This window comes from Pseudoliparis swirei, chromosome 11 (genome assembly GCF_029220125.1).
Source record: "Pseudoliparis swirei isolate HS2019 ecotype Mariana Trench chromosome 11, NWPU_hadal_v1, whole genome shotgun sequence".
Taxonomy (NCBI): Eukaryota; Metazoa; Chordata; class Actinopteri; order Perciformes; family Liparidae; genus Pseudoliparis; species Pseudoliparis swirei.
Window position 1 is genome coordinate 14327201 of NC_079398.1, and position 117803 is coordinate 14445003.

The window sequence follows — 117803 nt, forward strand, 5'->3', positions numbered from 1 at the left end:
TACCATCTTGAACTCTTTAACTTATCGCATATATAAAGCAGGGGGGGGGGGGGGCAATCAGTCTCATTCCGTCCCTTTAAATTGGTCTCTCTATCTCTCTTTTTCTCTTCCAGGCTCATGGCAGTCAAACTTGGCAGTGAATTTCCTAGCTGGCCGCGAATGTGTATGTTGTTACTCTGATCTTCGTTTCTCTGCAAACAATCGCCTCTCATCATGGTTGTTTTTATGAGCTTGAGCAACGAGTGTCTGGACATCGTCTTACCCACTCCAGCCGAGCAAAGTTTTCCCCAGGGGGAGGGCAGGGGAGGTGGGGGAAGGGAAGTTGGCAATCCCCTGCTCTCACGCACCCCCTAGATTAGAACATTAGAAATCACAAGCAGGGAACAAGACATAAATACCCTCAGTGCCTACAGCCCCTCCTCCATGTGTGACCCCGGGGTCACCGGCTTGGTAGTGACCTCTTCAAACACACAGCTCGACACACGGGGATCAGCGTTTGTGGTCTCAGCGGAGTTGTACAGAGACGTAAAAAAAAAAATATGAACAAGGAAAATGCTTCATTGAAACACGGAACAGGTTTCATATTCTTAAAGTTTAAAAAAAAATACAATCGAATAGATGTGAAAGTCTAAGTTTTTATGTTCATTTCTCATGCATTGAGTTCAAACAGGAGCCCCATATGAAAATACATATGAAAGTCAGATTTGATTTGACTACTAGCAGTTTGTTGTGTCTAGCTCAGTCTCTGTGTAAACATGTACCCATCTAGTAGTTGCTGATAGTGTATTTAATGTCCGAGAGATACTTATCTCTCTCTCTTCCCTATTTCTCTCAAACACATCGCCTGACTCACTCATTTGCTTCACAAGCCCTCATGCAGCAGTGTTTACCAATGGCTGTATTAATTCAGTGTCATGCTGGAGCATTTGAATAATGAAAGCTGCAGCAGCTGGGCCTCTGAGGGCAAGAAACAAGAGATCTTTTCTCCCTTTTTCTCTCACTCTTTCTTTCTGTTTTTGTCCTCTCAACAACTTCTCTCACGTGGTTCTCACACCCTGAAACCTCACGCTCTCCATCACGCCCATGAGGTTCGAGCATGTAACAATGGCACCAATTCCCTGGAGTCTGCACAGCCATGTCATGCTCATGCTGCTGCATGGGACAAGGAGGTTTGTGTTTGGATTCATGCGATAATCACACACAGAATGCTCATTACATTTCATTTAACGTTGAACAGTATGCACCCTGCGACCTCGTCAGTGTTTACAGTAGAGCTGTCAAATATATGTAAATAGGGGCAATCACATGCATGGTCTGCTCTCATGTGCCTCAACTTTTGATGTTGGTTGTTGAACAGCTTGATTTTTTTTACACATTTGACACATAGATGGCTTAATGCACAGTAGTAAGCCTGTGTATTGGGAATGCATGACTGTTTGGCACACTGTTGATGCCTGAAGGCTGAACTTCTCAGCATTATCAATAAAGGGTTAATGACTTGACCTTTAGCAACTCTCAGGGTAAACCGTGCTTGGAAATCCCCCTCAAAGGGTGGCACTTCATCTGCACAGCTTAGATGTGTCCCCCTTCCCCCATTAACTTTCAGTCAACCTACAGCTACCATCTATCTGACTACCCCCACAGTCAGCCTCTTTATCAGCTGTAATGCTGCAAACACCTTTATACTGGTTGGTCCATAAGTCCACCTCAATCCCTCAATGCCCAAAGGCCTGTGAGGATGTGTCAACCTGAGTTCAGTCTGCTTAAGCTGTGATGGTTTACTTATCAAAGCAAGAAGTCAGCGAAAAACAGCTACTGTGTGTTATGCACGTTATCTGGAGGAATTTGCACAGCTCTGAGGACATGAACATCTTTCGCCAAACAGGAATCAGCAGGGGCCTGCTCAATTTGCATGAGCAAAACACGTCTTGATGAACTTGAGAGGAACTTTCTTGTTACAAAATGCAGCAGGCTTGTCGCAAATCCGGTGATACGGGCCTCAGGACTCGAAAGAGTCGAGCGGGACTTTGTGGACCGTCTGAGTTGCCAAGGTTGTGATTGCACCGATGACATGCAAGAGTGTTGTGATACCTTTTCTGGTTCAAGTGAACTCGGCCCAGCTCTGAAAATGCCTCTCCCATTCATCATAATTACTGCTGATAACATTGCAAAAATATATAGAAGAGAGTGGAACAGAGTATTCATTACAAAATAAATTGCTTTTGGGTTTGTTTTTTCTTCGAGGTGATTACTGACAAACTTGAGCCAGAGGTGGATCAGTTATAAATGGTTGGTTTGGACCACTGCAGCCATGTCTGATGCTCATCTGACTGCACACATAAAAGATCAGCTCCATCGTCAGGGTCGGTATGGCGATTAAGGACTTAACCATCTGCAGTGACCTTTTGCCTAAAGCCTTTTCTTCATTGCCTCTATATTTAATCAGAGCATCTGCTTAGTAGAATGACTGTAAAACATATTATGTCTCTCTCTCTTTCTTTGTTATTCTCTGGTGCGTCCGACTGATCTGCAGAGTTAAACTAAACAAGCTGATGTCTTGCTGGCCAGATATAACTGCTCGAGGAAGCCAGCAGAGGCACCAGCAGGGTAATTGCTCTGTAAAACACTAACTGGATGTTTATATCCAAGCGCAGAGGGAAGTCATTAATGCCATCTTAATTAAGAGTAATAAAGTTTATTTTTTGCCTTTTGGGATAGAGTGACCTCGATATGATCTCTGATGCAGTGTATGGGCCAATTACAAGACTATTGTTTCCTTATTCACAGCTACACACAGCATTAGGCTTCACCCTCACCTCTGTGTCTTGATCCTCGGTACGGAAGAAATACGATGATGGGTTTTGTCCACCCTGTGTGTGTGTGTGTGTGTGTGTGTGTGTGTGTGTGTGTGTGTGTGTGTGTGTGTGTGTGTGTGTGTGTGCGTGCGTGTTCTTGCACATATACAGGATTGTGTGCGTATTCTTTTGCTGTTTAATCTTTTCTTAGCCAAACCGAAAACTCGTACTTTTCTCGGAATCTACAAACAACAAAGCGGAGAATAATGAATAATTCATGAACAAATCCTTTGTACATTTTTCCTCTGCATGCTAAATGATAAATAATTCTGGGCACAATGATACTGGGAAATGATTAAACTTGACACACATTTTAAAATAGCTGCTGAAATCCATGCAGCAGGAGAGGCCGCCTGCGTTAGGCCAACTCATACAGTGACTGTAGCTCCAGTGGCTTAGAAAGAATAACACTGGGTCAGAGAGGGAGAGAAGGAGCACACACTGATATGAGTAATGGCAAACAGCTGCTCGGCCTGGCCGCTAAAAATACACACGTGTGTGACAGGTGTGCATGTGTGTGTTGTAAACTGCAGCAAGCTTCATTTCACAGATATAAAGATTACATGAAATTGATGAGAAAATATCGTGAATAAGCACCAGAGAGTTTTAGCATGATAGATTGGGAGTCACTATTTTACAATGGTGGATGAAACATCCTATATTTAAGTTAATGTATAGAACTAAAATACTGTATGTCAAAATCTTTAAAAAAACGTGGAAGTGTCATTAAAGGAAAGTGTATCGAAAATCAAAATACACAATACAATCTGGCAGAGGACACGTGCAAGTGAGGGGACCTAAGTAGATAGGCACTAACGAGGGAATGGGCAACAGGTGAGACGGGCATGAGGACCAGGTGAAGAGAATGAGGGATTGATTAGGGAGTGATCAGAGACAGGTGAAGGTAGTTCGACTGACGAGATGGGAAGCTGAATCTGGAATGACATGATAGTTTGTGAGACTGGATGAAAACAACTAATAAAAAGGAAGATGTGGAGCTAAACTGTTACACATATTTACACTTACATTATTCTGAGCACTTTCAGCACTTCTTGGTCATTTTAAATTTAAGATTGTCAGTCCAGGAGGCATGGGGCCACGGAGGCAGGAGGCATCGCGAAAGAGGCCGGACCAATCAGGCCAGGCTCTTGAGGCAAGAGGCACAACGAAGGAGGCAGGGCCAATGAGTAAGGAGGCCAGGCCCAGGCTAGGGGCAGGATGCAGGAAGCAGGGGCAAGGAGGCAGGGAGGGCAGAACCGGCTTCAGACACAGCCAGGGCCAATGGACCCCATGAGGCGAGAAGGGACAAAGACTCTGAGGAAGAAGTTTAGTTAGTAATGTGCAATGAAGAGACGTGAGTTTGTCCATAAGGAGAGAGAGAAAAGAGGAGAGAGGAATTCAGGGTATCCTAAAACGTCCCCCAGCAACCTCTAAGCCTATCGCAGCATATCTTGGGGCTGGACCAGGTGAACCTGATAATGGAAATACTCCACCTGCTCAACATTAGTCTCCAGTACAGAACTTGAGTTGATGCCTTAATCTTAAATATATTCCCACAGCTGCTATTTCCATCCACATGAGCTGTAGCTAAAAGCAAATACAAAGACAATCTATTTCATTTATTTTTATCAATGTCATTTATTACAATCTGTTTGTTTCTGCTCTCTTCATGCTCAACTGTCGGCGGGAACCCTGTGGATCGGTCCACAGTTCCAGTAACAGGATCTGGAGGGGCAGGGTCTGGACCTTAGGCAGGAAAAACAATCATCTGGCTTCTACTGGGAGTTAGGAGCAGGCCCTCCGCCAATAATAACAACTCTCTCATCAACCGAGGGAGCGAGCGCAGAAGAGAGCAGTGAGGGGGAGGAACAGTGTTTATCTCTTGTGTGTTGTGTAGGTGGCTACGAGCGTTTTCTGTGATGCCTTCGCTTGTGGGATCGAACGTCAGAGGGACTCATGTGTGACCACAGAGTCAGCCTCGTGACCTTTTGTTCTGTCACATGCACAAACACACATACACAAACTGTCAAGCAGCAGAAGCAGCAACAGGAGGTACCTCTCACTGCCACCACACACACTCACTCGCAGCAGTGAAACCATATAAAATAAAAACGTGTCTTATCTGCTCTTCGGCACGGGTTTGCATCCTCACACACTGTCACGCAGCTCAGACCGAACAACCACACGCTTATCTGTCTGTTGGTATCACGAAACCATGAAAAGGTCAACACATCAGGCCATAAAAAGATACAAAGTCTAGTTCTGCTAAATGGCTGCAGTCACTGTCGTGCATGCTTCGGGACCGAAACCCGTTCTGCGGGAGTCTTTTTGTTTTTTGTTTTAAATCTTCAGTGCAAATATAAAGCTGGAATAACAATGCAAGCACAGAAAAACAAACACAGATGCAAGACAGAAAAGTAATGCAGGGATATCCTGTTTTCTTTTTAATCTCTTTCTGTGCCTGCGTGTGCATGAGTGTGTGTGTGTGCGCGCGTGTGTGGGTGTGTGTGTGTGTGTGTGTGTGTGTGTGTGTGTGCGATTTCAGCCTAACTAAAGGGATTAGGGAGGTCTGTTTGGTTTCCCCTGAGGCTTTTTGGTGAGGACAGATCTCTGCTGGAGACTGACTTAGTTTGCATGAATCATAGCGTGGGCGTGTGTGTGTGTGTGTGAGTGTATATGATCTTGCGTGTTTATACAGTACCCTATGCATCGGACTTTGCTGTCCATCTTATCCCTATTCCCCGGGTTTACCTCTCTCTCTTATCATTATTTCCTTCCTCACAACCATCCTCGGCCCCAGACATCACCCATGGGCTCTGAGCCGAATCGACCTCACCAATGTCATTCACGCCTGTTATGAAAAACTAAGTCTGATTGGCTGTGTCACATTCAAAGCTGCTATAAAACACCCCATTAACACACACCTGTGACCGCACAACAGCCACCCAGACCGGTGCTTATGTGTCATTTAGTGTTCAGCTACTGTTCAAAAGGAAAACAAGGACTTCTTGAATGTACTTTTGATTTTTGATTTTTTGAACTTTAATTTATTTGATAAGGGACAGTGCACAGTAATAAAAACATTTCTGTAAATGTGCCAAGAGGCTATATTTCATCTGTAGTCCCGAGAGGCAGATGTCACCAAACAAACCTAAAAACATAAAAGTATACATACTGGAAAAGGTGAGGACTTTTATATCTAAACATCTTGTGAACATTTACATTGATTGTTTTGGATAAAACTGTCTCAAGATTCCTTCTCTTCAAGCAATAAACCTCTCGCTCCTGTGAATTACAGCTACTCCAGAACAGCTAATAGTGGACTTTACTCTGATGGCCTGAAATCACTGTAAAATACAAACGCTCATAGCTTTCTGCTTACGGGTTGTGGAGTGGAGACATCCTGACGCCCCTCGTGGTGACAAAAGAGAGTATTATTCTGTTTGAGACGCGCTGTGATGTTGGCCACTTGTCAGGGTTTAAAAGTTCAGCAGTCAGACAGATGGAGGTTGAACAGGGTGGTGCCGTGAAAAAACCTCTGCGGCCGAGTAACCCGTGTGTGCGCGTGAGCCTAAATATGTGCGCACGTGCCAACATGTGCAATGTCCTTTGCAGAGCCAAGTGCAACAAAGTTCACTTGCATCTTCCAGCAGCAGACTGGTATCTCCTGTGCACCTCCGCAGGGTCCGTGACGAGAGGGTAAAGTCTGCGGTTGCAGTCTTTTATAACACTGATCAACTGACCTGCGGTTGACCTTCAGGCTACAGACTCGATGGTGACAGACGCTCGCGTATTGTGACAGAATCAGTGACGTTTCATCGCGATACAGACGGAGTCACTGCGTGTGTTTAACTATAAAAACAGTGCACCGCAGTGAAGGAACAATAAATCTGTTTGCCAAGTGCCACAGACGTATAAAAACCAAGACAGGAGTCTAACTTTGTGGAAAAAGCAGAGGTTGTGAAGGCATTTGCGGACCTCGGCTTACATTTGGAACAAGTTAAAACTTTCCTGTAGAACACCTGCAGCCTGTTTCTGGTTATGTCATGAGTGTCAGGTCAAAATGTTCCAGTTAGGTCCATGACTGCTGAGAGGATTTGCCACCACAGCAGGAACACATTCTGCTGACTGAGGACTAGTTTCACTTTACTGTGCCTGTCAAAGAAATCCAGTCCGTCACAGAGGTTTGATATACAATAAGCATATTATCAAAACAGATTAACCGGTTGACCTAACTTCTGTTCCAAAATATCCCTCTCAATAAGATTGGGTCCAAACAGGTTTGTCTGGTTCAAGTGTTGGAATGAGGTGATGAAGTTTGTGTTAAAAGAAAGACGGTTTTCTGAGCCTCTTGTGGTGTGTCTGCAAACACTGTAAATTAAGCAAAGTGCTCTTGCAGGTTGTTGTTTTTCTCCTCCTCCATGGTCTGCCCAGGCTGTTTTGATTTTACAGGGGGTGAGTCGCAGCATCGACCCCCTCTGACCCCCAGCCCAGCTTCTGCTGATGTCAGCGTCTTGCAGCAGTTTGAAGCGTGTAGTTTTTAAACAAAGCCCCAGCCTCGGCCCCTGAGGGGGACTTATCCACTCCGCTCCTTAAAGGAGCAGCGCACCGACTCAAGTCGTGTCTGTTTGGATCTCGTTTTTCTCACAACATGTGTCTCTGCTTTACCTTTCCACATCACATGGTTAATCCTGTGCACCTAACAGTTGTGTGTCACTACTTGTTACATAAGTAAAAAATAATTTGGTCGGCTGGATGTCGTGCCTGGTCAGGATATCCTGCCATGCCCTCTTCTTGTCTGAATGAGCTCTCTGTGGAGGAGGAACAGACAACATTTTGAAGCCTACTCATAACTTGTCCTCCTATCACTACTGTCTTGTCTCCCATCTTAGACCCACATCGCATTGATCTGATTTATTTGCCTTTTTTTAACGCTAAAGAGCCAGAGTTTTTTCTTCTAATTTCTTATTTCTTGCCTATCTTGGCTACTCTCAAAAACAAGCTCTTTATCCTCAGTGAGGAGGTTAAGAGATTTAACAATGCCTTTTTTGTAGTTACCTCCATAATGTGAGACAGTGGCGTGCAGGAACGGGCTAATAGCCTTGTCGTGGCTGCATTGCAACAGTTTCACATCTCAATAGTGAATGCAAAACAAATAATCAAGTGCCTCAACCATTGTGTTTGTTTGCATGCTGCACTTTGTGTTTGTGGTCAAACCCACAGTTGTATAACATAAAACAGACACACGGACACACTGTCATGGTGATTCATACCAGATATTAGTGCTTCAGATTTTGCAATAAGCCAAATGAGGGGTAGGAGACAGTCTGCACAGGAACATAACAGAATGCGCACAAAGAGGAGATCAGCCTGGTTAGGTCAATGTAAACATCCCATACAAAACACCCTATACAATCATGAACTACACACACTCACTCACTCCCTCACAGTGGCATAGTCGTCTGCACCTGACACAACTTTATTGCCCCTGTGTGTCCTCTTTGGCTGAGCGTGTTGTGTGTGGAGGTTTTGTGTGAACAGCTGGGTTGAGGACTCCAGGCTCCAGAGCCTGGTCATCCAATAACTCCTGGCTGGCCCTGAGGTCTCCAGTCCTGGGGAAGCACCATCTTTAAAGAACGTCTTATCTGGACGGGGCCCCTTTATATCGTGCTGCTAATAAAACACCACAGAGACTCTTTGACTGTATTCTAAATCCCTGCCATGTCTTAGATAGCGACTCAAAAGAGTAAATCATCGAGGGTTTCGCCGTCTTAATCATTCTGTTATTTGATTGGTTCAGCTTAACTCTCATTCCTCCAAATGAAGTTGATGAATCAGTTGTGAAACAGACAACTGTCCTCCTCGGTGACCCCGGCAACAAATCAAAGAGTTAATTCTAACCTTGATAGCATCAGAGTTATTTCAGACTTTTGATTAAAGCAGTAGATAATAACCTCCCTCATGCCATTTCAAATCCAATAAGTTAGGGAGCCACCATTTAAGTAGAGTTTACTAGAATACAGATCTCTGCGAAACACAAAAGAAGGGATTATAAACAGTGGCTCCACTGTCTGTGAGGCCACACAACACTGCTGACCATCTCATCATGAGATTCCCATTACTTTTTCATTAGACTTCTCTGGCATGTGTCGTGAAGAGGAGGAGAGTAAGGCCGCAACTCTAGCAGAGATTTAAAGGGCTACATTAAAGTTAAGATTTTCACAACATCAAATCCTATTCCTGATAATATATATATAATGTTCAGTGTGTTTGCCTTCTGTAACTTCTTCTCTGAATGGTATCAGGGTTACTGGCGGGGTCCGCCTTTCCTACAGACGGTGTAGCTACAAATCAGGGGGTCTGCATTTCACACGTCTACGCTCATAGATGTTGTGCGTGCTGTGATCAAATACACCAGCTTCCTCTTCCTCACTTGTCATTGATTTCCTTTCAAATGTGTCGTTTTGAAAGGAACTCTGGGACACAATTGATGTTACCATCAGTAACCACAGGGGGCGCCAAATCCACCAGGGCAAATATCTTAAAGGTTATAACTTTAAAACGGCTATAATCAAACGTGTTCTATTAAAGATGGCGCCAACGACCATGTATTATGTAAGAAAAACTCACTCACTTGTATTGACAAACCTGCGTATGTTTATTACCTGACTCTCCTCAGCTCCATTTAGCTGTAAGTGCATTGGCTTGTTTCAACCATTGTTTCAGTAAGTCTGCGAGTCTGCACTACCTTTCCAGCACCAACTATACTAAGACAACGTTGGCAACACGCTGGTGAATAAAGTGTTGTATTAAGCAACTTCAGAGCCAAATATATTCCACAGGAGTTGATGAAGACAAAAAACAGCTAAAAGGAGAGTAAACGTTGGACTCATGCATAGCTACGAAGCCGTCAGATTCCAAATGAATGCTAAAAGTTGCTTCATATCTGTTTAAACATGTTGTTAACACCATCTTCATGTCATCATAAACAGTGATAATATCTCACTGTTGTGTTTACAAATGATTGTTTTCAACGCCCCCAAGTGTCCAAACACCCAAGTTACTACAGGTTAACGTCCAGATATCGGGGCCCTTTGCAGCCTCTGATTAGTTGACCACTGAGTTCCTCCAGCGGGGTTTGGGGCAGCCGTGCCTTCCACAGCAGTGATTATGGAGTGAGGGGAGTAACAGTTGACCTTGTGGTCTCAGACTTGTTTTTCTTGCCTCTAGACCACTGTTGCCTCATATACAGGACATAACTCTTCCTCTGTCTACTCTGGCTTTCTTCCTACTGGCACCTCACCAGTGGCTTAAGCCATCTGGATGGTCACAGGAGAGGACTCGGTCATCCAGACGAATCTCGGTGGAGGCTGGCCGAATGTTTTAGATCCTAATGAGCTGCTTAGAAAATTCGACATTTCTGCAACCGTCAATACCAGCAGACAATATCAAGGCCAATATGGTCTTTCCTTGCCATGCTTTGCCCCCCGCAGCACTACCAAAGAAGTAAAAGCAGTAGTTGAAGGGGGAAAGGAAAAATGAGGCTAGTTTGGTGGCTACGGTTGCTCTTGGCAAAAAGTAGAGGAATCTGATCCAAGATTACAATCATGCCCATGACAATAACACAGATCCATTAAGTCATTTTAAGTCTCAGTACAGCGTAATTGAAATCGTAGACTTACTTAACTCTCATGAGAATCTATTGTCCTCATGAACAGTTGTGTATTCTTTGCATTTGAAATGAAAATTGAATGGTGTATTAAGGCATCAAGGCTTATTGTCTTTTGTCCTAATCCGGCTGCTGTGATGTTTTAATGGCTCAACAATCTGAGCTTAAACAGCCTGTCATTGTCTGAGCACAATTAACACAATAAGCATCTACTACTGAGTCATTACATGGGGACTATTAAATGGAAGAGGTGGTGACCGCAATATGACTCAGCACACATACAGTATATGCACACACACACACACACACACACACACTCACACATGCACAGCAGTAATTAAATCTCCCAATCCAGGACAGTGAGCAGCTAGATTCATGTCCTGACATGCACTCTGACCTCAGCAGAGAGAGAAGCAGCCCTGAGGCATGCAGCCACACTTCAATAACTCTGACACGCTGCTTTGGCTACACTCTTCTGCTCCTGGCAATGTGAATTTAAATGAAATCCCGTAATTTACAACGGTGCACCTACAATAAAGTTACAAACAGACTCTGCTCTTGCACAGGATGCGTATGACTGACATACGCTGCCTTTAAAATGAGTTTGTCTTTTGGACTTGTGTTCCGCCCCTCCAGCTCCAGCACAATGTGCAACATAAAAGCTAGCCACTTCAGAGAGCTTGTTGAGCTTTCAACTTCAACATGCGCCTCCTGAGACCTCCACTCACTGTCAGAACGCTCAGAACAAAGCACACCGTCCACATGGCAGCCGCTGGAAACATTAGGCAGCAGTGTGTGTGTGTGTCTATTTGTGTGTGTGTGTAAAACAGCAGAGAGGGCATATGGCATTAATGCATGGAGATACTATTTCATAAGGTTGCTGTTTTCCCTTGCTTGGTTTCTAACTCGACTGACATTGATTTGGGTTTCTGTGTGAGTGTTCAAACGTCGTTACACACAGTCAGTCAGAGGAACAATATTCAACAAGATGGTTATCCATTTGGCATGGACTGGATGCTTGTGGGTTTGCAATGATGCTTATTATCATAAATTAGAATAAACCAGAAAAAGATGTGTAACCCTCAATCAAACATCATAAACAAGTTTCCCGAGAAGAAACAGTGTCGGTCATGTGTGTACAATGCACAAACCGAAATACCCTTTTGTTTCTTTCCATGTCGTTCGGACTCTAAATTATACAGTGAAACTCTAGACAGAGTTATGTCATGGCAACGAAATGACAGCTTATGAGGACTCATAACTAAATTGCAATCCATGCTCAAATTTGTCTCTTCTTTTATGTTGTCCTTGGCTTTGACGCAAACACGTCTTCAAAGGAAATAGTTGTCCCATGTCCCGCCTCCCTCAACCCAACACACACAAACACACACACACACTCTCCATACCCCTAGCCAAGACACTTTGGTTTCTAACTCTCCTTGAAGATAGAAACATCAAAGACATCCATTGAAATGAGTGACCTGGCTTGACCACCATGACTGGAACCTAGTTCCTATAAACAAGCACAACGCCAAGCAATGACTCTGCAGGTCACCTGTCTCACCACAGCCTGTGTGTGTGGGGGGGGGGGGGGGTATTTTTTTCCCTCTTCTCACACACCTGTAGGGATGCAATTTCCTTCCCACTCCTCAGGTTCCTGTACTCTTGTCTCCTTGAGACATGTAGCCTTCTTCGACCCTCTTCCTCCCCGCCTCTCCCTCTCCCCACCTTCTCGCTTCATCCTTCTCTCTTCTCCTCATCTGGGCGCCATTAGCAGTGCCGCTGACACGCATCTCTCTGGTAGGCGAGGAGCAGCGCGCAGACATGCTAAGTGTGCCAGTGGAAAATTCTACCCTCAACTTTAAACAGCGATCCCGCATCGCCAGGCCACAACAATACTGCCACCTGGCTCAGCTGGGCGCCTGCACCGGGGGCTTTGGTCCCAGGGGAATAATAAGGAAAGTTGAGGAGGTAAAAGAGAGAGATACAAACTTTCCTCAAATATAAAGTGCAATGAGTGGTGGAGTGAGCTGACAGGAGGTCGGTCTTGACCTGTCACTCAGGTTGATGGATTAATCTGATGACAAGCCCAGCTGCTCCCACAGCTCAAGTCTTCCCAAAGAGCCTCCGCTCAGAGCAAATTGGCCGCCCGCTCCAGTCAGAGCTGCCTGACTCAGATCTATGGGCTTAGCTGTTACCTGAGGCGAGTCAGGCCAAGAGGCCGCCTCCCTCCCTAAATTACAGCCTTGCTTGGTTCATAGTGCCTGAGGCTATGTGTGTGTGTGTGTGTGTGTGTGTGTGTGTGTGTGTAAATGTGGTGGCTAACTCATTGCTTTACACATAAACACAAGGAGAGGCACCAACAAACCCAGGAAAACAGAGAAAAAGAGACAGGGGCCCTATCTGGTCCACTTATCTTTGTACAGGGTGTTCCAGATGAGCAGCTCCAGTGGCCTTGGACGGCCTCCCCTCTAGACAAAACTGTGTGCTGTAATCATCCTGTAATATGGCTGCTCGCGGTAAAAGCTCTGCGCTCAACTTTATATTCCTTGAGGAAGAAGCCTTTGGCATTCCCACAGTGTGCACACTTACTTCTGTTTACTGTACACCTACCATGTGTATGAAGTGCAGTATACATACAGGACTGTCTCAGAAAATTAGAATATTGTGATGAAGTTCTTTATTTTCTGTAATGCAATTAAAAAAACAAAAATGTCATGCATTCTGGATTCATTACAAATCAACTGAAATATTGCAAGCCTTTTATTCTTTTAATATTGCTGATTATGGCTTACAGCTTAAGAAAACTCAAATATCCTATCTCTAAATATTAGAATATCATGAAAAAGTATACTAGTAGGGTATTAAACAAATCACTTGAATTGTCTAATTAACTCGAAACACCTGCAAGGGTTTCCTGAGCCTTGACAAACACTCAGCTGTTATAAATCTTTTTTTTTACTTGGTCTGAGGAAATATTAAAATTTTATGAGATAGGATTTTAGAGTTTTCTTAAGCTGTAAGCCATAATCAGCAATATAAAAAAAAAAAAAGGCTTGCAATATTTCAGTTGATTTGTAATGAATCCAGAATGCATGACATTTTTGTTTTTTTAATTGCATTACAGAAAATAAAGAACTTTATCAAAATATTCTAATTTTCTGAGACAGTCCTGTATATAACCCATATCGTATAACACACAGGCTTTTTCCGCATGCAGGACAACATCTGAACATCTCTCGGCCCCTTTATTGTTCCTCAGTGAACTTATTAGTGGCACAAATAAAGTTGTTCACATGTTATTGACTGTAACTCTGGAACTGTCCACTGAGGTTATCCAATGCTCATCATCATTAAGTCAATAAACTGAAATCAAAATGCACAATCTTGCGTTTTTGCTGACCGCCATATAAACAGTTTTCCATCATACGATATATTCCCTTTAAAAAATAGTCTAATAGAGGATGTGCTGGCCATTCAAGTCCTCCTCCACAAACCCTTCATTAGAAGGTTCCAACCCATTGATTCACAAAGGAGGATGCTGAGGACTCACAAGAGCAGCGTGCCACTACTAATGAATGCATGTCAATGCATTGCTTTCCCTCAATAGCCTTTGCTCTCATACATGTTTTTTTCTAAAGCTGTTTTGTGAACATTAGAATATGTCTGAGTCATTCATCAGATCCATTATCTGCACATGTTGATTTTAATTGGGAGTGAAATTTCAAATAGGTAAATAAAGGAGAAAATAAATGTGTAACCATCTTTTTGCCTCTTCAAACTTGACTTTAATTGTATTCTTCAGTGAATACATACAGGCAGGTCAATGGACAGCTAAGCTTTTGACATGTTTTGTTGCTGCTGGTAAGAGGCTGTCATTAGGCTGTCACACTTTATGTGAGTATATTCACATAAAGTGTTGTCCATCAACAAGCTAAGGAACACCTTTATGCGTTTCAGTTGAGATAAAGTCAACGTAGGCCACACTTATCTAAAATAAATAAAGAAACGGAATACCATTCGACTAGTGTGCATGTGAAAGAGGTTAATTATAGTCTTAACCACAAACAAAGGTTTCCACTGTCGCCAAACTGAGTTGTGCAATGTTTAAACCTGCAGTAATAATGATTTTCTTTTTTTTTGCGTACTCTTAAATGAAAGAAACTACCTTACAGATCATTTGATCCACTTTTATTTCAACAGAGACACATTTGCAGCAACGTAAAATTCAACAGTGGCTGTCATGTAAATTATGGAGATTAGAGATCACAGATCTTCACACTTCAGCACATAAAAGAGCCATCTGTTAAATAGACCAACTTCAGCAACACGTTGCACTGCCTATAGAGTATACATGTTAATGACATCAAAGCTGCTCTCACAGAAGGCTCTTATCTGGTCCAGGAGTTCTCATGTCACTGTAATAAAAGCCGTGATGTTGATTTAAGCACGGATGCCACCGCCGACGTGTGGTATCGCCTTTCTGCAACTTCTTTTCTTGCTCACACAATTGAAGGTGTAATGTTCAGTAATCAGTAAGTACATTGTTGGGTTTTCCTTGAGCTCCAACCCACAGTTAAAGTTGAATTGTTATCATCCATTGCAAACTTCATGTATTGTCACAATCTTGAGATATGATTGAAAGTTTGAAGTTTCGACAGTACATAACTAAGATTTCATAACTAAGGGCGAAACAATTTCATTGGTCAAAAATATGCAATTTCAACATCAGGTGTACATGAAAAATAACAGCGTTTTAACAGTTTAATAAACAAAAAATTTAATGTTTATGTCATGTATATTTAGTTTTAAGGGGGAATAGCTTGTAAATAGTAAATAGCATATGTTGCATGCACAATGCTTCAACTGGTTAGCTTTAATCCCGAGTGATTTTTTTGGCGGCAATGGCTGGACCGGTGTCCTCGTATTGTATTTTATATATTGTTGTTGTATTTGTGTTTGTTGTTTTATGGACCCATGAGTCTGGAATAAAGATATATATATATATATAGCTACATGGTAAATAGTCTTGTCCTGCTCATCATTTTCTAATCCAAGCATTCACACAACGACGGCACAGATTTCATGAGCATATCAGTATCTTGCCCAAGGACACATTGATACGCGGACTGGAAGAGCCGGGGATCAAACCACCGTTCTTCTGATTGGTGGACTGAACCACAGCCGCCCACATATCTGTCAGCGCTCAAACAGTATCTACTGCTTGCTCCTAGCAACACGCTTTTAAAACTTTCATCCTTCACATGAAGACATCAGTTCTACAACTGAGAAGATCTGATGGGATTTCAATAAAAATAGAAATATGAATTTTAAAAAACACGGCCTAAATAAATGAAAAGGGAAGTGAAGTATAAGTGAAAGACATCTTGACTCGAAAGAAGAAACCAAAACTGAAAACTTTTCTTTTCAATAAATCGTTTCCAACAATTTGAAACTCTTTTCACTTTCAAAACTTTTCTTTCTTTCAAACTATGACTGGAGGTGCTAAAATAAATCCTGTGATTTAACTGTAGGCCTACTGTGTATGCGAGGAATAGAAAAAGAGGAGAAGAGGTTGGATGAGAGAAAAGGGAACAGAAAGAGATGGTAGAGAGTGTGTGTAAAGTCCGTGTTAGAGGTCTGGTGTGTCTTTGATGTTGGCCGAGACGTGCCCACATGTCCAGCCCCTCTCTGCCAGGAAATTACAACTCCGTCCCCCTGGAGCCCCGCTGACTGCTGGGAGAAACACTCTCTGTTTGATGTTCTAAAGAGGGATCTCCAATGCAATTTAGCCTTTCATCTCTTCCCTTCTCTTTTGTCTGAGGTTCATCTGGACTCGGGCAAAGTTACCAACATTTTCACAAGTCACAAGTAATATTGTAATGCTTCGGAAAATAGCAGCTCGCGAGACAAAGAGAGCAATGCAACAATAAGCAGAACGATGTGGAGGATGCACGACCTCCTTCCCTGTAATCCTCGAACATCAATGATGCAATTATTACATTTTCAATAAGTCACGTTACCACTGAGGGTCAACAGTGGGATCTCATCTCGAGGTCTATGTGGCTGATCTGGAGCTTTTGATCTCGTCACATTTTCCAATTCCAGTACTGCTATAATCAATATTGTTATGTTAACAATGTATCACGCTATTATTTACAAAGTTATCGGGGTGGCTCGTAGTGATCAAGTCACATTTAATCATCAACTCATACTACCAACTCTCTACAGAGCAATGTAGAGTCTTTCAGGTCATTGTTTTGGTTTTACTGCCTGTATAACCGACTGTTTTTGGTTCAGGGTCGCTGCTCTCATCAGCATGGTTTCCAAACACAGCAGGCTGCCATTTAAGCAAAAAAGCTTGTTTAAACCCAACGCACATTCCCTGCCCAGCACCAAGTGGCTGACAGACACATTCAGTAACTAGCTGGTGGAGCGTCTCGCTGCTAAAGGGCCAGATCTTTCCCTCATGAGTCGGTAGAGGTCAGAGCTAAAACGAGAGTGATAATTGGACTTATATCCGTCATGGTGTGAGACACCAAACTCCAAAGGAATGCTAATGTTTCTCTATTTCTGCCGTATGTGTAAATAGCCAACTGCTTGCCATGTCAAATCTATAAGCTGATCAAATATAAATATGTTGTTTACAGTGTATTGTGCTGCTCCAAGCAGCCACAAAAAAAAGAAAGAAATACAGAAAATGCTCAGGGCTGAAAAAGTAAATTCCAACATCAACTCCATGACAACTGGGTACGCTCCGTCTTCTGATAAACTGGACATTGAGGTGAAATTGTTTTTTCAAGTGTCCAAGACTGAGAACGAACTTTTCACCTTAATTATGTTTTTATTATTTCTGAAAGTCACTGAAATCCTATACTGTAGCTTTACTGCAGGATTAGTCTTTAACACAGTGTCTCGTGGCTGTAACTGTTATGCTTTCAATATTATTTACTGACTATGTTGACCTTGAGGTAGCCAATAAGTTAAAAGTGCAACACTCCCCTTCCCTTCCATTAATTTGACAAGCGCAGCTCTTTCCCCCTCCGAGCCTCTGTTTGGACCATAACTCAGCAGATCTGCCAGTGTACAAACTCATGATCCAACATCTGTCTTTTTGCTATTGTGGAACAAGCTTGGCACCCTTTCACTTTGGATAGGGTTCAGTTTCAGATTTGATACCCCACCAAAAAAAGAAACTTGCTTCTCAGGATTCATAAGCCATTGCTGGTGTGTTCATGCAGGCACAAACAGCTGTTTTGGGTTGCCCTCCATTTGCTCTGAGTTGTAATAATCGGCTCTTGGTTCACCCTGTTGATTAATGATACAGTAACAGTCTTATTGGACTGAACGAGGAGGGAAAGCATAGTATGAGCTCCAGACGCAGCTGGGGGGTTTTGCATTCACACTGAGTAGGATTAATGTTCAACTGGCTGTTGTTTGGCCCAAGTGGAGATTGATTTTCACCTCCACATCACATCACTGCCAACCAAATGGAGTTCACTCCACTCATGAGGGTGTGTGGGAGAGCCTGGTGATAACACGTCTTTTCTAGTTTGGTTTCTTCCTCTACTGATTTGACTGGGTGACATCTTTTTCCACCAGCGAGGCAAAAATAAATATGATCGCCGCAGACCATTTGATAGTTTTGGAGAAAAGGAACGCTTTCATGACACAGCCACAATGTCACCACCACTATTGACAATGTTTTATTCTGAGAGGCAGGTTTTTCTTTTACCACTGGACATCAGCCGGGACTCCCAAGAGTTGAGAGAATAACAGCCCGGCACAGGTTGACCCTGTCGAGCATTAGACCCGTCCCCTTTGTCTCTGGTTAAATAGCCTCTTTGTGATGTTACAACCCACAGAGCAGAATTTATCACATTAATGGCAGTGAAGGATAATTGCTTTCTTAAAAGTGTGACAGCCACGATGACTTCAAAGGCACTCAACAGGGCAAAACATGAGTAACCTGCTAGTGTGCACAGTCACAACAAACAACGTAATAGACGGTCAGAGAGAGTACTGATGAATGATGATCAGAATGACAATATTTGACAGCATGCAAGTATATCATCATTACCTAAGCCAAATAACACCAGTCCATCTATAAGTGAGTTGTACTTCTCCAAATTATATAAGACTGCACTACGCAGTCAGGGGATTTGTTTTGAGTTAGCCTCAACCTGAAACATATGGAGCACTATAATTTCTTGGCAGACTGATGTGGCAAGTGCCTGACCCCTTCCTGTGGTTCTTTTGTTCTGAGAGGGGCCAGGAGGTATCAGGGGATTGCTTATCACTCTGACACAGGATGCCAGCAGGGGTCATGGTGCAAGAGGGGAAGTGACAGTGTGGCACTTGCTTGTTTTCATGAGGAATGAGGCGATATTGTGACACACGGCTGAGCACCTCAACAAAAACAGGAACAGTCATGACATCCCTGAAGATTGTCAACTGCAATGGATGGTATTCTTTTTCTGCTGCACATACTTGGTGACGGCAGTGAGTTCATCTGCGTTTTATTCCACGTTGCGTTCGTTCAGTCTTCACCTTGGGTTCACTTTCCATTATATAACTTCTCAAGTGCATTAGAGCACCTCCAGACAAATGAGGCAGATAGTGTCATGTACTGGTGTTGGTGCCTGTGCCTGGTGAGGGGATGTGGTTATCAGGTCTGGTTAAGACAGGAGGGTGATAATCTCACTGTGTCACAGGTGCATTTCCCTCGAGTATCTGTGGTTTTACACACCAGTCACACAGCTGTGCGTGTTAGCGTTCACTCTGTAACAAAGAGACGACAGCTGCCGGAGATCCAGTAAGAGGAGTGCGGCGATAGTGACCGAATGATGTCTGGGTGTTTGTGGGGAAACGCAGAACTGACTTTTGCACAGAAGTGTTGCCATAAACCGTGACACGGCCTTGAGTTTCATGTTTTTCATTAGCACTTGCTATTTACTGCAAACGGCTGAAATAAAACAGCAGATTTACAATGCCTGGAAATTGTCTTTATTAGTTTATGAGAAATTGCACTTGTGTGGGTGAGTGTAGGAAGACGTGCTGTGACATAACGCCTTGGTGTTTACACTGCCTGGCTGGTAAATAGCATATTCAGGTGATACCAGCAGCAGCTCGATGAAGGATCCTCATGAACACAATGCTACATTATTTGTTATCCTTGCTGCAGTTTTTGTCGCAGTTAAAGATTTACTTACAGTAAATTAAAAAGGTTAAAATCGTAAATGTCCAGCCAGAAAGCTGTCCAAGAACAAAAGTCATATCATGTGTAAGAAAAAGAAAAGGGGTAGAAAGACCATTAGCCCATAGATCACAGTTTAACATGTTTGTCTTGTGGCTGGTCTCCACAGAAAGGAGTTAGAGCTGGTCAAACGTCTCCACCCCCATGACCTCTTAACCTCTGATCCCAGGGCCCCCTTCAGAGCTCAGACTTGGAGGTCAGGGTTTGACCTCACCCACTTTAGCTCAGCGGGCTAATGGCCTGCCACTGTCACTGCCTGCCACAGTCTGACAGCTCTATGAGCCCCCATCACACTGGGCAAACTAGAGAGCCGGGCCGAGGGGAGGCCAAAGGGGCATCATCTGTGTGCTTCAGATCTCTCTGCATTTGTGTGACACAACACTGATTTCTGTTATGCTAGAAGCACACATGAACACAGAAGCAATAGTGGCAGACATGAACACAGAGGGATTGTGTGTTTATAGTCAGTAGAAGCATGTGGAAGCATGTAACCCACAGAATAATAAAACAAGGGCGACTCTGGTGGTCACTTGAATGGCAACGCAAAAGGAGAATTGTGTGTGTCTGTGCAAAGAGGTCCTGTGATGCCCAACAATGGTTCCTCTTCATCTGGTCATGTGGTGGGTGGGTGTAAGTGTGTGTGTGTGTGTGTGTGTGTGCACGTGTGATTTTGTATGCAACTATTTGAAAGTGTGTGTCCCTTGCGGTGCTGCTTGGTCACATGAAAATAGTGCTAATGAGGGACTGTTCACAGCTGGCACCAGACCTCAGCTGCACACACGCGCATGTGCACACATACACACAAAACACACTGCTGGAGATTAAAACGTCTGGCAAAGATTAACAACACGATTTTCCCCAGGTCTCACCAAGGAGAGTCATCCTGTCATCATGTGACGGAGGTCACACGTTTTGCAAGGTTTAGTGTTTCAACACATCAAGGCGTATGAACAGTTGTGCAGGTAATAACTGTTACATGATACGGGTGATTTACAGTAAGCTACGATTTACCTGCCCAGCAATAACAAAGTTAGCCAACTAGCTTGAGAATCAAGTCCTAAATTAACACGCTATGGAGATGTTTTCGTATAGGTGGAGACCAGAAATTAGATAAAAGGATCGGAATTGTAGGAACAGAAGGTCAAATACGAGACTCCAAATGAAAACTAATTTGGGTTTGTGGAATTGTTTACGAACATGGTAGAATTAATACTCAATATTTATAATAATAACAAGAAAGGTGCACCCACACAAGCGCAGATCACACAAAACTCAAAAACAAGTATGCAGGCAATCGGCTAAAAGTCCACGTTTAAGACATTTCATACATGATTGTATCACTGCTTCCTTCCAACCATGACATGTATATTACTTTCATGTGTAAAAAATAAGCTACATTTTGGTTTGTATGGTGCAATTTTATTTGTTTGTCCATTCTAGTGGAGGTGGCTGAAGCTTGGAAGCTCATGTTGATTGTTGTTTGTCATGTTTGTCATGTCTAAATGTTGCACCTTCCGCCAAAAAAAATCCTCGTTTGTGTAAACATTCCTGGCAATAAAACTGATTCTGATTCTGATTCTGATTCTGAATAGGACATTTAAAAAACAGTTAAAAAAAAGTTCACGTTGGGTTCATACACACATGGAGAGAAGGACACAAGAGTATTCACTCATATTCACACACACCAAAACATGCCTGCATACAATTGAGGGCCTATTGTACCAGCCAGTAACCACTGTCCCATTAGGAAGCTTTTGGCCATAGGGGGTTATTTTAAAAAGCGTAATCCCTTGTCCGGGGGTGGGGGGGGGGGCTTTTGCTGGCCACTGTCCAGCATCCAGGTGATACATTATAGGAGGGCAGTGAATGCTAGTGTGTGTGTGTGTGTCTCACAGAGTTTCTCGTTGGAAACTAGCCAACTGACTTTGTATTTGGCAGCGCCTGTTGAGTCTTTGTGTGAAAACTTTCTTCAGCCAGAGAACCAAGCACACTGTGTAATTGCTGTTCTACAACGAGCAGTTATTGCAGCCAGATGAAGATGGATCTTCATGTTTGAGTCATTTCGGAAAACAAAGCCTTTTCTTCTTCTTCTTCATTTTCTCTGCTGATGCGAAATTAGAGAGTTGGATTAAAGCAGCCGGCATGACTCAAGAGCAGCCATCTCATCCTGGCTTCTTTTGATGGAGCCAATCTGCTCCTTTAATTACTGGTCTTCTTCATCCATTCATGTTTCACTCCATGGTCACATGACGGGGATTATCTGATACTTGTGGTCATGCTTGTTTGAAGATCACACAGCATCTGAAGCACTGATCACACAAACATACCATCTCACAAAACACGTTCGCTCGTCAGCTTCATCTCGTCAACGCGTTACACAGCCTGATGCAACACGATACATCTTAAAGAAAAAAGGCTATCAAAGATCAGATTATTTTATTTTATCCTTCTGAAATGTATCAAAGAGCATAATCATAAACCTGGTAAATGAGTGTAACGAGATAAAGATAACACGGTATAAAAGAGAGAACTGAGCGTATTTTAGGAATAATTCAGTTACTGACTCCTCTGAACTTTGGATTGCTTAAGTGTATCTGCTGTAACTCTGCTGCACTGTATGCAACATCAGATCCTGCAGAGAAACAGATGCAGTCAGTCCATAATAGTACACTGGTCAATAAAAACCGAAGCGAACGATTGCTCCATGGCAGTATTTCTGCTAATGAAAACCATACACACAATTCCTCTGGCCAAGAGGAAGATGTGCAGTGGAAACAGTAGATGAGCCCCGGGCCAGGAGTGATACATTACTAGCTAACCTTGAGGGACTGCTTGGCCAACGATGGGATCGGAATAGTGCAATCAATGCCACATGCTGCAAGGAGCGAATGTATGCAGAGCGGGAATCCATTATGTCTCCGTGACAAGACGGTCTTAAAGTTATGTTTCTGTTAAGAAATGTCTCGATATGAGGTTACTGCGTGTGAATACACACGTGCGCTGAAACAGAAATACAGAACAAATGAATGAAAAAAAGAGTGAGTGAGGAAAGGGGCTATTAAAACCATGTGTTTGGGGCAGTGCCATGCAGCCCGTGGGTGCCAGGAAGGAGAGATGGCAGGGCGTTAGTCTACTTTGTTATAATCAGGGAGAGGAGTGACAAAGAATTAAGGCTGGCGGGGCAGAGATGCATGATGGGAAGGAGGACGGCTTGGCACTCTGTGGTCATGTGGATGTGGAAATAAAGTTTGACATCCCCAGCTGTTTTATAGCGCCATTTATTAGAGAGCAGGTGCAAGGCCATTTAAATCTCCCTTTACTTGTAAAATCACATCAGAGATGACTTGCACAGACGGGCTGTGGACGACAAATACGGAGCTGCAGCAGGTCAGTAGCAAGTGAAGATGAGAAGCAGGGAGGAGCGGAGGAGGAAGGGGTTAGAGAGGTTAGTGCTGCGAGAGTTGAATCACCCAGAGTTCATAGACTTATCGGTTGTTCCGCTAAAAGTTTGACTCTTTGTCCGACCTCTTAGCTGCACACGCGGAGATTCGTGTAATTAAATACGATCCCTAAATTTCAAACACAAATGCATGTGTAGTTACTCACATACACAAACCAGCGAAGCACCGAGCGAGAGGCACTCCCTCTCACGCAAAGAGCGGAGATTGTGTCAGTGCATCGGGCCTCCTGCCAAAGGGAGGGGGAGTAAAGAAAGTTTAGGCGGGGGAGGGGCCCACAGGTGCTGAGACTTAAGCCTGGGGGAGGAGTGGAAGGAGGGAAAAAATGAGGAGAGGCAAGTGGATGCATTGGGAAAGAGGAGAGGAGAGGAGAGGAGAGGGAGGGAGGGAGGGAGGGAATCAGCAGCTCCAAACTTTCACCCCTTATTATTCTCCTGTGGGGATGGGCACACATTAGTATGACTCCTTAACAGCAAATGTCCTCAGACAGGACAAGGAGGCCAAAAAAGGCGAAAAGGGAATGACGTGCCATCCAAATGTGTCAACTAAAGGAACTGAAGCGCTTTCTAAAGATATCCGAGTCATGACATTTCCACCGCTGCATGATGAATACTTTCCGTGAGAGAGAAGCAGCAATAACAAACAAAAACGGGCATTTTAAATTAATTGTAAAGATTATATGGAATAGAATTATTCACTTTCTAGAAATAGTTTTTTCCCGCTTCTCTCTCCTCCATTAGAATATGCACACATTAAATTAGCTCCTTGTAAAAAAAAGAGAGAGAGGAGGAAAAACACACGCTGGTAAATTGTATTTGCTCAGCAGAATTTAATATGAGCGAGCTGGAGGTGCTTTTCTTCTGAGGCCAATTCCCTGGAGACACATCCATCTCTGGGAGATAGTGGGGAGGACAAAGGAGGACTGCCCCCAAGGCTTAGCCCAGGCATGCTTAAACACACACACACACACACACACACACAGAGCATGATCACGCACATAGTTATCAACAGTTGCAAGCACACACATAGCCGTGCTCACAGATGCACTTATTCACACAAGTGCAGTGCTCAAACAGAGACCGCCTTGTCTGACAACGACTACAGACTTGCTCAAACAGAGGAGGGAGAAGGGTGAAGGGGATTGGATGGAGAAAAAGAGTTGAAAGGGACACGGAGAAGTAGTGTAGAGTCGTATAATATGGAGTAAATGGATGGAGTGGAGGAGAAGGCCTTTAATAGAAAGCCACATGCAGGCTGCAGGGACTTGGAGGCCAATGGAGGAAACGGAGAAATAGAAAAGTGAGGGCAGTTTGTAGTGAGCAGTAATGCCCCGTGACAGCCGTGTCAGGCTGAGGAAACAGCATGAAGACATGTTTACATGACGAGTTTTGGCAGCTTTGCCAGGCTGCTTGTGCAGGAGTTTTTTTAACCGACACTTCACCTACTTTATGTTAGCTGCTGTCAATCATCTCAGGCCTCTGTCCGACAGGTGGAATACCAGGTAACAGTGGTACATATTCTCCAGGTAACAGTGGTACATATTCTCCAGGTAACAGTGGTACATATTCTCCAGGTAACAGTGGTGCATATTCTCCAGGTAACAGTTGTACATATTCTCCAGGTAACAGTGGTACATATTCTCCAGGTAACAGTGGTACATATTCTCCAGGTAACAGTGGTGCATATTCTCCAGGTAACAGTTGTACATATTCTCCAGGTAACAGTGGTACATATTCTCCAGGTAACAGTTGTACATATTCTCCAGGTAACAGTTGTACATATTCTCCAGGTAACAGTGGTACATATTCTCCAGGTAACAGTGGTACATATTCTCTAAAATGAATCCAAAACGGATCAAATCTGAGCATATCTCAAATAAAACACTCCTTCTAATGTACCCCACACACTTACCTCTACCTATCAAAACCAACTGCAACCTATTATACAGATGTAATTTGAAGTTAAGGGAATTGGGTAATTGTGTTTTGGTTAGTTGGTATAAAAAGTTGCGTAATCACTCTTGTGCGAAACCCCTGGAGGACGCATGCCCTGGAACAGCCCCCGGCCTCGCTTAGTTCATTTCCTGTTCCTGGCGAAGGCAATGAGGAATAATAAGCTCCACGCTACACTTACTGCTCTTGATGATGCGGTCGCACAACCTCACTAATGTGCCGATCCGGGGGGAGAGTTAGAGAGAAAGGGTAAGACGGAGAGCTGTTTCACTAAATCCAACCTGTTGTAATGAGAGAAGTGACAGATAGAGACCCCCCCCCGGAGAAAACTAGGACGACTTGTCATAAAGAGAGGAGATTGCTCTTCTTGTCTGAAGTGACGACTGCAGTGAACCACTCAGAAAGCTCAGGTCTAAGAGGCGGCAGTCCCCTGAGGAACATGGGCAAGACAGGCTGTTCTTGAAGGAACCTTGAAAAGATCACATTACTGGCCATGGGGCTGCACAATGCTGCTGTCAGACTATTGTGCTGTGTTGTGAGGGATGGGTAGGAGCGGATATTCACTGTTAGCCACCAAACCGTGTGTCCCATGAAGTCTCTCATTTGAGTTTTTTTCAAAAACAATGACAACGAGCTATAACACGCAGAAATACAGCTGGGGCTTTTATATAAAACACACTACACACAACAGCGCGTGATTACACAGAAACCAATAAAATGGGGGATGTGAATGATTTATATTACAACCCTGCAGCTTGAACCAAAATTAAATGCGATTGCTACCGCAGCTCCACTCACGCCCTCCGTGCCCCACAGCACTCCCCAAATCATAAACAGATCCTCAGTTATTCCTCAGACTGGTGCTGCCTGGGTCACATTTACCCCAGCCTGGTCGCAGATACCCGTGACCAACCTTATTACACACTTACCCAATTACCTAGTGAGACTGGGCAGGTGGGGGGTGAAAGGGGGCACACACACACACACACACACACACCACACACACATATGAGCGCAGGGCAAGCAGGAGGCTGCAGGGGTCGTCAAGTGCACACAGTGTGTGAGGGGATACTGACAAAGTGCAGTGAGTTGCGTCCAGGCCGGGCCTCCACCCAGCTGGCTTTGGGTCACGATATACAGGTGCCACACTAGATCACCACCCAGACCTCCCTGCACCCCTCCCCACCCCAAGCATATCGCTCTCCAGCTTGTGTGAGCCTTCACAACAGGTGCAGTAGGTTAGGCTGCAGGCCCCAACATGCGAGGAAACAGACTGTTATTGTGGGTCCTTCCTTCCATCATTTTTTTTGTTTTGTTCCTCCATCTCCTCTCCAGCAGCCCAGGGGAGCAATGGAGAGGTCCAACCTGAACGTGTAACCCGAGTGCAACTCTTCTGTATTGTGCAAGGATGTTGAAAAGAGGAGGATATGTTGCACATGCAGAGGGCTGGAGAGCGTGGCGGTGGGTGAGCTTGTGTGTTGATGTGCGTGCGCGTGCGCTTCGGTGTATCGGGTGTATTTTGGAAGCAGTAAATACGTAATAAGACCGTGGAATGATGGGTTCCTTCGCCCTGTGGCTGGCAATAGCGCAGTCAGTGGCAGGATTAGACACACTGCTTTCACTCGCTGACAGATGGCTGTCAGTGTCTGCGAACGGTGACATCTGAACATGTAAAAAAAGTGCTCATTCGATCGTGCACACATGTGTGCATTGATAAAGCTGTGTTGCCAAGTTAAAACACACACACCAAAAGCACCAAACAGACATTCATGGGGTCTGGCTTCTCCACTGTATCTTAGCAGAGAAACTCTACAGCCAACTGCATTTCATGATGAGAAATCCAGATGTGCTTCTTGGCTGCTAGTGAATGTCTTCAGCTGTGTATGACACCGAGTGCAGACAGAGGAACGACACCTCTCTCTCTCTCTCTCTCTCTCTCTCTCTCCCTCTCTCTCTCCCTCTATCCCTTTTGCTGAGCTCCCTCTCCTTTGTCTCCTCTGACTTTAATCCTGCTCCCCTTACTCAGTGTTTTGCACCCTCTTTCCTATCCCACCTCTCTCTCTCTCTCTCTCTCTCTCTCATATCACATCATCTGCTCAGAGAGACGAGGTTGGTCTGACCAGTGACAGGTAATCAGAGGGCATGTGGGAGTTGGCTCCAGAAAGTCTGCCCCTATACCTACTTTGACAGTGGCGCTCCCTCTCTTTCTTTTTCATTCCCCACCCCCCTTTCTCTCACACACACACACCCACACCCATCCACACACACACACACACACACACACCCACACAGACAGACAGGCATCTGCAGACTGCATTGTGGACCAGTAAGTTCAATTGTCAGTTAAGAAATTAGTCACCAGTCTTGAAGGTTCAGAGGGAGAAAGGTGTTGCTGATGTTGAGCAACACGCTGCGTGACGTTAGTCCTCGAAGCGCCTCATCTATTCTCTTCTGAGGTGTACAGAATGATGTGGGAGCAATGAAGCTAAAGTACACTCAATTGCCAAAAGCAGTCTTTTCTTCTTTTGCTCCACAAGACACATCAACTGTTCATAAATCTAACTATACTGAGGATAGTTAAGATGATGTAATAATGATTTAACTATGATTTCCTGACTAATGAGGTTCATCAGTTGACCTTATGCACACTGAGCCTCCACAGTGCAGGGATACACAGCTAACTGTGCCATTGTTAATTATTCTAAAATTCTTCCTTATTCTTTGCCGCTGACCATAAAGAAACCCTGTACTTTTGGATACTTAGCTCATTCTGCCCCCTATTGAAAAAATCATGCAATTGCAAGATTTTAAACACCTCTAAATACCTTATTATTTTGTACCTCTCACCTAAAGCAATACAGTGGCTGCTTTTCACATACATAAAGCTAACAATCCTCAAGGTTAGAGAAGGTTGGGAAATCCAATTATAAAAAAGAGGACTCATCAGAATTTATCCAAGTTTTAAAACATGTCCATCAATATCTTTTCAAGCATTCTTAATTTCTGATAACACAGAACATGCCATCTCAGGCAGAAAAGGGGCCCGAACCTTCTTGCTGCTAACCACTGCACCACTGAGCCACCCTAACATGTATCATTCAAATGTCAATTTGATGTCCTTATGCTCCTCAGTGTTAAACGTGGATGGTGCCTCTGTAAACTAAGTCTCCTCTCTATGTGTTAATAGTTCAACTTGTTTAAAGAATAGAACACTGTCACTTTTCTGTCCATGTATATAGCGGTTAAAGAGTGTAGGACTCACTTTAAAGTCCTGCCTAACACTGAGGGACTGAGAGAAGAAGCCAGTTCTGCCCCTATTTGACTGCACACTTGACCTCCGCCAGACAGGTCAGCTGCTGTAGCTGTTGTCGAGCTGCACACTGAATCGGTTCAGACGCAGCTGTCAGATCACGTCTAGACAAAAAGCAGACCCTTCCGAGTATTGTTTGTTGGTGGTTAGTGGTGAGAGAAAAACAGGAAGAGAGTGTGACCATGCCAGTAAAAAACCCAAGGCCGGGAGGAATAAAGGCTTCCTGCCTTTAGATGTTTCCTCTCGCACATGAGTCGACTGGCAGGCATACAGCATGATCACCAAATATATGTTTTGTGTGATGAACCGAACTGGACACGACGGGACCCTGCAGCTGTCGTAGCACCGCACTGCTTAGATTCCACCACACAGTGGCAGCACAACGTAGAGGAGACAATCAACAGTTTCTTTTGCTTTCTGGGACTCAAACTCACACCTCTCAGCCCATTCAGCGAAAGTACTCAGTCAGGTTTAAACCCTGCAATGGAAGGAATAGTTTGACATTTTTGGAAATATGCTTGTTTCTTTCCAAGGGTTATATGAGAAGAATTTCCAATACTGTTCTCTTAACATGTTAAGAGTCTATCAATCGTCTCAAATAAACAAATAAACATATTTCCCAACATTTTGCCATACAAAAAATAGCCTTTCCTCTCACTTTCATCCTTGCCATGAAGTCATTTGAATTGTCAAGTACACATGTGTATGTAGTCACAGAAGTATTTATGTAACATACATAACTTACACTCTCACTCCTCATTTGACCTGTATCTATACTTTCCTTTGGCCCATGTGACTGCAAGCACGCACTTGCCGGTTACGGCAATGATGTCAACTGGTTGCTTCACCTTCATAAGGTCAGAGAACTAGCACATTTCTTACATTCTTGCTCCTGCCGTCTCTCGTTCCCTAAACAAAGACCGGAGTATATCTGTGTCCCAGACATAACATTAAGCAGTGATCGTTTTCCCCTCACAAGGTGGTTGTTTCACCTCAGTGTTTGAGTTAGTAGCACTGTAATTATGTCAGAATCTACAGCTGAAACACAGGTTGTGACATTCCTCTGCCAGCTGGAGATCTGCCTGTAAATCTGGCACCTTTACCTGGGGAGCCTCCCCTCAAAGCGCACAGAAACCGCTAGAACCACCGATGTGACGAAAATATTAGTTAACGAAAGTATAAAATAATTACATGATTATCTCCCTTCATTCTGGATCTCTAAATTGTGATAATATCCCGTCTGTTCATGTCAAACACCTTGTGAAAAAAAATGTAACTACCAAGTACATTGCTTGTAAATATGCACATTTACCTACACTTCAGTTCTATTGGAAGTTATATATGAGAACCAAACTCACTCACACATAAGCACATGGCAGTTCCAGTTCATCGACATGACAAATGTTTCCAGCGACACCCACTCAGAGTAGTTTATGAACAGGTAGAAAATTGGATAACAGCCTCGCCCTGTATTCATTTACTGTAACCGCAGACCCTCCGAGGCTCACTAGGTCTATGGTCTCAATGATCCCACGTATGAAAGGGGAGATTACACCAGGCAGGTGTTGTGGGAATGAGAGGGTTCTTTTAGGTTCCAATTCTCTGAGGAATTCATCATCTTCACATAGATTTTCAGATTAAAAGTTCTGAGAGATCCACTTAACGTTCCGCCGGAGCACGACAGGGGTGAGCAAGTATGCCACTTATAATTGTCAAACGAGCTGGTGACCGTTTGCTCCGCAAGGTCACAGGATCCCACGGCGGCAGAGAGGGATGGAGGGAGAGTGAGAAGCCCAGAGTTGGGCATAAACCGCAGCCAGAGGATTTGAGCAATGACGGCAAGGAAGGGTCTGGGGCTGAGTCATGAGGACTCTCGATGCCAATCGAACCCAGACACCTCATGTGTCATAGCGGTGCTTTTAGAACGGGTAGATGTATTTGGTATGAGAAGTAAGTCCATCTATCTATCCATCTATCTATTTGTCTATCTATCTATCTTTTAGACTGGCTTGTAAAATGTTATCCATGTTTGATTCGAGCTCCTAAGTCTACAGCTACGCTAGCAATTCTCTGAGGCTTTACTGGGGCCCCGCGGTGCTTTGAGCTAAATGCTATCGTCAGCATGCTGCCACAGTGCTAACATGTTGATGTTCAGCAATAAACCAAAGTATTAGAAACATTATGGGGTTATATAAAAAGTTAATACCAAAGTGCTTACACTTTATTCTGAGGGGAACACAAATGTCTACAGCGGATTTCATGGCAATCCATTGAACAATTGTCAAGACATTTGACTAACTCACAAATATGAACCTCATGGTGGAGCTGAAGGAAACGTGGAGGATCACCATGAGCATTACGATACATTCTCTAGGAACCAAAGGTGCGTGTGCCAATCCATCTTACAGATGTGTATTGGTTATGTTCAGATGTTTCATTGCAGGTGCGCGTCAGTAGATGTTCATGGTGCTCGTCGGTAGAGAATCACATGGCAATCATTTAGATGTTGTTGAGAAGAGTTGATGAAACAAGTATGTGCATCAGGTGCAGGGCTCATCAACACTTCATCAAATTAAATCAAATCTCATGTGCTTTGGCCACTCATGAAGACAATTTAGAGAACTTTCATAATACCTCACAGAGCAGTGATGTGAATATGTATGTCTATTCTATACTGAAGAAGGGCTGAAGTGCAGAGCTCCCACCGAGCGGCGGAGAGCTGCAGAGGCCTGAAGAATGTGGCACCGCTGCTAAGAAGTTGTCTTCGGTCGAACTTATCTGGAACTATTGAATCCCGCCTCTGAAATGATGTTTTTGTGGTAACCATTTTCTCACTTTGGCTTGTATATCTGGCCACAGGGACTATGGTTAAAATGTAGCCTTAGCTAGGACTGACACATTTACCCCTGGGTTGATTAATGTGTACTGTTTAAAGAAATGGAAATTCAAAGAATATGGAATAAATCAAAAACCGCCTGTCGACGGATTTGAAAAGCACAGACTCAAATCAAAAATAAGTTACATGCCGCAAGCAATCTGCCCCACATTCATATATGTCTGCACACAACACATGAGTATAACTCAGGCATTAGAACTGCTCATGGGATGACCGACATCTGCTTAGATTTATGTCCTCTCCCCATTACCTCACAGAAAACAGCCAATTCACAGACAACAAAGACAAAGTGGAGTACCTACCCCTCAGGGCTGGTTGAACCCACTGAACCCTTCAACATTCAAGCAGAAGGCCGAAGAAGATGGGAGGGGAGTAGAGGGAGTGGGAGTGTGTGTGTGTGTGTGGGGGGGGGGGGGGGGTAGTTTCGTATCACTGCTTCTGTGATGACTCTGCGAGGTTGAGAGAAAAAGACAGCAGGAGACCTGACGACGTCAAACACATTATTGTAGATCTCACAGAGAGAAACGAGTGAAGGAGCAATGAGGTAAAAGAGGAGTCAAGGACAGAGGAAAAGAGGGGAGGACAACATTGATAAAAACATAATGTTCAGTGTTTTTGTAAACTAGAGCTGGAAATCAGATCTGAACTCTTGCAGAATTAGGTTATTTTTCTGTTGGACTCCTCCAAATGTTTCCGAACTGCTTCTGAGGTCCAAACACATGAGTGAATCCCCTTGTATGGCAATAATGGAAAAGAGGAGTAGTCATATCTGTCGATTATTACCTCAATACCCAGTATAACTCTCCGTTTATTAGGAAAATCATTTTGTTGCTATGTGTTTTGGCTGGATTTCTGAAAGGTTTTGGTTCGTTAACGCCTCCTTCTTGTGTACCTCATTTTTGGGACTGCTAATATAAGAAAAGTTATGATTTCATCTGCTCTCGGTTTGAAATATCCTAGTTTAGTAGATGTCTGAATGGTTTTGAAACTCTTTCAACTGTCATATGCATTGCCATTATACCGCCTTATTCTCTCATTCCTCACCCCCTCCACCACCACCCCCCTGGCCTGGATCTGCAAAGTATGGTTCAGTCCAGCACCATGTGCTCACAGATAAGCTAAGCAAGGGCGATAACCAGCACTGTACACTGATCCTCAGGGAAAAGTCCCAGAGCACATCCTGGGGACTTGTAATCAGGTGGGCCGCACGCTGTCCTCTCCACATGCACTCAACACTCCACATCACACTCCACATTCGGCCGCGTGCCGCCCTCAGCCTTGTATCGCTGCTGCCGGTGAGCTCACCTCCAAACCATCATTCACACCTATCTACTCCCCGGAAACACCTCCTGGCCACCAGCCTGACACGTCACAGCAGGCGGGTGTAAACCAGCTGCATGTGGAGCGGATAGAAGCACTCGAAGCAACGGGGCCAGATGACAGAGAGAGGTCATCCAATCTCTGGACCAGATCTCACACACCGTGACACCTCCGTTTTATGGAGCCAGGGAGGATTAAGCCCACCTGGATCTGGTTCCACAAGCCTCCATCACAGTCATCACACCACACAGTTCACTGTAGAAGGACAAGGACAACTGATGCCTCTCCTGCTGTATTTTCCTGTGACTCCAAGCGTCATTTGCACACATAAACTACAGTTGTCGTCTCTCAAATGCCAAATTCATGCAACATTTTGACGAAGACCATATGCTTAGAATGAGTCTAATACGGGTTTATTCTTGTTTAGACCCAGTTATTGTATTGTTGATGATCCCCTGCTGCCCAACTGAGAGAAAAATATCCCCTTTATGATCCCCCAGTGTTTGCATATCGAATTACTAGTATAGATAGATCGATAGGAAGAGGACCGTGAGGTGCTGTGGTGACCTTTCAATTGGCAAAAAACAACCCCCTGGCCCATGATAGCAGCGGGCCCCTGTTTGAAAGCCCATTGCCCATGCAGGCAATAGGTCAGTGCCACTGGGCCACAATCTGTGCAAGTGAATGGAAACCGAGGCTCTCCAAGGTCCTGGTCTGATCTGTCGTCAACCAACATTGGGTGTCCCAGCCAGCGGTCAGCAGGTCAGCCCATTTGACAAGAGCTTTAAAGAGGGGATGGAGGGAGGGGGGGAAAGGGCTGGAGCTGGAGGACAAGAGCCGAGTTGTGTTGCAAGGGCTGATTATGCGTGCCGTGGGGCTGATTTCCTGGATGTTGTGTTTGTGTTGGAGCGGGTGGATCCAGGCAGATGTTGCAAATGAGGGAGGTGCTGTTGTGTGTTGTGTGGGAAATCATCCCGGATGACTTCTAATTGTTTTTTTGAAGAAAACATCTTTTGAAAATGCATAATATTGGACCAGCTTCACACTTTTGATGCATGATTTCTATTAGTGTGTCATTTACTTTCCAGTAATTCTTATTAGTTGCTCGGAGCCGGCCCCAAGTGTTACCATCACACTCGACTGCCTCTGAAGACTCTCCGTGATCTGTCACCGTGGGAAAAAAATCTGTCGGCTTTGCTTCTGCTCACTTGTGCAGCAGAAAAGGGGGACAAACCTTGTTTTTTGTTGTTGCTTTCTTTAGGTCTTCAATGTGTGTGGCACTGACACAATCAGCCTCCAGCTGTGCCCACTGCCCCCCCCCCCCCCACACACACACACACACACACACCATCCATCTGCCAATGTAAGCACATAAACACTGCTTCAACAAACACAAGATGACCTATTGACTTTTGAAAAAAAGCCACCTACATACACAGTCGGACACCTGCAAACACAACTAAGCACGCATTCACCCACGCACAAAAGGTGAGGCTGTGGAATAACAGACAGCATGATAATGTTTGATCATGAGGCTTTGACAGACTTTATGGCTGTATTGTTGAACAGAGGTATAGCGAACAATTAGGGGGTTGGTGACAAGAGCCCTGCTGTAAATGCACTCTGTGGCACACAAGATATCATCTTAATGAGGAAGGGAGTGTCTACTCTAGACGATATTGTATTCTTATTTTATTACCATATAGACATAGTCATAATGTAATATATAGTGTGACATAAAGCAGGACTGGAAATTGAGTAACACTGCTTTGTTATGATTTTTAAGTATTTAAAACAATATTTTCAAACCAATAAATTGCTCTCATCCGCAAAATTGCAGGGATTTACAGAATATGACGCAGAAAAGCAACTCGCATGCAAGCACTAAGAATTGCGTCATTGCGCAACACGGAGGCGACACATCAGTTCAAATCCTCCCTCCTTTCGCTCCCTGTGACTGGTCGGTGCCCATGTCAGTCAGTGGGAGGGGTGCACCGCTAATTTCTATATGCCTGTATGACAATGTGAGAGTCAGATTGCGTTCTCGTGCGTCGCTGTCAGCAGCAGCAAGCCTCACTGGACATCAACAGCCTCGCTCCTGGATTTGTTCCTCAGATGAGACGCGCGTCTACCTGCCGACACTGAACTGTGAGAGCCGCAAAGCGCATCCGCACACTTCCAGTCTCGTGCTCTTGAAGTGTGTTAAACAGCGCGCCTGAGGGACGGCGCGTCACACACCTTTAAAAGGAAGACTTTTGCAACTTTATAGTGAGCTCACGTGGTTGATCCTCTGACAGAAGCGGACTATTTCTCTGGGAAACTTAACGGCTTCTTTTTTTTATACATATTTTTGTTTTTTCAAACATGTTCAGCAAGTGCTCTGTTGTGTTATTACATGTCCTTGTTCTGGTGCGCGCGCTCTCGGCTCACGAGTGCACGCCGTGTAATCTCCGCACTTGTCCTGGCAAAGCCCCGCACGGCTGCGAGGCTGGCGGGACACTGGCCAGGGATCCCTGCGGATGCTGCGACCAGTGTGCCCGGCTGGAGTGGGAACCCTGCGGCGGACAGGACTGGGCGCACGGCTACTGCGCCCTGGGGCTGACCTGCGCCTCTGTTAACAAAACAGGAGCAGCACAAATCCCAGAAACTGGAGTATGTAAAGGTGGGTAGTGTCATTTTTATGAAATCATATAACTTGGGGTAGTATTGAAAGACTAAATCTGCTGCTGAGTTGTTTATCAGTGTAATGAAAAGAGCTGTAGGTGTCAATTAATTTGGAAGGCAACCGCCCTCTTCCTTTAAGCGGCTTGAAGGCATCACTATTCAAATGTCAGTTAAGTCCTGACTGCAATGACTGTGTCAGTGTTTACCTTGTCCCTGGCTGCCTGGAGCAGCTCCCCAGGTCTGAGGGGCTCTCGGCTGCCAAGAGAGGAGTTATGTTCAACTGCTCTTTCTTCTCCTCAAAGCTTCATTCACTCCGCTCACAGCCATCACAATGCGGTTGGAAGCAGTGATTTGGCACTAGGTTACACTTCTGCTTTAGTAAGTGCTGTGCTCTTTGCTTCACATGGCAAAGAGGCATACAAAAAGGCAGTGAATTGAAATAAGTCAAAAATGATGGTTTGAATGAGTGTGAATTGTGGATTGAGTGATTACTGCCTTTTCTAACATGGACTCTGTTGAATCCAAACTGGAGGATGTGCTCATTTTATGCACAATTTTAGCAACTTTCTGAATGTCAAAGTACTGTGTGGGGTGTCAGGTTCCTCTCGGTGAATGCAGTAAGTAGCAATGGCCTTCCCCATAGGCACAAATAACCCACCCACCGAGCCCCTCCACCTGCACTGTGTCCAGCTGGTTTCTGGATGATTGAGATGGACTGACGGGGCTGTAGGAGAGAGTAGGCAGCTCTCAGTGGATGTCTGCATGGCCTGATCCGGCTCTCTCACCATCCTTCAGTGGGGTGGTCCAAGTCAGGGCTCCAGCAGGGTCTTCCGGGGGTCCCAAGTCCAAGGCCATCCCAGGAGACCTCCTGTACGGCTTCGGCTGGCGCCTGGAGGACAGCTCCTCGGCGAATTAACAGCTTTGGAGCGAGTGGCAGACCAAATGGCTCCTCTGATTGCGTGCTGCCTCTTCTGGCTTCAGGGGCCTCGAAGCACGCTGCAGACCCCTAAATCAGACACACGCACACACACAATCTCAGTATCCTATAGGTGGGGGTAAATCAACACCTCCCAGTGTGTTTTAAGGCAGGCTGCTGGAGTCTGATCCCAGATTTCCCTCTGCAAGCTGCAAGAGTCTTAAAGTGGTTAGACTCGCAATCAGGAGTAAGGGGTACTTGTTTCCTCCTTCTGATCCCCTGCTTTTCTGCTCACAGTTTTGATTTTCTAGGTGGTCGGAATCTGTTAGTGTGGAGGCTCAGCAACCTGTGACAGATGACATATTGCATATTATCTGAGGGGTATACCGTGGTAATGCATCATCTTGTTTTGAAACTGTTATTGTTGATAAGGAGTTAACAACTTCTTTGACTTGCCGTCATTATTAACTTTATTAAACTGCAATAGAATTGAGCATTTATTTCTCCGGACCTGGAAATATAATTTAAGATCTGGAATCTAAAAAAGAATCGGAAATCTGCTGGAGATAAACTGTTAAGTGTTGAAGTGTTTAAATCCAGGCATTTATAGAAGTATAAGAACCAAAAAGGGTTGTCGTGTCCCATAAATAATACCTGTTGCATTAATATCAGTTATTCTCATCAGGGAATTTGTCTGTGAATCAAATGTTGCAGCTGCAGACTGTATGAGTCTGTCAGGCGTCTTGTGAGTACACTGGCACCTGCTCTGGGGCAAATGTATCTGTCCCCTTCTCGTATTTGCTTCAGCGAGGTGAAATCATTCAATCTGTTGCAAAATTATTTGTTTTGATGCTCTCATTGTATTCTCATTGTCTGCCCTCCCACACAAGTTTCCACTAGCTCCAGAGGCACTTAACATACCACGTAACAGAACGTCTATCTTACATGGACGCAATGCCCACTCGCATGCCTTCTATTTCTCCCTTCCTCCGGTATTATCTAATGTTTCAAAGACTTCCTTTTTAGCTCACTATCAGCCAGAGGGCCTCTAGAGGTCAGCTTTCTCATCCTGGCCCTGGATGCCAAGACAAGTAGTCTCAGTTGCTAAGAGAGGAATCCCCCTGGGATGAAGCCATAGACCTTGGCTAGAGTCATGCCAGGTCAGATAATAGATATCATGACCAGACCAGACCTGGGTCAGACCAAAGGTGGGCTAGGCTGAGGCAGACCAGCTTAGAACAAGCTAGGCTGACAGGGGTCAAGCTAAAAATGAGTTAGTGAGACAATGTCTCTAGTGTTCAGCCTGTCATTCATTGTTTTGACTTCTACCTCATTTTCGACGTGCCAGATTTAGCACTCCACAAAGACAAGGCGACCATACCACCACCACCTCAAATGAAAATACCCTCCCAGGCACAGGAAAGCCTCGGAATGGAAAAAATGTGTAGCTGAGAATCATTTTAAGGTGAAAGGAAATCACAGGGAAAGTTTTGGTGTGGTTCTATTCAAAAGGCTGCTTGTGCTTTGCCAGTGTCGCTGGCCGTCTGGGAGACTGTTAACACACAGGCTGGCTAGAGGTAGTGTTACCTTTACTATCGTGGGCATCACCGAGGAGTCCTGCACACAACCAACCTCAACCTGGGGAAAGAGTTTGCTTTCTTCTCCCGTTGATTCACTTCAACGGTACGATTCATTCCAGAAATAGTCCCACTTTTTCTCATCGTGAATCATCTATTTTAAATCAAGATGGATACACATGTTGGCTGTGTGATGATTTACAGCATTTAAAAACAAAGCCAAGAAATTCCATTTCTTAGCAGTCACTTTGAGTCATCATGTTATTGTTTCTCTGAATCCTAACTGAGGATGGAACTGATTTTAATTTTAAGAGGCTTTATTTCAAAGTCTGAAACTTTTTCACTGGACCGTTTCTTCTGTTGGTGGAAGAAGAAAGCCAGAGTATTATGATAAGCTCCGATCACGCTTCCACACTGTTGATTGAGGCCTGGGAGCTAAATGCCTGGCAAAGGGTTACTCGGGGTTACAGTTTGTCTCCTCCCGTTTACTCTGCTGCCACTCTTAGTGGGATCGGACAACTGTGAAGGAGGGTAATTTGGGGGTGCAAATATGGGTTTATTCATGCATGCATGTGAAAGGAACACTATGGGCAATGTGTACGCTAAGACACATTACTCTCTCGGACATTCCTTCTTGAAGTGAAGTTGGATCCAAGTCGGGCAAAGCCTCGAGGTGCCATCTCGCCAAGGCGAAGGAACAATAAGTTGTGCAAGTGGCGTCGGTACAGAGGAGGCGTCCCAGCGGCCAGCAGAGATGAAATCCCTGGAAGGGCCCCATGCTTTGAAACAAAAGCAAACAAATGGGCTCAATGGCTGAAGTAGTGTGGCACGGTGAGGACGGAGCCCAGAAATACACTAGTCCCTTCAGTAATGGTGGTGCCAGGGCGATGTGTTGCAACCGAAGCTGGAAGCTGGCTAACCCTTGTGTACTTTTGGGGAAACAAATCACGGATCTTGGCTCATTTGAGCTTGCGATGACGCTTTCTCTGTAAATCCGCCCAATGTTTCTTTATTCCCAGTTAAAATAGACAAACCCCAGTCCAAGTGAGAAGTTCATGATCTCCCCCCACCCTAATGATGCCCTGTGTTCTCTCGCTCGCAGCGCTCCCTGAGCGCCCAGAGGCCGGCCTGGAGGACGAGCGCTGTCCCCTGATGACGGGCTGTGAAAGAGCCGGAGGTCAGTGTGTGTGCGATGCCCTTCACACCTGCCTGGGCTCCTTCACCTACCCGGACCAGGAAACCTGCATGAAGGCCAGCAAGTCAGGTGAGCCCTGTTCCCCCATCACACACGTATGTTAAAACACTAATGCATGTGCACACACACACACACATAATCTGATGAAGAGGGAATAATACTGTCCATTGAGAAGAGCTAATCCATAACAGATGTGGCTCTAAGGTGACTAATGCTACTTACATATCAGAGTGATGACACACACGCTCAGGCTTTGTGGAGTGGTCCCCCACTAACCCTTGAGTGGTGCCATTGTCTGTGACTCATTGATGACTGTGGTGTGTGTGTGTGTGTGTGTTTCCACGGTGGGATTTCAGAGGGTCGAAGGCACGAGCACCTGGAAAGAAACCGGGAGAAGTATGTGGGACCATCCAACCCGGCCTGCATGTTCTCTGGGTGTAACCTGACCTCCGAGGGCTGTGTGTGTGAGTCTCAGAGCTGCCACCACCACTTCGCCTACATCAACCGCAGCCAGTGCCAGGAAGCCGCAGGTAACCTTCACATGACCTGCAACTAGAACATGACAAAACACACGGCAGCATTTATTCATTTTCAATTTATTTATTGTCGAAATGTGCAGATTTATACTCAAGTCTGAAGTGTCTGCAACTACGAAGATATTTTTTAACAGGATTTTATCATTCATAGCCCAAGTATAAACATTGATATAAAGTATGGTGCAGCTCTTGTACAGATCACACCTCTGAGTGGAACGCATATCTCCTTATGTTCAGCCCATTATGTGTGACAGGAAGCATATTGCCAGCGACCAATTGGAGCCATGTGACTTTAAAGGTAACCACCTTTCATATTCAGCAATGGGCTTTAAAGATCAAGTGCTTAAGACTGTGTGTGTGACGGATCTTCCTGAATATTCATAACGAGTCCCCGGGAAAGCTGAACAGGCACATCGCATAAAGCACTGCACTTCCCATGATGTCATGCACAGTGGGAAAAGTAAAAGGGGGAGGAGGTTTAGGGAAAAGAAGAGACAGATGTAATGATAGGAAAACAAGAAGGAAAGAAGGTGGGAATCTGACCGACAGAGTAGCAAAACCAGGAAAAGTCTCAAAAAGCTCCACAGATGGATGCTTTAAGAAAAAAAGAGGGAATCTCTCGAACAATGTGTGACAAACCGAGAATGTGTGTTTCCCGCCACGCTTCACACCCTCCCTGATTGACATGTCTGAGTGCAAAATGTTATTGGCACAGAGAGTTTCCTCATTTGGACTGTGAGGTGTCTGGTAGGGAGACGGCGCTAAGTGGCTCCTCCTGACTGGCACTTTGACTGGCAAAATGGCACACGACTGCTACCGAGTGAACTCACTGCACCTCTGAGTATTTTGGGTAAACTTCATTTTACCGAACAAGCAGGATGCCAAATCCTGAAGAAAAATGGCCCGCTGCAGTGGTGAACAGATGAAGTGTAAAGCCTGTGACTGTAACTGATTTTACCTCCATGCTGCTCCCCTTTGATGCTCTCTTTGAAACGTACTGACATTTCAGACAAAGGACGGCGATTAAGACGGACGAAACGGTGTCTGGCAACATATTTGAGATTACTTAGTCTGCAAATATCACAACATTTACACTACAGCCGCGTGGATGTTCTCCGTCGGTATGTCGCACAGAAAGTGTGTTCGGCAAACACGATATTGTTTCGACGTAAAATCATGAAAGCGTTACAGTGAAAGGTATACCGCTGGCTCCCCGTTGTGTCACTCCCTCATCGACAAAGCCGGCGGTGACGGTTTAAGCTCACACCGGCGAAAACTGTAAACAACATTTTTCAACGGCTTTCTCACTGCAACACAGCCGCCCTTCTGATGGCCCCTCATTAACTAAGAGACCAGGATGTGTGTGTGTGTGTGTGTGTGTGTGTGCGTCTGTTATGTCTGCAAGTATGCACGCGCATGTGGACAGATGCACACACATGGTTCAATATAATCACGCCTGTGTGTGATAATTATCTTGTTTATCTAGATGTTCCCGGCAGACATTTCCCCTCCGTCTGTCACCAGTGTGAGCCTCCTCTGCGACCACACCCGGACTCGCTGGTTGGGATCTGATTCGCTCAGTGCTGGTGTTCTCCATAGAGACTGCGTCCATGAACCACTCCTCGTCTTGAGACACAAGCAGTTATTAAGAAGTGTTAGCATGCCCTGCGTGTGTGTGACAGCAAATGTATCCTCTAAACAGGAAAGCCCCACTAACCGCCCTTCACACACACACACACACACACACACACACACACACACACACACACACACACAGCAGACCTTGTGTCCCAGCATCAGTCGGAACATAGATTCTCTTCTCCAATAAGCTCACACATGGAAATGGTTTGACCGGTCACGTTCTCTCTGTGACTCACTCAGTGGTCTTGTTAGTTCACCCCTCCCCTTGTGACACACTGTGATCTGTTCAAACTCAACATTTTCTCCGCTCCACCACGGCTGGTGTTCAATCTCCTGACGTCGCTTGGTGTTGTTTCAGCGGGATCCTGTTCTCTGCTGGTCTTCAAGACGCTGATGTAACTTGGCTGCAAACGTTCAATCAGAAGCAACAGACGTAATACCCCCATGACTTGGAAAGAGGATGTGATAAGTAGGAGAGAGGGAGGGGGAAGGCAGCCGCAGGAAGATAGGAAATCGCAAGTGAGGCCAACCATTTTGTTGAGGTATTTGCGTCAAGCACAGGCCCCAGGGTCTTGGTAGGGTGGTGTTCGGTAATTTTACAGTCGAAGATGGTTTACATATTTCATTTATGATAAGGTTCCAAAGTGCTATGTTAAAGGAATTCCCCTGCTGTTACTCACTGACGGGAAAAAAGCCATCATTTTGGAAGTGTTTAGGTGATTCATACAACTGGCATCGCTTAATACTAACAGTTGCTCAGAAATAGTGACCGTTGAAAAGCCAAGCAATGCAGAAGCAGTCAGGCTGTCTGCTCTGACAGCGGGGATAGAAACTGTCCCTCACAGGCACGTGGAAGTTCACCAGCGGTTCACCAGACGGGGAAGCAGTGCCCGGTGTGCATGGCACAGACTGAGCTTGTTCCCACAAATCTTCCCACCTTTGCCACCTCCGCCCGGCCCCTCTGTGCCCTTGTGAACGGGCTGTTAGTTCTGCTTGGCTGCAGCCTCTTTGTGGCAGAGCTATTACTGGCCAAGCCAGACCGCCGCCGGCTGGCATGGGGCGCGAGACGTCTCAGCGCTGTGTGTTTGTGTGCCGTCTGCGGAAGCCGCGGTCCCCCGTCGTACCCTGCAAGCTGCTCGTTTCCCAGTGTGTGCCCATTTGTATGTGTGTGGGGACTGGGGAGTGATTTCAAAGAGGGAACAAAAGTCCTGTGTGGCGAATGAGACAAAGAAGTTCCCTTAATGGCATGTTGGGAGAGCTGTCTACCCGCTCACGGCTCATGGTCTGCGGGTAAACCAAACCAGCATTAGCCAAGTCACACACACACACATTACGTCTCAGACCATTCTTGCACGTCCAGCTCGAACCCTCACTCATTCACTACATCTTGACCTCAGACCCCAGACCCATTCCGACTGCTTTAGTTCCCAGTTATATTTCATCCGTCATTCTTTTCTCCTGGAAGGGAACACATCCAGACATAACTGCCTCATCCACGATGTATTCAACACCCCGGGTCTCCTATACACTTGGTGCATGGTTTTGAACTATAGTGTTGCTTGAGTGACAGTAAATAAGCCAGCTATTCAAGTATGTCTCCCCCGTGTTTCACACAGGATTCTGTTAGACGACAGTGGGTGGACCTCAGACCCTCTATAAGGGTTCTGGGAAGGCTCCACGAAAGGATTGTTTTTTACATTTTACACTCAAATGCATCAATGTGGTGCACGATGAGAGCATCAAGAGGCCAGTTTAATGAAGAACGTTGCGCTCCTGTAAACAATAGTGCACTCTTGTTTTTGCAGTGGTGGAGCGTAACGAACGACATTTAGGCTTCTTAAATACTTTCGTAAAACGCTGAGGTACTTGTACCCTACTATTTCTATTTGATGTGACTTTATACTTCTAGTCCGCTGCATTTCAGAAGGAAATATTGTACTTTTAACTTCACTGCAATTATGTGACAATATTACTAGTTATGCTTTTTTTAGTAGTAATGAACACATTAATGCATCAACAATTATAATCCAATGTTATACGCCTATATTCAATATATTATTTTAAATTGGCCATTCTGCATAATAAGTATACTTTTACTTTTGGTGCTTGAAGTATATTTTAATGCTAATACTTTTATTTTACTTAAGTAACTTTTACTCCTGAGTATGTTTACACTATGCTGTAGTAAACCATGTAACAATGAAAACCTTGGTTGTATAAGTATGAATGGTGATGCCGCTCACAAAGCATGGTAACCGGGACGCGGTCATTGTTTTAAGACGGGTTGCCGGGCTCATTCCCTGCAGGGAGCGGGCACAGCGAGTGCTCAGTTCACGGCCCCTGAAAGTGGCTCTAAGGATGCTGTGACGCTGACCCGGTCATGATCCACTCTCACGTTCGGCGGCAAACTCGAGCCAGAGGAGGAAATGTGCGGGTAGAGGGCCAGCCAGCCCGCCTGTTGAGAATTGTAAAAATATGTTCAGTTTGTTATAAAACTATGGCGAAGCAAAATAGACTATGGCGGGTCGCCACAGTCTAAGTAATTAATGGGAAAGGCGGTGCCCAGTGCTTTATGTTCAGTAACCTGGAGCAGAGTAGACTCATGTTGTGCCTGATATAACGATGAACCATGCCTCGTGTTGAGCACCAAAGAACTGGCGCTTCAGTAAGACTGAAGTCCCTCGCGCTCTCGGCCATTGGCGTAATCTTATTGTCCATCTGACGGCAAGGGAAGGGTGTGTTTCAATGGAATGTCCACTCGCTGTGCACACACACAAACGCATGAAGAATCGACGTGCAAATGTGCACCTACATGTGGACATGTGCTCATTACCTCACCCAAACATGCTCATTCACAGCTGCCAGCGGTGTTACTCTGAGATCAGGGTTTTCATCTGCAAATATTTAGCCAAAGAGCGCGAGAGAGAGCGAGGCGTGCAGGCAGCAGATGCAAGGCTGCCGGCTGCTGCGTGCCTTCGCCCGTCGACCTCATGATTCTAACCATGATGTTTCGACCTGGTGACCCCGCCGGTGCCTTTTGGCCCGGACCGCGTCAGACGTGCTCCTGCGGTCCTCACACATACACTCGCACACGCCGATAACCACCGGGGACAATGCTGACTCTCTCAGCTCTCGCTGCTGCGGGCGACGGGCCACAGCTTCACGTGAGAGACGAACCCTGATGTGTCCCTTTCGCGGAGCAACTTTATAAAACCTGAGGACAGACCAGAAACCCACGGAGGGCAGCTGGACTGAGACAGCTTTGTTCTCCGCTGACTTGCCTCCAAAGCCAGTCAGTGAACAGAACTCACATTGTGCGCATTTTCCATGAGTAAACTCAGGCTGTCAACACAGCCTCCTCTGCATGGCCGAGCCGCTGTGGTTTAAGGAAAGACTGCGCTCCTTGTACCCGGCTGGAAGAGAAGAAAACCCCATTTAGATAGGTGTTTTTTACTTTATTCAATGAGCTGCTGAGATGCCAGAAATATTCATTGTTAACAAAAGAGACCTCTCTGTGGTAATTAAGCAATTTCCGTATCCCACCTCTTGCAGACCTGTGTGTGTGTGTGTGTGTTTTATTGCTGGTTGTGCACTGAGGTCAAAGGTTTTCCATTCTTTGCTGTAGGCCTACAGCCGTTGTTGATGAGCATATTGCCTAATCTGCACAGAGAATTTATCAAGCATACCAAATCCGGCCTTTTGTGTTTGTGCAAACTGGAGTACGGCCACCATTGTGATACCAAGATTGTTTCTGTGGTTGCTGACTCTCTAATTATAACCATTTATGCTCAGACATAGAACACAAACAGCTCTGGATAAAATCCATTTGCTGCTGACTTTTCCCATCCTCTCCGTCTGCCTATTGTGCGTATGAACATGCCAGCTAGAAAATTATATTAATTGGACCTGCAAGGGCTGGACCATTTCCACGGATGGATACAATTCTATTCATTTGAATGACAATGGTATGTCTGCCAGCTGCTTTTCCCAGCACACTCTAACCCCCGTCATTATCACAACTGAAGGAGTAATCAGCCTTCTCTCGGACACATACAATACATAGAAAGTGTTTGTCGGAGCAGAACGTTGTGGAAGATCGTCTCAGGGCATTTTCTTTAGCTTCAAGCAGTGTGAGGTTTTCATATGCAAAACCAGTCTTCAACTGAGCAGCAGCAGACTCCGTTAGACTTTATTGGAAGTAAAACATTCTCCAATCAGCGCTTCCAACTGAAGTTTATTTAACTCCTGCTTAGGAATTAGGCCGAACCCGTTAAAAGGGTTGTAGCCTCCCTTAATTCAGGGGTTTTCCCTTCATTTTCTATGAGACTATTCAGCTTCAAAGTTTATCAATGAGAGCCTTGTGGCGGTCCTCACTGTTCCCAGGTTGCTTGAGTAAACAGTACAGTACAGATACCTCACACTCCTGCTCTATTTATCTGGAGCCATAAAAATTCAATATTTCCCCTATCCTCAGTTTCATCCGTCAGAAATGTTACCCCGCCCACCAAAATACAGCAGACATAAGATCCTCTCCTCCATGTTTATTCTTGCTCAGGTAGGCATCAACCGTCGGCAGAAGCATCAGGTCTTAAAGAGCTGGAATGGTTGACAATATACAGTTTGAATTAGAGGTCCGACTCTGGAGTTGAGGACCGGCAGAGCAGAATCATTATCAGGGCATCAGTAGTCTGAACCCCGAACTGCTCACCGGTTCAGTTTCCCACATCTGATGGCAAAACCCAGAGGGATCCATTTACAGGTCTTCACATGTCAGGGATGAGGCACATCCTCTGAGAGACTCGTGTTGCACTGTGGAGCCAAGGCCTGTCTGGGAAGGCCATCAAGAAAACTCTGCTTTACGACCAAAAGCCCAAGCGCTGTTATGCAACCTCAGCCTTTATCAGTCTCTCTCCTCAAGACCCAGATGCAAAGATTGTCAAGTATTCCTCATTTAGTCATAACTACATGTTTAATAAGGCAGCCATTTGTTGACACATTTCCTCCTTTAGTTTTAACTAGATAACCAGACGTTCCTCTTTCTCATCCATCATTTCTGCACGAGTTAATGTTGCCTTCCCACTCTCACTCTCAGCTGTCAAAGTGCGACCAAGTGTGTATCTACTGTGTTTTTAGCAGGAGATCTGGGCAATTGCTCAGTGATTGACAATTATAGGACAGGACATGCATCTGCTCTCCCCAGCCCTTCTCTTCAGCACTGTATACATTACAGTGACACTGAGAACCAAAATAAACACATCCCTTTGGTTTGGGTAATCCAATCGTTGTAAGGTAGCTACTGTTCTCATACAATGGCTGCACAGAGGGGCGCTCCACTTTTCTTTTCCTGAACAGGCTCCAAAATACACCCCTGAGCCCCATGCCCAGATTTACAGTACCCTTGTACCTCTTTTCCCTTTAACAAGGGGTATCAGAGCCATTATGTTGGCTCTGGCAAATGAAAAGACAAACACATCCTGGTATGCTAAGTGAAGGGGAGATTCTAAACTGGCAAGAAGAAAAGCTCTGCTGAAGGTTGGCTGGTATTAATGACTGGTTTTAGAGCGTGAGAGGCTGTTTGGATTGTGAGCCTGGCTGGGTGGGATCAGAGGCCCGTAGACAGGATACGCACAGAGCCTTGTCGTGTCTAGAGCTCCGCGCTCACTTCTGACAGGAAGCTGTGAGGCTGAAGTGGGGATCTGATGACTGCACACCGTTTGTGTTGGGCGACTGTGTGAACTCAGCCTTTAAACGGCTCGAAAGTGACTCAACCGACACTACAAGAAGCCCCCCCCACACACACACACACATGCGCACACATGTGCAAGTAAAAGAAGAACGCTCCCTCCTCTTGGAGAACAGTGTGGGGACTGTCAGAGCCTACAGCAGCGGAGGGTGTTGTCTTACAAAGGAAGAGAAACTATTAAAAAGATGCAAACGCCATGTTCCTTCCACGAGACCGTATGCAACACACCCACCTGTGTCCTAATGTGAACGTGCATCCATGACTGTGTGTTTCAGAGGAGCTGAGGTGTGCCGGGGTGACGTGTCCTGCTCCGCCAGTGCCCTCCTGCCCTAAGGGGTCTGTCCTGACCAAGAGTTACACGCCCCCTGCTGGTTGCTGCCCCTCCATACGGCCTCAGTGCACTTGCGACCTCCGGGCCTGCCACAAGCCCCAGTGCCCGAGCGGACAGCGCGCCGTGCCGCTCAGCCAGGCCAGCGGTCAGTCAGGAGACTGCTGCGATGTCTACGAGTGCCAGAAAGGTGATTGCACTGAACTGCACATGACACGATCCGCTCTGATTGGTCTCCCACTGGGGGTAGCAACGGCACAGTCGGTGTGAGATTCATCGCCTTTGAGGAAGTAATTATTTCCCCTTAGAGTAAGGCTTTCCTCCCTGCTGACCTAATGTCCACAGATGAAAAGGAAAGTTGCTGATTGGATAATTACTGTTGGGCTGTTTATCCGGCCGGGCCACTGCCTACGAGGGTTCGGACCAGGGTTCAAAGACATTTCTTAAGGGGTGTATCCACAATATTTCTATTGCCTAAATGGATATGAAATATAATGGGTCTTTTAAAGCAAATTGTGGTATGAAGTACACTCTTGTACCATTTTCTCACCTGGTGAGAAAGAGACAGGAAATGAAAATGCAGGAGAGGGAGAGAGGGGGGGGGGGGGGAATGAGAGAGAGAGAGAGAGAGCTCAGCGCTCTCTGACGTGGCCCAGAGGCAGCCAGGAGAGTCAGGGAGGGGACCGGTCGTATTGGTCGGTTTACTCTGCGCTCCCAACAACTATTCGCTGTTTTACCAACAGAACAAATTCCCATTCTGGCCCCTCCACATGCATAAATGAGTGCCGTGTCCCGGAATTAATGGACTTAACGAGCCCAGTGACCAGAAAAGTGCTTAGGCTACACATTTGCTCAACAGAAGTGCAGTGTCAAAGCGTTCCTGTCTGGTCACACGTCCAAAGGAAAAAAAGGTTCAACAGTTCATTGATGGGAATGCTTTTTATGTGCTCCAGTCTGCCAGTGGGGAGGGTAATCGAGTCCGGCAGGCCAGCGGGGGCTGAATGGCAGCCGCGGGGGCCATGGGATCAGTGTTTTGATAACAAGTGTCTGCTGCTCTTTGGGCGGGGGCTTGATGCCCTTTGTGCTGCGCTACCGTGCGTTAGGCCTGCATGACTGAGCGACGTGTCAGAAAGCTCCACAGACCGGGACACGGCCAAGGACACAAACTGGGCCCCCTAGTCATCATCCCAGTCCTGCAATGGCCCCCATAGCACTGGCTAAAAATACTGTATCTTATGCATATTAAGTCTGGGTTGCTAATGCAACGCCCTTAAACACGACCCCCATTGTCCATCCGCTCAGGCATGGACCGATGGACTTGTTTCCATTGCCCACTTGGCCGACAATCGGCTCTTTCCACTGTTGGCTGGAGAGCGGCTGTATCTGAGTGTCAGTACAAACCTGGCAGCACCGTCCTGACCTGAGGTCATCAGATGTTACAGATGTTCCTGTTTGGTTCCGTGTAGCCGTTGCGTGCTGTTTATCAACACTTTGCTGGCAAATATGCCGCATGTGTCCCCTGTAGTAATCCCTGGACGCAGAGTAGGTTCAGGACTGCACATGTTCTTTTGAGATTTACGCCGGTGTTGAGCAACAAGGCTGAGATCACCACACTCAGGTTCTCAGGGGGCTCAGCTTGAGTTTGTTCTGAACACGCAACACTGTTGTCCTCTGACATTGATGAGGGATTGTTGTAACATAAGCTTAACATGTATTCCTACATTGTCTTTTGATATTCATAGCTGATCAAAAGATCTAGATTGTATTCTTTTTGTTAGTCTTCTCCGGGAAGAGTCATGTTTCCCACTGTGGGTTTGCTTCATTCGGCTGTGTCAGTTATGAATGATTTAGAGAAGCTTAGCGTCAATGTTTTATGGCCTCTCCATGTCAATTCAATTCAATTCAATTCAGTTTATTTGTATAGCCCAATTTCACAAATTACAAATTTGTCTCGGAGTGCTTTACAATCTGTACACATAGACATCCCTGCCCCAAAACCTCACATCGGACCAGGAAAAACTCCCAAATAACCCTTCAGGGGGGAAAAAAAAGGGAAGAAACCTGCAGGAGAGCAACAGAGGAGGATCCCTCTCCTAGGATGGACAGATGCAATAGATGTAATGTGTACAGAAGGACAGATTTAGAGTTAAAATACATTCAATGAATATGACAGAGTGTATGAATAGTTCATAGTAGGCATATTCCACGATGGAGACCTCCACGATCCATCAGGCAGATGGCGGTGGGGAGGAGGAGGGGCAGAGTCTCAAAAGGCGTCTCAAGTCTCAACAGGACAGTGTGTGAGCAGGAATGACGAATTGACCACGACCCATCCATCAGATCAGGCAGATTATCTATGCTGTCTCATCATAGGGTGACCCACCCCGACGAAAAAAAAAAAAGACTTCTTCCGAGAAGCAGAGTTAGTTGATGTGATTGAGAGATGAAAAAATCATCCTTAAAGGAGAAAAAAAAGAGGAGTAAGGTGCTCAGTATCTCCCCCCGCCCGCCATTATACTATAATAGCAGCATCAAGGGGGCCCAGGGCAAACCTGATTCAGCCCTAACTATAAGCTCTGTCAAAGAGGAAGGTCTTAAGTCTACTCTTAAACGAGGCGACTGTGTCTGCCTCCCGGACTGAAATTGGAAGCTGGTTCCATAAAAGAGGAGCTTGATAACATTCTACTTTTTAAGACTCTAGGAACTACAAGTAGTCCCGCATTTAGTGAGCGTAGCTCTCTAGTGGGGCAATATGGTACTACAAGCTCCTTAAGATATGATGGAGCATCACCAATCAAGGCTTTGTAGGTTAAGAGAAGAATTGTCCAATCCTCACCTCAATTTAGAGAAGACTGAACATCACAAAGCAGGACTGCAGGAATACTGAGAGAGGAAGAGGAAGAGGCAGAAAGAACTGAATGGAAAAAAAGAGAATAAATGATCAACAAATTGTCCCAGCTCTACTTTAAACTTAGTTGGCCCACCTGCTTTGAATCAGAGTGCAGTGCTGGTTGTCGGGAGTTGTCTGCGTTTAAAGGTATGGAGTACAGATGCCGCCTCTCATTAATAGAAACTGCTGGCCCAACATCTGCCTGCATCAACATCTGCCTGCATCTGTGCAATGCATTTACTCTCCTAACTAGTGCAGCTACCCCTCTGAGTCTGGAGACTTTCTTACATTACCACATTCAGTGCGTTTACATGATGGTATAATTCTAATCTTGCTTTAGTCGGACTATGCTATCTTTTGGGGGATCTGCTGTTATCCCAATATACATGGCAGTGAGTAATTCGAATCATTGGCCGAAAGCATGTCATATCCGATACGATAGGTGGCGCTGTTTTCATTACAACTCGTGGTGATACAGCCATTTCCGCTTGACCTCTTCATCACTACAAACAACAACCAACAACAACAACATCAACATTTCGAGAAAGATGGCGAACAGAGAGCAAGGCGACGCTACATCCCTCTACTGTTCTTGCATGATGTTAATAGTGACATTATCGTCTCTTTCGACTATTTCGACTTCCGGGTCACGACATGGGAGGGAGGGAGGGAGGAGGGCGGCGGGATCTCAAGCATGCGCAAAGACGCAAAGTCCAGTTCCTAATCCAATTCACCGTTACATGCCGCGATAGTCGAATTATCAACCGGATCGGATCGAGTTATCCAGGGGTGTTAATCGGATCGTAGTCGGACCGCACATAGTCGAACAAAGGTGTTTACATGAAACGGATAATTCGATTTCAGTCCGACTAAGCCAGTTATTCGAATGCATGTAAACACGGTCAGTGCCTCACTCCCCTAATGTTGGAGAGGATTTGATGAGAAGTTGCTGTGTGTTTTGTCGAGATCTTAGAAAGTTGAGTCACCTAAACCACTGCGGCTCTTTTGACTCTGTAATCTAGTCTCACGTTGAGATGCTGTAATCTTCCTGCTACTTTTGGTGACAAAACTACCACCATTTGTTTTGAATAACTCTGACAATTGCAACTTGCGTACAGATATTTATATACAGATTCTGCCTTTAAAGACCATGGGTCCAATGAACTGGTTTTCCTTTACGCATTTTTTGTTTTACTTTGGTTTATTTGAGAAGGGACAGGGCACATTTATAAAAACATCTCTGTAAATGTGCCAGTTAGCCAAGAGGCTATTTTTCATCTTTAGTCCCGAGAGGCAGATGTTACTAAACAAACCTAAAAACAGAGATAAGATTACATATATAAGGTTTATACGATATTGACGCTATTGTGGGTGCACAAACTATGAATAGAGTGAGAATATTAACATACGTAGTATCATCATTCAGAGACTGAGACAGTGTCAAGTACTAACAGGACATTCTGGTCTTTACTGGGCCTGTTTGTAAACAAGACCAGACCTTGGTTTTCCAACAGCTCTAACTAAGTTCATTTTATTTCATAGTAGAGGGAACACAGCTGAAAGAGGTTCATCGTGCTTGGATGCTTTTGGGAAAGGCCGGTCGGAGCATTGATTCCCTCCACCTGCCACCAGCACACGGAGCCCAGTTTCTGCCAAAGCCTCAGACCCACTACTGTTTTCTTTTACTCGTCACGGCAAGAGTTCGCCTCCTTTTCAAGACGAGATAGATCCCTGTGAAATTCCTCCGCATGGACTTGGCTTGCTTCATTGTCTGATAAATGCCATTCCACCCCACAGGCTTAATCCATCAGTGTCTGCCTCAGCACCGGTTAGTTCAGATAAACACTTCCATGAATAGCAGAAAAGGAATGGATGTGTTTATGCATTTTTAATTGATAGTATACAGCTGTGATAGTCTCTCACTAATCAAGCTTGACAACTGTGATTCAAAACTGCAATTTTCTGATTTATAGTCTTGAGGAGAACATCCTCAGAGGTAATCATTCCACAAGTGTATAAATGCACCAATGGACACATGAGCGGGTAAAGGGTGGTATACATTACCACACCTACGTGTTACTGTAAAGGCTGTCAGCAGCCGACTGATTCCTCTTTTCCGTGTACTTCTCCTCAGTCTCTCCCAAGTGTGTCCACAATGGGAAGGAGTTTTCTGAGGGACAGGTGTACCGCATGGACCCCTGCTGGCTGTGTCAGTGCCGGGGAGGAATCTCCTTCTGCTCCAAGGCCGAGTGCGCTGAGCTGGACTGTGAAAACTTCTACATTCCCGAGGGCGAGTGCTGCCCTGTCTGCATAGGTACCCACGTATACCTTTTTATGTTGTTCAAATGTGGCAACTTAATTCTTCACTTTGCAAAACGTTACACCATTGAAACTGTGATATTCTAAATGAAGCTATCGAGGTTTACGCTACGGATAATGTGGAATAGACGAGAAGCCCTGTGTGGTCAGCTGAGTGGAAAGTTGGTGCCAGTAGAGGGGATATCACCATTCAACATGCCCAACACCTACATCCAGTGACCCTACTTTAATGGCTTCCTCATATAACCAGTTTTCCACAGTTGTTAACATACCTGGCAAACAAGACGCACACTAAAGACCCAACCAGGGATTCATTTCCACTGGGGAGACGAAGGAACATAAAAACTCTCTTTCAGAGTGTACAGCTCGACTTTGTAATATCTGGTTCGGGCTTAATGGAGGCGATCCAATCGCAAAACACATGTGTTCAAAGCCAGGTAGGGGGCTCTGATATGCTCACTTGTTAAAAACGGGCTTGCAACGCACATGGCACCCACATTACAGTCTGCCCGAAGCCAGTGGATGGAGACGGTAGCCAGTTTTAGCCTCTGGCCACTTGGCTACAGTTGATTGGGCGCATGAGCGCGAGGGAAGAAGACAAAGAGCAGGACGGCAGAGGAGATTAGGGCAGTGTTGGAGCTACACCTGGAATACGTACATGCATGTAGATCGGTATTGAAAGCTTTCATCTTCTCCTCATGGAAAGCTGCTCTCACTTACTGCTTGTTCTCTTGATTAAGAGATGTATTTAAAGCCACCTGGTTGAAATTAACTAATCAATACATTTTACAGGAGATTAAATTACTAGCAGACAGGTGTTCTGGGCAAAAAGGCCAAATTAACATCAGCTTAGCGTGTTAACATAGTGCGGTATTTGTTATCTTAAAAGCCAGATATTTTTTGCTATGAGTAGACCTTAAAATGGTAAGTGAATGTTTTTGGGCCTGATCGAGTAATGGGAACACAAAAAATAACAATAATCACCACTTTAAATAAATAGTTTTCTAATGCATCCCCCAGCTTCATGGAAGTGAAATGCAAAAATCCTGAAGCAACACTTTAAAGTTTCAAAATAAGGGTCATAGTACAGCGCAGATAAAGAACAATGGATCCTGGCGAGGTTAATCACTGCCAGGTGGAGGAACTTCAGCAGCCAAAACTCAGCTGGGATCAGATAAGGCAAATAGGACCCCCCGGGCACAATACACAGCACCCATTCTCCCTCTGACACACAGTCAGTAAGACGCACCAGACTCAGAAACACACATAAATATCAACACGCTTTGGGTTTTACATTACATTACATGTCATTTAGCAGACGCCTTTATCCAAAAACTACTTAATAAGTGCATTTTCAACCCTAGTAAAAAAACAACAAACAACATACATAGAATTTAACATTTTTCCTCAAACTACAAAAGTGGTTTCACACTGACACACAGAAAAAATGCTGAAACCTCCTTCTATAATAAACAGGGTAACACAAACAATTAAAACTGTTTATAGTAAATGGAAAAAAGGGCTTCCACAGACGGGCTCAGGCATCGTACGCCACCTCAAGCTGAGCACAATGGCCTCACATACTGGCTTTGAAACTGTGCCAAAATAATTTAGCTTTCAATACAAAGTGCTTTCTTTCGCTGCCGACCAAAAACTATCGAAGACCTTCAACCTCAAGGGTCACGGCTGAAACTCACACGGATGAGTTGGAGCTTTCAGTCAAAAGGTGAGCGGACACGCTGGAGACCAGCCGTTATGAATGTCATCACCCTTTATGTTTCCACAATGATCAAATCTCTCTCAGGATGACGTGGCAATACCCTAAAACATGTCTTATTTCAACTTAAATCCCTATGTACTTTCTCGAAGCCAGGGGCCTCTTCCCACTTGTAAATGTAGATTAAACATCTATATTCAACAGCTCTTGGTGACAAGCCAGTTTCCATATCTGGTTAACTCCCGCGTGGAGTATCCTGCTTCCTTCAGTCCACTGTTAATCAAATTACAGTAGAGGATGCAGCACTCGGGTTTAAATACAATTCATAGCCAAACAAAATTATACATGATTTTGCTGATAATTAGAGAATTCCTCTTCTATTTTTTAACCTGAACCAACAATTATGGTTGGGCGATATGGAGAAAACACAATATTTTAGAACAAATACCTTAATGATGATACTTAAGGGTGACCATTGGTGCTTTTATTAAATATTTGCACGATGGGATTTTTAATAAATATTCATCAGTAATGTGGATATAATGACTAAGTGGCAAATGACAGAGCAGCTAGATCATTCTTGTAAACTCAGAAAATCAAATATTGCTAGTATATAATAAAGTGCTTCTACTCAATACTGAGGAAAGGGTCTAAATACTTATGACCATGGGATATTTCAGTTTTTCTTTTTTTATAAATTTGCTAAAATTTCTACATTTCAGTTTTTTCCATGAAGATGGGGTGCTGAGTGTACATTAATGAGAAATCAAATCAACTTTTTTGATTTTAGCAAATGGCTGCAATGAAACAAAGAATGAACAATTTAAAGGGGTCTGAATACTTTCCATGGCGGAAAATATTTTTCCACGGAGCAAAGTAACAGAGAAAAGCCACGCCCCCTCAACGACGCGTATGATGGGGTTAAACCACAAACAGTCGGGCGAGTAAACTCACGCGAGTAAGCGCTGTCAATATATATATATATATATATATATATATATATCGATATACCAACCCACAATGTGTCTTTCTGTCCACTCAGATGTGGAGTTGCTGTCGATGGAGAGCACGAAGGCCAGTTGCTGGGTGAATAACAAGCTGCGAGCCCACGAGGAGCAGTGGAAGGAGGACGACTGCACCTTCTGCCAGTGTGTGGATGGAGAACCACACTGCACGGCCATGGCCTGCAAGCAGAGCTGTCAATACCCCGTCAAGATCCCCGGAGAGTGCTGTCCCTTCTGTGAAGGTAGAGAGTCGTGTTGGCCGTTTATATTATTCCTATTTAATGCACAGCTCAGAGCTTAGAGGTACACGTCAGCCCACATACCACATGTCGGAGGCTTTTGTGGCCCCGCAGCTTCGCTACAGAGGCCGTGTCGGCATGGGCTCATTAAAGAGGAGGCCACGGAGCATTCTTCAGGCTGCAGGGTTCTTTGTGTTCCTTTATTACCCCCTTGCCCACAAAATGAGACCCACCTGTGTGAGCGAGCCCGCGCCGCGTTTTTAACGCAGTCGGCTGCGTAATTGAAGTGGATCCTTTTTGTGTGTGTGCGTAATTAGTTACAGCTCATTGGGCTGCTCCTCCCACTGAACGTGGCAACCGGCGTTTGACGGGGATAGCGACGGTGCTATACCGGTGCGTTTCAAACTGAACTCACTTGAGTCAAGAGGGCCGGGCTGTCTCACTTCAGACCAGGGCACACTCTCTCGTCTTCACCGGTAGTCCCCGAGCTCAAGCATGCATTTTAAGACACATTCAACTTATTAATGGGAGACGGTTCCAACCAATGAGACGGAGAGGTGTAACCCCCCCGACAGTGTGACCCACCCTGGTGTAATTGCTCTACATTTATCTGTAATCACTGTTTAGTCCAAAATAAGAGCAGTGTAAATACGTAGCTATTACAGTTGGCACCAAAAGCATCGATGAGGAAGAACGCCCGAGGGCATCCGAGCACACACGGATAGAAAGAGAACAAAGAGAAAGTCATAAAATAAATCACAGCTTGTTCTTTGTATAATGTTGCTCTCATGCAAAGTTCTTACCCTCCATCATCGCTTTTGTTCCCTAGAACCTTCTTACGAAACAGTTAGCCCCCTGCTATGCCCTCCCCTGGAAAACTGCTCCTTGGCAGGGAATGACTGCCCCTACGGCTTCCAACAAGACACGAATGGATGTCTGCTCTGCCAGTGCCTCAACAGTAAGTTCCCTTTCCTCTCTTAAAGGGTTAAAGACTGACCCGAGCATGGGTCTCTTCTGACATGCTGCTTGTCTTGTCATGGTGGACATACAGCGCTGTAGTTACCCGTTTGCTCATGCTGATATCAACACAAGTTGCCAACCGCAGCAGCAATCTGTCACAGGAATGTTCCCATGAGGAGCCCCATTGACACTTGTGCCTTTGATGGATTGTTGAGCTCCTGGTCAGATGACCTCTCTCTCAACTCTTTTAGATGACTCCTGCCCTGACCTGGGAAAATACTGTTCCCTCCAATGCCCAATGGGATACAAGACGGATGATTTTGGCTGTGAGGTGTGTGAGTGCAGCATTCCCGTGCCCAAGTGCCGACCCTTGACCTGCACCAAGACCTGCCCATATGGATATGTGTAAGTGCGCCCTGTGACCCTGAGGGTTTCTCCTTTCTCTCACGGTCATCCATGTGTTTAGCATGTTTCAAGGCAACTTATTATTGTATACACAGGTGGAACGCCATCAGACCCACTCTTACAAATCGACCGTCTGAATAGAACTGATGAATAATAATAATAATATGGTTTTAAATAAGCTGAGCTGTGGACACAGCGGTGCCTACCTTTTATTTTTAGAATCACCAAAGCAGATAACAAAGACATTTAAACAATATAAACTCAACAGGGGCTGCAGCCACTACAACATATATTTTAGAAAAGAAGAGACTGCACAGTTATTTTATAGTTGGCTGTTTGTGTACGCACTGCGTTGTGCGTACATATATCTAGCCTCCATTGCTCGGTAACGAAGTGGTTGTTGGCATTTTCATCAGGAGTTCAGTAGTGGGGCGTTATACTGAACGGTGACGCAGAGTCCTCACAATGCTTCAGGTTCAACTTCTCCTCTTGTGCATTCTCTAAGGGTACGATAACCAGTCCACTCAGCCTCTCTGTCCCACTGAGCTCCTCAGATTCACAACGTTAGAGATGAATGGTTCTCGCCCGTGACATCAGGCATCAACAATCTGCCTGCTTATACCTCGTATTAGTAATTTTATATTTTTTAAATGTTTTAGTTTTCCTAAATTCCCCGAGTCTAGTTGGATAATATTACCGAGTGCTGCCCAGAGGTCAGTGTCTGTCTGCGCCTGGTCCAAAGGAAGTGAAGCAGGCCGTGGCATCAGTAGTTTGGCATCCGACATCAAAGGGCTGAGCTTGGTGGCAAATCCTGGTTCTGTCCCATGTGTGTGTGTGTAAGTTATTTACTGTGAGGTCCTCGCCAGCCTCTCAGCCCCTCATCTCCTCCGAATCACATTTTACCCAATAAAAACATCTGGAAGTGCTCTCTACCGGGAAGCTCGGTCTCCGGGCACCACTCTCATTTCATAAATCACTGTGCCGTCTCAAAACAACAATCAAAAACTCATCATCCCCAGCGCGCTCTGCAGAGCCAACGCTCGAGATGGTCCCGATATGTGTGTGTGTGTGGGAGACCAGAGGAGAGGATGAGGGGGACCCTGTGGGGAAAAGAGGAGCAGGAAGTCGTGGCTTTATCTTTAACAAGCAGCTGTTTAGGTCTAGCCTCACAAGTCTGAAATCCTCTCGGAGCTCGTCAGCCTGACAATGCAAATCTGTCTCCTCACGGAGGACTTCTGCATGCAGCCGCCACAAAGAAACACAAGGCACAAAGGATCTCTGTGTTGATATTGAAGACATCCTGTGTGTACTCGTACCCCTAACTCTACGTATCGAAAACAGAAGGTGCAGGCTTCCAAAACCGGATGACGTACTGAGCCCTGCTCTCTGGTGTCGGCGGTCCAGATGAAGAACGTTCTCAGTGCAGCTTCTACGGCTGAAGTCGTGTTTTACATCCATCATAGCTCAAAGAAATCATCACTGTGACCTCACGGGTCATGATTGCCATTCTTCTGGTCATCCCAGTTGCTGCACACTGGAAATTGTGCCGAGCCAGCAGTGCCGGGGCCCCCGGAGCCTCCCCGTCCCCCTGGAGCCCAAAGCGCTGCTTGGCATTCCACACACCGTCTTTAAACAAAGCCTTGCTTTAAGGACGCGAGCGCTCTCTGTCTCTGTATTTGTCCGGTGAGCCACTGGCCGGGCCCTCGCAGTGTTGTTTCAACGGCAGTTATTGCTGTTTCAGCATATCTAGGGTCCGCTGTTTGCTGAGCAGGAGATGCTCGGCCCTCTTTACGGGTTCGAGGGCTTCTTCTTTTTTATGCTGCCCTGGCAGATTGAGATTAATAGAGTCATTACCCAGTCCTAGAGGGGCCACTGCTTCATGAAATGGGTATCATCACTTACCTCAGCTGAGAGAAGCTGAATGAGACGAGAAGGGATCGAGAAGGTGGCCAGGCCGAGAGACGTCTCCATTCAGGTCGTTCTTTCATCTGTTGCTTTTCCACAATCTATCAAGCTGCAGCTCATGCATGTTTTATAAGGCTTATAATTGTCTCCAAATGGCCCGATTCCATCAAAGGTTTCTGCTCTCCCTAATCATACCTGCAAACTCATGAGGGGTGAAAAAGGTGACAACGGGGGGGGGGGGGGGGTGCAGGTGATTTTTTTTTTTTTTGTCACCACACCACATCCACGTTGTTTGAAGCCTCAAAGCTTTTAGAACCACAACTAGTCATTTTATTGTTCTGACCACAAATCTAAATAATGATAATAAACAGTTTAAAACCAAAAGGTCCTCCGCTCTGACTCAGCCCTATAATGATAGTAATAACAAATATACATTGTCATTATATATAATATGGTTAAAGTCATTCATGAACCAACTTCCTTTTTTTTGCCTGAACAGTCCTCATGGACTTCTCCCTGAATCTGTTCTGTCTCTACCTGTTTGTCACGATACTCATATTATAACTTCTATACATATTACATACCTGCCATACATATCATGATACCCGATACCAGAAGTCAATACACCATACAAACAATATGGTACCATAATTACGAGACTGGTATATTTATCTATAATAGTAATAAATAAAACATCTGTATGGTTCACTTTTTACCAACACTTAACAAATGACAGTAATATGAGTATTAATACAGCCAGATATGAATGAAACTACATGGTTCCATCATAGCATTGATTATACACTATGAGGCCGTTAGTCTCTGACCAGATGATACACAGTTCATCAGGATGAGCAGCTGGAGAGTTACAGAACTTTACAGACTGAAACATTTCACTTCTGGCATCTTTTTATTCTTTAAGCCGAAGTCTCTAAAGCTCCGCCTCTTCTCTCGCTGTGAGCTGCGCAGCGCAGTGTGCGCAGACAGCTCGACACGGAGCAGCGTGCGCTCTGATCGCTCTCTTAATGAAGTATCGATACTAAAAATATGCTAAATCACATCGTGTTTAACGTACGGTACTTTGTTAGCATCGCTACACCGTGCAGCGTGACAGCAGCAGATGTAGCGGGCTAACATTCAAGCTAACCTGAACCCCCAAACGCTGTGGACATCTGAACGCTGATTGGCCGAGACGCGACACGTCCCATCAAAGATGTTTTATTGCGAAGAGCACCACTTCACACTTTTCTCCGCGTCTCACTGCAATCTCAACGGCAGCGGGCCAGGTGACCCCCCCCCCAAAAAACAAAAACTCTTCGGATCTCCACGATTCACGTGGATGACCTATTTTGAGTTCAAAACGGTGAATTTCACCGAAAGGTGACAAGTTTGCAGGTATGCTAATGCTCCTATGTGACGATATATCCCTCGTTGCTTTGGTCCGACAACTTGACCTTGAGATTAATTTTTTCGTCAGTTTATTTCAATTTGCACTTAATTTACAAGACAACGGCTTCTACCTGAGCACCAGAAGAACCTCTCTCTCTCTCTCTTTCTGTCCTTCTCTGTGCTACCCCATCAACACTAGGGTTGGGTACCGAAACCCGGTGCCAATATGGTACCGGTTCCGATACAACCGGTATTACCCGGACCGAAACGCAACGCACATTTCGGTGCTTCTTTCCGGTGCCTGAGCCGATTAAAATTGAAAAAAACTATTGTTGTGAACTTCTCAGGTGACTCCGCCCTGTCAGCAGGTTACGAGCCTCTCATATTTAAGTTTGACAGCGGAGGCTGCGCCGTGTGTGACTAGTGAGCCCGTGTGGAGCACACCAGCGTCAGGCTGGGCGCGACGGGGAGACCGTCACCGGTCCCCCTGAACACGGGGAGACCGATGATGACGAGCAGCCTGAACTCAGATTAGTACCGTAACGTTGATTGCAAGTCTTGCATTCATAAAAGTAGGCCAAGAAATAATTAATTAGCCATTATAACCATGCTTAAGCTAGCTTGTAGCTAGCGTTAGCTCGTAGCTAGCGCTAGCTACGAGCTACGAGCGTGACAGTCTGCTAGCAGATGTGTTGATGTCCAGCGGTCCCGGCTGTATACCCGGTGTTACCGGGAATATAATGACGGAGGAATAAAGACCGTGGGGCGTCACTTTGTTTCAGTGTAACTCTCGCTGTCAGAAGCAAAACTTTATTTGTCACGTGTCATCTTCAGCACCTCTGATTGGTTGTTCTCTTTGCCCATCAAAACAGTGACAGGTTAACCCTATAAGGTCTGCACATGACAATACATATCACATCATATAATGGAGAACATATATTGTGTATGTTAACAGTCTGATATCCGTTGTGTGTCAGTGCTCCATGATAACGGCTTCTACAGGGAATATGGCCAAAGAGGTTTTTAATGTCCTCATTGTGCGTTTAAAAAAAAAGAAGTATCGGTTCAGGCACCGTTTAGGCACCGGTATCGTTTTAAAAGTACCGGTTTAGCACCGGTATCGGAAAAAACCCAAACGATACCCATCCCTAATCAACACACACATTAACTCTTGCCTGACTGCTGCTGTTAGGGGCTCCTATATGTCCGCCCGAGGCTCTTGGAGCAATAAGGATGGCAACGGAGGGAATTGAAAGCATCTGAATTGGCTTTAGATTGCTCCTTCCAGAGCAGTTGGGTTGGTATGATGTGCAAACCACAGGGATGTCACGTGTTGGCCTTTTATTAGGCCTTCTTCAAAGGCGGCAAATATAGAGAGGGAAAAGCCGGTCCAAATGTTGATTATACTGGACTTGAGCATCTGGGTTTCCCTCAATCACAACACCACGTTGCTCCCCATCTGGGAGATATCCTCAATGTGAAGCCAGTTTTAAACTATTGGAGCTGCACCGGCGGGAGTGTCTTTGTGCTTCAAGTAACGTCGTTGTGAATGTGTTTGCTTCATCATTTGTGGCCCTACAGGAGGAACAAGCATGGCTGTGAGATGTGTCGCTGCATCAAGTGTCCTCCCTTCACCTGTGACAAGCACTGCAGCGACGGCTACAGACGGAACAGGAAGGGCTGCTCCATCTGCATGTGTAAAGGTAACGGACCGCAATCATGGGACTGGGGTTTGATATTGGGAGTGAGCGATTTTGCTTACTGTGGATATTCATGATCTTAAGAGGATGAACCGTGCTGGTTTGGAAATATTGACCATCCCATGGTCGGCCGTCTCGGGTCAACCTTCCCTCATCCATTAACAAATATAAGAGACTTCCCAAACCGATATATGTGGATATCACCCCTACTTTCAATTGATCATAGCTCCATCTTACAAGTGATATATATATATATATATTGTGATACGTAACTCCGGTTCCAACACATGTTCTGGACTGTAGCGCGGTGTTGGGATGGACTGAGATAGGAGAGCTCTGTTGGCGAGTTGATTTCCTGCCACGAAGCTGCAGCTTTGAATTCCCGTGACCTTCAGGTGCTCTTCTGAGGAGATTTTTACGTGTGCTTGTTTTGGCTCTTGTTGGTTTAGCTTTATCCAGGGCTGTGTGTGTAACTCTAATTAGATTCCTCTCCCCCTAACTGTAAAACAAGTTTGCAAGCGCCATATTTGGGCTGTGCCACATTTTAAGCGATGTGTTTATTTAGCCAGTTTAGCTGTATTATAAATATTTCAGCTTCAAATAAACTCGAGGTTTTCCTATGGTGAGTGGATCAGTGCAGCGGGCACCTCATCTCCACAAACAGAGGCACACCACACAGATCTATAAACTGCTGTTTACCTGATTGTGAAACTCTTGTACCAGTCTCTCTCTCAGGGCTGTTCAAATATTTCGGGATAGGAAACTTTTTCTAGAAGCATGTTTTTTTTTCCGTGTGTGTTTTTTAAAGATTTAAATAGACAAGAAACATCTGCTCGGACTCTGCAACATCGTTCAGTTCACTGTGTTTGTCCCAGATCCCAGGGGATTCCTACCAGCTTTCAGAGCCATGCTGAGTTTAACACATGCTGTTGCCAGTTGCCGGGCCCCTTCATTAGGGCTGCGTGTCCCTCAGCTACAACCTATTAGTTTCAGTCAGTTGACAGACATTGTGGGAAAGTATCAAGCTTGATTTGTGGCTCGATAAAAAACGGATCATTGACACAAGGAAGATCACATATACCCGACTCAAGCTTGTTCTGGTATATGTGTGGCAGCGACTGTGGGTCATGGGTTAGGAGGTCCGTCTTTCAATCGGGGGATTTGTGGTTCAATCCCCGCCCTCGTCTATGTGTCCTTGAGCAAGACACTTAACCCTGAATGGCTCCCTGTAATGTAATATGGAACCATAACTACATCACATCAGCCTCTAATGATATTGAACATAAGACAATAATACTGACACCTTAGCAGGCTATGCTGTTTCACAAGTCCTCAGCCACCCTACTAATGTCTGAACTTCTCGTGTGTGTGTGTGTGTGTCTTTAGAAAGTGGCCACGCCCCAAGCACCACTGCCCCTGCCCCGATTCCCAGCTATTGCCTCACCTCCAATGGGCACCGCTACGAGGAAGGTGACAGCTGGCACGACGGTTGTCGCGACTGCTACTGCCACTCCGGACGGGAGATGTGTGTGCTCATATCCTGCCCCGTGCCCAGCTGTTCTCATCCAGTTGTGAGGCCTGACCAGTGTTGTCCTACCTGTGAGGGTAAGTCTCAAAGTAACTAAAAAAACTCCAATGTGACTTTATTTTCGACCGGGTTTTAAACCAGTAGTTGTAGTTTTTTTTTAGTTTTTTTTATTAATTCCCGTTGGTAACCAGGTAATCATTTTCATCAAGTTAATTTCCGTGATCTGGGAATGTGGCGACATCGCACAGAAGAAGGAACGTGACACAGTCACACGGCTTCAAACAAACTCCCACTTGATGAATATGATGGCCAACACTACAAAGGGTTTAACCAATCGCATGAATCCTTCATTTGGAAAAAGCACATTCTACCAGTGGTGAAAGTTCAATTTGACTGTTTCTTGTGCATTTTTTGGGTCATTCTCATGAAGCCATTGAGATCAAGATCACCGCTCCATGTGTCGACACACCACATTTTACATTTGTTTTATCCCCGCTAAGGAGGTTATGTTCTCGGTTTGGTTTGTTCTCCTGTTTCTCAGTATGACTCCAGAACAGCTACAGGCCCAAAAGCCAGATTCCCAAGATATAACTCAACCACTTTGAAGTGATTCTGAATCACAGAGCGGATACACAGATTATGTTTCACTTCTGCAGATTACATTGCCAGATAGTGCTTGGCCTTAGGGGGAGGTCTGCGCTCTCAGAGTGCCCTTCGTTTAAAATTTCAATTTGACACTCAATTACTTGTTAGAAATGAGTTGGAATTAATTCACATGCCTGCTTGCCCGTGCTTACACACACACACACACACACACATCTGCCAATACAAGGCATACAGTCACAATATAGTGCATCAGCTCACTCAACAGAGAGCTTCGGGTCCTTCGCTCTTCGGCCTTAGACTTGCTGGCTACTAAACGCTCTAACACACAGTATCTGTCTGTTTCTAAAAAGAAATGGAAAGCACACTGATCCACACCCAGACTTTATTTTTATTTTTATCCACAACCCTCTAACTCATGCGGGGTATTCATGGGAAAGTGACTCAGTTGGCTGTTCAAATATTTAGGAGTGAAAGAATGTCTACAACTTTCAGGAGCTACGCACACTTTGCAGTCGGGGGACAGCAGGCTAACTCTTTGCAGATGTCCACTACCCTGCTGGACAGAAAGATGTTTTCAACTAAACCAGTGTCACAAAAATCTACTTGGACACCACTCCAACTGCTCAAGGCTTATTTTTAATGGCCAGTGATTTCCCATGCATCTTTATTCTAATAACCTATTACTCTGTTTGCTCTCTCTTTACTTCCTCGTGTAGGAGCTATGGTTAGGAATTCATTTTTGTTCGGCACGGACGAAAATGGGAATTTGATATGCCACAAACATGACTGTTTCCTTTCTTTCCCTCCCCCCTCTTTCTACTGTAGACGAGTCAGGCAGCGGTCAGCTCGAGGGGATGGACATGGTGGTGTGCAGAGCACCTGGGGGGGAATTTTATGTGGAGGGGGAAACCTGGAACCTGGACGAGTGCACACGGTGCACCTGCAGGAAGGGACGTGTGCTGTGCGACACCGAAGTGTGTCCCCCGGCTCTCTGCCAGACACCGACCCGGAACAAGGACACCTGTTGCCACGTATGCCCAGGTAACAGGAACAAAAAGGCGACAGGATTAATTTCAGATAGAAACTTCACAGGTTGGGGTTGTGGGTGGGGACGTATAAATCTGTTATCAGCATGTGGTTTGGGAAGGTCTTGCACGGTGCACTCTGTGGAGCAGTTTAATGTCAGGCACACAGTCTCATAAAGAAACCAGCCAAGACCGGTTGGATGTCCACAGTGCTCCTCTTGGGAGGCGGCAGCATACGTGGTCTACTTTCCCCCAGTGGTCCCACACCGGAGGTTCATCCAACTCTTATAGCTGGGAGGGCAAGAATGATATCATTGAATCTCTGCTATTCCTCCGGTTATGGGAATAAACTTTGACCCAAACATCTTGGCGAGAAGCAAAACCCACACGCATATTTTATTTACAACTGTACCCAAACACTCAAGCCTCTTCTCATACACTTAGAATCAACATATCCCAAGTACTCCCGAGCATGAGGCCCACAAATCAGCAACGCATGACTGCGCCTGAGAGCTGCTCCTTGAGAATGCCGGCCCGCCTTATCTCCTGGCATCTCCCTTCACAAGAGCAGATTGTCAGAGGCCGGCCTTTGATATATGTATGGGCCTGGTCACCAGGAATGTGGGAATAATACACATCTCACTGACAGGCCCTGTGCTGTATGTATACAGTAGGGTAGTGCAGTGTGTACACCCTAACTAAAGGTCTTTGGTCACAGCTCTCAGGGCCGCGGGGGTCTGATGAGAGGGAGAGATAAGGCCTTCGATTGAGCCGACTTCCGCCACATGGAGTGACCTGTGTTTGTGTTTAGCGTACAGTAAAGCATCAACAACGTAGTGGATTGAGATGTTAAGTGAGGAAATAGGCGGGAACGCAACGTAGCGCACATCCCTGTGTCTTACCTTGACCGCTGTGTATTTTCCTTATTCACCCGTGTTGTACCCGTGTGCAACCACAGAGGAGACGCTGAGCCCCTTGCTGCCCGTGAACAACAGCCAGCAGGAGTACTGCATCACCAGCGATGGAGACGTGCTGCTGTCTGGGGACTCCTGGAAGGCCAACGCCTGCACCAGCTGCACCTGCAACAACGGCACCATTCAGTGTTTCTCTCAGCGCTGTCCGGCTGCCAGCTGCAGGGTGCCCGTCTTACGCAAGGGCCAGTGCTGCCCCCACTGCCTCGGTGAGTACGGAGGCAGTGGCCTTTATCAGTATTTGTGCCAAAGAAGTCTTTTTTTTATTATTATTAAACTCAACTTTGAGTTTATACATTTCAGGATGTAGTTTATGTAACACTTCCACAGACTCAGAACAAGCATTGTCAACGTGGAGCAAAAGTGCCTTCCGTTTTATAACGAGTGGTCGCCACTGGAACAAGGCACAGCCTGTCGTTGGGAAAGTTAAAACTCATTGCGCTACATGTCAAAGAGAGGGCGGACCTGAGGGAATGCCAGCTTCCAGACTGACTGTGTGTGTGTGTGTGTGTGCGTGCTCGTTAGACACAGCCACTCTGGCGCTACACGGGCAAACACCCATCATTCGCAACAACATTCCATGTGACACACACACACACACACACACACACACGGTCCACTCGGAGCAAAAACATTCCTCGAGCATCCGCACATTCACACGTGTTTCCTGTCCCCGGCTGAATCGGCCCGCACCGCTCTCTCTATTTGTGGCGGCACAGGAAGGCAAAGCTCCATGTCAGCTTCTCCTATAGAGGAGAACCTCAGCATAGGCTCCCATTGTTCACGCTGATATTTCGCCGTTTTCTGGCCTTTGTTTTTGTTATTTGCCCTGTGGACAGCGGAGCTCGTGACGTAATGCCTTTACAAAGAGGTACCGTGGAAGTTACGGTCGCAGTGCCTGTAAACACAGCTTATCTACAGAGACACCAGCTTCATACACTAACTCGCAGTTGGATATGTCGATGTCTGAAATGGTTTTGGTAACAGCGCCCCCCCCCCGTCTGAACAGAAATTACGACGTCAGTGCCGGTGATGGTGTCTACCAAAGCCCCCAAGACGACAGCCACCATTACGGTGAAGAGTGCGGTGTGGATCACCACCGTGTCTGTCCCGCCCATCGGTGCTGATGCAGGTACCTGCTCACTGAATCCCTCCACACACACACACTCCTCTCCCTGTCCCCCTTCAATACACGGAAGTGGTAACCCCGACCTAGTCATTGGCATCATTGTGTGAACTCTCCCTGCAATGTGTCTCCTTGTAAAGCGTTTTCGGGATGCCTTGTTATATTAATAAAAGTTAACCTAACTCATGCTGAACTAAAACACAAGACTAATGGAAACTGGCTCAATGGGCTTTCTCTTGTGACGCAAGGAATACACCGTTTTTAATTTAGAATTGCTAAATGGGGTGGGCACCGTCATGAAAAGGCTTTCTGTGGGACTGAGATCTGATGTCAGTGTTGTCCTGCGTCCCACAGATGAGCCAGCTTCGGGGGACAGTCACCCCAGCCAAATGGAGATGGCCGTCATCTACCAATCAGCCGCCTGGATCCTGGCAGGTCTCCTCTTGGCCATCATCATCTTTCTCGCCGTGGCGTTACTCATCAACAAGAAGAAGAAGTGGGTGCAGATGTCCTGCTACAGTGCACCCAAGAAGGTGAGAAGTTAATCCATAAATTATATTCATCAATTTGTTGATTTTTAAAGCTTGAAATTAAGATAAATTAGACAGACTGCCTCATAGAAATATCATGGACAATGTTAATCTGAGGATGGACCACGGGGAGTATCCCTTGCTCTTCCATCTTCTGATACCAGTGACACCTTCAACTGGAACAAGGTCAAGTCCATCATTAAGTTTACAAATCCACCATGAAATGAGGTTGTAGAGTCAGACAATCTGAAGCCATCTTGTGCGAGCTGACATGCATTAGAACGCTTTCATCATCGACCAGAATTGAATTGTGGCGTCAGTCTAACAACGAGGTGTGATGCTCATTCTCCTTTTCCTGCTCAGACGGTGATCCTGAAGAAGCACGTCAACAAGAACTCTGTGATCTACATGGAGCCCTCCAAGGAGAACAAATTTCAGAATGTGAAGAACGACTGCGGCATTATGCATTTCTCTCCCGAGATGGGCTCCACGTGTGTGGACAAGATGACCATCCCCAGGGCCAAGCTGAGCATGGGCAACAACTGGATGGCGCGCTAGCTAAAACTCAGAGCTGTCCGGCCCCTCCCACTCTCTCTCTCTCACTGCTGTATCCATGGTGATGAGTGCAACGGTGCACACATCCTCGCTGCTTTGTTCCCACCCTTCTGTCTGTGTGAAACTGAGGATGCTCTGCAGGAGACAAAGCATGCGACTTCTGTTTCTGTTCATATATGTCCATATTCTCTTTTTGGTGGAGCGAGAAAACGGGAGGTGTACGGACGGGTGGACGTATAAAGGACACAGCCACTCCGGCTCTGCTTTAAAACAGAGAGGGAGGCAGCCGAAGAGGCTCCTCTAAGAATCAGAATTTGACTGTGAACATTATTATTATTGCCTATTATTGCCTCATTTGAAACTGGACCTTTGAGGCAATAAGAGGAGCATAAAAAGCTTTAGGACAGGAGTTCGGGCCGTAGTTAAAAGGGGTGTAGAGGACGCTGCCCTGCCCATGAGTTCAGCAGTGCTTTGTGAATGTAATCATTTTCATTAGCAGGGAGGCCAAAGGAACTGATAATCCAGTTGGATCAAATTGGGTTAAGCAACCAAATCAAGTCAACAGGCTTTATGAAGACTCCCAGATCCGACCCCCTGCTTTAGAATGTGTGGTTTACGTCTTAGTTTTTGTATATTTCTACGGTATTTGTACTAGTTGTCGTGTTCTTCTTGGCCATCTCTCGTTTTTAGTATGGGTGTCTCCGTGGGGCCAGAATGAAACATTGTGAAAATGCCAGTCTAAACATTCCCGCCAACACGCTTCCCAAATAATAGCCTCGTTTCTACCTTCAAATGACCCGCGTCATTCCATTCACTAAACTCCACAAAATGAACCCGACAAACCCCTTCTTTACGAGCGTATCCATGCAGTAGCCGATAGGCTTCATCTTTGGCCCTTAGGCTTCTCCAGAAGGAATTAGTTTAAGGGGAGTGATGTTCATCCAGGAAGACTGTCGTTTTATTGACTGCAGTGCTGCCAGACGCTTCAGCTGGACCTATGAGGAATGTGATACCATGTGTGTGTGTGTAGAGCTACTGTTCACACAGTGTTAGAGATGATTAATATTGATTCATTTTAAAGCCTTAATACTATAGCCTTAACGCATATCTTGTTTTCATTTAATAACCGTTCACCCTCATCAAGGAAGCTAAAAACAGTAATATATTTACCCAATATTTAGATGAACCGGTATTGTTGTACAGTGTCACCGATGGTTCTCATCAACCCTTCATATACAAATTAATTTTGTGACGTGGAAGAGTGTAAGGGGAGCTTAGTAACTGTACATACTGGTACACATGACAGAGCATTTTAAAGAGACGTAGCACTTTTCTTTGGAGCCAGTGTTTTTTTTGTGTTAGAAAGAGCTCCCTGCAGGATTCTTGTAGCGATAAAGTCCCTAATCAGGGATTTGATCGGCATATTAAGCCCACAGAGATGTTAAACCACTCAAGTGAACACGCTGTTGCAGCTAAAGGCTCCGCACCAATCTGATCAGTACAGAGAAGGAGGGAATCTGAGAAGCGTTACGAAACAAACTGGGGTTTCATAGGAAAACGGTTTTGGATCAGAGTTCTCATCCATTGCCGAGTTCTCAATACAAAGACCTCTCCCATGCCAAAATTGGTTGGAGACCAATTTATATGAAAGTGTTTTAGTAACTAGATGTGTGTCTGTTTGAAACTTGACCATGTGCTTTAAAATGAAGAGGTGACTGTAAAAGCTTAAGCGATTCTTTTTTTCTTCTATCTGTAAAAGCAACACAAAAAAGTAGTTTAAATTAGGACAGAAGAGTACCTTATTTATTTTTTCACATAGCTTTATTTATTAATACTAAACTATAGTTTGAGTTTTTCTTTTTTGAAAAATTAACTAGTGGTAGCCAAAGCTGCTGTACATTGTAGACTATTTACCATTTCTATCTGCTATATCCTATACCACCTTATTTATTTTATTGTTGCAAAACCTGTAAATATGTTTCCTAGCTGATGATGAACTGTAACATTTACACTTAATTTGAAAAATAAATGTTTGAACCAAAGCGGCCCGCAATTCCCCAAAGTGCAGTGATGTCATTCAAGATGGTATGCGTTAGTGCTTTTTGGCTTCACTCTCACAATTGCGGGTTCATGCACATCTGGTCTGGACTTGTGCCCCAAACAGGACTTTATCTACGTTCTCCTAGTTGTTTTAAATCTAATCGTTTTCCTTTCTTCTCCTATCTCAGTAGCATGTAGATGTGTTTAGGGCTGGTAGCTTGGCGAGTTGAGAGCTCGCGAAGAGCAAGGACACCTCATCCATCCGATGGGCTAATAAAACACACAAAGATCTGCAGCCAGGCCTGGAAACATGAATAATCCTCAGAGCAGCCTGGGCCGTTGTTTGGACTTGTCCGTCAAAGCCTGCTCCTCAACTTCAAGGTGAGGAAGCTGCTCCGGAAGGATCAATCAAGTAAACCTTTCGGTCAGTTTCCCAGGCCTGGAACACGACTACTGGAGCACGTAACCTTCAGACTACACAGAAGTAGTGACATTTGATTTGAGATTTTCTAAATGTCTCCAGTGAACAATACCTCCATGTATAATTTAGAATAAGCATTAGCTTACGAGATAACACAATCAGCAGATAGTTGACCATCAGGCTGCCATTGGCATTGTTCAACTAAGACACAAAATCACAGCTCCATGTGGGAAAAGATGATTTATTAGAAATATCCATCCCATAATAAGAAATGTAAAATGATTGCCTATGTGACACACAATCTTCAGTAAAAAGCCTTTTCACCTCCCAATAGTTCCATTAAGGCAATACAGTCAGGTAGTCCTCTAGTCAAACTAGATTTGGGGTGAAAGAGCTGAATTACCAATCACCGTGGTAACCACCATTCAGAGCTGGTCACTACCAGTCTTCAAGCAGTTTGTTTAGGTCCATGAATAAAAATAGTTTCTGAGAGACGACTGGGCCTCAAGCAAAGCGGACCAGCGCATCCTCCTGGTTTTCAGAGAAGGATCTTGTAGTAGTCGTCCTTGTAGCTGTACAACACCACCACCGCCACCCTGCAAGAGGACAACATTTGTTTGTTACATCAAAACACACAAAAACATTAGGGAGGATTTTCAAATCGGACATCTCAAAATCAAGACAATGAAATTCAGTCGGGACGGCTTGGATTTCTGTAGATAAATAGGTCAGTCTAGTGATGTTACACAAGATTCAACGCTGCCAAGAGTCCCTGAACTCATCATCACATGATACCAAAAACAAACTTGTTAAAATAGCATTGGACACACACATACAAAGCTTTCCCACAGCAGTGTTGACCGACAGGAAACGGCTCAAAGCCCTTGGGATACGTTTAGTTTATAGTCTTCCTGTAGCCAGGTGAAGGCAGCCGCCTTCAGCCCACTCATCTGGGCTCAGCAGCCTGTGCCCCACATTGGACCAAAACAACTAAACAAACACATGCTGAATATATCCATTGTTGCCTCCGTGACGCTCATTTATCAGGAGAGGCTTTTTTTCCAGACAGGAAATTAAAACCAACTGCTCCGGAGAGGCGGACGAGAAAGCAGAAAGAGAAGCTTTGATTCAATTATTTTTGTTGTTTTTTGTTGTTGGTTACCAACGTATTCATTAATGGGAACATTCGCCGAATCCCTCACAGGGTTGCTCTCTATGGGGACCCATGAGCGTCACAACACCAGTAGCTCAAACACTGAGGATTGAGCCAGGGCTTTGAAAGAAGGAAAATAATGCAATTTTTATAGAGCCTCCGGCACAGGCAATGAGGCTAACGCCTTAAAGGGATGAAGGTTGGAACAGAAGAACACATCATTGGGCTTTTTGCAGATGACGTGATCTGTAACTTAGAGGACCCTGACAGATGACTGCCTATATTAAATCAACCAACTTAAGACATTCTGGATAGAAACTGAATCTGTTAAAAACTGAGATTTTAACACTAAATTACAAACCATCCAAAATTACACAACACACTCTTAATTTAAATTGGTAAGCTGTTTCAAAGAGATGGCACACGATAGAACCACCATCACAAGATGGATGGTTGAACATCGTGACTGATATGACATGGAAGTGTCAACTCACAGATTAAGAGCTCAAGAGGAGCGATGCCGTGAGAAGTGGGACAAATGGTCGATGTTTACACGTCAACGATAACACAAGAACACTTGAATGTTTCTTAGGATTTATCTTGCTTTCGAGAGGACAGAGCAAACCAGACCCCTTTTTGACCATTTTTTATTTATTTTCTTTCTATGTTATTTTTTACTTGTTTTTCATTTCTGTATATATGTGTTCTATCTGTGGAGAAAAGACAAACAAAGTGTTCAAAAAAGAAGAAAAGAAAACTGCTGGGAATTTCAACCGCTCCATCCACAACCAGCCACGGATGAAGACCATCTCTCCCAGTCAGTACAGTCAAAGCACCCGTAGATCCTCTCCAGAGCCACTGTCTCCACTTCTTTGAACTTCCTCTCACCACAGGTTTGCAGAGTTTAGTCTCTGAGAAGAGTCCCAGTGCAGCTCGAGGGGGGCGCGTATCTGTTCAGCGAGTTGTTGTTGCAGTGTCGGTCCAGAATTCTCTTCTCTGGACATGTACCAGGATGAAGTCTATATACCCACGCGGGGAGTGAATCACCGTTACGTCGTTGCACCAGCCCGTGTTGACACCTTTTTTTTTGAGAGAGCTCCGTGGCGGGTTCGCTCAACAGCTGGAAGCCAGCGAGCTGGGCGCGCAGTCTCTGCACGAGCGAGCCAGCCAATTCCGTGAAACACACAAAACGGATGAAGAGGAGTCTTCTCCTCCCTCCTCACCAGCAGCTGGAGTTCGCTTTTTTTTGCAGTGGCGTGACGTTGATGAAATATGCCCGCAGCGCTGCGCTGTAGAGATCCCGCCTTCCGAGCAGCGCAAGCGCTCTCCCTCTCCCTCTCTCTCCACGTTTTCCTGCGAAGGCGCACACCTCTCTGGTGAAAGAGCTCTGAATCCCAGCAGAAAACAGTATTTAAAACGAAAACAATAAAAAACATCGCGCACCAACACACCGAGGCGACCTTTCGCGGCGCCATCAGTGTCAATCTACGAGGGTGTGAGGAGACATACATCAGAAGCCCAAATAAGGCAAATCCGTCTCCAGATTTCACCTTAGGAAATGGGATAAGCTGAGGATTTGAAGTTCTGCCAGGCAGTAGTTATCCGTATTACCGCTCCCTTTGAAGGACCGTCTGTCACTGGCACACCTGGAGTGGGTGGGCTCGCTGGGAGCTTTGGAGTGGCAGCTGCCCGTAAAAGGAAGTCTGCCTTTTTAAGCGGTCTTTAATGTATCGTACTGTTTACCTCAGGTTTAATTTCAATAATAAAAAAAAAAGAAGTCAGGAGTGGGTGGAGCAGAGAGGCGAGGGGTTCTCATCTTTCACAGCGGCGCCTGGTGAGACGTCTGCGACGGTTTGTTTGGAGAATGTCGATACGGTATCAAGTTCACGCTGCTTCTCTTCAGGGACTTTATATTTTACACAAAAGACAAGGCTGTGCTCGTGATTCTTGTCCCTTCTCTTAAGAATGAATGGCAATGGGATCAATCCATTCAATTAGTTCGTAGTATATACATAGTCAAATAATGTTATTCGAATTAATTTAAGTTTTGATCACTTTCGCTATTATAAATAGTAATCCATAATAATAACAAATAACATTTTGATAGATGTACAGTATACGTATTTATTGGTTAAATTTTATTTTTTTAAGTTATGAAAGCAAAGTTCAAGTCCAGCCTGATGTTGCCCAACACAAAACAAAGAGTCCAGTCACCTCCACACAGTGAGACCTACGGCTCATCATGAAACACCGTTATCGTGTCATAACGATGCACCTCTATTTTCTCTTATTTAAATCTTTTCTGCATTCCTTAAAGTAGTTTCTAATTACCAAATGTACTCGCATTCAATTAAGTGGTGTTTACTTCTTAAAGTATGTTGTCGGTCCATCACTTTGGCCCCGTTCCAAATATCTCAACACCAAATGGATGGATGGCCATGATTCCCAACCTCAACACTAGAACCACCGGGTAACATCTTTAGTTTTTAGTTATTTCTCTCAAAAACTACTATACGGATACAATTGCAATGAAATGTGGTTCAGATATTCATGCTGCTGAGAGTATAATTCCTAATACCTTTGGTGATCCTGACTTTGTATCCAGCCAAACCTTCAGGTCAACCTTCTCACACTCCACATCTACTACTGTAGGAACCTTTGTGGACACTCGTGGTCCCCAGAGAATGAATCATACCAACGTTGGTGTTTCCCGACTTGAGGAAACAGAGCTACATTTTCCTTGACGATAACACACACACAACAAACTCAATAGTACAGGAACACACAACTCACTTTTTCGTAATTTTTAACTGGTGGATCTCGTCGCAGATGGACTTCAGGTAGCGCTGCTTGGGGAGGCGATACAGCAGAGTCTTCACACTGCTGTTGAACTGCTCTTCGTTATCAAACTGGAAGGAGAAAGAAAAAGAGCAGCAAAATAAGAAAGAGTGACAAATGGTACATGCAACACAGACATCGAACAAAGACATTTTCAGAATCATTTCACTCTGTTCACAGTTGTAGACGCCTCAAAGTCGCTTCATGTTGGCCAACAGAAAAGTAGACGACGTCTCAGAGGACTGAATGGGCTTTTCCATCTGCAGCCTTGAAGCATATTTTTGCAAGTCAAGTGCGTGATGCAGCGACGGTCCACATCTTCAGTGGGTTTACACTTTCCTAGGCTGTGTGTGACTTATGGTACCTAATTAAAGCAGGCCTTCCATACACGCCCAGCAATACACACTGTGTATCGTCTTGTGTTTTATAGACTAATGTGTTTCTCTGACGCGTGCTGAAAGGGGCCAACTCCATAGGTGGCCTCTTCATGAATGGCGGGACGCCTTTTTATATAACAATGGTGTTAAGAGCGTTGCTCAGCTTTCTTCATGTTTCTTAGCACAATCTAATTTGTTTGCTCCTAACCTCAGGTTTTTACGAGTGCCGCCTTAGTCACACCTCTAGCGTATGCCTTTTGTCACTGTAGTCCAAGTCTGCCCCGTATGTGAGCCTTGTTAAAGACGTGCACACGAGGCCCTGAAGCAGATCTCCCTGGCTGTACAAACAGCCTGGGGTGTTCCCTCACTCCTCATCACTCCTGTAAGGAAGGAGACGGGATTCCGTCTTCCTGTCTCGGATCGTGACCTCGACTTGCCGTTCTGTCCACTCCCCCCACCCTCCATTAAGGATGTGGCCCTTTATTAACTCTGCAATAGTCTTGATGAAGCCGGTAAGGAACCAACCTCCAGGGTCAAGAAGTGGACCAGCGTTTCCTTCAGCAGGTCCACCTGTGGGATACAACACAAGCCGGGTTACACGACAACACAATGGAGCCTCATCTCATGTTGCGACAACAAGCGGATTCATAATTGAGCTAAAAATATCAACCCGTGCACCCGATGACCGATGGCTTGTGTAATTCTTTCAAAACACGATAATCCAGTCCTCTCTTACAGTAAGTTACTTATAATTCCACTTTCACCATGCTGAGAGCACTCTGTGTCCCTTTCACAGGAAGAGTCGAGTGGCCTCCCGGGTTCATCATTGGGAAGGGAGTCGTGCGGTGTTCCAGTCTGACAGATGAGCACTCCCATGCAACAACAAGGGGCCTAAGCGACTGCTTACCAAATTCAAGGTGATTATGTTTCAATAACTTGTATTTATTTGATGTACCGCTGATGCAATACAGACCCCAACAGGGACGACAAATGTATTTGGAATATGCGGCGACATGGTGAATAAGACACTGTCGACAGTTGATTTACTTTGAGAATATCTGGCCATAAATCTTCAACGCAACCACAAATAAACTCAATATGGCAGCCATTGCCCGAAATGACACAGTGACTGCCTTCAGGTGAGTGTTCGCTGTTCTGTAGCGCCTGCAAAGGATTTGCAGCCCTCTTAACCTCCAGCAGGGGATTTTAGCGCCGGGCAAATAACTATAAAAGGGCTGTCCCAGTGATGTTTGCAGTTTTAGCCGTCAAAAGGCCGTTCCGCACTCTGTGATTTCACACATGAATTCAAGAGATAAGGCGGGAGAGCTGAAAAGGGTGGAAGGGATCGGGAGGGATAAACAAACAAATTACTTACTGCCAGAACTTCAATGTCATTGCTCTTGTTCTGCAAATTGGTACCGAGATTTTGTAATCTGGTTTGGATCTAAAAGAGAGAGAGAGAGGGAGAGAGAGACAAAGTGAGGAAGAAAGAAATGGAACAGTGGCAAGCAATAAGTGGTGTTCCCATGATTAAATAAACTGGGAGGATAGTAATTATCTTCAAATGCACCAATGGCAATAAGCAGTAATTGCAAGTGTTCTTGGCTCTAGTTTTTACACACACACAGAAACGCACATGCACACACGTGTGTTGCTCCCATAGTTGTGCCTACGGTGTATGAATGTGTGTGAATGTCAGCTACTCCTGACGTGCAGGTGGAACCGTAGCCCCTCCCATCAGTGTGTTAACGGGTGAATGATGTCATGTAGTGTTAAAGCGCTTCGAGTGGTTGGAAGACAAGAAAAGTGCTGTACAAGTATAGGTCCATGAACCATTTACTCGTGAGTTAAAGAACAAGTCGGTGGTTGTTGGAAACCGCGTCACTAATTGTGCGCCACGTGTGATCTTGCGTGTTGCCACAGGCAGTTTATAATACTGCAAATGAAAGGGTTTTCATCGGTGGGCCAAAAACTCAATCACCATTGTGTTACCTCATTTGGAGCTACACTTACCAGACTTATTAAAATAAAAGTCTTCACGATTAGTAGTGAAAGTTTGATAACCACATCCTAACATCTGGCAGAAGCCAATCATTGATTTCAGTAATTGAATAGCATAAAAGCAGCTCACAAACCTGAGCCTCGTAGCGTCGTCTAACACTGGAGGAGACTTTGTCCGGGCTGATGACGTTCACATTAATGTTGCTGGTGCTGCTGCTCCCGTGCTGTTCGGAAGAGCCTGCAGGCAGAAAAGGGACCAGTTCAACATCTCATCCAATCAGAGGGCTTTTTTACATTTGTAATTTACGACAGCGTAACAATCTAATTGAACCAGTTTGTTGACTACCTGTGTGCATGCCAGAAGTTGGTGTGAAATGCAACACTTCTACTTCCACAGCCCAAATCACACGTCACTCGAGGTAACGACTCGGTTAAATGCCAGGAGTGGAAACGCAACACGAAGATCAGTCATTCACTGCAGATGCTTCATTGATCACAAGATATTGAAATAGTCTTTAATAATTTTATTGCAGCACTTTGATGTAGTCAAAACTATATACAAACGGGTGTGACTGTATCATGTTGCACAAAGACTGACATTAACAATATACAGTCTCAGTTGTGAATAGAGGCCGACTGAGCGTGGTCATTGTACCTGTGTTGTTGAGCAGCGATCCCTTTGGGTTCTGAGACATGCTTTCAGAGATTTCTCTGTCGGGGCACAAGGACAACATCATATAAAAACACCACCCTTACATCATGCAGACATCTGAGCAGCACATTAAAACTAAATGTCTCTACCTGATGTTTCTTTCCTCAAAGAATTTGGTCCGACATTTCTGAATGATGTGGTCCACCAAGTCCGACTCCGGAATCCGTTTCTCCGACTGTCGGTCCTTCTCAAAGGATTTGACCTGGAGGCAGAAGATGGCGTTACCATGTGCTGCTGGAGAAAACTATTCCATAAGTATCTCTTATCAAAACAGCTTGCAAAGCATCATAATCTGCAGAAAAGCTTTTTGAAGTACATTTTTAAAAAGTGACCTTGTTAAATTGTGAAATACAACTACACACTGCTCTGCTGGTTTACCTTCACATAGTGTCCCTCCTTGTCAGAGACCAGGGCCATGCAGCTGATGCCAGCCAGCCTGCAGTGCTCCATCAACGTCTCCTGGGACTGAACACACAACATGACAAAAGGCTGAATTACTAACACACGAGTTAAGGGTGCAACTCAGCTGACCCTCGTTGCAGTGGCTTGATGCCCTCTCCCCGTGTTTTACTGTCGGGCCTCGAAGATGCCGGCCAGAATGCTGCAGAAAGTTCGTTGCCGTCATGCGCGTTTTACAGAGTGTGCCCTTCTATTAGTTACTTAAAGCATAACGAGTCAAGTTTGATGTTTGGGTTGGAAAATAAGAGCTCATTCTGGGGGAACATTGGACTGATGGATTCAAAGATTCTTCTATAGCTGCAGTCAGTCAGCTTCATTGAAGTTTTGCTTAGAACCAGTGTGAGTGGGCGCTGTGCTGGGAGTCACGCGCAGAGCCAATGTGTATTCAGGTAACTCGTTCAACCATGACCGTGTGTATGTATACGTTTGTGTAAGCCCAATTAATTCCCACCAACTTGAGCCCAAAAGTTTCATCTTGCTGCAGCTTGCAGAACAAACCCTTCTGTGTAAGACGAGAGAAAGTGTGAGATGTGTGTGTGTGACAATTTACACTACCGTTCAAAAGTTTGGGGTCACTTAGAAATGTCTTTCTTTTTCAAAGAAAAGCACTGTTTTTTCAATAAAGATAACATTAATCAAAAATACACACTATACATTGTTAATGTGGTAAATGACTATTCTAGGTGGAAACGTCTGGTTTCTAATGAAATATCTCCATCGGTGTATAGAGGCCCATTTCCATCAACTATCACTCCAGTGTTCTAATGGTACATTGTGTTTGCTAATCGCCTTAGAAGACTAATATCTGATTAGAAAACCCTTTTGCAATTATGTTAGCACAGCTGAAAACAGTTATGCTGGTGATATAAGGTATACAACTGGCCTTCCTTTGAGCTTGAAGTACAAAATTAATACTTCAAATATTAATCATTATTTCTAACCTTGTCAATGTCTTGACTATTTTCTATTCAATTTTCAATTAATTTGATAAATAAAAGTGAGTTTTCATGGAAGACACGAAATTGTCTGGATGACCCCAAACTTTTGAACGGCAGTGTACCTCATCATCATGTCAGCACTAAAACTTCCTCTGACAAATGAAGTCAACGGTAAGCCACTGGTGGTGGGCAGCTCTGGGTCATATGCCTAAGCTGACAGCATGTTGAAAATGTTTGCCATATTTGGCTAATAAAAGCTAAAAGAGTGGAACTGTCTACTGAGGATGAATTAAAGCTGCAGATTCAGGCCCGTGAAGAGGCCAGCATGTGAAAGGTGTTAACACAAGTCTGGTGAGGGGGAGGGCTGGGTGAGGAGGTACGAACAAGTTGTTCTGACCAACTCGCCACTGGTCAAGGCACTGCCTACGTACATAATTAAAATATACACACACGGTTGACTCTTTGGACATACCAACGCTTGTTTTCAGCCAAACCCACTGTCCTAAATGCATCTAAGGGGAACTTACGGTGGCCAATCACTTATGTCCTGGGCCAGTACCAAAGACAATTAAAAGGAAAAACACTTGTCCATTGCAGAAGTGGAACATTAAAACAATAGGTAATAAAGAGAGGGGGGACAAAAACATGGAGTATTTATATGTGGGCACAGCAATATGCCGGAGAGGGCGTTCACAGCGACACACAAACACAAGGCTGAGATCAGTTTGTCACATAAACGTGAAGAATGTGACAGCGGCATGGCATCAGGAGTTTGGGACTATTAGATAAATGACTTCACTTTGAAGGGACTGACCTCAGTGGGACTGTTCGTCTAACAAGAGCTTATTATAAAAGTTTATTGGAAGCTTGTCTAAGATGACTGGGTTGATTATTGCAGCAATGGCTCCATGTTGTATTGTCCCACTACGGCCTGTGAGCCCTCTGGGGTGTTTACTATTTCTGTTGCTGACAGATGAGGGGCATTTGCCCTCAAGAGCGGGACTCGGTGTTCCCCCTGTAGGAGGGGTGAGGTATGACAAGAGGGAGATCACCCATGTTACACAATGTAAAGTGTCAGTTCTCATTCAGGCATTTAGAAAGCCAGAAATGTGGTTGACATACAACAAACACGAGGGCTCAGTTACACAATCGTTATGAACACACACACACAACTGTGATCTTCATGTAACAGCTAGGTCCTCTCAGCAGATTCCTTCCTCTCGCAGGTCCGGAAACAACAGTGAGGGAGTGACTGTGAAGTGGACTCTGCTTCCTTTAGCCGAGAGGAATTCAGACGTGGGCCTTAATGGCTCCTGTGCGACGAGGTTTTAAGTGACTCCATTTTTTTCTGCACTAACAGATTTTAAACCTTTTTTTATATTTTCAATGATTCTTTCTACCACAAATGCAGCACCGTTAAACATAATGCAATAATGTGTGGCATATTTGGTTCTCATGATGAACTTCATATACCTGAAAACAATTTAATGACATGCAGGTTCAAGTTCATAGTTTCAAAAGTTTCATTGTGGATCAAAGATTTAACTTTGCTTGTTTACAATATAACTCCACAGTGCACTGGTAAATCAAAATTGCCTTGGTATGACGTTCCACCCTGAAACCATTCAGACAATGTATGCCTCTTTCAGGCGGCCGCTCACCTGTAAGACATCGTAGGCGATGTCCGCAGAGACGCCGGAGCTCCACAGCTTCTGGACCACATTGATGGCTCTGGACATTGAAGAATGTCCGACTGGGACCACGAGCGCATCGCAGGAGCTCACCGATGGCTGATTTAAAGAAAAGTACAAACTTTAAATGATGCCTGAATTATAGGTAAAAATAAGTTTCATCGAGCCCTACTTTTGGGGCACATCATTTCACATTCTGAAGATAGAAAATGATGCACCTGCAAAAAATAACTTCATGGCGTCAAAAGTCACTGTGATCATAGTCATTAACGCGTTTCTAAAAGTGGCTGTGTGGCAGCCAAGCGCTGTAATAAGGCATCATTAAATATGTAGCTGTCTGCTGCTCTTTCATCACAATAATTAGAAATGTCAGATCCCAGTGTGTGTGTGTGTGTGTGTGTGTGTGTGTGTGTGTGTGTGTGTCTCTCTCACTGGCTCCTCCATGTTGGCCAGAGCAGCACAGACTTTGTCCAGGGCCACACTGGCCCCGACTGCAGAGGGCACCGGCACTGTGGAAGCTGGGCCTCGAAACTCCAGGATCTAGTGACACAGAACAAAGCCCACAATGGATCAACGTAGACCGAGTCATATGGAAAACAGACAGAGGGGCTGTATGTGAGACCGAAGAAATATGGTTCACATGCATGCACATGTGGAATGAAAACGTTCGTATAATAATAATAGCAGCAGATATTTGTCATGACCTACCAAGTGGTCATAGCGGCCTCCAGCAGCCACGATATCCGGAACAATTCGCTTGCGTTTCCTGATGAAAGCCACAAACTGGAAGATGACCCCAGAGTGATGCTGCAGCTTGTACACTAAGCCTAAATTGACCACCACCTATAGAGAGAATGCAGATGCGTTAAAAAAGGGAAGAAAACAGACACACTGGCTCTTCTTCTTTTAACATTCATTTACCCAGAATGCAAATCACCTGCAGTTTAACTCCGAGTCTGCGCAGCAGCATTGTGAGCTCCTCCAGGTCCTTGAGGCCCTGCTTGGCCAGCAGGGTGACGGCGGTCTTCTGTTTGGTGAGTGATGTCAGCAGCGGCGCCAGGTCCTGCAGACTCCCCTTCTGTTCTATGTACTTGTACAGCGTCTGCAACTGGACGCAGCGGAGGAGAGCAGTTTTACGAGTGAGAAGAGGTTGGCCGCAGCAGGACTGATTATTTATTTTTTTACTGGAGGTTCACGCAGCCGGTGGACTCACGCTGTTGGCCGACAGTGAAAAGTTGCAGAACTTCGCCTCCAACTCACGTTTGGTCAGCTTTTCGCTCTGGAGCAGACGCAGAAGAAAAAAGGAGCCAGGAATGTTAACTGCTATATTTAGTACGAACGCCATTATACACGTTCATACCGGCGTATCGGAAACAGTCACGCAACGCGAGTAACATCTGTGATGCACGTGTGAGCCGCACTGACCATGGCGTCACACAGTATCGTGGAGGCCTGGCTCAGCTTGTCCTCGGGCACTCCGCTGTGGAGCAGGATGGCCTTGAACAAGCTGGTGTGGTTCAGGTAAATGTTATAGTTCCTTTCCTGCAGGCACAAAAACACACCGTTAACCCTCTGGACTGCAATTACAGTCGAAACCAAGAGCACCACAGCCCAACGGGCACTTCGGTGAATAATGACTGTTGTGTCCGGCTGCCCTCTTATTCTATCGGGCTTCTTAAAAGCTCTCAAAGGGCGGTGGAGGGGATCAGAAACGAGCTCCGTGAGGGATGAACCAGACGCCAGACTCTGGGGGGACTGGGCTCATGCAAGGAGACCTGCCACTGGACACTGAAGCAGCAGCACTGGGATGTGTGGACAGGAAATGGATTGTACAGGGAAGGAAGTGGACAGAGCTGTGCAAAACAGATTTACTATGCAAATAATAAATACGGTGTAAATCTGTCAGGCTTACATATACTTTACTATGTTAGGAATGTGAGTGGGAAGTGAAAAGGGAAAAAACAAGAAACGGGACATGTTGCGCTGATGGCGTCTGGAGGAAAATAAAGAACAATGTAAATGTAAATTTAACTACGGGTGGTTCGTGTCACCTGGAGCACGGCAAATTCCTGGACTATTTCAGAGACGGTGTAGATGATCTCGGCATCCGGGAGCAGGCTGTTGGTGACGGGTGTGATAATGTCAAAGGCACACTCCAGGAGCTCCCTCGGGTGCGCGCGATCCAGCTTCCTGGGGCGGAATACGCGCTCGATGCTGTACCTTGAGAAAGAGAGTCCACGTGAATGTCAGATTTCACGTGGGAACCGTTTAATTTGCTGAATTCACGGAAAATGTTACTAAAAAAAGAAAATGATTCCTTCAATTTACTTTCGTTTGATAATATTGTTCGACACTGGAGTGCATCACCTGTATCAAACACATCACTGAAGATTGACTACAAAAAGGTAAAGGGGCCTTTAGATAAAACAAATTTAAAAACATTTCATAATGATGCACTTATGTTTGTATGTTAGACAAGGTACCTATAGGTTGGTCACATATTAATGCTTGTTTGCAAAACTATTTCAAAGCTTTTAGCTAACAAATTACTATTTTTATTATTGTAACAAATGATTATTGGAATACAATTGTGTTTGATCATTTTATGTTACCTCTTCAGATGCGTGATATTATTGCGAGCGACGAACCGTGAAAACGCCGTCTATAGTTCAAAGAGTCGAGACATTTAGTGCACACATATAATGACGGCGAAATCAGTGCATACGAGGCTGTAATCAATCAGTGTGGAAACAGCCATTTAGTCCTCAGGGTTTCCTGAAGTAGCAGGATCTCAAGGCGGCCGCTGATTGCAGCTTCACACTATATGTGTGTTCACATGTGCTGATGCAAATTGTTGAATAATTGGCGTTTGCGTGCCTGTGCGTGTGTTATGTGTGTGTGCATGTTGGACTCACGCGAAGGTCATGGGGCAGTGTAACCAGCATTCCGCTGTGGTCCATGAAGCAGGCCGGCTCGCTGCCATCATACAACTTCCTGTTCCTCGGGAGGAGCAGCGGGGTCTGGAGACGCACCGCACCTGAAAGCAAACACCATGCATCACCGCAACTTCTGTATGAGATGGCGTAACCGTGACCCGGAAAAAAAAAAAAAATAGATAATGCATGCGAGCAGATACAAACTGAGCCTGAACAAATAAGCTCAGCTGGACATCGTCGGCAGTGTGCACCAACACAACACTAGCACCTGCACAGAATCGGCACTGCCCAACAGTGCACTTATTGTGTGGCTGCCACTCACTGGAGCAGATGTCGGGTCTTGCAGCGGGTCAAGAGTCCAAGGGGTTCGGAGTGGAGAGTCAACAAAAGGCTCACACGAACACTCGCCAGACAAGCGTGGTGTACTCACCATGCCTCTTGAAGATCCTGGTGATCGTTTCATACACATGCTGCTGCAATTTGGCACCGTTCAAGCTGAAGCTGCCCTGAAGGGAGACCAAACAGACCGCCTCTGTTAGGGATCAGGAGACATCGATTAAGCACTACCAGACTTTCTGCTGGTCCGTTATATAGACCAGATGAGTGAAGTGGCACTGAGGTGTTGGTGCAGCCGTTCATTCGCCCGCAGTGACATCTGCAGGCAGCGAGGGGAACAACTTGCATCGTACATGAACTGCCTATTGACCAAGTGTTAGAGACCTTCTCTGGTCTAATATTAATGAATACGTTTTTACTCCCTTATAAATCACACATGCTTTATCTAATCAAGCGCAAACACATGTAAAAGTCTTATGTTGAGACCCGCACAGAACTGGTACAACGTGGCATAACAAATGAAGCACAGCGACAGCAGCAGGCCTACCTTGTGTAGGTCTATGTCGTAGGTGTAATCCATGACCGGAGAGGTGTTCTGGGCAAACAGCTGGCCGACCATGGTGCGGTAGGCCTTGCCGTTGACGTTGGCCATGGTGTGCTGCAGCACCTCGTGCAGCTCCGACTCCTCCATCTGTGGTGGGGGCAGCAGTTCACTCTTCAGCAGCTCCTGGGCGGTGGGCCGCAGGGCCGGGTCGTGGTTCAACAGCCACTCCATCACTTTCCTCTGATCGAGACAAAGAAGAGACACAGAGAGCCATCGTTAGACTGAGAACAGAGAGAGAAAAGATTCCCTTCAAAAGGTTGCACTACAGCGGCCACACCTGTGTTCCTTGCTCATGCGGAGTAAAGTCCTCGGGTAAGGTCATGGGCTCCTGCAGCAGGAAAAGGGAGGAGGTCAGTAACAGGTACCAAGCACCCCAAATTCCCCACACGGATTGCTCCCACTCCTGAATATGGACGCACCACGCGTAGCTGGCTCAGCACAGAGATGCGTTCGGCACCCGTGGTCATGGGCCGGTAGGACATCTCGAACAGGATGATGCCCAGGCTAAACAGGTCAACTTTCTGAGGACAGAAAGATTGGATGGCATTTCTCCTTTCATCTCAACTTTACATTATATGTATATTTGAATATAAAATCGGACTCTTACTTGGTTGTAGGTGGCTTTGGTGTTGCCTTGAACCTCTGGACTGACGTAGAGCGCAGTACCAACCATGCCCGTCATGTTACCTGGAGAATGTTGAAGCAAGAGTAGCACGTGTCAGGGAGGACCATGCATATCAGGCTCAACAGAATCACACCGTGTGAATGTTTTCCCCCCAAACACTGCACCTGTTGGGTCTGGTTTAGGCATCACTGCCGAGCTGCTCTCCTCCACCTCACATTTACCTGCAGCCTGACAACATTTTCATCACTGGGGTTATAAATCTGAATTTAGTTAACTATGAAGTGAAGCACTAGAGACACTATTTCACCCTAAATCCTTCCAAATAACAGCAGGGTGAAGCGGTTAACTGCACACTGCATTGGGGTTACCACATTAGCAGGATGGTCTGTAGCCAGGCCAAAGTCCCCGATCTTGACGTGGTCCTGCGAGTCAAGGAAGATGTTGACAGGCTTCAAGTCCCTGTGAATCATGCCCTAAAAGAGAGGAGGATGGCTGAAGAGATCTGCTCGGTCACATGGCTTACTTTTTGTTGTTACCATACAAAGCTCTTTAAGTGTAACCCGTGATGTTATGGGACACTTCTGTGGCAAATGGGATTATTTGCTTTAGAAAGGTGGAAACTGAAACACACACACATATTAAACACCTGCTCGTGGATGTAAGCAAGGCCATCCAGTATCTCTCTGAAGAGTCTCCATAAACGACTCTGGTCCTGGTGCAGGCCCTGATCTATTGTGTCCCGTAAAGTGCTCTTTTCACAGTATTCCATCTGTCAGGAACAGAAAACAAACATCAGCTGTAAGACAGAGACCTCTAGTGGCCAAACACAAAATAAAAAGGAGCGTGACGGGAAGCTTACTTGTATGTACAAGTAATGTGCAATAAGAATGGGTCGATCCGAGTCGGTGCTCTCCGTTGTGTCGATCACCGGCATTTTGCTGGGCTCGACCTGCGAAAAGAAAGGCCAGCTGTTAGTCGAACCGACATGTCTGACATGCAAACGACTGAATGAATAATGAAGTGGAAATATCCAAACCTGTAACATCTCGTTTGTGCTTCCATCTCCATCGTCAAAGATGATGTCACCACTTGAGTCACTATCCGATGGCCTAGGAGAGAAGAACATAGTCGAGGGCTAAGAGCAGGCGAAGGTCTTGCTGGATTTACTGCCACAAAAAAAAAAAAAAACGCTTACAAAAAAGAGGCCCCAAACACATCTTCGTCATCTTCATCCTCTTCATCACTCGACTGGTGCCTGCTACATTTGGCGCTGGATGACCTCTCGATGGAGGTGGACCACTCCACCGAGCTCGACAGGGCCGGAGGCGGCGCGGCGTCCTCCGCGTTGTCAGCGAGGCCCAGCTCGTTGATGCGCTGCGGAGGCTCTTTGGCCTGCGGGGGCTTGTCGGCGGCGCTCCAGGCCTCGGAGCTGTCGGTGGTGCTCAGCACCATCGACGAGGGCTTCTCGTGCCGCTCGATCCACGCGTTGTAGTAGCGGACGATATTCTCATGGTTGAGGCGCGAGAGCAGCGTCACCTCACCTTTGATCCGTCTGAACTGCTTGCTGGCCGGGTTGACCTGGATGCGCTTCACAGCGTAGTAGCAGCCGTCCAGGTTATTCTGAACCTGGAGACGCAGGAGAGGGAACGTGGAAGGAACAAGGAGGACGCAAAGAATACGCAGCAGACCCGAGTGTAAAAAGTCCTCTTTCATCAAAGCTAGCGTGTCAAAAAAGAGCCTACCTTAATGACGGCACCGAAAGCTCCCTTTCCAAGAAGCTGGAGTTCTTCAAACTCATTGAAGTAGCGAGAAAACTGCCTCTCCACCCCGAAACTGAACAGGGCGTTGATGTGGCTCGGTGGGATGACGGACGACGGAGAGTCCACGGCAGCGTCTGAGACGATAGAAACGTGGCTATTAGATTGATCTTTAAGTGTGTCTTTTTTCTCCAATAATAATGATACAAGTACAACACCACACATGTGGGGGGGGGGTGATCAGCGTTACACTGTATACCCTTAGTGTACTGAATATAAGAAACTCCTTGACAAAGTAATGTACTAAAATACAATTAGTCTGCAATAAATACTTCGACTGAGAAGAAAAAGTCCATTCATCAAAGAAACATTACTCTGCATCCACCTTCTTAAATGGCAGTATTTGTTGCTTGGTAAATTTGACTTTCCATTGTTATTTGAAGAAGTCACGTTGCTTATTGCGATGCACATTTTTTTCACTAAATTCGAACATTTTATAGACTAAATGATTATACGGTTCAGTTTTTCTGGAGAATCTCGAAATTAGTTGTTTGTCGAGGATACTTTAGTTGTAATTTGTGCTTTAGTTTTAACTGAATATTTAATAGCATGTCTAATTGTCCACCTCCTTTAAACATCGTGTAAGGACGGGTACATCACCTTCTGTGCTGGAATCCCGGTGCTGTGGCAGGTTTTTAGGCGACGGAGGCTTCAGGAAGGAGTGGTCTAAAAGCTGCTGGGCGGTCCAGCGTTCAGCATCATTCAGGCACACACACCTATGATAAAGACACGCACGACATAACACACAGTTCATTGTACTGGTGGTCTCCTAATTTGCAATGTGTCTGCTTTGTATGATCTAAATGAAATCTATGTATAAAATAGTTTCATACGAAAAGCATTTTAAATCAGCCAGCAAAGCAAGTAGACAGATTCAATTTGGAAAAAATGGTTGAACAAAACAATCTCGGGTCTCGACTATTATTATTATATTATAGAGTATTATGATACTATGATTTGTTCACTGTTGTTTTAAAGTAATCTGTTGATTTGTTTTGAATGTTGGAATAATTGGCAGATAAATCAATTACAGCAAGATGAATAAAAAACGGTCGTCAGGAAAACAAACAAAACAGGAATCCAAAACGCTGCCGCCAGCACTAACAGAAAGTATGCAGTACAAGAGTTATGGTATACGGGCTGAATCGCTGGTGTTCTCCTTTAAGATGCTGCTGATGTTTCCATCCATACGTACTTTTGGAGGAAATCCTGGAACGACGCAGGCAGGCTGGCTGGCACCGTCACTGGATACTCCTGCACCTCCTTCCCCTGACTCAGAGCCAGCAGCATCAGGCCCAAGTTCCACACGTCACCTTTCTTGCCCGTCTTCGTGGGCATCGCCGTGTCCTCTGAGAAACGCACGTGGGCTTGCTCAAAAACGTCTTCTTTGCATATTTCTGCAAACCTCTTGGATAAGCTATAATCCGTCAGTCGGACGTTGCCCTCGGAGTCCACCAGCACGCTGGAGGCCCCCAGCTGTTTGTGCACCACGGAGTTGGAGTGAAGGTAGTCCAGAGCAGCCAGCAGCTGGGCCGTGTAGTGGCAGAGTTTATCCAGAGGCACCGGAGTGTTGGCCTTCAGGCTGTGGGTCAAGTTGATGCCGGCCACATGCTCCACCAGCAGGTTAACCACGAAGCGGTCGTCCTTCTCAGTGGAGCTCATCGCCATGTAGCGCACCAAGTTTGGGTGATCCAGCCGCAGGAGGGAGTTGAACTCATTTTCTGCCCCGTGGATCTACACAGGAATTAAGAGGAAATTATCCCGCTCTTAAAAACAGTCAAACATGTGGTTTTAAATCGCTAAATTATTAAATGATCAGTGTTTCCCCTAGGTTTACAGCTTCAGGGGGTCGGGACTAGTGCCGCTGCTTGCCATGTTGGTGCCCTAAGCTTAATTCACGATGCCCCCCCGAGATAGGAAAGGGAACCACGGCGAACGGCGTTGACGGAGAGTGCTCACCTGCGCGCATCGGGGCCGAGCGCTGATGCGCACATGCACGCCGGCATCGGAGCTCTGCGGCACGCGAGACGGCGAACCGAGAAGTGTTAACGCGACACGTAGAGACAGAATGACATGCTGTTGTGTAGAGACGATCAATAACAGACGTTTAGTTTAATAAAAGAACAAAGGCGTCTTTAAGAAAAGGACCTTAAATCACTTCTGCTGTGATCTGGCGCGATAGAGAAAATTACAGGGTGGCGGGCGGAGATTTCAGGGGGGCGGGCCGCCACCCTGATAGAATGGTAGGGGAAACACTGACGATAACACATGCGTCCTTCTGTACTTGCCTGCTTCTTGCAGTTCTCAATCCTCGCCGTCTCCTGGCTGGTGAAGAACTTGCCCATCTTGTTCCAGTGAAGGGACCACTCGTAGATCACGGCAAAGTCTCCAGAGTTTTCCTCAAATCCATAATAAACGCTGCGGCGGAGCCTCTCGCCCACACCTGTCGGTATCATCAACACGGACGTCAATGCACAAGCAGGTTACCAGGGTGGTTTGCACCAGACCGGCTGCATGGTCTCAGACCGCTCTCACCTAAGCTTTTCCCTCTGTGAACAACAAGCTCTCCAAAAGTGCTGCTGTAGAAGTGAAGAAGCTCTTGGGAACGAGGGTTGTCTTCATTAACCGTGTCCCGTCTGGGGAAACAGATACAACTTGAGGCATCTCTACAATGTTTCTTCGACATGGGGAGCAGCAGTTGGTTTGCCGTGTACCTGTGGCGTGTATTCGAGGTCGGCCGGCGGCGGCTCGACGCAGCTTTCTTGGTCTCCATCAGTTCAGGAGGAGCTCCACCGGGGCTGGGCGGTCTCCTCCCAAGAGAGGAGGCATTAGCGACTTGAGAGCACGGTTGCTCCATGCTCACAAGTCGCTCCTGCGAATGGAAACATCCCACAAAAGGTCAATTACAACACCCGTTTCCTTCATGGGATTTTCCTGCAGGCGTTGCAACACGAGAGGATTCATGCAATACTGCAGAGACCTGTTTGGCAATTTCCTTTCTTCTTTTTTCTTCTCGTTTCCCCTCCTCTCTTCTTTGGATCTCAGCAATGATCTCTTTTTCCTACAAAATCAAAAAATACCCGTCAATTTATGTCAGTTGTTGTGGGCTATAGTATTTCCATAATACATCCTCTATCATTTTCCTGAATTCAAATGCATAAGCATCATATTCAGTATTGTATGTATATACATATATAAATAAAATAGTCTAATGATTAATAATTAGACGATGAGTTTTCTGCTTCTTCTTATTGGATTAGTGGTCATTATTTAGTTTCAATTCCAGAGAGAAGATAAGATTACTGTTTTTGGTCCGACAGAAGGAAATTCAGGGTCCTTTGCGTGTGGGCCGGTCAAATTAATGAGAAGTAACATTAGCGCAAAGCCCCAGATAAAAGTAATCCACCATGAAAGGCTGTTAGTCTCTCCTCCTAACCATGTCCTCCTCCTGCTTGCGCTGCTGGTCCATCTTCTGCTGCTCCTCCTGGTCCCGTTTCTCCTGCTGCCTCCGCAGGTTCTTCAGCATCTCCTCGTGGAAGGAGCTCGGCGGGGGCTTGTTGTGCTCGCTCAGAAAGCCCTGGGTATAGTCTGCTAGCTCGTAAATCATCACCTAGGTGAACAGGCGGGTGGGTCAACAGTAGCTTGAGTGTTGATCCGTACATCTGCGTGTCTGTGCATCCTCACCTCCCCACATCGTGCAGCCGCCAACTTAGCGAGTTCAGTCTGAAGGTTCTGGAGGTTTTCATTCGACAGGCCTTTGGCATTAGAGAGCTCCAGCTCTGGAGGCCTGTTGGTAAACACAGTGATGACATTTACAACTCCACATTAAATCTTTGTTCAGATTAAGCGTGGCACATCAGGCACAGGAGCCGCTGGTCAGTTTGGCCTGAGGAGAATTAAGTAGCGTCTTCCTCATTTCTTACCGATCACGAGGGCTCACGCGGATCAAACTGTTTTAGTTGGTTATTAGTTAAGAGTTTTTCATAGGCTTTCTGGTCATTGCATGATGTTGGATTAAGAAATTAGATGAGAGCACTTATCCCAAGACAATTTAGTTTCACATGCAAAAGACTAAAGGAGGTTTTAAAGGTGGGTGTTGCACTATTTATTGTTAAAAAAAGCAAGTGTGAAACTCTTGAAACTATAAATAAACGTGACAATGCCGCCAACATCAGCTGTGCCACACCACCATGTATTCTCTTGTTGTGCTTTGTTGCAACAAGAACATACAGTCAGTTGGGCAAAATGAAAGTATACAAATATTACTCTCTGCATTGTGTAGAAAAAGTGCAATATTGCAAATATATGTGGAGAGGAAAATCAAGAAGAATAGAAAAACAATTAAGAGTTGTTTAAAAAAAGGAAGAAAAATGTTATATTTGAAGAACCATGTTTTAAAGTTGTTTATGGGTCATTATAACGAGATGCAGCTCGTCTCAGCTCAGCTCGTGAATTAGACTTGTCATCACTCGACACTCATCTTCCGGTGAAACGTATTCATGACAATTCTGGCCTGGTGTCAGAGACTTCCCTCACAGTGGGTGTGAATACCGGGGTAGAGAAGGGGCAGCAAAGGCCACCGTGAACACATGGCCCGGGTCAGGGGGCAGTACTCACGCGTCTGGGTATGTCGGTGGGCATTTGACCTGCAGGTCCACAGTCACGTAGCATTCCTGTCCGTTGTTCAGCCCGTTGGGCCGCAGACAGAGGTGCACCTCTGGAGGCCTTTTGACCTGCAAATACAGTCAACAAAACCGCAAGTGGTTTAGGGGGCTGGGGGGGAGGTCTTGGATAACTACAAGTAACACTACTGGTGGGTACGTGTCAACATGTCCACGTTGGCAGTTCAAGCAACGCAACGCATGCCGCTCGCGGCTCGAGCTGACGTTACCTTCCACGGATCCTTGGTGCGCAGATCCTGGAAATCATCCCCGAAGATAGACGCGAGAGCCTCGAGCTCGTTCTCCTGCTGCACGGTGTAGTCGTCCGTCCCTTCTCCTCCTTCTCCTCCTCCTCCTCCAGTGCGCTGACGGCTCATTCTCCTGCCTCGCCTACATGGCATCCCCTGCGGTCCTGTGCCGCTCGCAGCCGTCAGACAGAAGAAGGAAGCGCCGCCGCTGCAGCTCCTCTCTCACTTTGTTGACCTGAAACTTCCGCCGGCAGTCCGCTCGCCGTCACTGCGCTGGTCCGCCGCAGCTCACTTACCGCGCACAGGCGCCCACAACAGCGCAGCTCGCTGGCGCATGGCTGCTGCGAGCCGTGTCGCAGGTGTGACGTCATCACGTTGTGTTTTTGTATATACAGGACTGTCTCAGAAAATTAGAATATTGTGATAAAGTTCTTTATTTTCTGTAATGCAATTAAAAAAACAAAAATGTCATGCATTCTGGATTCATTACAAATCAACTGAAATATTGCAAGCCTTTTATTTTTTTTAATATTGCTGATTATGGCTTACAGCTTAAGAAAACTCTAAAATCCTATCTCATAAAATTTTAATATTTCCTCAGACCAAGTAAAAAATAAGATTTATAACAGCTGAGTGTTTGTCAAGGTTCAGGAAACCCTTGTAGGTGTTTCGAGTTAATTAGACAATTCAAGTGATTTGTTTAATACCCTACTAGTATACTTTTTCATGATATTCTAATATTTAGAGATAGGATATTTGAGTTTTCTTAAGCTGTAAGCCATAATCAGCAATATTAAAAGAATAAAAGGCTTGCAATATTTCAGTTGATTTGTAATGAATCCAGAATGCATGACATTTTTTTTTTTTTATTGCATTACAGAAAATAAAGAACTTCATCACAATATTCTAATTTTCTGAGACAGTCCTGTATGGCCTCGAGAGGGCCGGAACTGGACTAACAAGTTATGTTGTATTTTTAAATTGTTTAATTACAGGTTCGTGTCCTCCTGAGATTATACGTACACAGTATGAGTCATTGTGCAACACGCTGGTGTTTCTGGGAGTAATTTAAAGATAACTTGTAAAACAAAATTATCTAGCAGGTCCCCCCTATCTAGGAGGGAGAGGGGGTGTAAAGGGAGGAGAGCGTCATATCCTGGGGGTACATACACAAGTTCAACACATGCATCTTCACTTGCTGAGAGGCTCACCAGAAGGAATGTTTGTCCTAAAATGTCATATTTCTGAATTATGATATTATTCATGATATTGTAGCGACCCTGTGAAGTGGCTGCCAATCACAGTGTGGCACCGTGCGTGCTGGTCGAGGGGGCATGCCTGTGATTGGCGGAGTAGAGGGGAGGCGGGGTTAACCTGGGGAAGAAGGGGAGTTAAGTGTGGTTGACGGGAACCGTTGTTGACGTTGGAGCTGCGGAGCTGAGAGGAACACGCTGTCTGTGTTGGAGGATGCCCCAAATAAAGAAGGAGTAATAACGCCGTCCCGTCTCCGTGTCATCAGTCCATAACGTCTGAGACGTTACAATATTATTTCTGAGTTGGCATTATAATATAAATCCATTGAATAATATTCAAGAAAAAAGTGAATATATAGTTAATTTATCACCTTGTTATGTCACTTATGATACTTTTGTAGTAGTGCTACTGAAGTTGAGGGTGCTGACTCCATTTAGCTCTGATCTTTTTTTGTTTTGTTTTGTTTTTTCTGTGAAAGTTTTTTTTTCTCCTATTTCTTGGGAGTTTTTCCTGATCCGATGTGAGGTCCTGGAACTAGGATGTCGTATGTGTACAGATCGTAAAGGCCTCTGAGGCAAATTTTTAATTTGTGATGATGGGCTATACAAAATGAACTGAATTGAATTGAATCATTGCAAACTTATTGTTGGTGAAGAAGCAATTATGGTCCAAAAATTTATTTATAACTGAGATTTCTTTTTTGCAGCAGCAAAGGCAGAGATATCCTGACCGTGAGAAGCAAGTAAGAAAAACCACCTACCTGCCTTTTTAAACCCCACGCCTCCAGTTTGTAATACAAGCTCTCTGTTATACATATTGTTTCAATAAAATATAGTTTGAAGCATTTAAAAAACACTCAAAATATATTACATTTCATTACAAGGCTTCAGTATGACTCTGGCTGTTGGTCGGCTTGGTTGTCGGCTTGGTAGAGAAGCCGCATCATGAGCAGTGGTGTATAAAGTACCCAAAAGTCATACTTGAGTAAAAGTAAAGATACTTGACTGGAAAATTACTCAAGTAAAAGTAAAAGTCACCTATGAGAATACTACTTGAGTAAAAGTATAAAAGTATCTGATTTTTTTTGTACTTAAGTATCAAAAGTAATTTTCTGATATTAAATGTACTTAAGTATTGAAAGTAAAAGTAAAAGTAAATGCTGTTAATAAAAAAAACAAAGGGTCAGAATTTTGAGAATTATGAAGTTTATTTGTTTGGGTGCTGTGGCCGCCATGAACAAGGAGTATGAGCTCGGATGAAGTTAGCAATATATGAATACTATGAAATTACTAAAATATAAAAACACGTTTAACACAGAAAAAAGCAGAACCAAAAGTAACAACCAGAATCATCACTTTAAAGTGAACAAATTCTTGTTCATCTTCAAAAGAAGTTGATTTTCAAAATGGACAGATTTCAGTGTCGCTCTTCTGGGGCTGAAGACGAGTCCTGCGATGCTGAAGAGCCGTTCACCTGGTGCAGGTAGAGTGTGTCTAGCTTCACAGGCCCTGATGGTGCAGGTAGAGTGTGTCTAGCTTCACAGACAGCCTGCACACAGTTGGGAAGCATTTCAGCAAGTCAACGTGATCCACATCTCCATCCAGCTGTTTGCTGCTGTCATGCGCTTGAGATGAAGAAGAAGTCCTCTTCATCAGATGAACTGGACCTGGTGGCATCACATAGCTGCAGGGAGGGTTCTTCCATGTGCTGCTTGATGTAGTCCATTCCTGAAATAAAGTGAGAGTATTACAGACATGATAGAATTAATAACACTTCCTAACATGTCATGACCCCAACCTAAAGTTTTGTACAAAATAGTTTGTTTTAATTTGAGGTTTATACATTTAGTTTCATGCACTGTCCGTGCATCCAGAGTTGATTTGTGAATATGTACTTGTATCTCTGTAGTTAAACACAGCAACAGTCCCAAATCAATATCGTCGCCATTACTGGACCGTCACTCTTATAATATTAATACAAATAATTATAATAATGCTGTAATGATTAGCATTATATTATAGCTAAGACGACTCAAATCAACAAATTCTCACAACTGTCAACACTTCTTCAGCTCATTAACTCGCTAGAGATCCGTCTGCTGCACTCACGCTAATTGTCTCATTTAATTGACAATAGCTAGCGAACGTTAGCCTAACATACAACATGTGTAGGACAACCAGACACCTGTCTTCCCCCCTCCTGCCAAAGATATAACTTACTCCAATCCTGAGGACAACACTGCTAGATATCTTAACAGGTTTATGATGACTAAACATTAACGTTGCGGCTCATGGGATTAATCTTAATTTACCTCAATGTGTTTCCTGAGGTTGGTGAGTTGTTGAAGGCCAATATCTCCGTAGCTTTCGGTCGGCATAAGAGGCACTTCATCCGGTAGGAAGAAACTTTCACTCCGACAAAAGAAAAGAGTTCGCCCAAATATGGCCACGGACGTTGATCTTGGTCACCGTGGTTGAACGAGTAGCTTCCATTGCTGCTCCACATGAAATGAGTCGTATCTGTAGCCGCTCGCTCGCTAACATCCTGGGCATCACTGGGTAGAGAAAACACGCGGCAAGGACCACTGATCCCCAACCTGGTGCTCGTGCTGCGTTCAGGTGCGCTGCGGTGTGTTCCACAACAGTCCCCGATGTTTCTCATGATTATTTTTTTCCGTAGTAACGAGTAACGATACTGTTTCAGGGGAAATGTATCGGAGTAAAAGTACAAGTTTTCATTGCAAAATGTAGTGAAGTAAAAGTAAAAGTAAACAGAAATATAAGTAGTAAAATAAAGTACAGATACCCAAAAAAACTACTTAAGTAAAGTAACGAAGTACTTCTACTTCGTTACTATACACCACTGATCATGAGTCACATCCCCTGTATTCATGTATCAATAGAACAGTATCAATCCAATCTGTGAAAGTCTTCTTTGTCATGCAAATACTATGAGATGCTTCAGCTGCATCCACATGTTGAGATAGAGAGGTCTCTGTATCTGGCGGGCCAGACTACAGCAGAGGAATGCTCTCACATACCTCCAGCTTTCATATAAACTCACATAGTAGTCGGCTCTTTTACTGCTGGTTCACTTATTGACTTAAACTGAAGACCTGAATGAATACATGTCATAAATCATTACAAATACACGAATGGTCTCGCCATCTTTGGGAATGATGAGAACCTGTCAAATGTTTGTATCATTCCTGCTTAGTGGATAGCATTACCTCATAAGGTACACTGTACATCAAGCAAAATATATGGAAAAGTGGATAGCACAAATATGGACCTCCTCTTTGCAGACTCACTGCTCGGGAACCTTAGTGGCTGCTCATAAATGACTCTCTTGCTCACCATAACCATACAAGGAGACAGCTGGGCCAATCAGCTGGGAGCACCGACACCACATGCCTCTCAGACGGCCAGATCCCACACAGAGCCCGGCTGGCGTTACCATCAGCTGTTCCCAAGTCGAGGAAGCTCAGCGCACATACCAGCAGCGTGGTTCACAGACATATGCAATGTTTTCATCTCCTTAACAAGACACGCGTGACGCTGCCCTGACTGGGTCATCATAGTGGGCCCTCTGAGAATATTAAAACCTAATAGATACATGACTTATGTGTTTCTGCCTGTTATAGAGTGCCACAGAAATCACAGTATTGTGGACTGGAGGAAATTCAAAGTGTCTTCATTTATGAGGTTATTGGGCTGTAAATAGTTTACACTGAAACACACATGCAAATAGTTTTAAGCCATGGCATTACATATTTCATGAAATTCATGATAAAAATGTTTATCCTAGAAATGCAGATTACTTTTTGTATCTTACTTTTGAGAAAAAGAAAAACAATAACCTTATTGTTGTTCTTTTTTATTAAATAATACAGTAATCACAATTATTTATCACATTAAGTTCCACATTTTTTATTCTCAACCAACACTTCATTAAGACTGTGTTAGTCAGGTGACTTCATTGCAGAGCAGTCCCATCCATGTATGCGAAACACTTTCCTCTGGCTTGTTGATTTTTGCTGGCAGCTCTTATTTGGACTTGTGTGAACCCCTGGCCCCTCCCCTGGTCCCTAGACCCAGTCTGAGTCTTATTTAAGGGGCTCTTCCCACCCTCAGTCTTTGTCCCAGTGGAAGCATCCTCCTACCAGTGCACCTTGGTGAGTACCTTCACAACTTGTTTATCTGATTTACTTTGGACATCTGTGTCATTTGTGTGATTAGTTTCACAAAGTCGATGTGCTGTGCTTTGAGCTGATGAGACTTAAATCAATGAATGGATGATGTAACTTTATGGCTTTCACATGTTATAATGACAAACTGAAAATTAAACTACACTTAAAACTGGAGTTACTGGTTGTGTTAGGTTGACTGGCATGGGATATTGTCATCAACATTATTAGATGATTTGATTTTCTGTGACGAATGTGGAGAAGTTGTCCATATTCACCCATGCTCCAATCAATGAAGCTAAAAGGCTGCTGGGGCACGGAGCCATGTAGTAAAACTAAAGCGTCACAATGTGCAGACAGATGAGTGCTGGTCTGGCTCTCAGACTCAGGCTCTCTCAGATCTGATATAGCAGGAGATGCACGTGTCCCTTGTTTCACCCTGTCGAGCACAGTGTGGGTGCTGAGCTTAAAATAGATCACAGGTTTCTCTGCTATGCCCCTTTTTGGTACTATCCCAGGAACAATCAGGGCAGCGGTGATATGGTATCAGTAGTTGTACAGTCAGGTTGGGACCAATATAGCATCCAAATGCATGTCTAATTAGCGCTCTATAAAGAGCACCCATTGAGGGGTTTTATTTGTGTTTCAAAGTGATAATAACATTAGCAGTTATGAGAGAGTGTTGGCAGGTCTTCAAAGGCACACTGCATCCCAGCTGACACATGAATTAATCACATGAGTCTGGTCTCGTCACATCATCTGCCAATCCAGCGATAAAGTCTTTGTGATTGTTCAACTATAACAGCGATGTAATCTACGACATCTGTTTCTGATTCTCATCCTAAACCTCTTTGTGGTTCTCCCCCCCACCCCCCCCCCTCAAATGTTAGACCACCCTATAAAGTCTAATCATGTGTGACGACGAAGAGACTACCGCCCTTGTGTGTGACAATGGCTCTGGCTTGGTCAAGGCTGGATTTGCCGGAGATGACGCTCCCCGTGCTGTCTTCCCCTCCATTGTTGGAAGGCCCCGCCACCAGGTAAGTTAAAACAAAACAAATCCTAGATAAATTACAGAAGTATAAATAGTAGCAGCTTCTTCCTGTGTCTTATGTTCCTCTTGTGCTTCTTCCCTCAGGGTGTGATGGTGGGTATGGGTCAGAAGGACAGCTACGTAGGTGATGAGGCCCAGAGCAAGAGGGGTATCCTGACCCTGAAGTACCCCATCGAGCATGGCATCATCACCAACTGGGATGATATGGAGAAGGTGTGTGTTGATAGTGACTCATGTACAATATTCATAGCAGCTGATTGTCCGCATCCTTGAGAATTGTCAGCCTGTCCGCCATCGTAAAAAAAGCTTTTAAAAAACTGTGTTAAGTCGTGTTGGTCTAGTCCTGACATCAGCTGTTATCTCTCCTCTGGCAGATCTGGCACCACACCTTTTACAATGAGCTGCGTGTGGCCCCTGAGGAGCACCCCACCCTGCTCACTGAGGCCCCCCTGAACCCCAAAGCCAACAGGGAGAAGATGACCCAGGTACTTTACAGTCACCACTCTACGGTCCGCTTTTACATATTTGTTCTTGGGTCAAGACAAACCTTTTGCATTCTGCTTGCTTTTTCTTGCAGATCATGTTTGAGACCTTCAACGTTCCCGCCATGTACGTGGCCATCCAGGCTGTCCTGTCCCTGTACGCCTCTGGCCGAACCACCGGTCAGTACGGCGCAGATTTTTACCTAATTTAGCCTGTAGTCAGTTCGTCAATGAGCTAAAATAAGAGGAAGTTGTTGCAAGAGAGAAACCGTTGAGTATTTACACTCTGCGGCTGCCTGTCATCTGGATAGTTGCCAGACCATAACAGGCTTGCATAGCTTACTCCCAGTGGTCCTTTTCTGCTTGCCAAAGGTATCGTGATGGACTCTGGTGATGGCGTGACCCATAATGTCCCCATCTATGAGGGTTATGCCCTGCCACACGCCATCATGCGTCTGGATCTGGCCGGCCGTGACCTGACTGACTACCTGATGAAGATCCTGACTGAGCGTGGCTACTCCTTTGTCACAACTGGTAGGCCTATGTCATCATGGTTGATTTCTTTAATGAGAGGTGTGTACAAGTGTGGGTTCTCAATACTCAAACGGTCTGCTCCATAGCTGAGCGTGAGATTGTGCGTGACATCAAGGAGAAGCTGTGCTACGTGGCTCTTGACTTTGAGAATGAGATGGCCACCGCCGCCTCCTCCTCCTCCCTGGAGAAGAGCTACGAGCTGCCCGACGGTCAGGTCATCACCATTGGTAACGAGCGTTTCCGTTGCCCAGAGACACTCTTCCAGCCTTCTTTCATTGGTGAGTAATCGGTTGCATTTCTGGTTGTGGTTGAGAGATCTAATACGCTGTATTTTGTCTGAAAGCTCATCTCTGTTGCTTGTCTTCCACCAGGTATGGAGTCTGCTGGCATCCATGAGACCGCCTACAACAGCATCATGAAATGTGACATTGACATCCGTAAGGACTTGTACGCCAACAACGTGCTGTCTGGTGGTACCACCATGTACCCTGGTATCGCTGACCGTATGCAGAAGGAGATCACAGCTCTGGCCCCAAGCACCATGAAGATTAAGGTGAGAGAACTGCACGTGTGTCACGTCATCGCGTTCAATTACTAAGCCAATGAAGACTCAATCAAACTTAAATGGTGTTTACTCCTTGCTTAGATCATCGCTCCACCTGAGAGGAAGTACTCCGTCTGGATCGGTGGCTCCATCCTGGCTTCCTTGTCCACCTTCCAGCAGATGTGGATCAGCAAGCAGGAGTACGATGAGGCCGGCCCCTCCATTGTCCACAGAAAGTGCTTCTAAACACACAACCAGCCTCCTTCCGACCTGCATTTGTACTTTGTTGTCTCCTGTATATATATACATATGTTCTATTGTAATAAAGATAAGCCCTTGTGAGAGTATCTCCTGTCATGTACTTGCTTGCGACAATACAAATAGACAAAGAATGAGTATAGCATAGTAACACCTGTGAGATCTCTGCATTCACCACGGACAGTCTTATGTGAATCCATCTTTAGTCGCCTACCTTTATGTCCTCACCTGAATCAGCAAAGGTTTGCTGAAGCATGGATGGTGGTGCTGCCCCCTAGTGGTTGAAGTAAGAAGTGAACATTCACTTCTTCAGAAAGAATAAATACTGTCATTGTTATCTTTCTTATCTAAGGTTGTTCTTTATATTTTACGAAAATGAATGAATAATGGAGGAATGCAGAAAGATGAAGTGAAGGGCCTTTGCCAAAAAAAGAGATAATTTAGCAGATTAGGTTACACTACAAGGATTTCTTAAAGAGGAAAGAGGAGCTGTCTTTTAGGTTCAACTTCTCTGGCAATACATTATGAATAATTATAAAATATGACTAAAAATGTATTAGAACATTTTATTTAGCAGTACACTCAAAAATATAACTCATTGGATGCATTCAATTAAATTATGGGTGGGTTTTCCATCCAATAATTATATGCAACTCCAACTCAGATTTAGCATATCAGTGCAATAAAGTTTAATTAAATTAGTCCAACTAATTTTTATCAAATACAGCTCAAATAAAATAAGAATATTTATTATATTAAATTTATTTGCGTTTGTCTAACTCAAAATATAAATTGAAAATTAATATATAATTAATTAATACACCATTTTCAAACGTAAGCCCCCATTAGGATAAATGAGACAAAACACAGTTGAGGTTATTATTGCAAATACTCAAAAAAGTTAAGGCTTCTCTAGTAAAATCTGGGAAACTGTTGGATTCCAGAGTGACATGTCTATGACAAGCACAAGATTTTATCAAAAAAATAATGCCTAAAGAGTAAGAATTGTGGCCGTAGTGACGATATACAAAAATGATTTCCGCTTGATCCTGGCGCAGCTGTCCCCTCGAGCGATGACGTCACATCTCTAGACTTCCCCACACACACACCCATTGAAAACTCCAGGAGGAGCGGAGAAACATATAAACTAAAACGGGGACAGTTAAATCACTATAAGAGCTATCAAAAGAAGCTGAATGATAGCAAACACTTCTGTCAACATTTTAAAGGTGGAATTGTTTCTTTCGCTGAATGTATGCCGATATTGTAAGCTTTTAAAGTTGAACATGTTTAAGCGGATTTGAAGATTTCCACCATCGGATCCCATTCATTATTTATTCCATTAAAAAAATAATCTTTTGAAAATTTGAAAAGATAAAATATATTTGAAAATATACAGTAATAGGTGAAGGCTATGTGAACATTTAAAAAAATAAATGATTGAATTAGCTGAAAGTATGAAGATCTTAGAAGCTTTTCAAGTTGAAGACGTTCTCCATTGTGCTGAAGCATTGCAACTAATTAACAGGAGCATGTCTTTGGGAGGAAGCTGGAGAGGGAACCCACGCTGCCAAGGGGAGAACATGCAAACTCCACATAGAGGGACCGCCACGACCGGGAATTGAACCGTCAGCCCTCTTGCTGCGAGGCGACAGTACTAGCCACTACACCACCACATATAAAAAAGTTAAATAGTAATTAAAAAAATAAAAAGTATTAAAAAGAGGAATGAAAAATTTACAAACATTTTAAAAGTTATTAAAAAAGTTACAAAGTTAAAAAGTAATACAAATGTAATAAAGTATTAAAAACCATTCACACTCATATTCACACCTATGGGCAATTTAGAGATCAATTAACATGAGCATGTCTTTGGACTGTAGGAGGAAGCTGGAGAGGGAACTCACGCTGCCAAGGGGAGAACATGCACACTCCACACAGAAGGAACCCACAGCCCTCTTGCTGTGAGGCGACAGTGCTATAGCCACTACACCACCTTGCAGCCCCACCCATCTAACCTAAAAAAATCTAATAATAGAAAGAATTCCTACATTTTGTATTACACCCATTAAATATAAATATGTTCATTTGTGTAATTGATTTAATTAAATGTATCAAACCATATTTAAATGTGTCACCTCTCAGCAGGGCTTGAATCGTTTTTTGAGTGCTGTAACTGGAAAAATGTAAGTTATTGGATCAATATCACTGTAAAGTAATACAAATTAATAAAGTTATAAAAAATAATTTTAAAAAAAAGTTTAAAAAAGTACAAAAGTAATAAAAAGTACAAAAGTAATGAAAAGGTACAAAAGTACAAAAAGTACAAAAGTAATGAAAAGTACAAAAGTAATAAAAAGTACAAAAGTAATGAAAAAGTACAAAAGTAATAAAAAGTGTAAAAAGTTATAAAAAAATATTACAAAGTTACAAAGTACTAAAAAGTTCTAAAAAAGTTTAAAAGTTATAAAAAATTATTAAAAAATTAAAAAGTACTAAAAAGTTAGAAAAAAGTACTAAAAAGTAGGGCTGTGAAACGATTAAAATGTTTAATCAGGTTAATCACAGGTTTCTGTGGATTAATCATGATTAATCACATATATACATTTACAGGGCTCTCAAGACAGGCAAGAGCTCCGAGAAGAGTTGTTGACGGGGGGGGGGGTGCAAGTGACTTTTTTTCGTCCCGATGTGCGCCGGCATCCGAGCTCTGCGGCGCGCGAGACGGAGATCGGAGTCGTGTTAACGCGACACTAGAGACAAGAATGACATGCTGCTGGTTCGAGACCACCAACAACAGACGGATTGGAAGCTCATTCTGCGCATGCGTTAAATGCGTTTTAAAAAAAACTAGTTAAACCTGTAATTTAATTAACTGAATTAACGCGTTATTTTTCATAACACTACTAAAAAGTTATAAAAAAGTTTAAAAGTTATAAAAAATTATACAAAAGTAATGAAAAAGTACAAAAGTAATAAAAAGTACAAAAGTAATTAAAAAGTACAAAAAAGTACAAAAGTAATGAAAAAGTACAAAAGTAATAAAAAGTACAAAAGTAATGAAAATGTAATAAAAAGTCATTAAAAAGTTTAAAACATTTAAAAAGTACTAAAAAGTCATAAAAAATGTAAAGTTATAAAAAATTATTACAAAGTTAAAAAGTACAAAAAAGTTCTTAAAAAGTTTAAAAGTTATAAAAAATTATTAAAAAGTTAAAAAGTTATTAAAAAGTTTAAAAGTTATTACAAATTATTAAAAATTTAAAAAGTAATAAAAGTACTACAAAATGTAAAAGAATTAAAAAGTTTTAATAATTTAAAAAGTACTAAAAAGTCATAGAAAGTTAAAAAGTTATAAACAATTTAAAAAGAACATACAAAGAATGGAACTAAGTTATACAGTAGCGAGGTTCATTCTTAACTAATATTAAAAACAAATACAGCTACTAACCAAGTAATTTTGTAATGGTTACAAGTAGTGTTGTTACGGAATGTGCCGACGCTTCGAAGCGTGTGTCGAGTAATGGAGGGGGCGTTTCCTCGAAGCGCGTATCGAGGCTTGCTTCATTTAGGGGAGGAGCCAAAAATGATGACGTCCGAAGCCTCGCTGCCCGGCTGTACCACGTGACTGCTTCGGGAAGTGGTTCAGATATTGCCGGGAGGTTTGACAGCAATATAAACCCCTCAGGCTCCATTCAACATGTGGGTTGTTGGTTGAGAGTTTGGAGAGTTTAGAGAGAGATATAGTTTGGAGAGTGAGGAGAGTGAGGAAAGAAGGATAGGTGATAAGATGGAACTGTTGAGAAACTGTTATTTCTGAATAAAAATTAATAAAATGTCCCTTGTCCTGTACATCACTGTCCAAGTTACACAAGCATATTCAGTCCCCTCTTCCTAGTCACACACACACACGTTCACTGTCCTCTGCCTGCTTAAGCCCATGCCATTTTCCTAAAGTGACATAATAACATTATTACACAACCTGCCATATCATATGATACTACCATTTTGGGAACATTTACACACAGAATACTTTTTTATTTTTTTATTATGCAGATATGTGATAATTTATGTACAGAAATGATTTGGTCATACATTTTTGTAAATCAGTCATTCCCAATAGCCATAACAGACACACACACATTCAATGCATCACATTATGTGGTTCAGATACAGCTGCCTGTGATTATGCACTTGGCCAGGAGGTGGTTTCGTGAGCACATGAAGCTTCGAGAAATGAACCCTTTCTCGAACCAATTGGCTGAAGTGGTTCGATGCCTCATGAGGCTTCATCTCACCATCACTAGTTACAAGTACTGGAACCCAAAAGCACGACAAACACAGGAATGCAGGAGGCAGTTTACTCAATGTTTCAGGGAGGGTCAAAACCAGGTGGTCAGTCAAACAGGGCAACAAATCCAAAAAGGGGCAGGCAAAAATCTCAAGTCGGGTTCACAGGCAAACAGGGTCTTAACAGGCAGATCAGAACTAGTACTAGGAATTCGCTGGAAAGTTTGGCAGTGACAACAATCTGGCAGAGGACAAGTGGAAGTGAGGGAGCTAAATAGTGAGGGACTAATTAGGGGATGGGCTGCAGGTGAGAAGGGCGTGAGGACCAGGTGATGGGAATGAGGGACAATCAGGTGAGGATGACAGGATCTGGAATGACAGGAGAGTTAATTAGTTGGAATGCTTCAGCAGTCCAACTCTTGTTCTTGTAATCTTTATTAGTTTGAAACTACATGTTATAATATACCTTTGCTAGAAAAATTATGTTTTAGTTACATGAAAAGCCATTAAACTATCAAATTGAAAGTGCACATTATTCAACAGAAAATATGTTAAACTTCTGGAAAATATTTTCTGTTGAATAATGTGCACGTTCAATTTGATAATTGAGAGCTGATGACCTCACTGTGTGACATCAAAGATGCGGGTTTGATCCCATCAAACTGCTCATTTCAAAGAGAGCTGACGTCGTTAGTGACATCACACTACTCAAAGTTTGTAAATAGACCCAAATCATCAGGTTCACAGATGGCTTTGATTTATTTGTAAACTCACGCGAGTAAAGGTCAGTTCTGTCTTTGACAGGGTTCCTATGCTGACCAATGAATATCAACATGTGTATGAACTCGTGCAGCTGACCTTTTTTTTCTAGTCGCCACACCACATCCACGTTGTTTGATGAAAGCATGCGGGTCTCTGGATGTCAGTGAGCTTTCCTTCATGTCTGTGTGTCAGTGGGCTTTCCTTCATGTCTGTGTGTCAGTGGGCTTTCCTTCATGTCTGTATGTCAGTGGTCTTTCCTTCATGTCTGTGTGTCAGCGGGCTTTCCTTCATGTCTGTGTGTCAGTGGGCTTTCCTTCATCAGAAATCAGAATCAGAATCAGAAACAGGTTTATTGCCAAAGAATGTTCATATTAAAAAAACACAAACAAACGAGGAACTTTTTTTGGCGGAAGGTGCAAGAATCGCACCAAGACACCGGCGCCGTCATGGCGCCATCTAGAAAGGGTGGATGAAAGATGACAGCATAACATGAGGGAAGAGAGGCGAGAAGAAAAAGCCACCCCGACTATGCCTAGAGGTACAGTGTGAGCAGGAGAAACAAAACCCATTGCACATAAGCACATACATCTTAGACATGACTTGCAACGAGTAGGAAGGGGAGGAGGTAATCCAAAGATTGGGCGATAGCCCGTCATTGGGGCAGAAGGTAACCAGCATCGCCATGCCGCCAGCCCGGTCCATCGCCGGCACGGCGCGGACGCAGACCCGTCCTGTCCCCTGGGGCAAAGCAGGCGGCGTGGGATGGGGGTAGTGAGTGCATTTCAGTTTGTTAAGTTCGTGTGTGAATGGCCCGGTGTATCGTCCTCCCCCAGTCCACAACAGACAAAGTTCTCAGGCCACAAGATGGTCGTTGCCATGGAGATGGCCTTGATGACGCCTGGGGAGAAAACAACCACAGGTGTCTGTGGATAGGGGGAACTGAATGGGAATGAGAGAGTCTCGCTTCAGTGCTCTTCGGGAGAGTTGTTATTCCAGTTACGGCCTCGGGCCCGTCCTGCTAGAGCGAGCCGGCAGTAGATAAGATTGGGATTGTTTGGTCTTCCAGTAGCTGCAATTCAGTTTTGCGCACCCACTATTCTTCCACGTTCCTCCCGTTTGCCAATAGGATTTCAAATCGATCCACTTTCATTTGCAGAGCCGTCAGCTTCTCCACGATGTTGTCATTCTGACGGTTTAATGCCAAAGTCTGAGTGCCAACAACTCTGCCCAACGCGTCAATCATGTCGGGCAGCCTTAGGGGGCCTTTTAACGGCTGTCACCGTTTCCTTAATTTTCCGATAAACCAGGGCAGCGCCAAATCCAAACAGCAGAAATCCTGTAATCAAAGTTCCGAATAGGTAGATGTCTTCTACGTCCTCCACGGAGAGTGGTGCTAGGCACAAGACCCGCCACTTCGCCGCGTCCATCGTGTATCCAGCAACATTCGTCCCGCAGGACAGGCAGGTTCCCGAACCCGAGCTTCGTCGAGAAGATGGTGTCAATTGCGTTTAAGGACCAGTTGATTACGTCCATGGTTTTTAGTTCGAAGAGCGATGCGGAGAGAGTCTCACAAGTATAGAGACAGACAAGACATGACGAGAGAGCCAAGCAGGGAGGGGAAGGTCATGGGGAGGAGAGGGGGAGAAAAGTGCGACCGCCTCCGTCGAGAGCCAAATCCATGTCTGTGTGTCAGTGGGCTTTCCTTCATGTCTGTATGTCAGTGGTCTTTCCTTCATGTCTGTGTGTCAGCGGGCTTTCCTTCATGTCTGTGTGTCAGTGAGCTTTCCTTCATGTCTGTGTGTCAGTGGGCTTTCCTTCATGTCTGTATGTCAGTGAGCTTTCCTTCATGTCTGTGTGTCAGTGGGCTTTCCTTCATGTCTGTATGTCAGTGGGCTTTCCTTCATGTCTGTATGTCAGTGGTCTTTCCTTCATGTCTGTGTGTCAGCGGGCTTTCCTTCATGTCTGTGTGTCAGTGAGCTTTCCTTCATGTCTGTGTGTCAGTGGGCTTTCCTTCATGTCTGTGTGTCAGTGGGCTTTCCTTCATGTCTGCAATGTTGAGAAAGTACTTTTCACTTCTGGCATCTTTTTTTTTATTTTATCGAAGCCGGTCGGCACTTGACGTCACTCAGTGTGAGCGCTGCCCGTGGCAGCCCCGCCCCCTCGTACTCAATGCGTGCAGACAGTTTGACGTGAGCGGAGCTAAACCGTATTGTTTTCATCGCACGGATAACTTGTTATTCTCGATACACCGTGCAGCGTGACAGCAGTAGATGTAGCGGACTGACATTCAAGCTAACCCGAACCACCCGAACGTTGTCGACATCTTCACGCTGATTGGCCAAGACTCGACACGTCCCATCAAAGATGTTTTATTGCGAAGAGCACCACTTCACATTTTCTCCGCGTCTCACTGCAATTTCAACGCCAGCGGGCCAGTTGACCCCGCCCCACCTACCCCAAAACAAACTCTTCGGATCTACACGATTCACGTGGATGACCTATTTTGATTTAAAAACAGCGTATTTCGCCGAAAGGTGACACGTTTGCAGGTATGCATTCTTAAATGAGTCTCCTCTGGATCAATAATACTGTTATTGGCAGTGGCGTGCCGTGGGCCTGGGTCCTGGGCCTTCAGTGAGGTCCTAGTCCACACAGAAGGAACCCACAGCCCTCTTGCTGTGAGGCGACAGTGCTAGCCACTACACCACCGTGCAGCCCCACCCATCTAACCTAAAAAAAATCTAATAATAGAAAGAATTCCGACATTTTGTGTTACACCCAATACATATAAATATGTTCATTTGTGTAATTGATTTAATTAAATGTTTCAACCCATATTTAAATGTGTTACTCGATTACTATTGATCAAAACAGAACGAGGGTTCGGCTGTAGCCTACTTGAAACATACTATTGAAAACATATTCGCTGACGTGATGAACACAGTTTTTTGTTTTTTTCCATCGCAGACTTTTTTTTGCCTTAGGCGTTCGGGAAACGGCTTAGGCGCGCGCCCAAATTTTCTCTATGCAGGAAAAACCCTGAGTGCTGTAACTGGAAAAATGTAACAGTTATTGGATCAATATCACTGTAAAGTAATACAAATTAATAAAGTTATAAAAAATAATAAAAGAAAAAAAATTAAAACGTAATTAAAAGTAAAAAAGTAATACAAAAGTAAAAAAGTCATGAAAAAGTAAAAAAGTAATAAAAAGTGCAAAAGTAATGAAAAAGTAGGAAAGTAATAAAAAGTACCAAAGTAATGAAAAAGTACCAAAGTAATAAAAAGTAAAAAAGTAATTAAAAAGTAAAAAAGTAATTAAAAAGTCATTAAAAATGTAGTTATAAAAAAGTACTAAAAAGTTATTAACAAATTTAAAAGTTATTAAAAAGTTAAAAAGTACTAAAAAGTTATACAAAAGTTTAAAAGTTATAAAGTAATTACAAAGTTTTAAAAAGTAAAAAAAAAATGTAAAAAGTTATAAACAATTTAAAAAGTAATGAAGTCATACAAAGAAGGAAACTAAGTTATACAGTAGCAACATTCATTCTTAACTAATATGAAAAACAAATACAGCTACTCACCAAGTAATTTAGTTGGTATGAGTCTGCATTAATCTTTAGTAAGTAATCTATAAGGATAGACGAGATCTAAACACTGAGTGGATTTTCTACAAAAGCATTTGTTAAACCCTGTCAAAAAAACATGATCAAATCACCAAAATAGTAGAATCAATAGAGAGGAAAGATTCAGCCGAACACGCCGATATGTTTGTTTGTGGGTTAAATGTGACCTGAGAAACTCTGAAGCTGGTTCTCCTCTGATATCTCTCCATTTAAAGACACGCGCGCACAGGGCCACACACACGCGCACAAACGTTTGTCTGTAGCTGAATTTGCTGAAAATATGAAGATACTGTAAGCTTTTTAAATTTCAAGATTTTCTCCATAGAATCTGATGAATTAAAAATAACATTAAAGTATTTAAAGATAAAAAAATGTGAAACATTTTAAATATGAAAAGTCATTCCCTTCTATTCCTGAAGAAGCTGAATTGTTTAATATTTGAATGGTTTAAATAGATGAATATATGAAGGACTAGAAGAGGGACGAAAAAGGTACGGAAGAAATCGAATAATAAAAAGTTGATGTAAAGAAGACAAGAACAAGAGTTGGACTGCTGAAGCATTCCAACTAAATAAAGCTTACAAGAACAAGAGTTGGACTGCTGAAGCATTCCAACTAATAAAAGGTTTTAAAAAGTAATACTACCAAGTGTCATTTCTGACACACACAAAAGAGATTCATTTCACTGAGTGCATCATGATTCATGATTTCCAGGTGCTGATTTTCTGATGCTGTTGGACATTGGTTACTGTTCTGTAGGTTTCATCTTCACCATTGTCGTGTATTGTTCTCTTTAAGCCATCAGCAGGGACATCTCAGAACTACAGCTTGACCAAGACAAACTCTTCCTCCATTCTCGGCCTGTTCTTTCTGCTGTCATCACCGGGGCTTTTGCTCTCTTTAGCCACGAAACTCTGCTCTAGCCGAAAAGAAAGAGCTCCGCCCGACGACGCTGCCCTGGGTCGTAAAACACACGCACCAGAGAATGTTTTTCGAACCGTTAGCAGCCAATCACAGCGCAGAGCGGAGGGAGCGCCGCCGTTTGAATGCTGTGCGGAAACAGTCAGACAGCCAACCGATCAGACGACAATGCAGCTAACGAAATACACCGACGTGTTTCGCACCGAGGGCCGTTTGAGTGGCGCTAAACGTAACATGTTCTAGTCGCGTGACGCAAATGAGCTTTCTTTATTTGTTTTCGTATGTGGTTTGTTTATGTGACGTGCTAACGTCAGCGAGCTAACTAGCTAGCTGCGTTGCAACTAAAGCACTGAGCCACGAAATAGGTGCGACTGAACGTCGGCATCGCGCTCTGAGATTCGGGGTTACAGTCGGTAAATAATTACTGGGCTCGAGCAGCGCGAGGATGACATAGCTGTTTGGAGAAAGTGGTAACGTTAGAAAGACTCGGTGAAGACAGCTGATGCTACAGCGGATGTCTGGTCCTGTCAGAAGCGCGTGAACGAGGTGTTGCGTGGTTCCTTTTAAGAGCAGGAGATCGTGTGTCATGAAGGTCATGGAGAGGAATGTGATGCGTCTGGTGGCCGTGCAGCACCTCCGCGCAGCGTACGGGATCAAGACGAAGAACTGGAACAAAAACAAGGCGGCCAGCTGCAAGTCCACAGCGAGCCACTCGGTAAGGTTAACGGAGAAGCTGTTGTGCCAATTTAACTTGCATACGTGTACATAAGGCAGGTTACATTACATCTGGAGGACGTACCATTCTTCACGTTAATAACAAAGAAGGCCCTGTTCCTTGGGTACTTTGTGATCGGCTCACAGGAGTCACACGGATTGTTTCAAGAGACTTTGCCACGGAACTTCTGCATTTGCAGGCAATGCCCGAGAATGTGATCACACAAAACAAATGGCTGAAACTGGAGCTTGAAAAAAGCAAAACCCCAGTGTGTCCAAGATTGTGACATAAGTGACAGGATTAGCAGATTGGTTTATCAGCTGATTAGGCTTTCCCCTCATATTGTTTAGCCTTCCTATTTACAACTAACATGGCTGAGTAATGAGTAATGTTTTATTTATTTGATTGTTCCCACAGACAAAGGTTTTCGGGGTATCCCTGGAGAGCTTACCATATTATAACATGGGATGTGGAAGCGTGCCGAGGCAAGTGGATTTGCATATTTACGTTAGCTTGAGCCTATAGCTGGCAAGTGATTTCTTGTTCAGGCGTGTACATTTGTAACTATGCCTCTAACTGCCTTCTTAGCTTCCTGGTCGACGCATGTATGATGCTGCTGGCGCACGTCGACACAGAGGGCCTGTTCAGAAAATCCGGCTCTGTCATTCGCCTGAAAGCACTCAGAGTGAGTGATTGCTGAAGTCGACCTTGCGTTCACGGAGCGACCGTGACCCTGAGAGAGTCCAAGGGTCATGGTTTTTTTCAGAGTGTGTTTTGTCTGTCCAGGCGAAACTGGATGCGGGTGAGGAATGCCTGTCCACCGCACTTCCCTGCGATGTGGCCGGTCTGGTGAAGCAGTTCTTCAGGGAGCTACCGGAGCCTGTGCTGCCCACCGAGCTGCAGGAGGCCTTCCTCAAGGCCCAGCAGCTCCCCGCTGAGGAGGACGGGGCCTCTGCCACCATGCTGCTGACCTGTGTGCTGCCCGACAGGAACCTCAGCGTCCTGCGTCACTTTTTTGACTTCCTCCAAATTGTCTCTAAGAGGTGCCAGACATATTCTTTAATTGCTCCGCTTTTACAGCGAACATCTTTCTTTGCATTTACATATTTGTATCGTTTTTTTTAAATGTACATTACTGCTTTTCTTCATTTACGTTTACTTTGCCTAATCGCAGGTGTGCCGAGAATAAGATGGACAGCAGTAACCTGTCTGTAATCCTGGCTCCCAACATCCTTCATGCTGGAGACGGGACAGAGAAGATGAACGCCAACACTGAGAAGCGCCTGAAGCTTCAGGCAGCCATATTGCACTGCTTCATAGAGAACGCCCACACCTTTGGTAGGACTTGATGCAGCTCAACCTGCAGCTCATCTTTGTGTCACTCCAAAGCTTTGTCAGCACTAAATATGTTGCTGTTTCACAGGTGTCTTACCACAGTTCCTTCTCGAGAAAGTTCCAGCCATGATGGGCTGTGAAGCGAGGGTTCTGTCCCCTGCTGATGGCCTTCAGGAGCTGGATTTAAACTCGGGGATGAAGAAGAGACAAAGACGCAGCTTCGGAGGTGAGACTATATTCACATTTTAGATTAGCAGATAGATTATAATTGCACTCGTGCAACCAACCTGGAAATATCCAGAGACATTAAACAAACCTATTTAAAGGTAATGGAACACTTTATATCAGTAACTGTACTCCAATCATTTCACTTTGAAGCAGGTGCAGTCAGTAAATTCTGTTTATACGGTTGGCTTTGTCTCACATTTCAGATATGGTCAATGGTGCGCTGAATAAGATAACAAATAATAGAACACCCACAAATGCCACCAAGTCAGACAGTCTTGGTAGGTACTGAGGTCAGACAAAATGATGTTGCCTATCATTTAGCATGATGCTACTGGAGTGATCTGCTATGCACATGCAACAATAAGCTCTATGCAAACTGATTTCAAATTTGCCTTGATAATAAACAATAAGTCAAGTGAATGAATGGAAATCATGCTTTGCTTCAGATGATCTTGGTTGGCTTTGGTTTTCTTTGCCCGACTGCCGGTCATTTGCATGCATCCTCCACACATTTCAGTCAAGACCTGCTTGGCTCCGAGTCATCTTTTGGAATGTTTTCAAATATAACTAAAACAAATCGCTGTAATATACGAATGCAATACATTTGAAGACTTTAACTTTTTTGGTGCTTTTTCTTTCATGCCAGTCTTTTCCTCTGCAACTCCGGTTATTGCAACTCCAACCTCAAAACGGAAACTTCCCTTGGAATCTGGTCACTCTTTTGGATTCTCAAACAAACGCAGATCTGTCAAAAAGACCCTCGGGATAGACTTACTCCCCAATACTCTGTTTAGCGGGACCTCCACTCCTGGATCAGGTATTGATCGATCTTTGATCACAAAGACGTCAATTATTCTGCTATTTCTAAAGCTTAAACGTTCCTCCCCCCCCCTTGATTTTTTTCTTCTATCTAGCTTACAGTGCTTCGGGGGTCTTGGACTCTTCCCAAACTACCGTGTCGTCAGCAGGGAAGTCTAGAAAGCAGTCGGCTGTCTCTGCGAGGAGGAAGAGCCAACGTCTTAGCAGCAGACATGCTGTCAACAGGTACGCTCCAGTCTGCCCTCTGAACGCACCGTGAGGTTTTTCTCTGAGGGATGACGGAAGTTGCCTCTATGTAGAAATTATGCTCGCAGTACGGAGCAGTCCAGAGATTCACTGTTGAAGTACTCGATAAGAAGAAGAAAACACAGCCGCACAGTTGCGTTTCCTCTTGCCTCGCATTTGTCTTTAAAAGATGAATTCAAGGAGAGATGAGAGTTGTTAAAACATTAACCCAAGTTCTACTGATAATGGTTCGAATGCTTTTCGCTCTCCTTCAGGGTGGAATCTGGAAGGGCAGGATGCTTTTCTCCAAAAGTCGACAAAAAAGAAGGACCACGCAAATCCCTGCGCTTGCGATTCAGCCTGGGGAGGAGCAGCAAGGAGGCTGTAAGTGTGGGTCCCCAACAGACCCCATACGCCACCTACCGGGTTCACCGGTAGACTGGGGGGGGGGGGGGTGATCCGTGTCATTCAGGCATGCAATTAACTGTATTAAATGAGGTGGCATTTGCACATGGGGTGTTTTTAATGGGGTAATCTGTTGCCTGTGCACATTAGCACTTTTCTTATTGTGTAACATCCTATGTTTACTTTCGGGGGCCAGAGCATTTGAACTAGTAATGAATGGTTTAAAACAAATATGGAACATTCTGTAACATTGCGTAACAGTTTTCATACTTGTATGGTACAAAGCCATAGCTTATGTCCTGTGATTTACTGTCAAGCACTTGGGTGAAATAATGTAATTATATACTTTAAGAGTATATATCTATATATATATCAAAATGGTATACGGTAGCCCGTATTGGCTGGTGAAGGTTTATGGTGCGTAGCTTTCTAATGTTCTCTCGCTATGTGTATTTCTGACTTAATAAAAAGTTGATGACCAACAAATCCAATATCTTGTTTCTTCTGAGTGACTTCACTCTTCCTCTGAAGAACTAACGACAACAATCATTGAATTCATATATTAATGGTACATTTTGGGTGACACCTGTGGGGACCTTTTTTAACCAAATAATACACTCGAGCTTCCTCCCTGAAGTTTCTTTCATCTTTTGTTTCATGCTGGTGATAAAGGGGTCTGAGTCCATTGGCTGGCGTCTTGCCACTCAGGAGAGCACCACCAGTTTTCGTTTCACCAAAGACACCGCGTTCAGTCCATCGCTTCTGCCTCGAAAAGCCGAACCCAAAAGTGAGTACCGGATGGGAACGCAATCCCGTGTTCTAGTGTGATGCTCCATCTGTAGTCTTGAGTTGTGCGGCCCCGCCTCCCCTCCCCACACACACTAATACCCTTTGTTGTTTTACAGGTGCCAAGTACATCAGCAAGTCTGAGGACAATTTGCTGACCCCCCATTGTGACCCAGGTGTCCACCGGACCCTGTGGAGCGGGGAGACTCCTTCAGGAGACCGGGCTTTCGGCCAAACCTCTTTCACAGACACCCCCGTGAACATGGGCTCAAAGAGCAACTCCGTGTCTGAGCCAGCCATCGCGGTGTTGAAGCCCACAGCGGCGGGCAGCTTTCCCAAGAAGCTGTGTTGCGCTTCCAGTGCCGAGAGCCTGGCGAGCGGCGCCGCTGAGGTCCAGAGCCAAACCGGTCCCACCCATCTGGAAATGACGACGGCCTTCACGCAGTCGGCCACTGGCCCCCAGACTGTCATTCAGGATCCCTGCAGCTCGAACCCACCTGACAGCGTCCTCCTCCTCCTCCCTCCGGGGACTCCCACAGTCCGAGTTCTGTCCGAGGACGCGGAGGCCTCCAGCTTCTCCACCCGGCAGAGCCGTCCGGGTAAAGAACAGAACCGTACCTTTGGCCAGTTTGAGATTGCCTCTCTATCACCGTTGCACATCGACAGTGTCGTTTTCGAGCCAGGTGTATACTTCACCGACGGACCACCTCTCTGCGCCGCTCGCATCGACGACGGCTCCGTGGGAGGAGCCTGTGAAGCGGAGGCGGAGCAGGCGAACTGCAGCCGGTTGATCGACGCTCTGGACATCCAAAGTCCGGCTCGCTTCAAACTGGGCGTCTCCCGTGGGCCGCAGTCCACTCCGTACAAGGCGGGCCTCGACCTCGGGGAGGAGTTCGGCTCGCCGCCGCAGATCGGTACCGCCGTCTGTGCGCCACACGACGAAGATGAATCTTCCCCGGAGAGTGGCGCCAGAGTCCAGGACCAACGCCCCCTCTCCCCGCGCAGCCTGGAGAGCGAGAAGCGCCGGGTGGCGGACCACATTCATCACTTCAACGAGCTCACCCTCCGTTCTCCCCGGGGCGCCGTGGCCAAACTCGGCCGATCGCCGCTCAAGTTCCAGCGCACCCCCGTGCGTCAGACCGTCCGCAGGATGAACTCCCTCCTGGGAGAGAGCAGGAGGCCGTCCCGGAATGCAGAGCTCGCCGTCGGCCAGAGCGGCCCGGTGGTGAAGGCCGTGAGCCTGGAGAGCGGCCTCTCGCCTCGCCCGCAGCTGCGGCGGCGGCCTTCCCAGAGTGAGGCCCGGCCGGGGCGGTCCGACGGCATTCGGCCCATCAAGAAACCCCCTCCCGTCCCACCCAGAAAGCCAAGCACCTTGGCCCGCAGACCCACGGTCGCGGCTCTGGCCGACATGACCAACACGGTGCAACCAAAGACCAGAGTGGCCGGTTGCGCTCAGAAGCCGGTCGGAGAGAAGGACATGAACCATTACAGAGGCTCCCCTCGAAACCCCATCAGTCAGGTGCAGCTGCTGTCGGCCACCAAGCCTGTGGATTTATAGTTTCAAGTCTTTTTTTCCTTTTATAATTCTTCCCACTATGCAGGTCTCTGTCTAGTTTGGACGACATGACATTAAACCGTCCCTCTTTTACATATTATCCATAATTTCAGGGCTTTTAATTTATTTTGAGCTGTGCCAGGTGCTGTGTGATTCTAATGGGATATTTGAATGTGCCTTCAGTTTGTTTTACTCCAGTCAAACAAGTCTAGGAGTTAAGCATCCACACAGGTCAACCTACGGGATTATGTTGGGACTATAGGGTGCCGACAGATTATGTGACATGGAATGACTGGATAGTTTAGAAATCTGGTGCTTTTATTTATGTATTATGTGTATATATGTAATCCTTAGTTAGGTGTCTTTTTAAAAAAAAAGAGTGTTTACCGAAATTGAAGCTTTTTAAAATTACACAATATTTTCTTACTGGCTCATGTAGGGATAAAAGAAGAGAAAATGCACCTTTTTGTTGGATTTGAGAGAGAAAAGCAGTATTGATGACCTTGTCTGTCCATTCATTCAAAAGCAGCCTCCAGTATTGATGCTTTGCCTTGTGAACTGCTTCAGACAAATAAACTCAAACATCTTATTCTCTCCTTTCTCTGCAGTGGAATTATTCTGGTTTGCATCACTAGTTGTTACATGTCGGCGGCACCAGGGGGCGCAGTACCGCCGCTGACGCGTTCACTGGCACTAAGGAACCCAGACCTCTACACTAAGATATAATACCTTATTTGAAAAAAAATGTGGTTGTGGTACATTTGAAAAGATACCATGTTCCTCTGGAGAATCTATACAATATATTAATGTTTTGCTTTGTGTAAAATCTGATCCTGAGGCATTTGTTTTCCTATAGAGAAACTAAAGAGGAGACGGTGAAAGGTCAAAGATCAGAAACTCAGAATCCTTCCTGAAGACATATTCTCCTCAGCCCGTTGGGAGGGGCGCACGTGCAGATGGATTCGGATACAAGTCGGCTTTAAAGGCCTCACTGGACCATCTTATTAATATCAGTGACGGTCGCCGTCAGGCGTTACTTCCGGTTGAGATGTGACCACGTGTTCAGCAGACGACGTGTTGGACTTTCTAAAACCACGTACAATCACACACCTATACAGAAGTTCCAGGAACGTATACAAGTTGAATGATTTTTATGATTAAATAATTTTAATATTCTAATCCTAAATCAACAGCCGTGTGGGGGCTGGGGTTTATTTCCCAGAGTACAATTAAGTTGGAAAATGTGACTTTAGTTAACTCATTGTTCTGTTTTAAACGGCTGTTCTCAGCATTTACGTCATTAGGAGTTTCCAGGATGTGCACGTCCCCCCTCAGGACACCTGATTGTCTTTTTTAGAAAGTTAGATTTAGTTCAAGCTAATGGACCATTAACCTTTTGGAAATACATACAGGGAAATGCACCCAAATACATAACCACTTTTTAACGTTTCACAACCTGGCAACCCAGCAGCTGCTCTTCAATGGAATGTAGCTGATTTACAAAACAATAGTTATTTAATTCATAACCAACACACGTATTGTTTTATTATTTTCACCATAGCTAATAAAAGGCATTATTTTCATTTTAATTATGCGTAAATAAACGTGTATTGGTGAAGTGCATTAACTAAAAGGCCGAGCAGTCGACCACAGGCTGCTATCCACTCAACTGCGCTCCTGACGTCTCCAATCTTCAGTTTCCAAACAGATGTTTCATTTAGTTTGTTGGGGGCTCAACTCTGGTCTCCAGCAGTCTGTAGTGAGTTTACGGCGACAGGCTGAG

The 117803-nt window shown here is 44.9% G+C and overlaps 4 protein-coding genes across 9 annotated transcripts; 3 read left to right on the plus strand and 1 right to left on the minus strand.

Moving 5' to 3' along the window:
* Positions 1-34735: 34735 nt before the first annotated feature.
* crim1 (cysteine rich transmembrane BMP regulator 1 (chordin-like)) lies at positions 34736-70230 on the plus strand. Its single transcript, XM_056425606.1, has 15 exons — positions 34736-35378; positions 38976-39137; positions 39425-39598; positions 47264-47506; positions 52341-52520; positions 55285-55488; positions 56315-56443; positions 56697-56850; positions 61726-61847; positions 63231-63449; positions 64804-65019; positions 65962-66183; positions 66984-67106; positions 67455-67633; positions 67994-70230. The coding sequence occupies exons 1-15, from the start codon at positions 35081-35083 to the stop codon at positions 68186-68188; spliced, it is 2820 nt and encodes a 939-aa protein (XP_056281581.1). The 5' UTR covers positions 34736-35080; the 3' UTR covers positions 68189-70230.
* A 637-nt stretch (positions 70231-70867) lies between these two features.
* eif2ak4 (eukaryotic translation initiation factor 2 alpha kinase 4) lies at positions 70868-92341 on the minus strand. 4 transcript variants are annotated; one of them, XM_056425602.1, is made up of 39 exons: positions 92025-92337; positions 91751-91866; positions 90818-90920; positions 90570-90743; positions 90114-90194; positions 89848-90005; positions 89669-89769; positions 89422-89576; positions 88329-88867; positions 87734-87849; positions 87059-87210; positions 86512-86942; positions 86353-86425; positions 86176-86265; positions 85963-86085; positions 85688-85789; positions 85481-85544; positions 85299-85378; positions 85111-85212; positions 84969-85019; positions 84635-84871; positions 84182-84257; positions 83731-83852; positions 83428-83477; positions 82867-83035; positions 82241-82357; positions 82029-82094; positions 81753-81923; positions 81524-81658; positions 81248-81355; positions 80786-80914; positions 78106-78192; positions 77817-77929; positions 77671-77726; positions 77150-77253; positions 76390-76458; positions 75540-75584; positions 74593-74708; positions 70868-71242 (listed from the first exon to the last, which is right to left on the minus strand). In XM_056425602.1, the coding sequence occupies exons 1-39, from the start codon at positions 92193-92195 to the stop codon at positions 71185-71187; spliced, it is 5010 nt and encodes a 1669-aa protein (XP_056281577.1). In that variant the 5' UTR covers positions 92196-92337; the 3' UTR covers positions 70868-71184. The 4 variants fall into 4 exon arrangements, with proteins under 4 accessions (XP_056281577.1, XP_056281578.1, XP_056281576.1 ...); XM_056425603.1 differs by having other exon boundaries at positions 82867-83029; positions 85685-85789; XM_056425601.1 differs by having other exon boundaries at positions 85685-85789.
* Positions 92342-97450: 5109 nt separating this feature from the next.
* LOC130202024 (actin, alpha cardiac muscle-like) lies at positions 97451-100443 on the plus strand. The gene is made up of 9 exons (XM_056427302.1): positions 97451-97470; positions 98373-98522; positions 98621-98749; positions 98911-99021; positions 99114-99198; positions 99391-99552; positions 99639-99830; positions 99924-100105; positions 100199-100443. The coding sequence occupies exons 2-9, from the start codon at positions 98394-98396 to the stop codon at positions 100340-100342; spliced, it is 1134 nt and encodes a 377-aa protein (XP_056283277.1). The 5' UTR covers positions 97451-97470; positions 98373-98393; the 3' UTR covers positions 100343-100443.
* A 9527-nt stretch (positions 100444-109970) lies between these two features.
* On the plus strand, positions 109971-116614 carry arhgap11a (Rho GTPase activating protein 11A). 3 transcript variants are annotated; one of them, XM_056427216.1, is made up of 12 exons: positions 109974-110667; positions 111085-111152; positions 111256-111352; positions 111454-111710; positions 111842-112005; positions 112091-112228; positions 112434-112508; positions 112877-113047; positions 113145-113274; positions 113550-113658; positions 114352-114466; positions 114585-116614. In XM_056427216.1, the coding sequence occupies exons 1-12, from the start codon at positions 110539-110541 to the stop codon at positions 116021-116023; spliced, it is 2892 nt and encodes a 963-aa protein (XP_056283191.1). In that variant the 5' UTR covers positions 109974-110538; the 3' UTR covers positions 116024-116614. The 3 variants fall into 3 exon arrangements, with proteins under 3 accessions (XP_056283192.1, XP_056283191.1, XP_056283193.1); XM_056427218.1 differs by having other exon boundaries at positions 110577-110667; positions 111434-111710; XM_056427217.1 differs by lacking the exon at positions 112434-112508 and having other exon boundaries at positions 109971-110667.
* The last annotated feature ends 1189 nt before the right edge of the window (positions 116615-117803 follow it).

Coding starts and splice junctions, on each gene's coding strand:
- crim1 (XM_056425606.1), top strand. CDS start 35,081: ATGTTCAGCAAGTGCTCTGTTGTGTTATTACATGTCCTTGTTCTGGTG. Junction 47,507..52,340: donor TGTCTACGAGTGCCAGAAAG/GTGATTGCACTG, acceptor ACTTCTCCTCAG/TCTCTCCCAAGTGTGTCCAC. Junction 56,444..56,696: donor GCTCTGCCAGTGCCTCAACA/GTAAGTTCCCTT, acceptor CAACTCTTTTAG/ATGACTCCTGCCCTGACCTG.
- eif2ak4 (XM_056425601.1), bottom strand. CDS start 92,195: ATGCCATGTAGGCGAGGCAGGAGAATGAGCCGTCAGCGCACTGGAGGA. Junction 83,853..84,181: donor CAGGATCTTCAAGAGGCATG/GTGAGTACACCA, acceptor GTTTGCTTTCAG/GTGCGGTGCGTCTCCAGACC. Junction 76,459..77,149: donor GACGACGCTACGAGGCTCAG/GTTTGTGAGCTG, acceptor TCTCTCTTTTAG/ATCCAAACCAGATTACAAAA.
- LOC130202024 (XM_056427302.1), top strand. CDS start 98,394: ATGTGTGACGACGAAGAGACTACCGCCCTTGTGTGTGACAATGGCTCT. Junction 99,022..99,113: donor ACAGGGAGAAGATGACCCAG/GTACTTTACAGT, acceptor TTTTTCTTGCAG/ATCATGTTTGAGACCTTCAA. Junction 99,199..99,390: donor CGCCTCTGGCCGAACCACCG/GTCAGTACGGCG, acceptor TGCTTGCCAAAG/GTATCGTGATGGACTCTGGT.
- arhgap11a (XM_056427216.1), top strand. CDS start 110,539: ATGAAGGTCATGGAGAGGAATGTGATGCGTCTGGTGGCCGTGCAGCAC. Junction 111,353..111,453: donor TTCGCCTGAAAGCACTCAGA/GTGAGTGATTGC, acceptor TTGTCTGTCCAG/GCGAAACTGGATGCGGGTGA. Junction 112,509..112,876: donor CACCAAGTCAGACAGTCTTG/GTAGGTACTGAG, acceptor CTTTCATGCCAG/TCTTTTCCTCTGCAACTCCG.